Here is a 144179-nt window from a genome sequence, read left to right as displayed (position 1 = left end):
TGCCTAAAACCACCATTGGGCTACACACACAGTAGCCTGAAACCATTGGGAATGGCAATGCTGATTGCCAAGAAAAGCAACTCAGAACTGTGGGGAATTCATTTTCTTAATCCCTAAAATGGTTGCATTACCAGTACTCACCACTCACCACTATCAGAAAACCGGCGTTTTAAAACCACCAGACTTTTGTGTAAAACTGCAAAAATGAAACAAAACCAGACCAAGGAAAGACTAAGAGGTGGAAGAATGTAAAACCATTATCTGAAATGACTTGAAGGAAGCAATTATTTAATGTATAGGTACAAATTGTCAGTTTGATTTGAATGTAGAAAACTGGGAACAAAAAGTGACATTTAGCTGAAACCTGGCTTAGTGAAACTGGATTCTGCCTGACACTCTCTGATTAGATTAGGGGTGGAGCACCTGGGAACTGGAAGGAACAGAACAATGCAACTCCCTTGACTCAGGCAAATGTTATATTGGGGGCGCCGTAAAGTGGCTTCCTCTTGGGGGAAACTGGGAGGGGCAGTGTCTCTGCTAGCAGCTGAGCTTGGGGGAAGTGGATAAACCAGTTATTCCACCCTGTGATATGGGAAGCCACACCCCTTTTTGACCAGGGCATAATTTTAAAAAGATAGATAACTCATAGTGCAGACTTGTCAGAATTATATAAGTAATATCATTATTTTTGTGATTTCTCTGTGAACATTTTGAGAGGCGTTAGGACCCTGTGGTGTATTCTGGGGGGTTGCTAGCGGAAAATAGGGTCTCACTCCAAATGTCTGCATGTTAAAAATCTGACACTTCATCAATTAATGTCCATACTCCTTGCGCACATGTGTGTAATTTTGGGTAAACGTCCGATATTGCAAAACCAGTTAAAAAGCGCAAAATGTTGTCATTTTTGAATGCAAGCCCCCAGGAAGATCAGAGGCGGACAAGCATGGACCATAAGGAATATATAAGGTGCACATGTAATTTCAACAAATTGTATATCTGGGAAAGGTGTATTTGAATCAAATATAGATTTGTGGGCAAACTGACCAGGGGAGGATCCTCTGACCCATGAACAGACCTCATCATGATGACAATCCATTTCCTTCCCCCAATCATGGGAGAGGGGAGAATTGGGCCAATGACAAGTAGAGAGGGGCAGGCTTAGCTAGGCCCAGGCACACACCCATTTTCTAAACACATAAAAAGAGACTCCTGGGACAGGTAGAGACATTCAATTCCATTTGCTGCGGAGCATGCTGACCGACGACTTCACATACAGAGATCCAGACTTCAAATCCATCAATCTCCAAAGACCAGAACTTTACTTCAGAACTTAAAGCAAGGGCCTAAACCCACAAACTGAGAACTCTTCTCAGCAGGCCTCAGCATCCTTAAAATCATTTGCAAACTATTCCACAGCCGGGCAAGCTGTTTGAATTCTTTTGCCAAGAACAATTGCCAGAGACCAGCCCAGAGATCCAGAGTGACCCAGACCGCTGTGAGCAGAACCAGAGAGCTGACCCAGATCACTGTGAAGTGCCGAGACCAGAACCTGACGAGATCCGTGGCGAGGCCTAGTTCAAATTTATATTGTGAGTACCTAGCAGAACTGTGCAGAACCAATCTCTTAGTTAAAATAATCTAATCCAAACTATTTTAACCTAAATAGAACTGCCTCCTAGAAATCGTGTCATCTGTCATTTTTAAAGCTGCACAACTGTCACCTGTCAATTCTGCAGCTGCAAGCTGTCACCTGTCATTTTGAGTTTTACTTTAAATCTGAAAATCTACCTTTATTTAATCGTCCGTATCTCTGGAACCATTTGGGCTAGGAACGAAATTCATCTGAAAGCTTAGAATATAGGCTTTCCAACGAACCTAGAACCGACTTCCTACTTCCTACTCTTTATACTTTTTCCGCAATCACGATTTACGCACTCGCGAAATTTACCGCGATTTGCGATTTTGGCTCAATTTCTCCACTTGTCAAAATAGCAGCTCCATTCTTTCCTTTGTTAAAATCCGTTTGCAACTTGGTAATAACTCATAGAGCATTGCTAAAGTGAGCCTGAACTAATACCAACACGCATCTCCCACTCACCCTGAATCTCTAGAGGGAGGGAATTAAAATCATTGGCACATTTTCCCATCCGATTGCCATCACATTTAAAAAGCATTTTGGGCCTGTGTTTCAAACTCCTACCTGTTTCCTCTAAGCTTGCTGGGGGGAACTGAATTTCGTATTGTATTTGATTGCATTCCTGAGAACTGTGTGCTCCTCTTTCCATCTCCTTCCATTTCTTACATTGCATAGGGGCGGGGGGTGAATTGCCAGAGAAAAAGTGATTATCTTATCTTTTGCTAAAATCATATCAAGTATTTCTGTACTGCATTTCATTCCTCATTGCTTTTCCCTTGAAATCATAAAAGTATTTTTGCTACTTTATCCATCCTATACTAACTCCTCATTGATTGTAAAGAAGTGTGCTAGTGCCAGATTACCCATTGTTGATCAACATCATATGTCTAAGTGTACTATCAGATATTAATTTATTATAAAGTGTGATATATATATATATATATATATATATATATATATATATATATATATATATATATATATATTGTTTAAATTCTCAAATAAACCTTTTAATTTGCAAGACAAACCTACTTCTTGGCTCAGTGGGGTCAGGGGGATTCTAAGAGGGGGGTGTTATACAAGGGTGGTCATCCAGAGTACTGAACTAGACATAAAAATACATTAATAAGGGTTTTCCTCAGCATCCCAGACTAGGCATTGACTTGGCTGTAGTGTTGATTGAATATCGCTTACAGTGTAGAACCTCAGATTGCAACAGATGTCATAATCAGTGCCTGTATTTCGGGCAACAAACCTCACACAAGCTTGTCGACAAACAATCTTTTACCTGGTTCCGTACTCAGATCTTATCCACTAAAATCAGAAAACACTTCCTCAAACCGTTTAAAATATACTGTAGATTGAATATCGCTTACAAAAGTGGGGGCTCGGAGCCGGGATATTCTGGGTTAGATTTACCATTTGTGCAGATTAATACAGTGTGCCAACTGACCAGATACACATATCCGGTTAGATCACCACGCTGTTTTATGCTGTGAAAGCACCCCTCAAAGGAACGCTCTAAGGAAACGGTCTGTTTTGCAAAATAAAATACAAACTTCTGTGAGTCAGGAAGGAACTCAAATTCCAGAATGACGACCTTGGTAGATATGAAAATAGCCAGAGAGCACTTCTTACATAAGCTATTTGTGAGAGGTGAGTGGACTCATCAGGAGCAAACGGTCTGGCTGCAGGCAATCGCGCAACAGGTCACTGAAACAGGGTCAGATAAATGGAGAGATCAGGGTCCATTACATGTAGCCCTGAGTGAATTATACATGGCTCCTAAAGTTAAAGATGAACACGACAAGATGGTTAGGATAGCGGCATATTTGTATCTATATTTGGGAGCCATGCAGGACAAATGTGCTGAAGGCCAAGATCTGGCAAATAGGCAACAGCTGGCGTTAGAAAAGGCCCAATCTGACCTGGTCTCTTCTGAGCACAGGCTGCAGAGGAGCCAGGAGTTAGAAAATGATAGTAGGCAGTATATCATTAAAATAAAAGAGGACATGGATAGACTGCAACAGGAGAAGGCTGACCAGGATACCAGATTTCTGGCCTTGCAGAAGGAGTACCAAGAAGGTTTGGACTCCCTTCTGCAGAGCCAGAAAAAGCTGGAGCAACAACTGGACTTCAACAGGGCATGCACAGAGCAGGTAGCCACCCTGCAAATTCGATTAGACAGAGAGAAAGAGGAAAGCAATAAATTGATTCTGAAAGACCTGGATACCCAGGCAGAGTTTGATCAGGAGCGCCAGAAAGCTGGTGCCTTCCAAAGGCAAAGGGACGACCTGGCGGCACAGATGCAGGCTCTTAGTCAGGAAAGGGATACCTTAGGCCAGGAAGTCTGCCACTTAAAAAGGAAAATGGAAGAAAATCACCTGGCCTTCCAGGGACTGGGTGACCTCCAAAAAGAACACCAGGACTTGTTAGAGCACACCAGGAGGGTGGAGGAGGCTCTGGCAAGAAAGGAGCAGGCCAGTAGGGATGGGACTGAGGAGGTAACCCTCCTGCAGCAGAGACTGGCCCAGTACTCCAGGACCAATCAGGAGGCACAGAGAGAAAATGAGGCTCTCTGTCAGCACAATGATAGGCTCCAGCAACAGGTAGCCATGCAGGAGAGACTGATAGAGTCTAGTAAGGCCTTAACTGAGGAACTGAAAGCGCAGGCTCTTGCATTGCAACAGGAAGCAGGGGCGGATAGAGATGAGGTTCGCTGGGAAAGAGAAACTCCTGAGCATAACCTCAGGAGCCCTAGTGCCAGAGGCCTTCACCTCTACCAGTCCCTGGACTCTGCCACCCCCATGTTCCCTGGCGCACATGAGCACAGGGCCACAGGGATGGCAGATTACTATCCAGCTAAAAGTATGGGGCTCATAGGCCAGTACCACCCAGGAATGGAAGGGCGGGCATCCGGGTATGGGCACCCCAGCACAGTGCAATTTAGTGGGGAATCCCAGGAGAGTAGGCCCATTAAGGGCATCCTGAAAACCTCGGCCCAGTTAGGTCAGTGGGGGGGTACCCATCAATTCCTGGCAGCAAGGAGGGGTCTGAAGACTCCTCTGAGCATTACAGGACACAGGAGACCAGGTCCCCACATTCTGCCAGCCATTCCCAGGCTCGCAGAATCCGGGAAAACCTGGAAGATCAGACGGGCACCTCTGGGAGCAGTGCTTCTGAGTCAGAGGATGAATGGACCAGGGTTACCCGAACCAAAAAGGCCAATAAGGCAAAAAGGGCCTTGCTTAAAGACCCTTTGAAACAAATAAAGGCAATCAGGACTGTCATCACTCCTTATCATAAGAACGCCAAGTATTCCGTTTGGGAACACTTGGAGCTCTATGAGCAAATGATGGAGACTTTCCATTTGAAGGACAGCAGTAGCTGCATCCAGTACGTCAAATGGACATTCTCCCCAGAATACTCCAGTTTCTTTGCGGGACTGGAGGACCAAAATCATTTAAGATGGTCCACCTATAAGGCTGCCATCTTGAAACATTTTTCTGTTCACAGAAATCCTCAAGAGGCTCGCAAGGCAGCCTACAATTTGCAATGTGGGGAGGATCAGGCCCCACAAGAGTTTGTGCAAGAATTAAAGCGTGCTTTTGCGCAGACCACCAGAAGGATGCGCACGGATAGCAGAGAATTTATCAATACATTTTTCCATGCCTTACCCAAATACATAATGACCCAGCTCGTGAGAGATTTTCATGAGAAAAGATCTTTAGACTGGGTCATTGAACAGCTACCCGGATCTATGAGGTGCAGAAGCCCATCGAAAATAAAAATAATGCGCCGAAAAACCCCAAAACCAACAGCACCCCTGCTGCTGCCAACGTGGCAGAGGTAAAGGTTGCCCCCGTTTTAGATTTGGAGATGGGAGGGGCCTAGAAACCTGCCTGCACCAAATAATTCACAGCCCAAAAGGCCCTCCGGCCAGTCACAGACAGGGAGTCGAGGAGGTAGTCCCACAAATGGGGTCCCCCACTCCCCTGACTATGTAAGTCCCCGCTACAAGGGAAACCGACCAATCCTGGGTTATGTGTGGACTCCTCCAGCCCAAGGGGGGGGATCCAGCCAAGCACCTGACCCGGGGAACTTCCCTCCTAGCTTCCCGCAGGAGGGCAGAAATTCTCCAAATTCTGGGCAGAACTTTTTCCCCAGGTATCTGCCCAATTTCCAGCCCCAAAATCATCCATCCTTCTTTCCCCAATTCCCTGAGCCCAGACAACCTAATCCGGGAGAGGGGAGGCCAAGGGTGGAGCGGTACCAAAATCTTCCCAACCAGGGGTACTACCAGAGAAGGGATAGCTACCCTTCCTGGGATCAGCCCAGGGGAGAAAATAGAGCCCCGTATCAGCCTGAGCGGGTTTCACAACTTGAGCGCCAGGTCCAAAATATGGCACGAGGTCTGGGTCACATACTCAGGGCTCAACGGAACCCTCAGATGAGCATGCCACCACAGAATGCCCCAAACTCTGGACCTGGTGCTCCAGAACAATGATGGGGGCAGCACCCTGATAACCCACCGGTTCCCAGGGAGGAGGCACAAGGGGGAGGGGGGTGTAAAGCCTTGGAGGAAGCTTCCTTCCCAACTTGTAAACAGCCCCTGGAAAACCAGGAACCGGAAACAAAATCTCCTGCCCCTGAAAGCCTCCCTCCCAAGGAGCAGAGGGGGGGTAGGAGAAACAAAGGACCCAAACAGACCCACTTTGTGGAGGAGGTACAGATCTTCCAATTTGAGGGGGAGGGATCCTCAGAGGATCCTGAGGAAAGGATCTTCTCCTTTAGAGATGGGGGAACTCCTCCCAAGGAAAAATGGGTCCCAAGGGACGCCAATTCAGACTGGGGAGATGTGGAGACTGAGCTACCGCCGCCCATCATCTCATCCCAGAACCCACAATACCGAAATCCCCTGGTTCAAACCCATCCTGGTGACTGCCTCCAAAAAGGGGGGGTGGCCAAGAACCGGAACCAGGGGAACCCACAGTGGCTCTGATCTCCAGTTGCCAACTTTTTCTTTCAGATTCCCAAGGCTCTCCACAGAATTCTGCCCAAATCTCTTCGCTAGCAATGTCCAAAACCAGAAAGTTAGCCCACCAGTTGTCCAAAAATGTGCATTATCTGTGCCCCCTTGAGGAGAAGGAGGGAATATACTATGCCCCGGTACAAGTACAGGGGCAGGGTACAATTTTGGCACTGGTGGACACTGGATCCCAAGCTACCATTCTGTCCAAAAGGGCCTTTGAGGAACTAAATGCAGGAAGGGGAGAGAATTACCGAATTCCTCTCACCTCTCTTCCTGGACAACTGCAGAACTTTGACGGGAAGGAAATTCCCGTTGAGGGGACTGCAGACTTGGACATTAAAATTGGGCGACACAAGGTGAAACACCCGGTCATAGTAGTGACTCCAGAGGGCACCCCTTGTTTACTAGGGAATGACCTCCTGAGAAGGTTGTCACCCCTAACATATTGTGTAAACAAGGTCCTCTGGACCCAGACTAGTCGACCAATAAAATTAAAACAGAGTGTCAACCATGTTAGTTTAAACAGCACCTGCCTCATGGTTGAACAAAAATCTGACCAAGTAGAATTTCACTTCCAGAATAGCCAGATGTGACAGTAATAGCATTAGGACAACGGACTGGTGATGGGGGTCCTCTCTATTTCTGTAAATCAACCTTCCTTCCAGTTTAAGGCGGTATTCCACACTGGAAGGAAGCACTCTGAAATTCTTCACCAATCCACAATCAGATACTCCCACTCCTATAGTCCAGAAAGATGTGAAATCAGCTCAGAGCCTGGCTGATATTCATCAAATTGGAGATCAGTTGTTCATCCCTGTTCAGTTAAATGATGGGAAGGACTCTGTTCTCGCTCAAGTGTGTGTGAACAACGGTAAGAGCTTCATCAGCGAAGCCATGTTCCGCCAACTCCCAAAAGATCCAGCCATTCCCACATTCAAACTGATAGACAAATGGGAAATGGACCTGGAAGCACCTAATTCCAAACATCTCCTGCCAAGCAGGTGTATGCTCAAAATCTCCATTGGCAACAAGAGCATAGTCCATAATTGTTGGGTCGTGCGAGACGTCACTGCCGCCTTTTACTTAGGCAGTGACATTCTCAATCGCTTTGCCATTAGTTTGGACCTAATAAACTTCAAAGCTTGGTCCCGATTAGCGGATAATCCCATGGGCTTTGATGATTCAGAAAAAGCATTTAGGTCAGCTCAATTGCTACCTTAGGCAGTTGAAATTCAGATTAAAGAGGAAGTCACCATCCCAGAAAGGACCCGACAATTCTCCCTGGAAGTGAAAGTTAAAAGAGGACAAACATTGAAAAACCCTGATGCTTATATTCATCTAAATGCTTCTCTCCAACAGCAAGGGTTAGGGGTAAACCCAACACCATTAGTCAACATAGAACATGACACCATTCCAATAGAGGTGGATAATAGCGACTTAAAGAGTATTACTCTAGCCGCAGGCACCATTATTGGAATGGCGGTTGATGACCGACATTTTTCCATTGATCTAGGAAATGAACTGTTAGGACCAATCCCCAAGGACTGTTTTGACAGTGACAGTGATGACAACACAACACCATACAGGATTTTCACCCGGCATGGGGGGAACTTCCTGGTGTACACTTCTTGCCCTTATGGTAAGGAAGATGTGACTTGTGACTTCAGGAGGGATGAGGTGATTTTCCAGGTCCATGAGGGCTGCCTTTCCCACCTGAAGCCTCCAGTCCAAATCAGCACTCTGACCAGGGACTTCTCCACCCAGCTGGAGGAGGCCGCTGAGATAGCCAAACCAGAAGTCTTTCCAGGCTTCAGGCAGATGGTGGAAGAGAGAGTCAACCTAGCTGATGCCTGTGTGACTCTGGAACAGAAGCAAACGTTGAAACAAGTTTTCTTGGATTTCCAAGATATCTTTGTGGTAGACTCATATGACTGTCGTCGCACCGACATCCACACCACAACAATTCCCCTGGACCCTGGAATGACTCCAGTGTTTGTGAAGTAATATCGCTTGCCTCTCGCATCCATGGAGACCCTTACTGAAATAATTAAGAACCTTGAGTCCCGGGGAATAATCCGTCCAGTCCACAGCACTTTCAATAATCCGGTGCTGGGAATATTGAAGCCAAACGGCCAGTGGACACTCTGCGCCGACGTTAGGGAGCTCAACAAACGGGTCCATACTTCCCGATGGCCTCTGCCCTACATTGACCGAGGGCTGGCCCAGATTCAGGTGTCACAGGTATTCACAGCAATTGACCTGACCAATGGATACTGGACCGTGCCTGTCAGTAGGGAGGACCAATACAAACTGGCTTTTACCTTTGGGGGCCAGCAGTACACATGGACCCGGACTCCCTTCGGATACCTCAACTCCGGCAATGAATTCAACATTTTCCTACATAAGGCCATGCCCGACCTGGGTGCGAGGGGTAACCTGGCTTATGTAGATGATGTCCTCATCAAAAGTTCATCTGTGGAGGAACACATAGCGGAGATCCGTTATGTTCTGACACAGTTGAGGGCCGCCGGAGCAAAACTTTCCTTTCAGAAAGCACAGTGGTGTAGAACCCGTGTTGATTTCTTGGGGCATGAGATTACTCCTCAGGGCCTCTGTCCCCAAGAAAAGAAAGTGGAAGCACTTCAAAAGCTGAAAGACCCCACAACTCTGCGGGAACTAAGGAGCCTCCTGGGACTGACTAATTACAGCAGAAAGTTCATTGAAGGCTACGCAGAGATCACTAGACCCCTGATTCATCTCTTGAAGGGGGGGGTCAAGTGGGAATGGGGTCCAGAACAATCTGAGGCGGTAAGACAACTCAAAAGAAGCCTCTCACAAGCGCCTTGCCTAGCTTACCCTGTCAGGAACAAGGAGTTCTTCCTGGAGACAGGGTTCTCTAATACATGCTTGACGGCAGTATTATACCAAAAGCATGACAAGGTCAATAAAGTAATCTCCTATGCGAGCAAAACTTTATCCTCTGTGGAGGAAAAATTCAACGATTGTGAGAAGGCACTCCTGGCAACGGTGTGGGCATTGAAGAATTACTGTCCGTTTATCCAGGGGGAACACATCATAGTGGAGACTCCACACCAGCCTCTGCAATATCTCCAAAGTGACAGAATCTGGGCCGGATATTTGAGTAATTCCTGAATTACTTCCTGGATTCTGTCAATGCAAGGCTTTCCTGTGGAGGTCAGATATGGCCAAAACAAGAAGAGTCCCCTCGCGCAAGGTCTGGCTGACTTGCATGATTGTGCCAGAGAAAACTGTCTTGAGGACGAAAGTCTAAAAATCAAGGACAACATGGAGGCATACCTTAATTCCCCACACAAAGTCTTTGAAGAAGACAAGTGTGAGGGAATGCCCACTGTCTATGTGGATGGATGCTCTTACCATGTTGACAACGACGGGGAAAAAGAACTGGTGGCCGGCGTAGGGAATGCATGGGTGAAGGAGTTTCCAGAACCCTCCGCTGGGTACAAAATTGGTCCCCGAAGTAGTCAGGTGGCAGATTTGATGGCTGTGCATCAGGCCATCCTCACTGCTGTCCAACATCAACTCCACGAACTGGTCATAATCACAGATTCGGATTATGTACGGAACGGGTTCGTGGAGCCCCTGGTTAATTGGAAAACCAGAGACATGTTATGTGCTAATAACAAACCCTTGAAACATGGGAAGTTAATTCAAAACATTGATGATCTGGTCACATCGAATGGGATAACCATCTACTGGAAAAAGATCAAGGGTCATTCCAAAGTAGAGGGACCAGACAAAACTGGAAATGACTTAGCTGATCAGCTGGCCAAAACCGGGGCCATCCAAGGGGATCTAATAGAAATAGAGTCCCTGTTGGGGGAAATCCAGGTCACTGCTATGACTAGGTCCCAGACAAATGCTCACAATGATCTTTTGTCATGATTCCCGCTCCCGGGGAGCCAGCTCAGGCCATGTGTCCCCGAAAGCGGACATCAAGTCCCTGGGGAAGGTCCCAGCAACCCCTTATAGGGGCCCTTTGGACAGCGTCCTGGCGCCTATGGCGCCAGGATCATAGAAAACGTCAGTCCTGGCGCCATAGGCGCCAGGCTCATTATGAAAGTGTTTGGGTGCACTTACCTGATGCAGACCATGCTGCAGAACCCCGGCCTCCTTGAGGCCTGAAAGGAACTACTTTACCTGTGGGACTCATTTACAACCCGGGCGTGGAGGAAGGACACATTCTAGGAACTTCTTCCGAGGCTATTTAAACCACACCCGTCAGCCACACATGCTTCGCGTTGTTCTGCATCTAGCAGCTGGACGCTCACCGTGTCTGCTCCTGCATCTTGACTTCTGCCACACCTGCCAGCATCCTGAATCACCTGCAAAGGAAGGGAACAAGAGAACAGAAGAAGGAAATGGCCTCACCTGCTAAATCTGCATCCCAGAGACATTTCGCCGACAATCCTGAAAAGGAAGACATTTATTTTTAAAAGCACATCGCATCGATTGCTGCAGCGCCGCATTCTACTCACCTTTACAGGGCACCTCCATGTTCAGCAGCGACCATCCAGATTCGCAGTCGTGCCCCCGCGTCTAGGGAGAAAAAGACAAGAACAAAGGTGAGAGAAAGAAGGGAAAAGGGAAGCTAAAACTCCATGTCAAGACTTACCTGTTGGGTCATTCCCTTTTCGTTTCAGGTCTGCGCCGCATCCAGGCATTTTCGGACCCCGGCCCCTAAGGGGAAAAAAGACATCAGCGTTAATGAGTGAATGAAAAGACATTACCAAAACACTCATTAAAGACTTACCTGATTTCCACAAGGATTTCACCGCTCACCTCGGGTCGGTGCCTGTTCCCCGGCATTCCGTACCCCGGCCCCTATGGGGAAAAAGACACTAGCATTAGAACATTAATGCATGGACACAAGGGGAACCACTTATAGAAAAACTTACCTGGAAGCCAAGCAAGTTCGGTTCTCACCCATCCGAAAATCCAGTGACGTAACTGGATACCAACGCGCCCCTGCATCAGAAGCAGGATGGAGAGCTCGTCCTTCCAGACCCTTAGGTGAGACGCTACGGGGAAGCACAGAAGGGTTTTGAGGAGGGTGAGAGGGGTAAGGGGGAGGCCGATTGCATTACCCCGCAGACAGTTAACCCCCTATTCTCACCTACAGAAGGATACTTCTGCGAGTCAGACAAGCCAGATCTGGGGCCCGGTCCAGTCCGTCTTCCAAATCCTGCGCATCACCTTAGACAAGGTCACAGCAGCGCGAACCAGGCCAGCGCCCCCGTGGGAGTCAGGTGAGCGTTACATCTTTCAACTGCACAATGGAGTAAGGCGACCCCTGATGCTGATTTAATTACAGCTCAGAAGGGGGATCCAATAATTGGTAAGTTTTACCAACACATTGAGGACCATGAGAACTTTCCCCTGACGGATACCGATTACATTGGGAAAGAGGACTTAAGAGTGTTGATGAAATGTCCAAAAATGTTCCGAATACAAGACGGTTTGTTGGTAAAGAAATCCCAAGCTGGCCATGATCAGTGGGTGGTTCCTACCTCATTCCGAAGCCTGATGTTAAGTCACGCGCATAATGCGGCCACCGCCGGTCATAGGGGTTTCACACAACACTGGAAATCTTAAGAGAGGTTGCATACTGGCCACACATGGGGCAGGACCTCGACCAATACTTGAAGGGGTGTCTTGTGTGTGCACAATTTCAGCCATCATCTCTCACACACCGTGCGCCTCTCCAAAAGAGGGGGATGACACTGCCATGGTCAGATTTGCAAATCGACTTTGTAGGCCCTGTGATTCGCTCTTCTAGAGGAAACAAGTACATGTTGACCGTTACATGCTTGTTTACCAAGTGGGTGGAATGTCTCCCAGCCCCAAACTGCAAGGCAGAAACAGCAGCTGCCCTGATGATTAACCACATCTTTTCCCGTTTTGGTCTACCTCAAAGGATTGAGTCAGACAGAGGTAGCCACTTCACCAGTGAAGTAATGACAAAGATGTGGGAGATACTGGGGGTTAAAAGGAGGCTGCACATTGCTTACAGGCCAGCTTCTTCTGGAGCAGTGGAGAGATATAACCGAACCATTGTGAGCATCTTAAAAAAGTTTGTGGCAGATTCTGGGCCAAGTTGGGATATCCAATTACCTCTGGTCCTAATGGCCATCAGATCTACCCCTTCATCTGCAACTAAAATGTCACCATTTGAGTTGATGACGGGACGCAAGATGGTGCTTCCCCAGCATTTGCTCTACAGGACTCAAGAGCAGACACTGATAAATGCCTCCACAACTCATGAGTATGTGGAGAATTTAAGGAAACACCTTCAGCATGCTTTTGCCTATGCTCAGCGGAATCTAGAAAGATCAGCCGAGAGCATGAAGACCCACTATGATTTAAAAACTACCCGAAAGGAATATAAGGTGGGTGATCGGGTCTATCTATACAATTTCAAAGGAACCAGGCCAAACAGCGAAAATTCTTGCCTACATGGAAGGGACCGTTTGAAATTATAGACAAGATCTCCCCTGTTGCCTATAAGATCTGCATCCCCAAAGGCAGTTCGGCAGAGGAGGAAGACAAGTGGGTACATAGAAATCAGTTAAAGTGTTGCCATCCCAGGCACACCCTGCATCAACTGGAGGAGTCCTCTGCAATACCAGAAGGGGCCGCTCCAGAGTAAGTCAGTTCAAACTCTAAAATATTCCACATATCAAAAATATAGTAACGTAATGCAAATGTTCCCTGTTATATATTGTTTTAAAACCAGACTGCAAAATGCATTCGGATGTATAAAATGTACATGTTCGCCACCCATTAATAGTGGTGGAAAAATGTCTAGGAATGTGTATTGCCGCTGTTGCTTTATCATCCTAGGAGAGAGGAAACCATGGAGACTGATGAAGGAGGACGACCGGGGACCGGGAGCAGAGACCTGAGGGGCCCGGGGTACCGCCCAATCCTCCCATCAGGACCAGCAAGGAGAACTGATTGATCGACTGGAGGGAGGAAAAGATGCTGAACTGTGCCATCCATGGAATTGGAAGAAGAGGAGGCGAACATCCCAGATCTTGCGAGTTCCATCAGCGAAAGGACAGAATGGCCATCGCAAGAGGGGGGGCTTGAGGGATGTTTTTACCCATGCATACAAGCCCTACCATAAAACGGTGCAGTACTGGCATGGAAAACATCATGATGGCCAGAACTCCCCAGAGAGTGCACAGGGAAAACATGAAGAATAGGCTGCCACCCATTTTTGCCTATGTTTTGAGCACAGGAGGGCACTGCCTAAAATCACCATTGGGCTACACACAGAGTAGCCTGAAACCATTGGGAATGGCAATGCTGATTGCCAAAAAAAGCAACTCAGAACTGTGGGGAATTCATTTTCTTAATCCCAAAAATGGTTGCATTACCAGTACTCACCACTATCAGAAAGCCGACGTTTTAAAACCACCAGACTTTTGTGTAAAACTGCACAAATGAAACAAAACCAGACCAAGGAAAGACTTGCTAAGAGGTGGAAGAATGTAAAACCATATTCTGAAATGACTTGAAGGAAGTAATTATTTAATGTATAGGTACAAATTGTCAGTTTGATTTGAATGTAGAAAACTGGGAACAAAAAGTGACATTTAGCTGAAACCTGGCTTAGTGAAACTGGATTCTGCCTGACACTACCCCCGACAGGAGAAACCTGTTCAGCCACTCTTCCCAGGCCTAGCTGCATCCTGCTGCCCCTAGCCAAAAGGAGTTGTCACCTCTCTGATTAGATTAGGGGTGGAGCACCTGGGAACTGGAAGGAACAGAACAATGCAACTCCCTTGACTCAGGCAAATGTTATATTGGGGGCGTCGTAAAGTGGCTTCCTCTTAGGGGAAACTGGGAGGGGCAGTGCCTCTGCTAGCAGCTGAGCTTGGGGGAAGTGGATAAACCAGTTATTCCACCCTGTGATGTGGGAAGCCACACCCCTTTTTGACCAGGGCATGATTTTAAAAAGATAGATAACTCATAGTGCGGACTTGTCAGAATTATATAAGTAATATCATTATTTTTGTGATTTCTCTGTGAACATTTTGAGAGGCGTTAGGACCCTGTGGTGTATTCTGGGGGGTTTCTAGCGGAAAATAGGGTCTCACTCCAAATGTCTGCATGTTAAAAATCTGACACTTCATCAATTAATGTCCATACTCCTTGCGCACATGTGTGTAATTTTGGGTAAATGTCCGATATTGCAAAACCAGTTAAAAAGCGCAAAATGTTGTCATTTTTGAATGCAAGCCCCCAGGAAGATCAGAGGCGGACAAGCATGGACCATAGGGAATATATAATGTGCACATGTAATTTCAACAAATTGTATATCTGGGAAAGATGTATTTGAATCAAATATAGATTTGTGGGCAAACTGACCAGGGGAGGATCCTCTGACCCATAAACAGACCTCATCATGATGACAATCCATTTCCTTCCCCCAATCATGGGAGAGGGGAGAATTGGGCCAATGACAAGTAGAGAGGGGCAGGCTTAGCTAAGCCCAGGCACACACCCAAAAAGAGACTGCTGGGACAGGTAGAGACATTCAATTACATTTGCTGCGGAGCATGCTGACCGACGACTTCACATCCAGAGATCCAGACTTCAAATCCATCAATCTCCAAAGACCAGAACTTTACTTCAGAACCTAAAGCAAGGGCCTAAACCCACAAACTGAGAACTCTTCTCAGCAGGCCTCAGAATCCTTAAAATCATTTGCAAACTATTCCACAGCCGGGCAAGCTGTTTGAATTCTTTTGCCAAGAACAATTGCCAGAGACCAGACCAGAGATCCAGAGTGACCCAGACTGCTGTGAGCAGAACCAGAGAGCTGACCCAGATCACTGTGAAGTGCCGAGACCAGAACCGGAGTCCAGTCCAAAACCTGACCAGATCCGTGGCAAGGCCTAGTTCAAATTTATATTGTGAGTACCTAGCAGAACTGTGCAGAACCAATCTCTTAGTTAAAATAATCTAATCCAAACTATTTTAACCTAAGTAGAACTGCCTCCTAGAAATCGTGTCATCTGTCATTTTTAAAGCTGCACAACTGTCACCTGTCAATTCTGCAGCTGGAAGCTGTCAACTGTCATTTTGAGTTTTACTTTAAATCCGAAAATCTACCTTTATTTAATCATCCGTATCTCTGGAACCAAATCTAGGCTTTCCAACGAACCTAGAACCGACTTCCTACTCCTTATACTTTTTCCGCAATCACAATTTACGCACTCGCGAAATTTACCGCGATTTGCGATTTTGGCTCAATTTCTCCACTTGTCAAAATAGCAGCTCCATTCTTTCCTTTGTTAAAATCCGTTTGCAACTTGGTAATGACTCATAGAGCATTGCTAAAGTGAGCCTGAACTAATACCAACACGCATCTCCCACTCACCCTGAATCTCTAGAGGGAATTAAAATCATTGGCACATTTTCCCATCCATTGCCATCACATTTAAAAAGCATTTTGGGCCTGTGTTTCAAACTCCTACCTGTTTCCTCTAAGCTTGCTGGGGGGGAACTGAATTTCGTATTGTATTTGATTGCATTCCTGAGAACTGTGTGCTCCTCTTTCCATCTCCTTCCATTTCTTACATTGCATAGGGGAGGGGGGTGAATTGCCAGAGAAAAAGTGATTATCTTATCTTTTGCTAAAATCATATCAAGTATTTCTGTACTGCATTTCATTCCTCATTGCTTTTCCCTTGAAATCATAAAAGTATTTTTGCTACTTTATCCATCCTATACTAACTCCTCATTGATTGTAAAGAAGTGTGCTAGTGCCAGATTACCCATTGTTGATCAACATCATATGTCTAAGTGTACTATCAGATATTAATTTATTATAAAGTGTGATATATATATATATATATATATATATATATATATATATATATATATATATATATATATATATATATATTGTTTACATTCTCAAATAAACCTTTTAATTTGCAAAACAAACCTACTTCTTGGCTCAGTGGGGTCAGGGGGATTCTAAGAGGGGGGTGTTATACAAGGGTGGTCATCCAGAGTACTGAACTAGACATAAAAATACATTAATAAGGGTGTTCCTCAGCATCCCATACTAGGCATTGACTTGGCTGTAGTGTTGATTGAATATCGCTTACAGTGTAGAACCTCAGATTGCAACAGATGTCATAATCAGTGCCTGTATTTCGGGCAACAAACCTCGCACAAACTTGTCGACAAACAATCTTTTACCTGGTTCCGTACTCAGATCTTATCCACTAAAATCAGAAAACACTTCCTCAAACCTATTAAAATATACTGTAGCACCTTCTGACTTGCTTTGCATGCAAGCAGTGAGTTTGTCCCAAACAATCCTTTTCTCTGGGACAATCGTTTTCAACTTAGCGACAATGTTCACAGGTAACATTATGATAATCTGTGGCGGTTGCTCAGCAGCCTTCCTATCCCTGTCTGCTTGTGTCATGTTAGCCCATGTGTCACCTAATCCTGGCCCGTCATCCACAGACCTAATCTGTTTCCATATGTCAGGAGTGAAAATCACAGGAAATAACAAATCAATATCACCTAATGTAAACAGTGATGAATGCAAAACAGATTCAATTTCCTTATAGAATCCAGAGGGATTCTTTCTAATAACTGGAATCGATTGTTTAAGCGTATTTACTTCTTTCCGGGAAAATGGAACATGGACAAACTGGCAAATGTAATGTGCTTCAATCGTGCATGCAGCACCTCCATCAACGGCTGGGACCTCTACCTTGAGGACAAATGTTGGCGGCACCTCTCTTATAGGTAACTGAATACAGGGGGGGGTCAATCATGGGAAGGCCCAAATGTCTATTCAACAATAGGGCCAAATCAAGAGACAATGCAGTCGTGGTTTCAGGTGAAAAAGCTCTTTTGTAAATTAGCATTAAATCAGCCGGGCAACATGCGTTACGTTTGATACAATCGTCCTGCAAATACTCGACCATCACCTGAAACACTTTGCTTTGCATTGCAGCTGTACATTGACAAAATCTATCATGAATTTCAATTGGGGAAATAGTGGGATCTGAAATCCACCTAAGGGCATCTCTCACACAAATATGCATCTCTTCACTAACCGGTTTTGAAGGAGGAAAATACCGCTTCTGAACATACGATGTTTGCGTTTTATGCTTGTCTACGAGTAATTTGTGCAAACGCTCAAGTTCTCTCTTGAACACAAATATTCTACTCAGATATTCTTACATCTTCGCTCTATTACTACAAGTCCAGGCAAGGATCACCTGGTCACGCAAATCTTGCGGCACCACTTCATCCGTTAAATCACCCCATATCTCAACCAAATATGAAGCCATTCTTTCAATCAGTACCTTTTGATCGGTGAAATCCCCATGTTCCAAAAGAGAACAAAGTGACCCATTCATCGCCCCCTTCAACATATGTTTCGGCCCACGGGTACATTTCCATCTTCCTTTCTTTGCTAACTGTACTACGGGTTTCCCTATAATCATTATAAACCTCCGACAATGAAGTAGAACCACTCGGGCGAGACTCAGCATGCAAATCTGCCTCGCTAGGTGGCGAAGGAAATGACGCCAGCGGCGCAGATGGGAGACAGGGAGTAGCGATCGGAACAATTGGCACAAATGCCAACACAGGAGGGGGGCGCAAGCGGAGAAGCAGCCGAAGACGGTACATAGGGAGGTGGTGCAATGGAATCATCAATTGGGTCAGACCTTCGCTCATTCAATATCTCATTTATCAATTTGTCTGACGCATGCATATCCTGAGAGGGGTATATCTTCTGTATCTCTAATTGGAATGCCATGTCTAAACCCCTAATTTTATCTTCTTGTCTCTGTTTGTCATGCTCTAATACTTTCTCAGCGTTAATCTTATGTTTGCGTGCATGCTTTTCTCTACTATGCTAGCGCTGTGTTGCTTCCTTCTTCCAATCCCTGATAGTGTCAAATGCAGCGGGCCTAGCCTTCGTGCATAACAATACAGTTTCTATGTGTGCTATGCGGGCCAGCTCGAAACTGCCGTAATCCGGCCAATGAAGTTTGGGTGCATCCCTAGTTTGTCTGTGCCAAATCCCTTGCCTGCTTCAGTTTCATCATACCATAACACAGTTCTGGTACAACAGGGTTTCATGGTGGATCTGTCACCATAGGCCCCTCCGGCTTCCCTCACCGAAGTATGAACCTTCACTTCAGACAAATTCACAACAGTTTTCACAATAGGCCTCTCAGGCATCCCTCACCCGAGTCTGAGCCTCAACTTCTTTCAATTTGTTTTTCAACTTTAGGATTCCCTTCCCTAACCTTCTTGGTTGTCATTTCAGTTTCATGCCAAAGACTTTAGAAACTGCATGGATTTGCTCAGGCCCAAGCATGACCACCTTGACACAATGCATCTTGGTTATCGTTGTTTCTGTTCATCACATTCACTCATTCCGTTTTAGCACTTTGATTTCATACAGGCATTCTTAGCACCTTGATTTCATGAAATGTTCACTTTATTCGTCAACAAGCCCTTTCATGATCACTGCTTATTCCTTGTCAACCTGCCTGTCCAGCTTGCTTTTCAAAATCAGTTTCCCAAAACTACTTTCAACTCCTTTTACAGTTCACCTCTCCACTCGCCGAGGACTCCATTCCCAGGTGATCCTCCCTCACTTGCCCAACCCAGGGTAAAGATCCAATAGCGATGGCCCTTCCTTGACCACCTGAATAAGGCATCCCCGGTGACTGAGCCGTGAAACACCCTCAGGTATTTCAAACTGACCCACTACTACGCTCACTCCACAGCCAGGGAAGGAGGGACACATGCTGAGGGAAGGTGGAATAAAGAAAGCAAGCAAAATCCCCCAAAAATTAATTACACAAGCACAATGGCCAAAACTCATGGAAAGCACTCATCAGAGGTCTTGTTTACATGAACGCTGTGCAGCAAGTGCGCTTAGGAGTACTCAGTTATAGTTGTGGTTCTGCTTCGACCTTCTTAGTCACCTGGCCTACTAAGAGGAGCAATGCATAGTCAGGTAAGGAAGGATGAAGGCTAAGGGGAGTATCTATAGGAGAAAGGCAAAGTGGAAAGGCATACAGATTGCATAATCAAAATGTTCATAATGCAAGAAAAACACCCACCAGGGGTCTAGTATTCCATTTGGAACAATTAACAAAAGCCACAGTTAGTGGCCTGAGGGTGCCTGTGGCATAGACGATTGGCATGCCCTGGGAAAGGTGGCCACTGGGCATGGCAGTAGACCATGTTCAGTGTGCTCATCAGGATTTAGGTGGTATTAGAATGTGAACAAAAGTCAAGCTCGAGGTTTAGTGTTTCTGTGCTTCATTGATACTGGGTTCTGGAAGGGTCATGTGGCATGACCAAATGCTGTACCCCAAGGAAATTAACCTCTAGGAATGGAAGCAGTTGATGCTGATAAGCAAAGTATTCAATGGACAGGGCAGCATGTCATGATAAGGGGCTCTGTTTTGTGCACTTGTTTGAGCCCATGGAATATTTAAAAACAAGGCCACAGGCAAACTTCCAATTGGCCACGTCTTCAGGATAGGCCAATGCATACAACAGATGTATAGGATGTACCTGTGGAATAGCCAAAGGCTATTCCCTAAGCAATGTGACTGCTTGGAATATAGGCAGACCATGACTCATGGTCATAATCATGCTCAATGAGGACCCTGTAGCATGAACACAGGTAATTTGCCTGGAAAGGTGTCCATCTAGGGTTTCTTGCACATGGAGTGTCTAATAACTTCCAGGGACATAACTGAAGGCAGTGCCACACTTAAAGTATCTAGAGGAGCTCTTTGATAGATATGTGGTATGTGTGAAAGTCATGACCTAGTCACAATGTTAATTGAACATTGCCATCAGCAATGCCCAGATGACAGAATGGGAGGATAGGTGGAGTATAGGGCCTAGCAGAAGCCCATGGCACAGGTGACATGGTAGATGAGCATGGCCGTAGGCCATACCAAGTAGGAACTTTGGGGCCCTTTGATTGAGACAAATTATCCTTTTAACAACATACAGTTATGTTATGACTCATGTAGCTAGTTAGAACTGACAAGAATTTGATTGAGTTTAGAGTGGAGCAGACTTGTTTAGGTTTCATTGTCTAGTTACTAGGAATCCAAGAGGTTATTCTCACCTCTGAGTGGTCTCGCTTTAGCTTACTTGGTATTCTGTTCCATTGCTCCAACTGTATAACATAATCGTCTGACTTATCTCTCTTACTCAAATTTGTAAGTAGATTTGGGTTGGGCACTGGGATTACTTCAATCTCCAACATATGAGATGAGATAAGCTCTTTCGCTCAGTCTTATTTATATTTGTTTGTGATATAAGGCTAGTTCTCACAACTTGCAATAACATATGGACTTTCTCTCCCAATGTTTTGTATATTGGGAAATACCGATTTGACTTTGTTATCGCTCCATCATTTGTTTGAAACATCTGGTTAAAACTCTTACTCATTGTTTCTCAGCCTTGTGCTGGGCACAAGACCTCCTGTCCCATCAAGTTCTACCATAATACAAATGATTCACTTCTTCTATTAGTCTTTTTTAGTCTTGTCAGGCCATGAGACTTGGTTTTCCTTTTGCTGGAGATTAAGGGAATATCTGGTACTTCTCAAATGGTTTATGGATATAAGAAATTGACTTGTAAGGCTTGTTGTAATGACTTTGTGGGATAAACCAATTAGTGTAACTGTATCAGATGTTGTTATGGCAAAAATCTTTTATTTGGAATTATTGATCTCAGCCTTTTTGAAATGTGTGCTGCTATGTACACTTAGTTTTAATATTTAGTGATCAAGCAGGTCTTGGGTTTTAGGTTTTGAAACGTACCTAAAGTGGATTGCTTCTCTGCCTATAGACAAGCTCTATTGCAATTTCGCCTTGTGTCTCTTCCTTCAAGAGCTATTTCATGAACTTGTCTGTGCTTGGATAGGAGAAAGGACTGCTTGCTGTGTCTGTAAATACACATTTAATAATTTGTATTTTGCCCATTTTTATCAACATAAACTGTGGGCATCACTTGGCTCGGCTCTTCTTCATACACCTAGTGCAGAGAAGTTAAGTACGCCTCCATGTTGTTGTTGATTATTAGACTTTTATCCTCAAGACAGTTTTCTTGAGCACAATCATGCAAGTCCGCCAATCCTTGTGCTTGGGGACTCTTCTTGTTTTCGTCATATCTGACCTCAACAGGAAAGCCTTGAATGGACAGGATCCAGGAAGTAATTCTGGAATTACTGATGTTCCCCACCCAGAATCTGTCACTTTGTAAATATTGCATGGGTTGGTGAGGAGTATTGTTGATGATGTGCTCACCCTGCATGAATGGGCTGCAATTTTTCAATGCCCCCACCATTTCAAGGGGTGCCTTTTCACAGTCATTGAATGTTTCCTCACCAGAGGACAACATTTTGCTTGCGTACAAGATCATTTTGTTGACTATGTCATTCTTTTGATACAATGCCACTGTTAGGCAAGTATCTGAGAACCCTGTCTCCAAGAAGAACTTCTTGTTCTTGATGTGGTAAGCCAAACAAGGAGCTTGTTAAAGGCTTCTTTTCAGTTGTTTAACTGCCTCAGATTATTCCAGACCCCATTCCCACTTGACTCTGGACATTAATAAACGGACCAAAAGTTGAGTGACCTCTGGGTAGTCTTTAATGGACTTTCGACTACAGCTAGTGATTCCAAGAAGGCTTCTTAATTCTTGCAGAGTAGTAGGGTCTTTTAATTTCATTAAGACTTCCACCATCTTCGTCTGGGGATTAAGACCTGCAGGGGTGATCGTGTGCCCTACGAAGTTCACTCAGGTCTTACAACACTGTACCTTCTGCATGGAACATTTTAGTCTTGGTTTCTGCAACTGTATTAGAACATAGCAGTTTTCTGTTATATGTTCCCCACAGTTGAGCTCTTGATCAGAATATCATCTATAAAGGCCAGGTTTCCCCTTTCGGCCAAATCGGGTATAGCCTTATGCAGAATGATGTTGAACTTATTGCCGGAGTTAATGCATCCAAAGGGGGTATGGGTCCACGTATAATGCTGCCCCCTGTATGTAAAGGCCAGCTTGTATTGCTCTTTCCTACTCATAGGTACTGTACAGTAGCCGTTGGCCAAATCAATGGCGGTGTACACCTTTGACCCTTGGATCTGTACCAGCCTTTGATCAATATAGGCTGCCACAGATCCCATCGATGGTCGATGTAGTGAAGTGGCCATCTTGACATGTGGACACATTTTTGCAACTCCCTCAGGCCTGCCCATAGTCTCCATTGACCGTTTGGTTTCTTCTCATCTGTACCATGGATAAATTGCGAGGTACTTATACGTACATGGTGTATAATGGGATATGTTCCAAGTATAAGGATACAATTTAAATAAGAATCCTAGGAGTTATCAAACCTAAGACAGTATATATCTCTCTCTTTGTTTTCAGCTTATGAAGTTTATGGCATTTTGAAAGAACATACACCTTCCCTCATCTCTTTGCCCCAGAAGAATGTTCTGTATTTATTGTACACAATAAGGAAAGAAACATGTCAGGCCACCTCTGAATACAGATGTTTGTATTAATATGTTTATGTGCTAAGAATGTCCATTTTATATGCCTGCCTTGTTCTACGTATGACCTTGGTTTTCATGTGAAAGTGCCTTTTTGATGTTTGCTTTATGTATGTCAAATATGCACTAGATGTGAAAGCAGTATATTTCGTAGACTTGCCGCATTAAAGTATGTTTTCATATCAATTTTGATATATCTGCAAGAAGTCAATTTTTTCAGGATAATGTTTTACGATTCTTTAGAGAGATAGTCTTTGACCTAGATATGTGGCATAGGGCTTTTCTTTAGTATATGTTATGGTGTTTGTACCCCAGGGAGTAGGAACGACCGGTTAGCCCCGGCAGCAACCTGGCCACACTGTTTTGATACTAAGGATGAAGTAACCAATATTTGGCAGACACTGCAGATCTACCTGACATAGATGACAGATTGCCCAGACTGATAACACCTTTGCAAAGCTTTCTATAATATCACATGGAAAGGATACTATTGTGGTGGTAATAAGTTGGTTGATTCAGCAGGCTATTTCCTTCGCAGACAAGTCAGCAAAGTTTAAGTTGCCTTTTTCAATTTAAGGTTTTCTACGGAAGAATGCATTCTGTTCTGTATTAAATCATACATGTCACAGCATGTGAGTATTTGTTGATTCTTGGATGGCAATGCATTGCCTAACACACAGGCACAATTTAGACAGATCCTCATGTGGTTACCTGCAAAAAGTCAAGACAATTATCAAATCTGACTTACTCATATCTTTTTTTACACATAATCCAACTCATCACAGTCCTTGTGTACCTTTCATACTTCAGAAACCTTGAAATGTCTAGCTTTCAAACTAATGAATGACCCTGCTTAGAAATCTAAATAAGAGGAAGTGCTGACACCCAGTGAGAAGCCACTAAACATGTGTTGTATCTCTTTTATGATGGAATACACGTTTTTAACCCAGGACAAAAACTCAATTAGCAAAGAATATGACAGGTAAGACATTGTAGGGAATAGATGCTGAGATAAATGAGTTATAGATACAGGTCCCTTCCCAGATTGGAATGTTATTTAAAATATAAACCTGTACATTTCTAGCCAGTGCATGAGGTCACAGGACCCTAATAGACATCATCGAATAGACATCAACAAATGGGCACTTTTAGATTCCCAATTGCTGGTCATTGTTGATGGAAATGGGTAAAAAGGTATGTAATGAACAGGAATGGATTCCCTTCCCTCCTTTAGTTTTCATCCAAGACATTGGTGTTTTAAGGCAGAGCACGGGGGAGGAGTATTGGATGAATTGACAATCACCTTTCGTCTACAGCTAATATTTTTTAACTTGATTTGGAGTCAACGTTATGGGCCAAGGATGTGGGAATAAAACATCAGAGAATATTTTGTTTTAAAACTAACATCTCAATCAACCATGTTCCCCTTATTGATTACATTAGCATAGCAATGAAGACCCTGCAGTAGTAGATCAATCAATATGGGGCTTGCCCAGAATGATAATGACATAATTTGAAAAACTATAAGAAAAGCATACAACATACTTTAAAAATGAATGCGCGTAAATGTTCAATTTGCACTGGTGTATTTATTTCCTTATGAAGAAACTGATCTGCTTATATTCCAGAAAATAACTTTTGTATAAATGTATGCATTTTAGGATAAGCCAAAACATTGATTGTGGGGTGAGTTGTTTGATCTAATGCCATCCCTGGTCTTATTTGTCGGCTGTGGAAAGTAAAATAAAAGAATGATGAGGAAGGGTCACATGAAAGCAGCTGATTTGTGCAGACGTTGTTAAAAAATTGTGTTGCAGGATTACATCATTAGGAACTTCAAAAGGCGGTTTTACTTATTTATGAAGAAATATATATCTGACCACTCCAGTTAAAAAAAACTAAGACATATTTACTGGCACATGTGGTTTTCTTTAGAACTACATTATCTTGACAGTGTCACTGCAATGTAAAACACTGATGAACAAAGTTGTATTTATCCATAAAGCTTTTTGCAGAGGTTAAGAGTGCTTTTTTAGGTCTTGCAAAGTGAGCTTTGTTTCACTTTCAGAACTAATGCATACCAATTTTTTGATGGATTTTGCTGTCAATCAAGTGATCAGCAAAACGTGTAATTGCCCATTGTATCACACCCCCACCCTCCCTTCAATTTGTGGCTGCATCATGCGCAGAAATATTTTCTATCAGCCTTGACAGAGGCCCCCCGCCATGCTCTTTCCTCACCCTCTTTCTGAGCAAAAAAATGGTCCTGTATAAATAACTCCCAGTTAGACATATACCAATACACATATCACGCAAGCACCCATAATGTAAAAGAACATGCATAACTACACAGAAACACATGCCTTAAACAGGCACACATACAGATTCAAAAGCTTAGGAAAACTAAGCTTAAGGGCGTCATTGGGGGGTCTCTCTTGCTACTCCGGTGGTCTCCCTTGCTACCCTTAAAACATGTTTTCTTTTTTAATTAACGAAGCTCCTGTGCTGTTGCCAGCGCCATGTGGCTGTTGTTTCTGGAGTGGCTGGCTTCCTTGTCCAGGGCGTACCACAGGTGTAACACTTTTAACAGTGAACCTAAATAAGAAAGCATAGGAATAACAAATAATTTGTCTTTCTGGAATTCTATACAATACTCTCTTTCAAGGTTTATTTCAGGCACACTTTAGGGGGTGAATCACTGATTTAGTCTGTTCTTTAACACCTCAAATTTACAATGCAGACACAAACTTCCAAATAGCATTTAGAGTAGAATAAGCATACATTTCGGGCTATGTATTTTGCTGTTCACAAGTTGCAGTTATAGCATGTTTTTTTTCTGCATTGTTTCTGTTAGGATCATCACAAGACATTCCATCGCTGTGCTCGGCCACTTGAAAAAATTCTTGTGCCTAAAAGCTTGTGAACAGTGAAAAAATTTTGACCATAGCACATAAAGTGGCCATTGATTTCATTGTGCCACAATGAATGCTTTGTTGTAATGTGTCTATCTTTCCTATCTCCATGGCATGCTGTTCAGGATGTTTTGTTTGCATTTATGAAGTAATGAGTGCTCAGAGTACGGGATGCCGTGTGAGAGTGATTCCTTCCCTGCACTACTCTAAATTCTTTAATACACTGTTTTAACCCTCCCAATGGTATATATTTTGCCAACCTCTGAAGCCTGAAAACGAAGATCCATGCAGGGTTAGCATGTGGCCAAATTTGCACCAGACCTGCAGATGAAGTGGTCTGCTGTTACATCTCAGTTACCAGTTTAATGATATCCATTACAGAGTGTAATTTGCTTTCTGCCTTTGTGAAAATTCAGGCATGTCATTGCTCATTTTACTATAGCTGGTAAGACAGCTGAAGCTGGTGAAATAGCTCCATGTGTTGAGCGTTTGCTGCTGAGATGTGTGTCTGATCTGCAGGTTGCAGGTTGAATCCCGTCAAGACCAACACATCCTTTCATCTTTCAGAGATTGATAAATGGGTACCAACACAGGTTGGGTGATATTGTATGTATATTTGTTCTATATAAAGCTTGCAAGTGCTATCTAACAACACAAAATTATCATTTGGCCTTGGACGTCTGTTTGCATTCACAGCAATTTTGTAATATGGGCCTATACACACTGATACTAACGATACATATGGTGATCCATTCTTGTATATCACATTACAGTGATATCGTAACCATATTTTGTGTAGTGTATTTAGGAAGAATGCTAAGTGATGCCACTTCCTGTTTTGTCAAGGGGTGAAAGGTCGTGCTCCATCACTTCCCATGATGTCAATTTGGCGTGGGGTCAAAAGACATCACTTTCTGTGATGTCATCAAAAGTCAAGAGTCGTTAGATGTCATTTCAGCTACCTTTGGCATTTTGGTGAAATGACGTACCTGCCAAAGCTCTCTCTAAGTACTAACACTGTAAAGACTGGTAGGGGGGTCTGTACTTCCGCTCTCTATATGGTAGAGGGGAGGCACAGAGGACCCCAGCCAAGATTCTCTAATATGGTAACGATGGACGAGCAATCAAGGCCTAGCTTCTCAGGAGGTGATGCAGGCTGGTTCTTAAGTACAGTGTATCCCCAAGCCCCCACAAAGGAATGTCCACACACTGTATTACTGAAAACACAGTCTTTATATAATTAATATTCAAGGGTTATGTACACTTATCACAATAACGCACTTTGTGCTCAGGAAAATCAGCAATGGTAAATATCTACAATTCTAAAGTGGTACCACTAATATTAGACCTCATTAAAGTGCATTCACAATACTGTTAAAATGGCACACAGATCAATAAGAAGGAAACCAGCAATAGAGAGAGGAGAGATAACAGAGGGTTGAAACAATAGGCAGAATACTGGCCCCTACCACTGGACACAGTTCTGTGTGGAGATCCCCCCACCTGGGCAACCTGTAAAATAAAGAGATATAACACCAGCCCAGTCCATATATTGTTCAATAGTCTATTTCTCTCCTATAATGTTTTTACACCCCCAATGTACCTGGTGGAGTCGAGTTCTTCGAAGAGGCGTCGACAGATCCTTCTTGAATGACCCCCTTTAAAGCAGGAGTCACGGATCGTCGAGAGGCGTCGAGAAGCGTCGAGGAACTCGGTGTTCGGTGTCGGGGAATCGACGGCCCTTCTTGAATGCCTTCCCTTTCAAGCGGGAGGCACGGGGCGTCGAACGTCCGTCGACAAACGAGGTAGAACGATGTCAAAGAGGCGGCAGCTTCGTCCGAGCGGTGCTCGTCGGCGTCGGGGCGTCGGCGTCCTGCAAGGCGGAGGTGTGCGGGGCACCTCGATGACAATAGTTCTGGACCGCAAAGATTGTGGAGACGGAAGCCCAGCAAGGGCGTCGGGTCGTCCGAGTCTTTGAGGTCGTTGGGTGGCGGGAAACCCACCGGCAGGTTTCTCCTCGGCGCGTTGGTCGTCCTCGACTTTCTCCGGCGGGACAAAGCGGCCGACGATGCGGACGAGGGAGTCCTTCAAGGCAAATGTTCTTAGGCAAGGAGCGGACGGCTCCGGTCGTCGGCGGCACGGCGTCAAGTGGTTCCCACGGCGGGGCAACACAACTTCGACGGGCCTCCAGCGGTTACACAGACCTGCGAACCCTGGTCGACGGCAATGGACTTCGACAGCGTCGATGTCCGGGTGCTTCACTTCGATCTCCTCGGCGGTCCCGTCTCGGGTCGGCAGCCTTTCGAGGGTCTGACTTCCAGGGCGCTTCGGCGAAGATTCAGCGGTGCTCGATGGTCCCTCGGAGCACGGGAAGAGGGCGCCTAGCCAGGTCCTCTCTCGGGTCAGTCCTCGACGATTTCGACAACCTTCAGTTTCTGTCGAAGCAAATGCCACAGCAAGTCTTCTTCTTCCAGCTGGACGTCGAGGATCAGCAAATCCAGTTACTCTTGAGTGGAGACTCAGCTTCTGAATGCTTCTGAACAATTTCCAGTGGTGAGAGGTCCCCAGATATACTATTCTGTCTCTCATCCACACTGCTGGCACACACACAGCAGCCAATCACACAGAAGGGCATTCATGCAGTCAGTCAGCCAATCAGGCACACAGTGCATTCAGGCCACACTCCTCCCTTTCAGACACTCACAACAAGGAATGTGGATTGGGACAAGTACCCAGCCATTCAACACTACACACTGCATTCAGGCCAGTTTCGGGCAGGGCTGTCTCAGTCTTTGTCTCACATGCCAGAAACCAGACAACCACAACAAGAAGTGTATATTGGTCACACACTCCATTCACCCAGGTCCCACCCACAGGAGGTACCCACAACATACAGTCAAAGGGAAGGCTCCAGTCAGTCTAGCTGGGCCTTCACAACAACACCATATATGGAACTTCCACCCAACAGCCAGTCAGGGGGAAGGGACAGAGTCAGGGCTTCCCAGGACTTTGGGAAAAACAAGACAACAGGCAATAGAAAGCAAGAGGCCACAGGGGCCATCTTGTTTTCTATCAGGAATCAACTGATCCCAATGGCAGGGCCTGGGTATCCCAAAATGGAGGACACCCAGAGCACCTGTCCAATTCAGCATGGAGCTGCCACCAGCCCATACCCTGCTCTGTGGGCCACCCACAGGTGCCCAAAAACATACACTAGGGGCACAGGGTTGTACCCCTACCCAGGGGTGCCATAAGGGTATCCCATGGGTCTGTTCACCAAACCAAAAGAGAGAGTTGCACTGCCAGGAGTCGCAAATGGACTCCTGGGCAGAAAACATAACAGAACACACGATAAAAACAGAAAAAGGACAAGGATTCAGAGGCCCTGTCCCTCAGATGCATTTCCGGCATCACAGTCGCCCCCCCCAGACTGAGGTGGAGGGTGCCTAATCTCCCACGGGATAGACACCCTCATCCAGACGGTCAACATACCTTCTGGAAAGGCCATCTGCATTATCGTGACTCTTCCCTGGTCTGTGCTCTATGGTGAAGTCTAGCCCTTGTAGGCTAATCGACCACCTGAGCAATTTCGGATTCTCACCCTTCATCTGCATAAGCCACTTCAGGGGCTTATGATCTGTTTGGACCTTGAAGGTGGACCCCGTAAGGTAGGGCCTAAAACGCCTAAGGCTCCAAACTATACTAAAACATTCCTTTTCAACAGTAGCCCACCTAAGTTCTCTACCCTTGAGTTGTCTACTGATGAATATGATAGGATGTTCTCTCCCTTTGTCATCTAACTGGGACAAGACAGCTCCAATTCCGGTGTCGCAGGCATCCGTCTGGACGATAAAGGGTCGGCTGTAGTCAGGCGCACACAACACAGGTGCCCTACACAGACTTTCTTTCAAGCCATCAAAGGCCCTCTGACAGTCTTCAGTCCAATTAACCTTCCTAGGCTGTTTGGGCGAAGTTAGAGCTGTCAGGGGTGCAGCTATGGTTCCATAGTCTGCCATGAAATTGCGATAGTACCCAGTGAGGCCCAAAAAGGCTCTCACCTGGGTTTGAGTAGTGGGAGTCTCCCAGTTCTGTACGTCCTGTACTTTACTGGAGAGAGGTTGGATTTGACCCCCTCCTACCTCATGACCAAGATAGGTAACTTTCCCCTGAGCTATCTGGCACTTGGTGGCCTTGATAGTGAGGTTAGCCCTTTTCAAGGCCTGCAACACCTTATCCAGATGTGTCAAATGCTCTTCCCAGGTGGAACTGTAGACGGCAATGTCGTCTAAGTAAGCCACACAAAAGGCTTCCAGCCCACTGAGCGCATGGTTGACCAATCTCTGGAAGGTGGCAGGGGCATTCTTCAACCCAAAAGGCATGACCCTAAACTGGTAGAGTCCCTCAGGTGTTGAGAAAGCCGTCTTTTCCTTGGCATGGTCCGTCAGAGCTATTTGCCAATAGCCTGAGGTAAGGTCAAAGGTGCTCACAAACTTGGCAGCACCTATGGTGTCCACGAGCTCATCAGCCCTGGGCAATGGGTGCGCGTCAGTTTTGGTGACGGCATTGACTCCTCGGTAGTCCACACAGAACCTCCAATCTTTGGTACCCGCCTGGGAACTTGCCTTGGGGACAAGGACCACTGGACTGGACCAGGGACTGGTTGAGGGTTCAATAACACCCAGATCCAACATCTTGGCGACCTCAGCCTGGATGTGGTTTTTGACGGTATCTGACATACGATAGCTCCTGCTCTTGACAGGCACGCTGTCACCAGTGTCAATTTCGTGCTTACACCACGGTGTAAGGCCCGGTGTCAGTGAAAACAGAGAGGCATACTGCTGGAGCAAAGCCCTGCAGGCCCTCTGCTGCTCCGTTGTCAAATCGGGAGAGAGTTGTACTCCCTCCACTGAGCCATCCTGAGGGTTGCTATGCAGCAAATCAGGAAGGGGCTCACTCTCATCCTCTTCTTGCCCTGAAGCTAGCAAGAGACATGAGACCTCTGCTCGCCTGTGGAAAGGCTTGAGCCTGTTGACATGGAATACCTGGGGGGCTACCCCAGAGGCTCCCATGTCAACCAGATAATTGACTTCGCCCATCTTGGAGATGATCCTGAAGGGTCCAGTCCACTTGTCTGCCAAAGCTCTAGGCTTGGTAGGCTCCATTACAAGGATTTCCTGTCCCGGAGTCCAATCCACTTGCGAAGCTTTAAGGTCATGCCAGTACTTGTTCAATTCCTGGCTGGCCTTGAGATTTGCTGTTGCCTGACCCATCATTTGTGTCATCCTCCGCCTGAGGCCTAACACATAGTCCCCCACTTGCTTGGCGGGACCTGGAGGGGTGGCTTCCAAGCCTTCTCGGATCAAGGCGAGGGGCCCCCTCACGGGATGTCCAAAGAGTAACTCAAAGGGGCTGAAACCAACACCCTCTTGAGGTACCTCTCTGTAAGCAAACAGCAGGCATGGCAGGAGGAGATCCCATTTCCTCCTTAGGGGTTCTTCCAAAGCCCCTAGCATGCCCTTGAGAGTTTTATTAAATCTCTCAACCAGACCATTGGTCTGGGGGTGGTAAGAGGTGGAGAACTTGTAGGTTACCCCGCACTCTTTCCACATGGTTTTCATGTAACTAGACATGAAGTTGGATCCTCTGTCAGAGACAACCTCCTTGGGGAATCCAACACGGGTGAAAATGCCCAGGAGAGCCCTGGCAACCACCTTGGCAGTAACAGTCCGAAGGGGTATGGCCTCAGGGTACCTGGTGGCATGATCTACCAAGACCAGGATGAACCGATGTCCACCTGAAGTGGGAGGGTCAAGGGGACCGACGATGTCGATGCCCACCCTCTCAAATGGTGTGCCAACCACTGGTAATGGCTGCAGTGGGGCAATGACCCTGCCTCCAGTCTTGCCAGACAACTGACAAGTGGGGCAGGTCCTGCAGTGGGACTCCACCTCTACTCCCATCCGTGGCCAGTAGAAATGGGCAGAGAGCCTCTGCTTAGTCTTCTTAGTCCCAAGATGACCAGCCAAGGGCACCTCATGCGCCAACTGCAGTAGGAAGGGCCTGTAAACCTGGGGTACCACCAACCTCTTGCGGGCACCAGGTTCAGGCTTAGTGGGCTCACTAACAAGGAGCTCACCCTCCCAATAAATCCGGAATGTCTTAGGCACTTCTCCTTGTGCCTGGGATAGGGCCTGTTTCCTCAGTCCCTCGAGAGAATGGCACTCTCTCTGTCCCTTACAGAAGTCTGCCCGGGAGGGTCCCCCTTCAGCTAACAAGCATTGAAGGTCGGGATGATCCTCCGGGTTGAGAACCTCTCCCACAGGAGAGTCTTCTGTATCTTCTCCCACAGGAGTTGAGTTTGGGTTTTCCACTGGACCCAGCCCGTCCGGAGCATGGATCCCAATGGGTGCTGTCGGAACAGCAGGAAGAGAAGGTGTTCCCTCCACAGAGGTGGCCTTCTTGGTCTTCCTTCTTCTTGCCTTAGGCCTCGCCTTTGGCTCGGGTACCGGACTCACAGCCTGACCCGGTGTCACCTGTGACCTAGTGACTGCAGCAGCAGTCATGGGAAGACCATCCGAGATCAACCCCAACTCTACTAGATCATTTCCTAACAGAATGTTAGCAGGGACATTGTCCTGAACCAGGACAGGAAGCTTTGCTGTCTTGTCTCCAATCATGAGTGTGACTAGGGCTACAGGCGATAATTTGGGAGGCCCACCAGCTAACCTGGTGGTTCTCAGAGGAGCACCTACATAGTCCTCTGGCTTGAGCAGGGTCCTGTCCACCACTGTCATGCTTGCCCCAGTGTCTCTCAAACCAGTAGAAGGCTGGCCATTCAAGAGGACACTTCTCAAAAACCTACGGGTGTTCTGCGGGATAGTTGCCAGTACTTCTGCGTACTGGTCCCAGGCCCCAAGGGACACTAAGGAAATCTCTACCGGAGCACCAAATGTGATTCCTGTAGAGGAGGGGAGGACAGTGGCCTCCACCTCAGACACGGGGTAAGGGTAGGTCAGGCTGACAGCCTGTACTCCAAGTGCCTTACCTTTACACTTGGGGTCACCCCTTTTGTGATCCAGAGCCCCACAATCCCAACAAGTGCCAGGAGTGCGGGGTACGGTACTGGAACCACTGGGAACCTGCTTTGCAGCAGGTGGACCACTACTCTTATTCCCACCCACAGAGGACTTATCCCCACTAGATTTTTGGGTCTTAGGAGAGGAAGGTTTTGGTTTACCCGACTGTGACTGCTTTTGGGACTCCTCAGCTTTCTGAGAGGCCCCCTTTTCTTTGTCCTTGTCCTTCCCACTGGAGTCCTTAGGGGACACCCGGTGGGAGACCCACTTGTCAGCCAACCTAGCCAGCTTAAAGGGGTCCAAAATGTTCTGGTCAGCCACATACTGACGCAGCTCTGGTGAACAGGCTTCAGAAAAATGCTCAAAAAACAAGAGGTGGGACAACTCAACAAAAGTTTTCACCTTGTAACCATCAATCCACCCCATCATGTTCATGTGCGCAGTACTCACCCAGTCAACCCAAGACACATTCTCTCTCTTCTTAAAATCCCTGAACCTTTTAAGGTATTGGGTAGGTGTCTTGCCAAACTTGGCAATCAAAGCAGACTTCATACACTCATACTGACCCCTTTCTTCCACACTCAGCTTCAGAATACAGTCATATCCAGTTTGAGGCACTCTGCTTAACAAACACTTAGCCCAATCTCTTTTATCTACATCATGAATTGCACAAGCCATTTCAAACGCTTCAATCCATTGGAGGATATCTGAACCCTCCACAAACACACCAACCAAATCTTTCATAAACTTGGTGGCTGGGGACCTGCCACTCTCAATTGGTCTAGCTGAAGTCTCCACTCGAGCTTTCTCTAACTGGATTCTCTGACATTCAGTGTCCTTTTCTTTGAGCGCAAGATCCCTATTCTTGAGTTCCACTTGCTGTGCCAGCTCCTCTTTCTTAAGCTCAGCTTCTATTTCCAACTTGCGATATTCAAAGGCCAATTTCATCCTTAATAACTCAAGTTCCATGGAATTGCTGGGGTTTGGAACAGAGGCAGCAGGAATGGTGGCATTCCCAGAAACAGATTCAGTGACAACCCCAGGGGCAGAGTCCTCACTGGTTGCATCCCCCACTTCATCAAGAGTTTCACCATCAGTCTGGTAATCCACCAGGGCAGCTATCAGCTCAGCCCTAGACTTATCCACAAAGTCTAACTCCCTGGCTTCACAAGCACTCTGGAGAGCCTCTAAGCTCATCCGAGTCAATTTACCATTTGCAATGGACTCCATTGCTTGTAATGCAGTTATTCGGAACACACCCGAACCTTAATCTAATAAAAGTGCGGATATTTTGTAAGTGGCACGGTTATACACTGAGTCTTAAAACCATAAGCATCCCACCGCTGCCACCAGCTGTAAAGACTGGTAGGGGGGTCTGTACTTCCGCTCTCTATATGGTAGAGGGGAGGCACAGAGGACCCCAGCCAAGATTCTCTAATATGGTAACGATGGACGAGCAATCAAGGCCTAGCTTCTCAGGAGGTGATGCAGGCTGGTTCTTAAGTACAGTGTATCCCCAAGCCCCCACAAAGGAATGTCCACACACTGTATTACTGAAAACACAGTCTTTATATAATTAATATTCAAGGGTTATGTACACTTATCACAATAACGCACTTTGTGCTCAGGAAAATCAGCAATGGTAAATATCTACAATTCTAAAGTGGTACCACTAATATTAGACCTCATTAAAGTGCATTCACAATACTGTTAAAATGGCACACAGATCAATAAGAAGGAAACCAGCAATAGAGAGAGGAGAGATAACAGAGGGTTGAAACAATAGGCAGAATACTGGCCCCTACCACTGGACACAGTTCTGTGTGGAGATCCCCCCACCTGGGCAACCTGTAAAATAAAGAGATATAACACCAGCCCAGTCCATATATTGTTCAATAGTCTATTTCTCTCCTATAATGTTTTTACACCCCCAATGTACCTGGTGGAGTCGAGTTCTTCGAAGAGGCGTCGACAGATCCTTCTTGAATGACCCCCTTTAAAGCAGGAGTCACGGATCGTCGAGAGGCGTCGAGAAGCGTCGAGGAACTCGGTGTTCGGTGTCGGGGAATCGACGGCCCTTCTTGAATGCCTTCCCTTTCAAGCGGGAGGCACGGGGCGTCGAACGTCCGTCGACAAACGAGGTAGAACGATGTCAAAGAGGCGGCAGCTTCGTCCGAGCGGTGCTCGTCGGCGTCGGGGCGTCGGCGTCCTGCAAGGCGGAGGTGTGCGGGGCACCTCGATGACAATAGTTCTGGACCGCAAAGATTGTGGAGACGGAAGCCCAGCAAGGGCGTCGGGTCGTCCGAGTCTTTGAGGTCGTTGGGTGGCGGGAAACCCACCGGCAGGTTTCTCCTCGGCGCGTTGGTCGTCCTCGACTTTCTCCGGCGGGACAAAGCGGCCGACGATGCGGACGAGGGAGTCCTTCAAGGCAAATGTTCTTAGCCAAGGAGCGGACGGCTCCGGTCGTCGGCGGCACGGCGTCAAGTGGTTCCCACGGCGGGGCAACACAACTTCGACGGGCCTCCAGCGGTTACACAGACCTGCGAACCCTGGTCGACGGCAATGGACTTCGACAGCGTCGATGTCCGGGTGCTTCACTTCGATCTCCTCGGCGGTCCCGTCTCGGGTCGGCAGCCTTTCGAGGGTCTGACTTCCAGGGCGCTTCGGCGAAGATTCAGCGGTGCTCGATGGTCCCTCGGAGCACGGGAAGAGGGCGCCTAGCCAGGTCCTCTCTCGGGTCAGTCCTCGACGATTTCGACAACCTTCAGTTTCTGTCGAAGCAAATGCCACAGCAAGTCTTCTTCTTCCAGCTGGACGTCGAGGATCAGCAAATCCAGTTACTCTTGAGTGGAGACTCAGCTTCTGAATGCTTCTGAACAATTTCCAGTGGTGAGAGGTCCCCAGATATACTATTCTGTCTCTCATCCACACTGCTGGCACACACACAGCAGCCAATCACACAGAAGGGCATTCATGCAGTCAGTCAGCCAATCAGGCACACAGTGCATTCAGGCCACACTCCTCCCTTTCAGACACTCACAACAAGGAATGTGGATTGGGACAAGTACCCAGCCATTCAACACTACACACTGCATTCAGGCCAGTTTCGGGCAGGGCTGTCTCAGTCTTTGTCTCACATGCCAGAAACCAGACAACCACAACAAGAAGTGTATATTGGTCACACACTCCATTCACCCAGGTCCCACCCACAGGAGGTACCCACAACATACAGTCAAAGGGAAGGCTCCAGTCAGTCTAGCTGGGCCTTCACAACAACACCATATATGGAACTTCCACCCAACAGCCAGTCAGGGGGAAGGGACAGAGTCAGGGCTTCCCAGGACTTTGGGAAAAACAAGACAACAGGCAATAGAAAGCAAGAGGCCACAGGGGCCATCTTGTTTTCTATCAGGAATCAACTGATCCCAATGGCAGGGCCTGGGTATCCCAAAATGGAGGACACCCAGAGCACCTGTCCAATTCAGCATGGAGCTGCCACCAGCCCATACCCTGCTCTGTGGGCCACCCACAGGTGCCCAAAAACATACACTAGGGGCACAGGGTTGTACCCCTACCCAGGGGTGCCATAAGGGTATCCCATGGGTCTGTTCACCAAACCAAAAGAGAGAGTTGCACTGCCAGGAGTCGCAAATGGACTCCTGGGCAGAAAACATAACAGAACACACGATAAAAACAGAAAAAGGACAAGGATTCAGAGGCCCTGTCCCTCAGATGCATTTCCGGCATCACAAACACATAGACCAACAATAACACAAATAAAAAGGCAGAGGGGAATCGGATTATTTAGTTAACAGTTTGGGAGAAGCTTTCATAGGATTCCAGGCCTAAAAATGTGGCAGCCATTCAATTTTCCTGGAAGTCAAAATACTTCCAGGCTTGACTTTTTGAAAGTAAATGTCATCCACGCCAAGGAACCTGACGTGATTACACAAGTAAAACGACATTTGAGTTCTCCTACCTTCTCTTTTTCAAGTCTGATTAATAACAGAAGGATAAAGTTGCAATAGAATGTTCTAAAGTCCCACAATGACCATAAGGAGTGGAGGAAGGGCTGTGTAGAGAGAATAAACCCTTCATTAGCCAGTTTAGCAATCCATCTCAGCCACTGAAGAACTTCATATTTTAAACACACTGGACTCACACTGTTCTGTTTTTTTTCTGGACATAAAAAAGCTTAACTGAAGAACTGCTTGACGAGGTCGCTCTCTGTCAGTGAGATGTGGGAGAAGAAGAGACGTCATTAGACACAGGATATAGCCTATAATAAGATGGTCTTGGGGCATCAAAGTTAGTGGTGTAGCCATCTTGACATCACTAACATGTGCCGTTGAACATAAAAAAAGATAATATACCATCATAATATGTAAAGAATACATGTGTGAAGCAAAAGGGATTCTATTGATTCAAGTTTTGGGGTATCCTGCTAGCACAATGTGATTCTATTACGTTTTAATAGAGGGCCGTGAGCCAAGCTCTTCCACCAGTGACTGTGAAACATTTTGGTAGAGTGAACTTGCCCTATAGTAAGCCTGATACGGGTTGCACACCCACCCTAAATTACAGCATGAACTGATGTTTCGAGGAGATAACCCTTACTCACAATAACAGTATAGATATGTTCGAGGGAGCCTCTTGTAATAAAAAAAAGAAAGTAGGTAACATTCATAAAGAACCCTGGGTGCATCCTCCTGCAGAACTGGATAGGACCTCGAGCTTCAGGTCTTCAGTGTGGTGTTTAAGGCATGGTGCTTCTGATTGGTCTAATTTTGCGCATAGGATTTGGTGCTCTGCATCTTCCATTGAACTGTAGTTCTCTGCTCCCCACTTGGGGTGCAGTACCCAACAGGTGCTTGAGCCAATCAACGGCGGGAATATGTGAATTACACTGCCCGTTTCTATTGCAGCCCATATTTAGAATCCCCATCACTTCGCTGGAGCCCTGTTCAGGTAACAGGCTGTAAACATGCCGAGCTGCCTAAGGTGTGTATGGCTGTTGGCTTGCGTATATTATGGAGTTATGTTAAGTTAGGCTGGTGCAATGACATTGAATCTCCCTAGGCAAAAGATATTTTGCCACCACCTCACCTTTATCCAGATTCTTGTAAGTCTTAACCGTCACGTGACATGTGGACAACATCCCCTGCTTTCCCTCTCATGCATTTCTTTATGTTTTTAGAAGATGGTACCCACTCTATTATGCAATCACAGCGTCTAAGGCTCAAACAGGGTTACAAATAGTGACCCAGATATGATTAGATCATAATGGACATAACTAACTACCAGACTTCCGCCAACATTGCACCCCTATATGCAGCACGGATAAGCACCCATAAACAGACGGTATTGGTAACCCTAGTATAAGATCCGCTAACACAGAGAAAACACAGCACATGCAGCAACATTTTGCGTACAATCAGGAAAGGTACAATGTGGGCAGTGCAAGCTTTCCCAATGAAAAATAAATGACGGAAATAGCACAAGCAAAGTTGTACAAGCATTCTCTCACTGAAGCTGATACAATAGGGCCAACAGAACTGCAGCACTCCTCAGGGAAACAGTGCAGGTACAGCGCAGGCAACAGCAGTCCAATTTTTTTTCAGCAGACATGCAATCTTCCTTAGGGGAAAAAAAGGTTGAATTAGAGGGGGAACTACACAACCTGTTTCACACATGTAGCATGCACAGCAGGAGCAGCAGAGCGTTATTCCCCCATAAATGGAACAGCACTTCACATGTTCCTAATGGGCATAGCATGTGCTTATCATTTGCAGCACCACTGCAAATTTGCGTCGCTCCTCCTTTATGTAGAACTAACATCGTTGGCAGTATCACTACTGCAAGTTTCCATCTTGGATCACGTGCAGAAATATCAGAGCAGCAGCAATGCAAGCTTCAATCACACACAGTAGGTGCCTTCATCCATAACTTGCCAGCAAAGGATGCACCAGAACAAGCTTCTTCTATTCAGAGCAATTTTGCATTGATATTGATACTGATATTTTATTTCTATTGCGCTCATACACAAGTGTTTCAGAGCGTGACAAGGCAAGGGAGAGGAACAGGGGAGAACAAAACAACGATCTTACTAGGCCCAGTGACATTGAGAACGCGCAAGTGCAGGGTAGAGGGGGTGAAGAAGTGCATGGAAGTGGGGAACAAAAGGAGAGTGCGGAGCGAGGAGGAAAAACAAGAATAATAATAAATTAATAAATAAAAAGGTAACAAACAATGGGAGTGCAGCCAGCAAGTGGCAAGTGCTGGGTTTATGGCAGCAGACAGGGTAGGTCTGAAAGTGCAGGAAGAAAAGGGGCGGGCTGTATGGGTACATATACATACCACAGTGCAATGGGTGGCCTGGAGGCAGTGCGTGAGGGTGGCAAGATGAGCAGGTACCTGGGCGTGGAGGACAGAGTGTGGCCAGGTGCATGGTGCCGAGGGAGAGTAGAATCAGCAGGGGAGAGGAGAGGGGAAGGCAGAAGTAAAGAGGAAGGTCTTGAGGTGCTTCCGGAACCATAGATGGTTCTCCGCAAGTTTTAAAGTGGCAGGAAGGCTATTCTAGAGGGAGGCCCCAGCCGAAGACAGAGATCTACCCGCAGCTCGTTTCTTTGAGAAACGACTGACCATGAGGGAATTAGAGGTAGAGGAGCGGAGTGCTCGAGATGGGAGGTATTTGCAGAGGGATAGCTAAAGGTATGTTGGACCCAGCAGTCCATGCCTCCTTCACCCAGAACAGGACAACATGGGGCCTGGCATGCAAGCTGTCGTAATCTATAACCGGGCAGCGTGGAGTACCAGCTTCTTTCACTTATAGCACATGAATATAGGGAATAGCACTGTTTTGGACTAGTGGGACTTGGCTTCATCAGTCACAGCAAGCAGTGGAGTTGTTTCCACACTGGTCTCTCGGCTTTAATTCTGCACTGGTAAATCAGTTCCAGTGTCAGTGCAAATTTACCCATGAACTGGGGGAAACTGCCTTTTTAAAGGCACTTTTTGTAGGTTTGTCACACACTGTTTAATCAGAGATAATGCATTGTCTAACAATTTAGATTGCAGATGTGTATTAAGCGTTTTGTGATGTCTTTTCTTCAAATTCTATTTTTCTTTACCTGAATTTTTCTATGGCCCTTTTTTTGTCTAACATTTTAGTGCTTGCAGCCCCTCTCAAAACTCTAGAAAAAAATCTTATTTTGTACTATCTCTCTTTATCTACCAGCACTCATATCGTGTCTGGGCAACGTTGCAGGTGGAAGTCTTCTCCTCAGTGCCTGGCAGATTCTTGGCACTCTCCTGATCCTCTTGTACTCTGATATTGAAGGCATGCCACTTGCAAACCACACTTAGTTCAGAATTGTAGTGCTTATGCAATGTTCTCATTCACGCATTCAAACATTTGTGGCCCTACAGTTCTTCCATTGTCAAATCTGGTACATTCTCAAATAACTACTGCCCCCATGTATTCATGCACTGATTTCCAGCTGTCACTCAAATTGGGATGCTTAAAGTGCTTAATTTGTGGGGGTGTTTGCCAGGGCTCAGCCCCGGCACTTATTTTTGAGCCCTGCACTTATTGTCTGAGGCTCAGTTTTATTATGATGGGGTGTTTTGGAACCTTTATTGTTTGAACTGTCAGTCGTCCTAGTCAAACATCAAGCAACTACAGGTTCTCTGCATCCTGGGCCACCTCATTATTATTCATGAACCTGATGATTCAGGTGGGCAGGGCAATGCTAGTTATCCATTTTCAGGGAGAACAATTAAATGGACAGTGGCAGTCAATTCTCTGTGCTTGCGGACGGGACAGCAGCACCAACACAGGCCAAAGGACAGAGAAAAGGTCAATGCCCAAGAGCAGTGCCTGCCGTGAGTGTCAATCTCTACAGAAGGATCAAACATCTGAAATCAAGTGAAGAAGACTGATGGAACCGGATGATGAGTGAGGATTCTACAACCCTGACCATAGCAACAGCTAACTTCCTCCAGAGTTTGGATTTAGAAGGAAAGGCGAACTCGACAGCTTCATACGAAGAAAACATAGAAGAGTAAATCACAAATCACCAAGATAAATGACATAAATCCACAATAACGGAAACCATTTTGTAAAAATTGTAAACACAATTAAACACACACAGTTACGGTATGGGCAAGAGGGAATTTGGGCATCAGGATCTTGCTTTTCTGTTCCCTTATGCATTCCTAGTTTCTCTGAAATGTGGCGGTGTGCCCTGATTCATCGGGCCCGGTGCACCTTGCCCCTTCCCACACGCTCACTCATTGTCCTGGGGTGCATAATCAGTGTCCTGGCGAATGTCATGTGGTGTGTGTGACAGCATTTTGTATCCTTTTTCATGTGGCCACGGTGGATCAATTAGCTGCTGTACTGTATTTCAATTTCCATGTGAATAATTGTGTGCTCCTACCCCATGCTTTGGTGCTTATGGCCACAACTTGTCTGCAATGTATCTCTAACCATTGAGCTGTGTACACTTGGATGTTCACCTTTTCATTGCGGTTTGTCATCGGCCGTTCACTGTTCAATGACACCTGTAATTAGGCTTTCTCTGCGCTCAGAGTCTGCTGACCGTATGGTGTTCACCGTTCAACTCACTGTGCATACCCGCAGGGTGCCTGCACTGTACCCTTAGTTCTCCACAATTTTCTTGATGCACAGACCTTGGCTGACTGTGCATGCATCATGTTGACAATTGGTGTGGTACCTGCATGTGCACAGGACAACACTTCTCTCTACTACCTTGCCACTTGCCCACTACCAAAGTTTACTTTTGGAGTTTCAGGTTTCAACAAAGTAATACATTACACAGAAAACAAAACATGAATTACATTGTTAACAGTTACACATCCGAAGAGAAATCCAAGGCGAAGTCACCAGAAGCAACACGCACACGCCATGCACATCAGAGTACTGCCCAGGAAAGGGGACAGCAAACCCCTGCACCTTTTATGGGTCTCCTGTGTATCCCCATGGCCGACCGCCAGCTGCATTCTCTCTCACCTCTATAGATGACACAGATGGTAGCATTTTGTTGAACAGGTTTCACTGGTTATGTTTGCTACGTGGCATCACAGGCCATGGTGTGGATTGTGCTGTTACTGTACTCTGCCACCACCAGTTTAGGAGCAGCAACATCACAGGCTATTCAATGACAAGCCCCAACCTCCACCAAGCCAGCGACAGGCCCAGAGTGTCACAGAGTTCGGTCTACATGGGCCCCCAAGATCATGTGGCGGGTATCGATTCGACCAAACTCTCGCCGGCAGTCTAAGAATGACACATCCCGGTCAAAATGATTCTTAGGTACCTTTGTTTAGGAAATACACAATACAGAGGTTCCTTCATCTGCAGTCAACTTCTCCTTCCCTCTAACTGACTTCCCTTTGCATCCCTGGCTGGCTGATGATGACAAAGTGAGGAAATCTCTCAGTCCTATTGCCAGGCATCCCATGTGTGCAGATGATGTCAAGCAGATATCACAATCTCCTGGTTTCCCTGAGTACAAAGGAATACAAAGGGAATATAACATCTTCTCTTGCATTTGGCCACGTTTCTCAAAGGGACATTTTTAGTGCTGCGTGTTGGAACAGATGCCATATCCCAACTTCTTCTATTTATTGTGTTTTGATGAAGCATGACAGTCACCATTGGTGCATCCCAGCACTAAAAAGAAAACAGCAAGTGGTTCATTGAGCAGGTGACAGCTAATTTTAGGAAGACATTAGCAACACTTTGTTTTGGAAAGCTATTCATTGCAGCTTCTGAATATTCCTTGTTAATAAAGAGTGTGGATTTCGAGGGCCTTTTCCTTTTCCTCCCGTCGGAAGGCCCTCTCTATGCATTTTATTTTTTGAACAGGACCCCTCTGCAGTGTTCATCTGACACTATCTGAGTGAATAGTTGCTGACCTTCTGTGCATGTCTTCACATAACTTCACTTCTGCCATCAGTTGAGTCTTTACTCCTCAGTATTTCCCTTCTGTCCTAGTTCCCAATATCTTCTCACCATTCCAGTGACAGTTTCCTCGCATCGATGCCCCTGACGCCCCGATTCCTGTTTGGAATATTCTCATAGCCCGACACTTGAGAGCAGCCATACATTGTATGCCATTTCAACTAAATTATGTACAGGTGGTGGGAGAGTTGGGGCAAATCTATGTCCCTCTGCCTCCTCATATTACATTTTAGGTCGGTGAGGCTCAGGCTATCCTTTATGGCAGGCAAGGAAGCTTCCATTCATCCAAGCACACTTTAAAAGCTCATGATCCGCAGGTGGGATTGGATTTGTGTACAATGCAAAGTTGTTCTCATGGGGTTTAGTCGTGTAACTTCTTTCCAGGTTTGGGTTGAGGGGGTACGCTATAGTTTACTGCAGATTTTAACGTTATGAACTATCCCGTGTTTTGAATTTTGCAAATTGCCCCTTCATCTTTCAGCCCAAGGTTCTTCATTATCTAATTTAGGATCCAAGATCTGTTTTTGCAATCGTTAAATATAGCATTTACCAGCCTTTGTGCAGGAATTGCACTTTGATTGGCTTTTGTTTCTCATTTTATGTAATGTGCAGTTTCAACACCAACCAGTGAAAACAATGTCCATCTTCCAATTCCCACAGAATGCTCGTTGTACTTTGTCTTTTCTCTAACTGAGCACAAGGACACTGCTAGTGCTGAATTACCTATTTCAGGTATACACAAACCACCCGAATTTCAGGTGGTTCGAGGTTCAGCAAAGCTTTACACTTTTCAGGAGTTTCACCCATAAAGGCTTTAAGCTCACCCAGGCATCGACAATTAGAGCCCTGTGATGGCAGGCTTCTGTAATCATCTCACAGGTGAGGCATAGGGAAGTGGAGCATGCTGGAATTCTTTTACACCTGTTGCAGTGTTGTGGGATAGGTCATTGGGCGCGGGGGCAATATAGGGGTGACAGGGATAGTTTGAAGTGGGTGGGGTGGCTTGTTCATGCCACCAAAAGTAGCCCCCACATTTTCATTTGTCACCACACATTTTAACTGGTGACCCATGAGTATCTTTCGGGTTTTGCCCTGACTAAAGTTTTATTAAACCCACAGGATGAAAGATGTGTCATATTTATATATGCATTTAGTTACTGTAGTTGTTTTTCAAGGTGCCATCAGTGAGCACAGTCATGTTATCAAAGCCCAAGTGGAATGAGGGAAAAAGGTCAGGGGGTCAGGATGGGAGGGATATGTCTGGTTCTACGAAAGCCTTTGAACATTCAGGAGGTGTTAAGTGCTAAAGTGAAAATTGCAATTAAGACAACATGACATTAAAAGCAAATAATTATGAGAGATACAGCAGTCCTAAAATACATAGATCAGCAGATATCACAAGATTTCTATGTCTTTGTGTCAACATGACCAAGGGCCAACATGTTCATCAACTGTCAAAGACAAGTTTGAAAAGGAGTTTTTTTAACCATTTTCCCCAACAGGAGCTGGTTCTCAAGTGACCTTAGGGTGCTGGGAAGTTTGTTCTATAAGGCGACTCCTGCAATATTCTCCCACTGGCCAACCATATTTCATTTTCGTAGCAGAAGTCAGTTTGAAGGAGAAGGAGTTGACAGATCTTAAGACACTTGAATGGAATTGCTTGATGATTTTCTATTGCATACATCAGTGCTTGATGATTTTATGTTGGATGTAACCTGTGGTATTTTTTTCAGTAGGCTTTGTGAATGTTCCATCAGGTTCTAGAGAATATGCACAACTTGCCGGGCAAAACTTGCAGGGAATTGGGCACTGGCGTGACCTTGGGGGTCATTACGAGATTGGAGGTAATGGAAAAACGATGCTGGTAAAGGATTACCGGCAACGCATACCACTCCGGGCTATTCCGACCCAAGAACCTGGTATTAGAGGCGCCGCTAATAACGTTGCCACTAATAGCGGTATGGGCGCGGGCACGCAGCCCTTCAGGCCGGCAATACCGGGATGCCGCTAACAGGAGGACATCACAAGTCAGCCGGAAATGCAAATACCGGCATCATGAAGGTGCAAATACGGGATACCAGCATGCTGGCAATATCGGCATCGTGAAGCACCCGTAAACTGCAATGTGCAGTGTTCCCAACTCCCACAGGTGCACACAATCAGCACAGGTGGGTGCAATGGAGTCTGGGCCAGCACAAAAGGAGCACACCCACACACCACACCCCTTCCCACACCAAAATGATTCAACTAGTAGTAGCAATACTGGGGCTGGAGGACATGCTTGCATTGCCACACCAGCACCAACAACAACAACAACAGCAGGCACCACAGAGGAGACGCAGGAGGAGAAGGAGGTTGAGACAGGCCCAGCATGCCCCACCAGTGCAGCCAGTGGTACCACACAGGCAGCCCCCAATTCTTCGCATCAGAGCCAGTCCATTCAACCTAACCCCTGAGCAGATCAACACCCTGTACCATCTGGACCGGGACACCATCACCACCATTGTGGACATGATACACAACGACATTGTCAGCCTCATTGAAATACGCACCGCCACCCCCCCTCTACTGAAGGTAGTGTCGGTGCTCCACCACACAGTGGGGCACATGCATGGCATATCACAGCCCTCATTTTCTTGCATGCTGAACCAAGTCATGGATGCCCTCCTGAAGCATACAAGGGACTACATATCCCTACCACGGAATCCCCAGAAGATTTTTGATACAAAAGTTGGCTTCCATGCAGTGGCATGCATGCCAAATTGTACAGGTGCCCTCGACTGCACCCACTTGGAGTTGGTGGTCCTGCATGCCATTGAGGTGGTGACCGCAATCGCAAGCAATACCACTCCATCAATGTGCAGATGGTATGTGACGCCAGCAAGATCATCACACCTTGCTGTGCCCGATATCCCGGATCAACTCATGACTCAATGGTCCTGCGGAACTCCACGCTACATGGAGCGACAAGCAGGATGACGTGCCTGGCTGCTTGGTAAATTGCATGACAGGCACATGGCAGTGAATTGGGGGATAGATGCATACACCACCATAGTGTCTATGTTGTTGTGACAGCACGATGTGCACATCACAAAACACTGTTCCACAAACCATCCCAAACTGAACATGACAACCAAATCCCATAGCAATGCAGAAAGCTGCATACCCATCGCAACATGCCAAACTTAAAACCACCCCACATCCCACAACACGTGCACCACCCATCCTCGCACCTCACCCTCCATAACACAATGCAGCAACATGCTGTGAATATTCACTATGTAGCTGTCTGCAGCAAATCACCACACAGGACAAGCATCCATGGGAGTGCGCTTTACAAAACCACCAAGGGAATCCACTGCATGTCACAGGGCCGCCACGACCACAGAAGTGCCGCATGTCACCATGGGAATAATCAGTGCTACAAGGCAAATAATGCAGAAAGTACTGGCAACGCTGGCAGTTAGAAAATCATACAGAACACTACACATCACATATTCAACACAAACACAGCGGTATGCATCCACAATGCATGACCAACATCAAGGCAGTGTACACTGTGTATCATCTTGAAGATGCAACACACACCATACGTCTATGGCACAGAACACATTGAGGGCATGAGAAATGTGTGCATACACCCATGGACATGTGCATGTGACCATCAATTATCTGCAGGCATGTGTGACAAGTACAGCTGTCTATCATGAATCGACTAACATATACCTTTAATTTCCGCTCATGCAGGTGATAGTGGCTACCCCTTGAAGCCCTGTCTGAAACCCGCAGAACAGGCACAAGGAGGACTACAATCGTTCCCATACCCATACTGTGTGGTCATCAAGCAGACCTTTGGCCTGTTTAAGGCACGGTTTTGCTGCCTTAGCCGGTCGGTGGGGCACTCCTCTAGAGGGCATGAGAAGGTGGCCAAGATCATCATGTCATGTTTCATGCTGCACAACATGTGTATCCGACGGAACGTGTCCCTGCCCCCTGACATTGAACTGCAACCACCTGGTGATGATGAAGGGGATAAAGAAGATGTGGACGCACATCATCGCGGTGCCGATGCACAGGAGGGACGTGCTGTGCGTCAGTCAGTGATTGCACAATATTTCTAACACACATGGGTGCAGAGGGTGACATGAAAGTGGGACAGAAGGCACTGGGTGTGGGAGTACATGTACACTATGCACTGTATATCAGTAAATGACACATATGCAATAAGGAATGTCCACTCAAAATGTTTTTGCACACAACAAGTGTATTAAACTGTCCAAAAAGATTCAAGTTCTCAAACCCTCCACCGCACACACCATCTGACCCCTCCCCTTCCCCCCACAACTCCCCCACACACTCTCTCCCCCTCCCACTCCCCCTACAACTCCCACACACACCCTCTCCCCCTCCCCCACAACTCCCCCACACATGGTGTCCAAGCAAATGCTTCATGTGTTGATGTTAATTGCCTTAATCAGGCTGCCCCGTCTGCATCCTTCCACCTCCTGCACCTGGTGGCGGCATGTCCGAGCGGCGCAAGGTGCACGCTGACCTGTGTAGGGGGCTGGTATGGGTGGAGCTGGAAGAAGAAGGGGTGGCTGCTTGCTTCAGTCTGGGGGCCGGACGCTCAGCCTCCATGGAATCCACAATGCGGGAGAGGACCTGCCTCAGTGCAGACACCTCCTCGCATAGTCTTGTGGTGCTTGCCTCTATGGCCTGCCTCAGGCCATAGAGGCAAGCAGCACAAGACTATGCGAGGAGATTATTATTATTATAATTATTATAATTATTATAATTATTATTATTATTATTTGCAGTGTTGTTGCGCCCCTCCTGCCTTGCCTGGGCACTGTCTGCGACAAACTACCACACTAGTGCTGTGAGCTCCTCCTGGCCCTGTGCTGCTTGTCCTATCTGCTGCACCTCCGCCTGTACACCCGTGGAGAAGGAGGGTGCATGTGTGACATCATCAAATTCCTATGGGTCCTCTGTGGGACTCATGCTCCCTTGTACGGCCTCCGCTCCAGACTGTTCCGGTGTGGTGTCATGGTAGGAGTAGACGGGTGTGACCTGGGGGATGGGGCGGTACTGGGTGTTGCTGGAAGATCAGAGGAGTCATCCTCGACAGGTACACACACCTGGCCCTGCACATCATCATCTGTCTGGGGTGCCGTAGCTGCCACCTCCCAAACAGAGCTGTTCTCTGCTGATTGTGCCCCATCGCCCATTGTCTCCTGTGCAGGTGACACAGATGTTGTGGGGAGTGTAGAAATGGGCCTTAGCGGCAAGAGTGTCATGGCCTCCTGTGCTGTTTTTGACTTCAGTTCCTGTCGTGGCTTATCTGGGCCTTTCGAAGTGGAAGGCCTGTTGCCTTCATCCCTGGCCCTCTTCCGGGTTTTAGTAGCCTGTGGAGGTGAGTCCTGGACCTCGCTGTTAGGATCTGAGCCTGTGGGGGACCAAGAGAGGGATGGCATGAGGGATGGTTTGACAAGCATCATGCATACATTTGTATTATTGCTCTTCTACACATTAGAGGGGATTAGACAGTGGAGTTTTGATGATCATGTTGCTTGCTATATGGGTGGGGCATGCATACATCCGTCGGGGTCACTCATATTGGGGGTGGCGTATGCTACCTGACATGCATTTCTGTTGCGGACTGCGTGCAGTGTGATTTATGCCATTTCCATGTTTGTGTGGTGTGTGTCAGGTATGGCATTGCCATGCTGCATGCATGTGCATGTGTCTGTGCTGCGGACGGCATCTAGGCAGGGATGTGTCAATGTGTGTATTGGGCCATGCATTGCCTCTTTGGACGGACAAATTGGTGGACTGTCATCAAGCAATTAGCATTACAGTGTTTTCTTAGGACACTCACCTACTTCCGCCGATGAGGTGGCGCCACGCTCCATCTCGCCCACACCTTCTATGGCCTCTATGCCAATCGTGCTGGCGCAGATCTCCTCCCACCGGCTTAGCTTTATGGGTGAGCTAGGACTACCGCCAGTAGCCATGTTCTGGCTCTGGGTTGCGGACAGAATGTTCCTCACTCTCAGGTGCAGGACGTCCCAGCGCTTGCAGACATCCTTGATGGTGCGGGGGTGCGGTACTAACAAGTTGCCAGATCTCTTTCTTGTTTATGAGTACCTCCCTCTTGAGGCTGTTTGCAAAAACAACCTCTGCATTGTCTGCAAGTGTCTCAGCCAGCATAGTGAGTTCATCCTCATTGAAGTGCTCTTTGCGCTGCTGGGAAGCACCTTTCTTTACTGCATTGGGCATGATGCTGGTGCAGTGGGTTGATTTCTGTAGTCATAAAAAGGATTCAGATCCTATGTGGTTAGGATGGCAATGGATTGTGCTTTTTAAGATGGCCGTCGTGCTCTTTCCCGTTCCTGTGCGATGACGCTACTTCCGGTTCCGCTTATTTACATGCGCCGCTAATAGCAGTCACTGCTATTAGCGGTCACTGCTGATAGCGGTGCCCGCTAATGCCGTATCCATTGATGGCGGTAGTGCTGTCTGCGCTTTCCTTGATGCCACTAAGGGCAATTTTCAGGACTTTAGCGGCATGCCGGTAATGTCGTTACCGGCATGGCGCAAAGCTCATGCACGCCAAACTCGTAATAGCCCCCTATTAGCGGGCTCTTTACTACACAGACACTGGGGGTCATTACGACCCGGGCGCAAAGGGATACCGGGCACCGGTAATGACACTGGTGCCAGTAATACCTTTGCGCCCTATTCCGAGGTCCCTTTGCGGGTCCTTCCCTTAACGCCTGGTTTTAGCAGGCTTTAAGGACGGGACCCGCAAAGGGATACTGGGGTCAATAACGCTACCGCAATTTGCGGTACCGTTATTGCTGCCTTCCCCCGTCCCATTGAGCCCTATGGGGGCTCAAATATGAATGGGGAATGGCTTTTAAAATGGGGATTTTCTGGTCCCGCAAAGCTCGGAATGGACCGGTAAATCCCCATACCGCCACGTTGGTGGCGGTACCGGTATTGGTGCTAGTCATGGTGCTAATAGCGCCATGACTAGCACCAACCTCGGAATGAGGGCCACTGTATTTGTCCATGCCGGTAAGGACTGTTACTTACCTCCAACCTCGTAATGACCCCCATTGTCTCTGGACTTCAAGCCCAGAATCACCCCAGGATGCTTGTCCTAGATTAATTGTATCAGGCCTTTAGGGAGACCCAAGTACAGACTGCTGTAATAATCAATTGGGTAGCGCTGAAGTGCCCTGCTCCCCTACACCTAATTAGGACAAGTTGAGGAAAGGCAGAATACGGTTTACATGTGGCATGAGATTTATTGAAGAGGTCCTGACTTTAAAGAGTGAAGGAGAGCTGGCCCTCAAAGGTGAGGTCTAAGACGTTAGCTGTTGACACCTGGGAGAGGTAAATACCCATGGTGGAAAGCCAGTTAAAAGGGAATTTGGGACCCAAGATAAATAGGCTCTGTTTTTATGTGTTGAGGCATAAACATTGTTGACTATCTAGTAAGTGCAGCTAGGCAAACAAACTGAAATTAAAACACTGTCTTGTGTTGGATTGAAAACATGGATCCCAATCTGAGTACCATTGGTACACATCTGGAAGAACACAGAGTATGGGCAATCACATCAGTGGATGCTTTGGGATAAGCAATAACAATCCATGGCGAAAGGACATAGCCCTATGTCATACAACAGCTTAGGACAGTAGGCTTAGTGAGGAAGAGCCAAGAGAGAGATCCGGGCTCCGAGCTCCTCCTGCCTTGGAAGGTCAGATACCAGAATGAGCTGGACTTCACAGATCATTAACTTCACTGTAGTACGACAGCTATTCAGCAGCATTTTATGATATGATATGATTTTTTGTTTGTTTGTTTGTTTTATTTATTTATATAGCGCTCCAGACCCGGAGGTAGAAGGGCGCTTAAGGAAGCGGTTACAAAGAGTGATATATAAATTTTCATTATACAACAATTTACAAGCATAGTTAAGCAATCGGCAAAGTTCTCAAATATTTGAGGGAGGAGGTAAATACTACTTTTTGTACAATAGCCATCCAATAACATGTTTCTTAAAAATCTAAAAGGACTCAATAGTTTTAATGTTGAGCGGTAAGGTGTTCCAGAGTTGGGAGGCAAGCACTGTGAAGCTAGCGCCTCCTGCTCTTTTTAAGGTAAATCTAGGCAATGTCAGGCATAAGGTGTTGGATGATCTGGTGGTTCTGGTGGTGGGTTTCATGTTGAATTTATTGGTGAGATATGGCGGGGCTAGGTGGTTTAAGGCCTTGTAAGTGAGGCAAATGGTTTTCAGGTCAATTTTTTGTTGTATGTAGAGCCATTTGCACGCTTTCCTGGTAGAGGAGATGTGCTCTCGCCTTGGGATGTTAAGTGCTGCTCGCAGTGCATTATTTTGGAGTACCTGGAGTTTGTTAATTATGGATTAGTTGGCACCTAGGTACAGGCTGTTACAATAGTCCTGTTTCGACTGTATGAGAGCCCTGGCGAGTGTGAGGCAACTATTGGAGGATAGGAAAGGTCTGCTAGCCCTAATCAGCTTGCCAGTGTAGGCAGTGGCTGAGGCGGTCATGTTGATTTGTTTGGAGAGGTTGGTGTTGGCATCAAGGTAAAAGCCTAGGGTTTTCACACTTTTAATGATGGGGATGGTATTACCATTGATGATAATGTTGTTGTAGTTAGGGCTACGCTTTGACAAGTTGCTGGGAGAGCCGACAAGGAGAAGCTCAGTCTTCTCATCATTCAGGCATAGGCCGTGAGTGGCCATCCATGCCTGAATGATCGAGAAGATTTTGTTAATCCGGGTGACGTCCACGTTGTAGTTGCCTGAGATGATGAGGAGTATCTGGGTGTCGTCTGCATAGTTGGTGTAGGTGACACCCAGACGGTCCACTTTGTCGAATAGCGGCTTTGTAAATATGTTATACAAAGTGGGGGAGACACAGGAGCCTTGTGGGACTCCGCATGTGATGGGGATAGGGTCTGCTGCTGCTGTTGTAGAGAAAAGTCTCATAGTTCTATTCGCCAGAAAGGATTGTATCCATGTGGTGGCAGAAGCAGAGAAGTGAGCTGTGGTATATAGGTGGCTGTAGAGGATTTCATGATCGACTAAATCGAAGGCCGCTGAGAGGTCTAGAAGGAGTAGGATGGCTGCATTTCATTTGTCTTTGATTTCATCAATCTGACTTTTGAGGTCAACAAGGGCGGTGTCTGTTCCATGTTGAGGTCTAAAGCCAGATTGACGTATACCTAGCAGTTGTTTGGATTCAAGATACTCCTGAATTTGGAGGTAAGCGACTCTGTCCAAGATTTTTAACAGGAATGGGACTGTGGTGATGGGTCTATAATTTGTGGGTATGGCTGGGTCTAGTGATTGCTTTTTTAGGAGTGGGAGAACCCAGGATTGTTTTAGGTTGTTGGGGACTGAGTTATTAGCGAAGGATAGGTTAATTAGTTTGGTGATGAAAGGGGATCAATCTCTGGCTGTCCCCTTTGCAGTTGGAAGGTTTTAAGGTGGTGATGATTTTTTGAACTTCTGATGTTGTTACTTTCTTAAATGTGAAACCTGCATTGGCTTCGATAGGTGTTGGTGAGCTTGGGCTGGTAGACTTGCTGCTGGAGAGTTGTTGATGTTTGTCCTCAGTTTTGGTTTGGAGTCCTGTGATTTTGTTGTTAAGGGCGTTCTGGATGCTGGTGCCTATTGTCTATGGATGGAATGGGATTTTCCAGTTCCTTTAGTATTTTAAATAATTCTTTGGTGCAGGAACCTGCCTGATCTATTCTAACGTTATAAGCATCTTTTTTAGTGTGAATTATCTCCCTTTTATATAAAGCGGATATATTCATATGTTTGGATTTATTTTCAGCTGATGGGTTGTTTTCCATAGGAGTTCTAACTTGGCTTTCTTTTCCTGAGTAATTCAAGTTTGGGGGTATACCAAGAGTTCAGGTGAGCTGTTGGTTTACTTTTGCGCAGTTTCAGCGGGGCAATGGTGTCAATGGCATTGGCCATGGAGTCGTTGAAAGTGTCAACCAGTAAACCAGTAGGTTTAGATCAGCATTAGCCGGTAGTGCGTTTAAGGTGGGTAGGACCAGGGGTAATAGGGCCTCGGCAGTAATGTTACGTTTATTTCTGGTCGGACAGGCTGGTGCCATGGGGCACTTTTTAGGTACATGATTGATGTTGATTTCAAGACGGATGAGGTAGTGATCAGTCCATGTGAGAGGTTGGGGGTCCTTACAGGTGGTGTTGCAGTTTAGAGCCACTACCCAGTCGATAATTCTGCCTTTCTGGTGAGTGGGTAGAGTTGTGCGAAGCCGTGCTCAGTTAAGGCGTTGGCTAATGATGTAGCTGGGGCGTCATTGGGGTCGTTGTAACCAAGATTGAAATCTTCGAGTATGATAGTTTGTGCTAGAGGCTTGGAATGAGCGAGGTGATGTCTTCTTCAAAGACTCCTGGTGGGCCTGGGGGTCTGTATATAAGGTGAAGGGAGATCATGCTTTTGGGAGAGGTTTGTAGCTTGACTGTGAGTAGCTCACAGGATTGGAGTGATAAGGAAGAGGCTAATCTGCACTCTAATGATGATTTAGAGATGATCGCTAAGCCTCCTCCCCTATCATTAGGTCTGTCAGCTCTGAGGATAGAATAATTGGCAGGGATAGCTAGCGATAAATATGGTCCTGATGCTTCATGTAACCAGGTTTCCGTTAAGGCAAGGAAGTCGAGATCATTAGTTAGAATGATGTCGGAAATATCTGTAGGGTGTGCTGCAAGGGATCTGATATTGAGTAAGTCTCCTTTTAGGGAGAGTAGTTCGGGCTTATTGAAGGCCTTCGGTGTCTTGTCAGTTTTGGTGTTGAGTATGGCAGAGTGCCTAGTAGTTCTAAGGGGGAGCCTAGTGCCTAGTCTATAGTTGCGGGCTGTAAGGTTGGGGTTGGCTGAGCGTAAGGGTTCTGGAGACTTAGGTGTGGAGGGCTTGGTATTGCATTTGGTGTAGTTGGGCTTGGTAATGGGAGAGACGCTACCTGGAGCACTGGGTCTGCGATGATCGAGAGCGTTGTTAGAGATAGTGTTGGCTAGGAGGCCGTTGTCTTTGGAGGAGGTATGGTGGGAAGGGTGGCAAGGATGGTAGGAAGGGCACGGGGCAAGGGATGGGATAGTGTCTAGCACATCCAAGTTCGGCTAGGCCATCCTTGAAGGCTATGAAGTTGTTGCTGCTGCAAGGCACATTGTCCTGCATGACACAGAAGGGGAACATGGTGAGAGTGAGCCAGGTGATCATGGTTTGGCTACAAGGTTGCGCAGTGCAAGTTGTAGAGCTAGTGAGGGTAGATATATTTTTGGCTAAATTCTCTGTGTGGATATTACAGGCTAGAGGCTCACATGTAGCCAGCTGTAGCCTGGGCTAGAGGTATTTGTATCGCACTCATACATAAATGTTTCAGAGCGTGACAGGGCAAGGGAGGGAAACAAGGGAGGACAAAACAACGATCTTACTAGGCCCAGGGACATCGAGAATGCGCAAGTGCAGGGGAGAAGGAAGTGGTAAAGTGCAGAGGGGAGATGTGGAAAGTGCTGAGCAAGGGATAAAACAACAACAATTGGTTGTTGGGACTCCCAATGTTCTGGCAGCGCCCTCAAATGTTTTTGCAAAGGGGGAGGTGGTTCCGTGTTTAATGGATCTGACTTGTAGAAGCTCATGGCCATTTGCCTTGGGTGAACATGTTCTTTGCTAGATCATCATGTTCTTGTCGCAATTAGGTGTTGATCTGACTATGGAAATGGATCTTACGCTGAGGTTAGCCAACAATAAGGACCTCAACATCTTGAAAATGAGATTACTAGAATGTTCAACTTCTTGGCTCGTATCATTGCTAAGAGGAAAAAACACAAAACAAGATGAACAACTGGTACAACACAAAGTCAGGACTCCTGAAAGAAAAGAAATGGGCACTTGAAAAACAATGATGAACGACTTGCTTCCCTTCCAATTAGACCCCAGGCCCTGAATGAGTTGACGCATAGGGCAAGATAGTAGTGGCTGGAGCATCACAGAGGTTGACACAGAAATTGGTTGAGCTGTTTTCAGAACTATCTAGTCAGATGGTAAAGTTTTGCACAAAAGAATTGTGCTGGGGTTAGTCTGAAAAGTAGCCATGAAGGCAGATTATTCACGGAAGAACAATGATTCATTACCATCAGGCATGTAAATGGTTCTTAAAAAGTGATAGAAGTGTTGGGGTTATGTACAAATTTGCAGGCTAAACACTAAAATTACTTAGTTTATGATGAACCAAGTGCAGAGGCAAGGATCACAAGGTCCATCACAAGTGCTAGGTGACAGGAAGGGTGTAAAAGTAAATGAAGGAAACATGTAGACATCCACCAAAATATTACCAGAGGAAACCAGATATCATGATTGCAGAGACCTATGCATTTAGATGTGTGTACCCTTTGTCCAGTTTAATTTAGTTTAATTTAGTCGGTTTTTCACATTTATTTTGTTGCCAGCATGTAGTAGGGTAGCCGCTAAGTTTATCGGGTTTCAGTGAAGCAGGTTTTTGTTACTCCTAAGTAGTAAATGTTCCAGTAGTTCAAGAAGTCATGGATTTCAGCTCCATGTTTATTAGCTGACCAAGAATGTAGAGTGTCAATTTTGAAAAAGGAACGGGTGAGATAGATTTTTTAGGAGATAACTTGGTATGAAGATATAATGGAAGGACTGGAACCAGAAAGTGAGTGGGTGGGATACTGCAGTTTTATGGTGGTGGAGTGCTGGAAAGAGGTAGGGACTTAGAGACGAAAGAAGATTCACTGCCGAGTTGGGCTTCCACTGGTGAAGGCGAGGAATGTCACAGTCAATTGTAATATGATTACAATATGTCCCCTGCATGGTTAAGAAACCATTTTAGATGTTATATCACCTTTATGCTCTGCTAAGAAGCAAACCCAATATTGTCAATGGGCTCAATAGCAGAGAAAACAGACAGCATGTGTGATCGCCATGACACAGGGTCATGGGTACAAAGCAACATGTCTGTTATCAACATATATGTGTGTTAGCAATTCGTAGTCCAGGGCTACATCTGAGAATTATTTATTTAATTATTCTTCCATGTCGGCCTTGATACATGAGATGAAGGGTATATAATCACCAACAGATATGATGAAAAGTGACACTATAGCAACTTAACATATCCTTCACCTTGAGGTCTCCCTTACACAGACTTTCAATTAACCTCCTATACATCCTTCAGTCAAATCATACAACAGTGTCAATGTTGCATCAACATCAGGTTCACTGGGAAGGCATTGCCATTGAGTCTTAACGTCTCTCACTAATCCGATGTATGTCAGGCATTGTTCAGAGTTTACTTCATACTCCTCCACAACTTCAGGGAATTCCAATAGGGGTCCATTGTGGAAAATATCCACCTTTACCTAATGGAAGGTGAATACCAAAGGCTCTTTGGAGGAGTATGGTTCCCCTACTCCTAGTAATTTCAGGGTCCTGTGCCAGAGTTTCTTCCCCAATTTCAAAAGATAAGGACTATCTATGATCCTTCTGCAGACCACCCACAATCTCTTTCAGCATGAATGGCTGAATATGCAACATCAATCTCATGTCCAAAGTGGTCTTGGCTGATAACCAGTGGTCGTTCCTGCTAAGTAATACTTTTCAAAGTGAGCCATTTAATGCCCCTATCCTCACAACTCAAGCAAAGAGTATCTAATGAGATTCTAGTTCTCCCAGTCCCCCACAGAAATTCCTGCATTAAAACATTCAAAGCATAGGAGAATACCCTAGGTAAGTCAAATGGGACCTTTGTAAAGTGGTACAGCAATCGAGGTGGAACCACCATCTTGACCAAAGTGGCTCGGCCCATTATAAACAGGGGAAGCTTCCTCCAGAACCCTAGACCTCTCAATACCATTCAGTACTCTCACAGTGTTGTGTTCATGAGAGATCCTCATATAACGACAGATATCAACCCCTTAAAGATTTGAAGGCACCCCATCATAGCCATCAGTCTGGTAGTTGGGAGCCATCTCATTCTGCTAGCCACCCGAGCTGGAAAATGCACAATTTACTCTGGTTTATGGTTATCCCTGATCAGCGAAATGATCAAACACCTCAAGAACATATGTGAAATTTCACTCCGGATTCCGGACATATAGTAATATATTGTCTGTATAAAGGGAAATGACATGTTTAGAGCTACCCACTATCACTCCTACCGGAGTGAACTCTGTCCTAATGTACTCCGGCAAAGGCTCCAATGTCAATATAAATAATGTAGGAGACAGTCCACATCCCTGCCTAGTTCCCCATCTCAAGTACCAGGCTTCTGAAATGATCTTCCCCATTCTCACTCTAGCCTTAGGCAATGTATAAATCAACCAACCCCATCTGTGAAAACCCTCCCGTAAACCGAAATGTCTTAGAGCTGCATACATCCACTCCCAGCATATTGAATCAAATGCTTTAACGGCGTCCAAGGATATCACACAAATGCTCATCCAGTTTTCTAGTCCTATCGATGACATATTGTAGTCTTCTCAAATTCAAAGAAGTGTTCCTGCCTGGCACAAAACCCGTCTGAACTAGTTGTATGAGTGTTGTTATCACCTGCCTCAATCTACCTGCCAGTATAACTGTAAGAATTGTAATGCCCTGATTCACCATAGAGAGGGTCTGTATGACTCACAATGGTCCAGTGTATTCCCAGGCTTAAGGATGGGCATTACCATTGGTTCTCTCATACTTAGGGGGAGCACCCCTTGGAGCCTTGGCACAAACTGCTCACTATACTTTTTAAAAAACTCTGTTGGGAGTCCATACCCTCCTGGAGGTCTGCCAGACTGCAAAGATGAGATCATTGCCCTTACTTCTACTTCAGTCATCAGAGCTTCCAGAACATCAACGTGTTCCTGTGACAGACAGGGAAACTTAATCTGGGGTAGTATAAATTATATCTCTGCGTCATCATCTAACCTACTTTGCCCATACAGGGTTTAATAATGCCCTTGAAAAACCTGGTTAATTTCCATTTGGGACTGCCATACCTCCCCATATTCATCCGCTATTGAACATATCGTAGGCCACAGCATCTCCCTTCAGAAAAAGCAGGCAAGCAGCCTACCTGTCTTATCCCCTAGTTCCAAAGTCACATTTGCTCAATATTTCCCAAGCACCAATTCCTAATCCGTTTCCCCATCCATCATCCTTGACTTCTTCACATGACCTATCTCAGCTTCAATATTGGATAATTCAGTTAGAGACTTCCTAACTCTTACAGCCTTAGTTTTAGTTTCACCCTTCGTCACCACTTCAAAGGATTCCCACAACACATCACTGCCTTCACCACTGCCCACATTTATCTAAAAATAATTGTCAAGATTATCTGCCATGTGGTCTCTAAACACTGCATCCGTCAATGCTTCCTCAATTTCCATGTCTGGATTGGGGTAGACTGATACGTGTCTGACATAGCAACAGAGCATGATCCAAGAGTGATTTGCCCCAATATTGTGCATTAAAGAACTCATGGGCATGTTCCATCCCTGTGAATACATAATCTATGCTGGGTAAACAGTTTCTAGGGTGCAGTACTATGACTAGACCCCCATTTTTTCTATCTTCCAATCTCCAGACATGCACAAGGTCCAAATCCACTAATAATTTTCAAAGAATCCACGCTGTGGGGATGGGTGCATGTATTTGTCTAGTAAAATGTGTGCATGTTTTTGTCGAGTAAAATGTCTAGAGTACAACTGAAGTCCCCTTCCCAAATCAGCGTAACATCTCTGAATGGAGCCAGCCGAGTACACACAGATTGCTTACCTCCAAACCCCCATCTGTGTAGGATAGCATACTGTGTGACATCCTTGAGGTCTGTGTCTTCTAATAAAGCGATCAGCACTCCCTTCCTACGGAGATTCAACCCTTCCCTGTTGCGTTCAAGATGGTTATTCAGCCCAATAACATTCCAGGTTACAACATTCAGCTCATTCGCGTTAAGTTAATCCCATCTGTCTTCCTTCTCTGAGTCTGGGCATCCCATCTCCCCATTCTGATGTACATCTTTGTATTATTAAAATCATAAAGTATTTAGCCTACCTTAGTTTCCCCAGTGATCTTTACCTTGAGTGAAAAGTAGTAGCAGCCCCAATAACACTTCCATTGCTTCCACCCACTAAGGTAGAGCCAGTAACCCTCCTGTTCTTCAATAGGTACAAACAGTAAAGTATAGGCAAGCAACTGTAATGCAACACCCAGCTAAGTAAACAAACCATAAGCTCAATAGTACCCTGCTATTTGCGCATATACATTATCCATCCTTGCCCGACGCATGAGCAGTGGTAGGCTTTGAGATACGCAGCCCTGGGTATGACAAACTGTAGCAAAAACACCTGGAGGAACAAAACATAGCATATAAAAAACAAAGGCACCATGGTGGCACCATGGTACAGTGATCATCTCGCTCATTCGAGCAGACAGCCAAATAGGCCAAATCTAACCCTATGTTTGTTGCATCCACCTGGAAGGATCTTCCAATCAAAAACTCAAGGCATTTTCTTGCCAGACAATGAGGACAAGCAAAATTCCTTCAGCCATCCCTTTTGACTTACTGTTTGCCCATCAGTGGCTCCATCTTGTTAGTGTCCATCCATTGCTGCTCCTCCTCCCGGCTATCAAAGAAAAGGGAGTTCCTGTTGTACAGTACATTCAGTCTATTTGGGTAAATCAGCATGTACTTCAGGCCTTGCTGTCAAAATCTTTCTTTGGTCGCAATGAACATGTTCCTCCTTCGCTGCACTTGCATTGTGTAGTCATGGTAATTAGCCAGTGCAGAGGATGCTCTGTATATAGACCCACTATCGAGGGTGAAAAGCAAGGATTCTTTCTCTGTCCTTAAAGTTCAGTATTTTTGCAATTATCAGTGGTTTCATGGATAAGGATCTGTATGCACTGTCAAGTGTGAAACCCTGTGTTAGTGTCCCAGGGCCAATCCCTTGTAGCAGTAGGATTTCCACGTGGACGGTGGGGTCCCGACCTTGCTTGTTCACACTCTGGAAAACCCAGTATCCTGATGTTATTTCTGCAGGCCCACCCTTCCGCCTTGTGCTCTAGTATCTTCATCTTCGAGGTCAGATGCTGTACCGCAGTTTGAAGTTCTTTTGTGGAGTGCATAATTTCAGATATGTTATTTTCATACTCTTTCCGCAAGTGAGCACACATCTTGATGGAGCTAATTAGTGTCTACCTTGACCCTATCTATTTTGGACTCTACTGATGTCCTCAGGGATGCAATAACATCTAGGATTTGGCAACCTCCCATCCGTTCAGTGAGGTGTGGGCTGTCTGTAGCATCTCTGCGGCAGATGGAGTTTCAGCCTTCGGCACAGTTTTAGGGGCAAAGGACTTAATTTTGGTTTGCTTAGCCCTGCTTCTTGACTTAAGATTAGCATGCGGCAAAATGTACCTCTCACCCCAAGTGGGTACAGTGAGAAAATATAATCAATATGAACGTGAGGTCCTCTCACACAGTTACCCAGTGACCCCAGACCTATAGTGAGTAAACTTCCAGTGTGCCTCCCATGCAAGCTAGAGAGTCCAAACCCTGCTAAGCATCAGAAAGGGCCAACAATTCCTTCTCTTATCTCCTCCAACCAGCCCGGAATCTAACCTGCCGCATGTTGCCATTATCTTCAGTCCTGGGATAGCCATGCCCCTTCCCCGGTCTCTTTGGCAGTGTGTGGTTCAGACTGCGAGCTCTTGATGGTTCCATGCTATAATTTCCCCTGTGGAAAAGTTGCCTGGTAGATTACCTATTTCCCTCCACCCGAAAAGCCTTACCCCACATACTCTATGACCGGTACAATTTTCTATTCTAACTCCGGTACTAGAACATTGATCACTGGATACCCTCTTGTCGAGGTACCCACCTGGGGTCTGTCTGGCATCAGTATATCCATTGTCTCTTCTCAGAGCAGTCATCTGTATAATCAGCAACTTATATGATTCCCAAATCAACCCAAATCATGGGGTTCAGTGTATCATTCCGTCTCAGGTCTCCCCACAGCTGCACAGGAACTCTCTTCTTCAGGCTCCACTAAAGCAGCACTATCTTGGCAGTCAATACTAGAGTGGACCATATGTTCAGTACTATTTCTCGCCAGCTAGCCCTTGGTCTCACCTGCCCTGTAGCTATATTATCAGTTGGCTGGGAACCCATTCACCCATTCACCCGGGATCCATGTAGGTATGTCGTCTGGGATGTCAGCTCCTGTTCTGACTCTCATCCAGGGTAGTGCCTGCCATAATAAAGTCACCCTCTGCCCCTTGGATCCGGTCTCTGTACGTTCATCCACGCACTGCACACCACAGCAACCCTAAAGCAGGACCCCTCTGCTTTGGGCCAAAGCACAGGAGGTCTGTCTGCAGCTTTGTCGCGGCTGTCCCTACAGCCGCTCTGCAATGCTTTCCTTCACTCTCTATTAGCACGTCACCATCTTGGTGGCTCGGAGCTGCATCTCCTTTTCCTCCAGCTCCACCACCTCGTTCCTCACGGCAGATATTTAGCCGGTAGTCCGCGGGTGTACATGTCATCAGTAGGGTAGTATTGACCACTGATCATGTAATACGAGCATGGGGAAAGGATCGTTATATCAGAATCTGCCGGGAGCACCAAGAGTATGCAATGTCCAGGTTTTCCAATTAACCAATAAGATGAGGAATGTACTGCGATCAGAGAAAAGCAGGAATGCCATCACGAAATGATCCCTCATGTTTACCACCTAAAACTAAGCATACACAATCAATCCAAGTATCACCACTTAGGCCCGTAAGAAAGCAGGCAGGAGTAGTAGTAGGAGAAGAGCCAGTACAGCAGCCTAGCAGTTATGTTCTGCAACCAGGAGTGAAGCAGGATGTCCCTGCCTCTGTGGAGTTATGTGAGCACTCTGAACTCCAAGTATGGAATATTTAGAGGAAAAGCCTCGCGTCACTAGAAGTTTGATACATGGTATGGAGCAGCAGCTTAAAATGATAGGTTCAGAACATAATATGGAATAGACAACCACAATGGCGTTACATTTTTTAAAGTCAAATCCGTTGAAAAACGAATTTCTTTTATTCTCACACACTGAACCAGAACCCGTTTTTACACAAAGACTTCAGGATCAAAGGTTTTAAGTGCCCCTTTGCAGTCTTTTTTATTTGGATACCCATCTTCATGTTATCACTCACATTAATGCTATGGCAAAATCTGCAAACTTTCAGCTGTTTGCACTTAGAGCTGTGAAGCCTTTTTATCCTTAAGTCGCACTTCCTTACTTTAGTCCAGTCATTGAACATTTCTAGATTTCATACCGGCAATTCTTTGTTAAGTGGTATTCCCAGAAATACCTTGCTTCCTTTAAAATCAGTCTTCAAAGCAGCGGCCCCCGTTAGTCAACAGAGCTCGTAAATTCGACCACATTTCTCCGATTTTAATTAAAATTCACTGGCTTCCCATTGATTTTAGGATACATTTTATATTGCTAGCATTGTACATGAAGCACTTTATGCTCGATCTCCTGAGCATTTAGTACAACAACAAAAAAAACTGTGGAGGTCGAAGAGAGCTTCGGAATCAATGATGTCTGCTTCTTGAGGTTCCATGCACTAAATGCTTGTTCATACAGAAAAGTATATTTTCAGTAGTGACGGTTAAACTCTGGAACCTTCTCCCAAACGGCATTTGGCAGACTGAAAACCTACCATAAATTCAGGAAGAAAGCAACAGCACTGTTCTCTGTACATGCCTTTTAGTGAACAAGATTAAATGACCTGTTTTATGAAATGTTGTTTAAGTAATGTAATAGTTATGCAATGTCTCCATTGGTCATTTTCATTGAATTTTAAGGCCAGGTTGTTTTTCTTAATATATGTGTACTGTTGTATAATGGATTGCTGGATTGTGTTGATTTCTGAAGTGTACATGTTTTTTGTGAAGCGCTCTGATGCTCTTGTTGCCATGTTCGTTCTATCTATATTTTTTAAATAAAATAAATATATAACCAGATTAACAACAAACCTACGTATGTACCTGAAGTAAGGAGGAGCGAAGATACTACAGTACCCACCACTGGAGAGACCCCAGTTGGCACCAGTGATACAGCTGCGGAGCACATTAATGCAGAAATCGTTTAAGAGGTAAAACTTAAGCATCAGACTTTTTGTAAACAGCTGCTGCCACTGCACCTAAATTAGTAGGCACTAAGATATACATGTGCCACAGACTGTAGAACAGCAACCACAGCGGCAAGCTTATGAAGTGGAGGACCATTTGCCAAAGTAATTGTAAGACATGACACATCATCATAATGGTCATGTCATAAAAACAGCCAATGCACGGGCCAGTCTTTCACAGAACCGCCTTGTGCAGTTCCTGATTTACATGAGACATGGTCATAGAAAGGCGACCCAGTAGCGTGAGTGCAGTGAAGAACGTGGGAGCAGAGAGAGGGAAGTAGAAGGTATGGCAAGCAACATGGCCATGAACAGCTGACACTATACATGGAGGGCGACCGCCATGCTACTGGAGGTAGAAGTATGCCAGTACGCTGTAAGCAATAGCCACAATAGTTACTAATGTCAGCCAGTGCTAAGCCAGTTACATTAGACGCAAGGCTAGAAAGACTTGACACTATATGGCAGCTCATCATGGGTGCTGAGTGAGAAAGAAATCAAATCAAAAGGAAAGAAAAATAGAACGTGGTCAGAGCATTTAAAGACGCCAAAGAGAAATGGGGATAACAGAGCAGCCAGAGCACTTACAAGGGACACAGCACTGAGCAGCAGGGCTGGTGGGGGAGTGTTAAAAGGAGGCCATTGAAGAAACTAAGAGACCAGGAAGAAAAACTCGAATCAGGAGCGAGTGATAGGAGGGGCAAGATCCAGATGAAGGAGCTCGGAGGGGAGTGATAGAAGAAACAGCCAAGACAGATTGGTAAGAAAAGGCAAGAGCAGAGGATGAGAAAACTAGTAAGACGAGCGAGGTCAGAGAAAAGAAGAGGGATGCCCCCATTATGTCTTTTATTAATGATGTGAGTGATATGCCAGGGTGACAGTCAACTCAGCAAAGATGCAAATAGTCAATTCTGCTTAAGCCTCTCTTAGCTGTGTCATTTAGGACAAGTCTACCCTTGTGACAGAATGATATCTTGCTCACGCTTTTTTGATTTTTAGAAATATGAACTAATGCAGGTAATGCTGTATCTGAAAGGGAGGTCGGCAAATTATCATTGCTCCATGCTAAAATGACTAAAGCACCAGCACCACAATGGCACAGAACTGGTTCAAAGATCACAGGTGTGTTCCTAACGACTGTTTGAACACAATGTTCCTGCAGGCAGAGGTGGGTTTTTAATCTTCTCGGCTTCTGATCTTCTTTCTGATATAGGTATTTATTAGTCTATCTGTCGGTACATACATCTGTAACTATAAGGACATTACTAGTTATAGCATGGTGACTGCTAGAGCGTGCAATCATACATTCACAGCAATGTTTGGACAGGATGCCTCCACAGCTGCTTTGTGGAACAAAAGCCAGAATGCTGCCGCTTTGATTCTGCACCAGGAAGTGTAACACCTTCCCACAGGGCGTAGGAAATGAGTGTTTTTTTATTGGTAATTTGATCAAAAATGTGATCTTACAAACATATAAAAAATGTAAACAGAATATATACATCTTTCTATCTTAGAAAATCTATTTCCTCTAACATTTGAACGATGGCATAAGTTAGCAATAATTGTGTTCCAGCACATATGCGATTCCACAAACATCTAAAATCACAAATTCTTTTTGAATACTAACAAAACACCCCTATATTGTGTTCTTACTATTGCCAAAGTAAGGCATTCCACCAATATATGTCGAAGAGCTTCTGGCTTACATACAGTATTACAACAAGGACAAATATTATGCCCACCCTCAATTTTCTCTATTCAAGCATTTTGTATTTGATTCAAATTGATTCTTATAAACTGTTGTAGGTATCATGCAATATTATCCCCAACAAAAATATCGCCATATATATGGTTGTCAGGAATGGCCATAGGCGATATTTTTATTAGGGATAATATTTGGAATTTTTGGGAGCGGGGTTGCAGGGTTGTCCCCCGCTCCCTTTAAAATAATACAGGAGTTGAGGGGGTGTCCCCCGCAGGTTCCATGCCTTAATATCACTGCAAAAATCGCAATCTTTTGGTATGGCGAGATTTTTGCGGGGATATTAACACATGGAACCCTGTTGTCTTGTAACAGGGCACGGATATTGACAGAGATAGTTTGGTAATTGGCCATGTGGCTTATCAATTATCTGAAAAGTTGAATGCAATTTGTATTTTCTTGTGCGAGTAATAGTAGCAATCCAATCCCTCTCATTTGGTAACTTCTTAAAACTCAACAGATTGCCTACCAGTTCTAAGCGCTCTTTATGCATATCAAATAAAAATCTGTCCAAAAGTCATAGCATTGTGTTTAAAAGTGGCAAGACTTTCTTCTTCATACTGTCATGCAGATTCATAAACAATGTTTTTGGCATAGGAGACACAATTTGAACAACGATAGCTAATACACGCCAATTGAACCAATACTGAAGCGAAAAGTGGCCCAATTCAAATCATAATGATGCAATGAAAGAGAGTGGGGCAGACATAAGACCTTCATCCATAGTTTGCCCTCCAGTCTATCCCATTGAATATTATATGCTGAGCAGTCTGTCTCCATGCCATACATAATTTACATAAAAATGAAACAGGGGTTTGATAGAAAATCAGAATTTCATTTGAATTTGCTTCATCTGGAAGAAAGTTGGTACATTTTCTTTTTGAGGCTATGCTTGTTTATGTTTATTCGTTTATAATGCACTGGAGCCCGCGCGCATCAGGGTGCAACATATGTGACAGACACTACAAACACCTTCCAATTTAGAGGAACACTAACGCCTTGATGTGTTTCTTAAAGGTGGGACTATTATCCTCCATACGCACCTTGCAGGAAGCTTGTTTCAGACTAACTCTGCCTGTGCTGAGAAAGAGCATCCATTGCCTTTAGCTCGTTTATATCTGGGCTGAGTCAGAGACATCAGGTCTTTAGACCGAGTAACTCTGACATTTCTTTCCAATATCAGGCAATCTTTCAGGACTTCTGGTGCTTGTCCATGTAGGCAACTTTGCACAATGGTACTCATCTCAAAACATATTCTGGCCTCTACTGGAAGCAGTTCCCTCCTATGTACAGTCACTGGGTCCGGACTGCATCATTCTGAAGTATCTGAAGTTTTCTGATGCAGCCCTTACCTCCGGCCAGTAAGCACTAGTAGTTGAGCCTAGGCATTATAACCGCTCAAACCAATGTTGTGCAATTTGGAAAAGAGAAATATGGCTTCACTAATCTAAGCAGTCTCAAATGATATTGAGATTTATTAACTACATTGTTTGCATGAGCTTCAGCACCAAAGCATGGTTCAAGGATCACCCACAAGGTTTTCACCTTGGACATTGTTTTGATATAATGCCTATCTATGGTACTACCGTTGTAGTGTATTTATAGTTTGGTCCGTGAATCTGTAGAGCCAAAGATGAGAAACTCTGTTTTTGCTGCATTAAGGCAAAGTCCATTTGTAGTCATCCAAATTTGGATAGACCTATTCATGTGTTCAATGCTCTCCAGGTCCTTGTCATAGTCCCCAGTCAGCTCTATGATGAGCTGAGTATCGTCAGCATAAGTTGAAAGTCGCACACATAGAGATTCCAAAATATCACATAGGGTGCGACAGAATATGTTAAATAATACTGGGGAGAGGCAAGCTCCTTGTGGGACACCACAATGAATTAGCTTGGGCTTAGAACATGCATTACCCCAAACTATTCTTGATTTCATATATCGTCAAGGAAGGAGCTAATCCAATCTATCGCTCCGCTAGAGCACCCTGCATGGACCGCAAGCCTACTATGCAATTTCTTGTGGTCTACCAAGTCAAAGGCTGCTGATAGGTCTAATAATATCAGCAGCCCCGCTTTGCGCCTATCCATAATATTAAGCATTTCTGCCTGTAGGTCTAAAAGCGCACTTTCAGTACCATGTGAGTGCCTAAAGCCGGACTGCTTGAATTGTTCATAACTTATTCAAAAGCTTATGTATATTGAGCCCCCAAATACACAACTTTCTCCCTAGTCTCAAACCTCATGCCATTGATGGTCCAATGAACTCTACTAATTCTCTTCTTAGTGTTACCAAACATAATAATATGGTATTGTTTTGGATTAATAATCAAATCGTTTTTCTTTGCATATTTTCTCAAGGCTCCCAACAGTCTCTGGAGCCCTATTGTTGACGCTCCAAGCGTGCCTCATCATCCGCATAAGAAATCCAACTAGTAGGTTTACCCTCCACTTTAGGGCTTATTTATTTTTATTTTATTTTACTTGTGTTTAATTGAATTTCAATTTTTACAAGATCTTTTCCTTCGCTCTGTTTTTGGGTGCTTCCTAAGATCGTCATTTGTTCTATTTGTTCTTTGTGGTTTTCTTTAGGATTCTGTTTCATCTGAGTTAGGAGAAACTGGTTCCTATTAGATTACAAGAGTCTTTTTCTTCTAGTTTCAAACTGTCCAGAAATTTTGCAGTTGCTATAGTCAGGGAGATTGAATCTCCACTCATTAGCTTGTTCCACCAATCCTCTTCCCTTATGGTCTGGAACTTTAATTCGTGAGGATGAAGATAAGTTTGTCTGATGTCGCTCGTACCAGAACAGTGAAGGAGTAGATGTCTAAGGGTTTCGATGTCCCCACTTCCGCAGAACCGGCACTTGTTAGACACTGATTGTTTCCTGATGCATAAGATCTCATTTGTCTTCAAGATGCTCAGGCGTGCTCTCAGAAAGATTGTACGCAGTCTTTTATCTGGGAACTTTTTTAAGTAATTTCTTACTTCGTCCAACTTTTGTGTATTGGTTGTATGATGGGCCGAAGTTGTATGGTCATCAGCTGTTTCAAGTGTTTCAATCCAATCTTGTAACTTTAGTTTTTTCTTTATTTTCCCAGGAATGCGTTCGATTTCCCATTCAGAGCATCCAATGTATGCAGCACGATTTAGGAGGTTGTTATACCATGTTGTTAGCATGGGGTTTTGGCCGCTCGTCATTTCTGCGTAAATAATTTCCAAGATTTTTGGGCGTGGGTGCCTTAAAATCTTTCCCAGGAATAGTAAGCTGTTTCTTTCCACCACTGATTTCAATGATTGCAGACTTAATTCCAAACGAATGTTTGCTACTGGAGTCGAGTTTGGCAACCGGAGCACTCTCCGCCAAAATGATCCTTCCAGTTTTGCCCACAATGTTTTCGGAAGATAAGGCATTGCCTCTGCTCCGTAGGTTAAAGTTGGCGTAACTTTTGCTTTAAAGAATCTTATTATCGGTAGAATTGAAAATTTGCCGAATTTACGTTCCAAGGATAAAGCTTGTGCTGCTAGTGTTTTTGCCTTGGAGAATAGATGTTCTTGCATTGTTATTTCAATTCGACTGCATGATAACTTAACCCCCAGATATGTGAAACTCTTTACGGTGTTTAGTTTTTCTGAATTCGCAAACCACTGGGGGCGTTTATTCTGTTTGGATCCTCTTTCCATAATCATTATTTTGGTCTTCGAAGTGTTGAGTTCCAAGTCATTTTTCTTTAGGTAGCAGGATAGGCTATTCAATTGTCTCTGGAGCCCAATGGGCGTTTGATCAAATAGGAGAATGTCGTCCGCATAAAGCAGACGTGTCACTTTCTGCTTACCTATTTGAGGAGGAAATGATCGAGTGTCATTTTCTGCGTCCACTATGTCCGCCATATATGCTTTATATAGTGCTGGTGCCAGAAGGCACCCTTGTTTGACTCCTCTCGCTGTCTTTATACTTTTAGACAAGGAGCCTGCTGCATTAAGACGTACTCTGACCGAGGTGTCTCTATGTAAGGCCTTCATTGGTTCTAGGATGAATAGTGGGCAGTTTTGTTTTTCAAGTTTCATCCATAACTTGCCTCTATTGACGCGATCGAAGGCCTGGACCAAGTCGATCGTAGCAATAAAGATTTTCGGTTGACCTTCTAGGACTTTAGACTTCAGGATGCTGATCAGCATGATGTTAACGGAGGTGCCTAGGTTCTTTTCAAAACCTGTTTGAAATGGGTCTGCTGTTTTTGCCTCCTTTTGCCATGTCTGAAATTCATCTAGCACCAAGGAGCCGAAGAGTTTTCCGAATACATCTAGAAGTGCTATTGGCCTGTAGTTTGTCGGATCGTCTCTCAGGCCCTTCTTGTAAATGGGAACGATGTTTGCTGATCTCCAAGAATCAGGAATTTGTCTTGTGTTTCTGCATCTACGAAAAATTTCTGTTATTAATGGTGCCCAGGCTTTTGCATCCTGTTTTAGATGGATGTTGGATATTCCATCTGGGCCGGGTGCGCGAGAATTGTTTAGCTTGGAGATCTTTTCCAGAATGGCCTGCTCAGAGCAGGTTATCCATTGCGATGCATTTTGTTTTTCCACTACAGTTTCTGGTGTTGTAGGTTCTTTAAATAGTGCGGTGAAGTGTTCTACCCATTTCTCTTCTGGGACACTATTGGTGATAGTCATATCTGTAGTAGCCTGATTGGACTTTATTAGTTTCCAGAATTCTTGTGAGTTCTTTTTGCACATTGCTCTCAGCATGGACTCAGCATCTTCTTGATATAATTTCCAGCGGGACGATTGGAGCCAGGCTTTATATCCTTTTTTTTGTATATTTGCCAATTTTAAGTTTTTTTGTGTTGGGTATCGTTTTGCTTGTCGTATTACCTTCCGTAAGAAGGCTTTCTTTATCCTCAGCTCTTCATTATGTTTGTGCAGATGAGTTGTTTCCGATCTTCTCTTTTGCATTGGGCGAAAATATGGAATGAGAAGAGGACAGTAGTCCAAGTTTCCAGGGGTAGCTTTAACAGACCCTTGTCTATAATAGGATGCTGTAATGTCGATTAGGACATCTGATGTCATTTTCAGCCGGTTCCCTTGTACATTTGTTTCGAGCTTGTAAGGCATTGCTGTGATCGCGTGTGTTTTTGTTGGCCACGTTGCGGATAATAAGTTATGGTCACTGCTGGTGGTTTTCACTACCTTAAAGCTCGAGATTATACAGTATAGCTCTTTAGAAGCGAAGATATAGTCGATGACACTCTTCTTTCCTTCGCTTTCCCATGTAGGGGTGGTAATACTGGCTACTTCTAAAGAGTTCAAGTTATACATGTCTCTGGATTTCATCAACGCCGACCAAGCGCAGCCTCGGGCGATTGAACATGAATTGGTTGTAGTTTGCAGTGGCTTTGGTGCTTTGTGCCCTGGACATGTGGCGTTCAGATCATCAGAATGTGGTCCACTTCATAGATTTCCGCGACATCGGTCAGTATTTTTTCTACGGTATTTAGAAAATCGTTTGTTTTAGCTTCTAACGGGTTCCAGTAGATGTTCAAGAGGAGAAGGAGGTCGTGTCTGAGTTTTCCTTGGGAGGATTCCTCTTTTTCCCATTTTAGTAGTGTTGCCTGGATTGCCAAGGACGATCTCAGATTGTGGACTATTCGTAAGAGCCCCCCTGATCGGACTGCTGTTAAAAGGCCTGATACAGGTCGGCCTTTATCTCCTTTTTGGGCAGGAGATAAAAGGACTTCGTAGCCGTCCAAGCTGGGTGGATCAAGCAGCCAAGTTTCTTGCAAACTTATTAGGTCATATTGGCCAAGGTTTATTTCCCCGGGCTTGGTCAAATGGGAATGGCCTCTTGTGTTCCAAGAGCCAATGGTGATCACTTGATTCATCTTCCGTACATCTCGCGGTTGCTCTAGTGAAGCTCCTCCAGTCCTCGCCGAAGGGCGATTTGATTGCTATTTCTTCACATAGCGTGTCAGTACGGACGGTATCCATGCCCATTTTTTGAGATCTTTTTTCACCATGTCATCGTACTTTAAAGTCGTTGGCTCTTCTCGATCGATTCGCGTTTCTGATTCCCTTCTGCCCGATCTCGAGGGCGGGCCCCTCGGTTGTCTATTTGATTTTCTTACTGAGGACTCCTCTTGTTTTTTCCACCTTCCCGTGATGGTGGAATTGTCACTGCTCTTTAATCTTCCTTTATCTCTTCTGGAGTCTGGGCTGTGTTGCCTTCTAATTTCTCGCTCTGCATTTTTTTTTTCTTCGTTTTTTCGCTCGTTCTTCTCTGATAATCGGTATGATTTCCTCTTTGTTCTATTAGTGTCTGTTATTTCCGGGGTAATCAGAGCTGGTTTCCATCTCTCTTTTCCGTTTGTCTCGTAAGTACACTCCGATTTGAATGCATGTGGATGAGCACTCCTTTGACCTCTTTCTTCCACTGTAGTTTCCCTTAGGAGGTACCCTCTTTTAGATAATTCGCCTGCCGCCTGGAGCAGGAGTTTCTTCACTGTTAGAGACGTGATGTGCAGAAAGATGCTATCTGTCCTAGCTTTTTGTGCAAATTCCACTATTTTTATGTCTGCACTTCTGATTTGATCTCCTCTGGAAATTTTTTCCAGGAGCTTCACGATTGCTCTTCTGTTAAGGATGATTTTTTCTCCCGTTTTGTCGCTTCTTTCAAGCTTCAACGTACGTGACGAGTGACTCTTTTGGGTGAAGATTTTGGATGTACGTGTGTGATTTTGATGTGTGAGCGAGGCAGGGAGTCTTCGATTTAATCCAGATGATTCCCCGGAGTTGTATCTTCGTCTGTTTTCTTCCCTCCTGTAATTCATTTTTCTGTCCGTTGATGCATTTGCGTTTTTTTCTGAGTTACTTTGACTAATCCGAGACTTTTGTCTATGTCGCGATTCGTTGTTTGCTGTCTCTTCAAAGGTTCCAACGTTGTGTTTTTCCTTGTGTTTCCTTCGATAAGATTCCTCCAGATCTCCGTGCTTTGATTCAGTTTTGTTGATCTTTGAGTTACCTAGACGAAAAAGCGTGGTTCTCTCTGGAGTGATATGACAGCTTCTATTACTTGAGTCGTTAGTTTTGTCTTTCTTTTTTGTTAATGTTTTTTTTTTTTCAATTTGGCAATGTGGCTCTTTTGATTCATATTGTTGGGGTTTGTCATCCAGAAAGGATACCTTTCTTTTTTTTGTAAATGGTCTGGGAATGTCTGATTCCGATGTTTCTATGGAGTAAACGCTTAGGTTGGATAAATCCAACAAGTTGTTTTGAATGGCTCCCCACTGCTCTTCTTCTGCAGTGTTCTGGGAGGGCTCGATCTCCATTGATTTTGGTTTTTGATCGTTCACTGTTATCCATTTGGTAATAAGCTTATTTGAGAAGCTTTCTGTTGAATGTTTCTTCTGGGCATAGAGAGCTTTTGTAGTTTTTTCTTTCACTAACAATTGATTTATTTGAGCCTTATGGCTCTGCAATTTTTTACTGCTCACTTCAGTTTGCGTTCTGAGTTGAACAACATCCGTTTGATTTTTGCACTTCTTTTCCGTGTCACCAGGCTTAGCATGTGAGTTCAATGCTCTTTTTGGCGATGTGACACTCGTGTTGGCAGAGGATGTCGAGTGTACATCTACCGTTTTGTTTTCTAATTTATCTTTTCTTTTAATCTCGGTCAGGTTCGTTTGAGTGCTCACATTCACTGATTTGTGTTTGAAGTGAAATACCTCGGGGTTGTCTGTCATGGAGCTTTGATCATTTGTACTTGCCTTCCAAGCTTCTAAGGCTATTATATAGCCTTCGAGATGGGTTAGCTTTGAATTACATGCAGCTGTTATTGAGGTATGATCCTTTAACGTTTCATTAATGGTTTCATATAGCTTTCCAAATGGTGCAAGTGCAATGGTCACGGCTGACATGATTGGTAGTATGTCAGTATTTTTGGTGGGAAAGTTGATGTCTTTTTTTTTGTGGATTTCGCTTTCTGTCTTAGCTTTGTATGGAGTATAGAGTGGTGGACGTGAACCTTCTCCTTTATCCGCAACCTGTCTTTGTTTTGGGCTCAGATTCCCATCAAGAGAAGTTTCTCTGATTTTTAACATATTTTTATAGTTTAGTAGTGCCTCCATCAATTTAATTTCTTCACGTTTTCTCTGGTGATCTAGTTGGTCCGTCATTGAATTAGATTCCGTTTCTTTTTTTTTCTGCGTCAAAGGTTTATTTGATGATTCAGCTTTACCCAATTTGTCTTCTATATCTAGAGATGGGAACAATGGTGTTTCGGTCATAGGGAGGTCTGCCGTTTGGATTTCAACGTGGTTTCTCCCCTCAGTCGTAGCTGGTTGTAAGCCGAGATCTAATTGTTTTTCTTCCCTGTGCGTGGTTATAGCTGCATGTCCAGTGACGCTTTTTTCTCTCTTTCCCACGTTGTTTTTCAAATTTCGCTCCGAGGGTCTTGGATCTGTGTTGGCGGTGGGTAGGACGGTTTTTTGTTGGGGCGTGGGTGGGTTATAATGCCAGCGTGTTTGTGGTGAATGGTTAAGGCTTCCCAGGCATGGTGCTAAAGCCGGTTGTTTCAGTGCGATTTTTCAAGGGGATGGAGGTATTCCTTCCAAGATTTCCAAATCCGATAGTTCAAACCGGTTTACCGGCGGAATCTTTCCCAATTTTTCAAAAAATCTTCCAATCGGGTTATTTGACGGAGTTATTGTGTTAGTTAACTTTTTCGTCTGAGTCTTTTTAGGTAATCTGATGTGGGGTGTTGATGAGCCAGTTAGCTTTAGTTTTTTTTCCTCTAGACTTTGAGTGTTTTGGTTTATGCCAATTTCATTTAATTTAGAGATTTGGGTTTTAGACTTTGACTCCTCCTCTTTTTCACAAGTAGGGGAATGAGTCAGAGTAGGTATAATGTTGAATCCGTCGTGTACTTCTGTAGTTGAGTAGGTATTGGACTTGGCCCAATGATGTTCTCTCAAGATATTCAGGTCATCAGTTTCCTCTACTTCAGGATCCTCCAGGTATGATATAGTTGTGTTTGGGCAGTTTTGGTCTCCGTATCCGGTCGAATCTAGTTCAGGGCTTGGTAGAGCAGCTCTTAAAATCATTGGATGGACCTCATTTTCAATTTTTAATTCTCTACAACAATCATTTTTATCCAGACTAGTGTGTTTTTTCTTTATTGTCTCGAAAAAAGCCTTCAGTCCTTTATCTGTAGTTAGGTTGGTCCTGGGAGCTGCTTCTGTATAAAGTTCGCCATGTAATGGGTCCAGACTGCCACCAGAGGGCGTAAAGCGGCCACTCTCCTGCTCGGGCTCGCCTCTCCCCTCTTCCCGGAACTCCGAAACCTGCCGCGGGCTCACTGGGACACGTCCCTCCTCACTCCTTCCAACACCCGACGCCGGGGCCTCCACATTGGGGGGCTCAACGGCCCCGACGTTCATCCTCATAACAGACAGCTGAGCCGCCTCGCACTCCCCCACTGGGCTCGGCATCCCCCCACCCTCTGGCTCTGACTCCGGCGGCACGACCGCAGCCACGGGCAGTCTCCCTCCCCCCCAGCATATCCCGCCGGCGGTGACCCGGCTCCTCTCCAAGGTAGGTCGTGCTGCAGCCGATGGGGCGATCTGAGGGGGGGATCGGGGGGGAGAGAGCAAGCGTCTCTGATTGCTGTCTTTTCTTCGTTTTATGTTTGGGTTCTGGTTTGGTGCGCTCGAGCAGTTCCTTTTGTGTTTTTGATGTGAGAAAGCCACTTCTCAACACGCGGCCGGCTTCTTCATGCACTGTTTGCCCAAGCTCCGTCTTTTCTATCGCGGAGGAATCCTCCATGGTTGTTCAAATTTCAATACTAGGAGGGAGGTCGTAGGGCTGTTCTGATAATTTCTTTAGTGCCTTAGATTTTTGGACTTAGGTTTCCTTTGCAGGGAGCGAACGGGGGAGACAGACAGCCAGCACGCCAGCAGCCGGACTGCCAGACTGCACCTCCTCGCAGCTCTCCGCGGCCGCTCCGCGGCCAAAATGGGTTTTTAAACCCTGTGCCTCAATGAAAGGCAAAAACAGACTCAGGCAGGTAGAAAAAAGATCCAGAGTTCACTGCCAGACTGCACCTCCTCGCAGCTCTCCGCGGCCGCTCCGCGGCCAAAATGGGTTTTTAAACCCTGTGCCTCAATGAAAGGCAAAAACAGACTCAGGCAGGTAGAAAAAAGATCCAGAGTTCACTGCCAGACTGCACCTCCTCGCAGCTCTCCGCGGCCGCTCAGCGGCCAAAATGGGTTTTTAAACCCTGTGCCTCAATGAAAGGCAAAAACAGACTCAGGCAGGTAGAAAAAAGATCCAGAGTTCACTGCCAGACTGCACCTCCTCGCAGCTCTCCGGCTTATCAAAACAGCCCTCCCCAAAGCATCATCCAGATCTTCCAAATATGCATTTTGTAAACATGGGGCAAGTCCACAACACTGGGGTAGTTATTGTGATGTAGGAAAGCTACCTGAGAAGGATCCCCCTGCATCCAGCCTGACCCTCACTGATGTTCCTTTGTGAATATACACTAGAATGGCCAGCAAAGATACAGGGATGCCCCACATTCTCAACTTTCCTCAAAGCAATTGAGGATTCATGAGGTCAAAATCTTTAGAAAAGTGTATTGAAGCAACATAGACCTGATTTGATATTGTGCTCACTGAATTCCATGTACCATCTTTGATAACATGCAGAATTAGCCTATTACGAGTGGTCCATTGTCCCTTTCTAAAGCCCACTGATTCCTGGGTAAGATATTATTTTCCTTTATCCAAGTCTCCAGCGTTTCAAGGATTAGTGCTGCAAAGTTTTTACTCTCACAATCCAGAAGGGCAATTGGGCGATAGATGTTAGGATCAGACCGTTTGCCCTTCTTAAACATTGGAATAATTATGGATTATTTCCAAGAACTGGGAATAGTACAGGATCTAAAGATGTCAATAAACAGAAACGTCAACACCACAGACCAAAGGTCTGAATTTAACTTAAACAGGTAATTTGTGAAACCATTTGGCCCTGTTGAATTAGAGCTGAGAGGATTGTTAATTAGATGTTTAATATCTGCCTGCACAAAATCTACCTCCCAAACAGGAGAAAAACCCCTACTCCTATCAGTTGAGGGGACCCCATCACACATTTCAGCCCAGTATAACCGCAATTCAGATTCACTTACTAAGTATAATTTGGCTGATTGTGCCATTATTTACAAAGGACCAAATGTTTTGGTTGTTACTTTGAGTAGGTGTCATCACCATCCTTTCACTTTAATGCTGGATCATTTGGAATTTGTAGATCTCAAATCTATTGCACCGCTTAAACGTAAATCGATAGAGTATTAGGTAATCCATGTTGGAAAGTCTGCAGCCCTCTTTTCCAAGTGGGCCTTTTTATTAAGTCACCTACCAAATTCCCATTGGCGATCAGCAGGTCCCAATCCTCCATTTGGTGGGTCCATTTCATGTTATGCATAGAGGTATTGCTACTACCATCCACAGATTCACCTAGATTATTCAAATTAAAATCACAGCCATTATAACATGGTTCTCCCCACCAAACCTCAGTCTGCCAAACACTCCTCACTATGATTTACAAATTAAGTGATCCCCACCTGCCTCTCATTCCAATATACATTTATAATCAGGATTGTCAGATGGTTATCACCCATTTTATATTTTACTGTGTTGACCAGTATCCATGGTATGTTGTTCAAAATAACCTTTATTGACTGAAGTTTGGAATTTGTAAACACAATAAACAATCCACACGCTGGTCGACCAACTCTAGATTTCTGGGCCAGTTGATGTATCATTGTGAAACCATCCATCCAAATTAGATTCAACAGCCATGTTTCTTCTAGAATAATAATATCCCCTGTAGAGAATAATGTATTGTGGTTTGCATACTTCATAACGTTGTTGAATCCTCTTGTATTCCAAGCTACTATTCTGAAGGACTCATCTGTCAGAGATCCCCTTCCCCTAACAGTTCCTTCACTAACTCACTTTTTTAAGGATTCTAAGACCATAGCCCAGATACCGTGCATCTCCTGCAAGGAAATATTACAAAATTTTTCTTTCAAAGGTTGTACCTGGGCTACATCCACTATTTCTTTTCTCATAATAATCTGTGCCTCCTGATCCTTAGTATCCACCCGTTGATCAATCTCCTTTATGTAATCATTAATTTCCTTTCTTTCCTGATATATCAGGCACCCACGATTTAATAGTTTGTGCCTTTCTTCCAATATTGATTTTACCACAAACAAAGACTTTAGGTGCATCCCTACCAGATCTGTCCTAGTTTCATATTGAGATCTTACTAACTTGATGTCTGCAGAGGATATTCTTTCTAATACAGGTAAAGCATGTAGCCTTTACAGAACAGTACTACGATTCAGTATAAGATTTGATTTTATGCTAGGTCTAAGTTCCATATATAACTCAAATGTTTTGGGGTCTGCCTTTTTCGCCCCTCCACTTATCTTGTCAACCCAATCAGTTTTTAGGCTGCTTTTTTCTCGAGTCGCTCTTATCAGGTGCCAATGGAGCTGAGTCCTTTATACCAAACAACTCCATTAGTTGATCACAATCTCCCCCCACTGCAGCTGATTGCACTAGAAAGCTGCCTGCTGGGGTCCCCCGTGATAGGCATCCTCATGGGTTCCCCTGGTTTATCTTTCTGTTGACCACCTTTACTGGACATTTTTGGGTTATTTTCCAATAAAATATTAGATGTGTTAACTGCCTCAGGTTTTTTAAATATTGAAGCCCAACACCCAATCTCCTCTCTTTTTCTTTCTCTCTCTTTTTCCCCTGTTCGGCCTAACTTAGCCATGCTCAGTACTGCGGGCAGATTCCTCACTTCCAATTGACCTTGGGGACGCAATTTGGCTTCACCTTCATCCTCTACGTAGTTTATACGAGTGTTATTACAGGGCTCTCCCATTTCTATTTTAGGAGTTGTTTGGCATAACATATGGCAGTGGTTTTGTTTTGTTTGGCCCTGGTAATGGTCCAATCTTTTGCTCAGATGTCTTCATCAAGGCTGATTTCTGCAATCACTCCTTTGCCACTGGAACCTTCCCTTCCAACCTAAAGCACTCCCTTGTGCACTCCCTCATCAAGAAGCCCTTTACCGATCCTTCCTCTCCAGGAAACTACGACCAAACTCTATCACTCCCTTCCTGGGAAAACTCCTGGAAAAGCTGGCCATCTCCCAGTTTACTCCCCATACTGAATCTGTTGGATGTCTCCTTGACCACCAGTCTGGCTATAGAGCAGCCAGAAGCATGGAAACTGCTCTTCTAAACACCTGTGAAGACTTGCTCTCCAAACTCAACTATAACCTTCCTTCTGTCCTCATTCTCCTTGATCTATCCTATGCTTTCGATATGATCATCCACTCCATCCTGATCAGTCATCTACGTGATAACCTGGCCATCTCCGATAAGGCCCTAGCCTGGTTTACCTCCTTTCTCTTTGATCGACCCTCCCAGGTCCAACTTGGTTCCTTTCTCTCTCCCACCTTTCTCTCTACATGTGGTTATCCCCAGGGTTCTAATCAGTCATTCTGGCTCTTCAATCATTACTTGACTCCTCTGGCCACATCATCTCTACCTTCTAATCTAATGTTATGCAGATGACACTCTGCTCTCCTTCAGGCTCCCCTCAGCCGCCTATGCTCTCTCACTCATACCTCACTGTCTATCCACGATTGAGGAATTGTGTGCCTCCAACGATCTCTACCTTAATACCAGTAAGACTGAGACCCTTCTCTCTGTGACCCCTGCTCCCGCTTTCCCTCTTTCACTCTGGCCATCCACCCATGGCCCTCTACCCACACCTTCCTGTGAGGCGAAGAACCATGGTGTCATCTTTCACTGCACCCTCTCCTTCTCTCCTCACATATCTGACATCTCTAAGAACTCACACTAAAAGCAGCACATCCCCAGAGGTATTCTTCCCTTTCTCACTTTCCCCCAGAAGCTCACTGTCTCCAGAGCCCTAGTTCTCTCTAGGCTGGACTACTGCTACAACTTCTTTCTAAATCTGCCTGCATCTACTCTTCGCCCTTTGCAACTAATCCAGAGCAGGACTGCAAGACTTGTGCTTGGCCTCAAGCCTAGGGATCGTATCTCTCCAGCCCTGAAATCTCTCCACTGGCTCCCAGTGGCTTCAAGGATCAAGTTCAAGACCATCTGCATCATCCACAAGGCTTTCTGGGGCCGGGGACACACCGCATCCAACTCTCTTTTCCTAAGCATCTTCCTTCTTGAGCCCCTTCGCTCATCCACCTCCAACTCTTGGAGGGTCATACGCTTCTCCAGGCAGTGGGGGGTAGATCTTTGTCCTCGGCTGGGGCCTCTCTCTGGAGCAGCCTCCCTGCCTCTCTCAAACTTGAGCAGGCCCACCTAAGGTTCTTGAAGAAACTCAAGACCTTCCTTTTTGCTTCTGCTTTCTCTCTCGCTCTCTCTCTGCCCTGCTGATGCTCCTGTCTGCTGTGCTAACTGATTACCTGGCCACCCACTGAACCTCACGGTCACCAGGCTCCTGCATGACCAGTAGCCCTTGCACTGCCTCTGGGCCTCCCACCCACTTAGGGACTGTATCTGCAACCCTACAGTCCCCTGCCTCGCTACACTTACTTGAGTCACCGCCCTTGCAGCACATACCACGTCTTGACACCTCACTCTCCCCCTTCCCCCACTGGCACTTCTCCTCTTCCCTCCCCCTCGAACATGCATAGTCTGAATGACACAATGCCTAGTACGATTGTTTGTTTGTACTCCCTCTGTCTACCCTTCCTTGTCTTGTCGTGCCTAGAATCACTGGAGTACAGGCACATTATAAATGACTTATCATATCTTATCTTATCATATAAAGGCATGACTTTCTGTTGCTACCTGTGTGTCACTGTTCAGACCTTAAAAATACAGAATCTTGTTCCACAGATTCCTGTGGCAGTGGTGCAATAGATACGGCATCATCTGCACATTTCTAAGATGTTTTCTTGAATCTAGTCATAATTGATTCCTCCTGCCATCCTTTGAATTTTTGGGGTCGTTTTTATATAGTTTTGATTGCCGAAATATCACTTTCTATTTGTTCCGCCTGCTGCTGCTCACTATTTTTCCCTTCAATAGTACATTATCAGAAGAGTCCTGTTGCTGCTTCTTTTCAAGCGGTGCTTTAATTGTCTGCTCAGCTACTACCTCTTTGTTGCTGTTTGTTTATCCCTTGAGGTTCTCACTTCCATTTTGGTCTGATTTAGCATTAAATTAGACACTGTATCATTTTTTACATTCAACTCACATAAATTAGTGTGTGTGCTTTGTCTTCGCCTTTTACATTTTTTTTTATACAATTCAACTGAGGCACTAAGTACAGTATTGTGGGCTAAAAAAGAGGGTGAGGTTAACTTAATCTGTTCGTCTGCCTCCCTTAAGGTGTGGTGTAGAATCCTTGGGCCCACAGAGTCAGTTTCATATACTATATTGCTGTGGGTCATTTCATCCAAAAGTTGTGATGTAGAACCTGATAACAGGTCAAACTCCTCCTGTATAGATTCTTCAACGGGCCCACTGGGATTAGGACACTGAATGTCCCCAAAATCAATCAACAATGGGTCGGGTTCTACCACTCCCTTGCTGCTCCAGCACTTAAACTGTCCCCCTCCAATATAATGATATCCTTAACATCACCGGGAAAACCCGACATGCCTGTATTTAATTGTTTAGATCTTCTAAGCTCTGTACTACTGCCTATTTGTATATAACAGTCAGTAATGTTTGGGTCAGCTCCCATTGTTACATTTAGCTGGCCTTGAGATTTGAGTTTAGGGGTGATATGCCCCCCCTCCCTTGTCCCAATGAATTGTCTATTTGTGTGTTAACAGTGGCATCAGTGGCTTCTATCACCTGTTCATTCACTATGTGTTGTACTACCTGGTCAGTCATTCTTAAGTTACAACAAATTGAATTAACACGTTCAACCTCCGAAATCTGCGAGCATATACTTAATTGCATTTTAGCATAGCTTTCAAAAGTACGAATTTCATCCTCAGTTTCTTTACTCAACGTGCGGCTTCTTGCATTTTTTCTAGTTATGGCTGCCATGCTTTTATCCCTTTTTCACTGTAGATCAGACAGTATGTGAAGATATCCCACTTCAAGCTCAAAGGCGGACTCCCACAGTTGCTCGAACGTGATTAATTAATTAACAGTCTCGGAGTGCCAAGCACCGAGATGCCTCAATAAAAGGAGTGCCGTGACCGTATAACAATAACACTGAATCAAGTTCAAAGTCTATCTGCCCGCAGTCACTCGATTGGTGAGTCAAACAATTTAGCTAGGTCAGCTGGTAGAAAGGTTCCCAACACACCAGAGCTGAGATAGATGTAAAACCCTTGCCACACCCGAAAGCCACAGGCCCTGGTCCTCACTGTGTCAAGGACAAAGGCAAAATCCATGCAGTCCCGTAATACCTTACACGGTAAGAAACAATAGATTAACAAAGTAAAGACTTCCGGTCTGCTCCAACAAGAATGGTAAGAAGCAAGTGTGTATTCCAAACTCCAAACACTCCCTGCACTATCTGCCATGCTCCACTAGGATACTGGGTTCTTATTGCAGCGTGATGGAAAGCAAGAAAAGATTTTCAGTCAACTGCAACGAGAATGGTAAGAAGCAAGTGTGCATTCCAAATGGCAAACACTCCCTACGCTCTCCAGGGAGCCAGTGCTTCAAAAGCATCACTGACATAATAATGTCACTCTCACACCAGGGTGTTGACCATCAGAACCTCCTTGAAGTCAGCAGTAATGCCAAAGGGTGGCATAAGAGTACCTAGAAGGGTACCACAATCTTGGTTTCTGTTAGGACTCCCTTCCTTTTTCTGTTGCCTCTATTTCCTGCAGGCAAACTGCTCTGGGTATGATATCATAAGACAAAGAGAACGTGTTACAACAGCAGAGATTGCAGCACTTACAGCAGGATTGCTTTGGTCCAATACTCAATAGCAATAGCATTTGCCATTAAAGGGAGAGGGACACTCTTGTCATTTTTGATTCATCTCTGCATTCATGTTGGGGACTACAGTCTCAACGTTCTATTCCAGGGAGGGAAGACAGAAAGCACCCATAGCAGAGTTCTGTTCCATGTCCATACCCAGGGAGCAGTGCAGGTGACTGCTGTTGGACTAAGTCCACACTAATGGTTGGCCTGACGAACAATGGCAGATTCTCTGGTTAAATTCCCCTCGCCAAACATTAGACATCAATATTTGCGGTTTAGGTTTAACCTTCTACCAACAATGGAAATAATGGTGAGGAGAGGCTTTGCCCCAAAAGAATCAAATGATTGTCGATTTTGTCAAAACACAAATTCTTGTGAAACCCTGCAGCACTTGATAGTGAGCTGTACAGCTTTAACTTCAATAAGAAACATTTATTTTTCTGATTTATTATGTGTCTATACCCCAATGTATGAAAACGAAATTTGGATTAAACTATTCAGAAGTACGAAATTAGCAATTAGAGTTGCTATAACACAATATCTAAGTACCATTTTACCAGATGCTCACAATGAAACTGAGTGACTATTTGATTAGCAATTAGCCGCCCTGGCCTATTAATTTTGGATTGTGGAGGAATCTTATTTCCTTTCTTGCTTTTTAATTCCATAATAATGTGTTTAAATATGTGTCTTATGAATCTACTGTAAAAATAATTGCAAAACTGAAATTGGAAAAATGTTATACATTGTAAATGTTTGTATATCATTGTATTTGAAAGGTTGATTCTATCAGCCAAACCAAATAAATAAAAATGTTTTAAAAAAATGGTTGGCCTGAAACAAGGTCCCTGTTAACTGGGGTGAAAAAATCCATTTAGGGGCCAGCCAACTATCTGGAGTGGAAGTGCAGAACAGAAGGACTCACCTTGTCCAGGAGCCCAGGGATTTGGACTCCCGGTAACCCGGAAGGCCAAGAGAAGCTGGAATCCTTTTTTCACCCCATTCAAGACCTCTTTGAGACAATGTGAATGCTCTTGATGCCTGTCGAGCCAAACAGGACCCATGTTGCTCTTTTTTGGCACTTTTCAAACTTCAGCCTACTTACTTGCTTTCAAGCCAACTAAATGCCATCTCACACCATGGAAGACTGATTTGAGGGTTGGCTTGCCACTGTAAAAGCATCAGACTCACCATATTCCAAGCATCATTTCTATGCAACAGAGAATCTTCTTGATCTGACTTGACTGCTGACATGAATCGCTGGAAGCCATTGTTTCGCCGGCTAGTTCAATGAAGCAGAAACATTGTTTTGTGCCCACTAACTGCTGACATGAACTGTCTGGACTTAAACTTGCACAATCTCAAGCACCAACGTGATCCAAACAGAGCCCCCATCTCAAAGCCAACATGATGCTGGATGAACACAACTCACTCCATCTCAACACTCACTCGACTGCTGGAAGATGCATAAAAACCAGATTTAATGCAGTTGACCACCCACAACAATTAAAGTAGTGTGGAGAGGCCCTGCCTACAACCTACATTTGGGACAGCGGTGACTTTGAAGCTCTGCTTATCTCCCTTTTCCCTCCAAAAACATTGAACAATGACCTTGTTTCCCAATCCAATTGCCTAAATCACCCTAGTCCATCTACCCAGTGTCCAATTTCTCCATTCTCTGTATCTTCTTTTACAAGGGATGGGGTTTCCTAATGTTTACATTTGTGTTATTTATTTAAACAATTCTATTTGTATAGAACTTCGATTGGACATTCTTTTATATTGAAGCCTGTGCATTATCGATTTTTGGGTTGCTACTGTTATCAGCTCACTCCTGACGATATTGCCTAATCATGGCCTGCATTACGGTAAGAGATGAAAAAGTATACCTTTCAGGTTGTGCCTGTTTCATGATGTGATTGCTGCTGGTTTAGTTGTAGCGTGGTGCTAAGTAGGTGTTTTAGTCACTACTTCAACCTGCACTGCAGAGCAGTTGTAGTTTCATCACAACTCCAGTGAGGGAGAATATTTAAGAGCGTGAGGCCTGGACCTGGTGATCACCTGCATCCTCAGCATATGGACATATGAGAAAGGCAAATAAAGCACTATCCAAGGCCAGTATCACATGGCCATCTGGTTGAAAAGTTGACCTCACCAACAAACAAAATTCCCCCAGGCAAAACAGCATCAAATCACCCTGGCAGGTGAGGTAACTGGGAAGAGGACACAGGCGGAAGGTTTGTAGGAGACCTCGGCAGCCTGGCATGAAGGAATAAATGGCAACGAATCGATTAACAACAAGCGTGTTAATGCATTAAAGTGAACAAAATATGTTTCGCCTCCCACCACCTCGGTGATATTTTATTTCGGATGCATTTAGAATACTATCCTTTCATGAAACAACATATTCTGAAGTAAAAATGCATTTAAAAAAGATATTAAGGTATATGCGCATTAAAATGGTCTTCACATCGTCTGAACCCTGCTCTTTTTGTGTTATCAGAAACCAACGACTAAATGACAGGAAATATACAGTGCCATTGAATGTAGTCAAAGAGCTTGAACATCATATTTCTCACAAAAGTTATAGACACTATAGCGTGGGCATGTTTCACTGGGTAAAAACCAATCTTATCTGGAGGATGATAGAAGCATGAAGGCAGTGAGAGCACTGAGCATGTGGGTGAATTCTCATTAGACAATTTCCTGTTTAGATGTGGGGCTTTCCCATGACTTCCTAGGTTTTAGCTTTTGGCACGAGTAGCCACTCGAATTGACTTACCAGCACCAAAGGAACGCATGATAATTAAAGCAGTAACCTCTCTTCAAAGGAGACTAACGTTGTTTTCCTGTCCATAGGCATATGGCCTGCATTTCACAAAACGTGTTGTTTGTGGTTGCCATTTAATTTGACTGTGTAACTTGTGTGTTTCTATTCCACTTATGTTGTGTGGTTTTATTGTTTACATATGCATAACATATACACCGTTCATGCTGCTTTGCACACTTCACATAAATAAACCATCTGTTTGGGATGTAAAACGACCACACCACCCGTTGCAGGATAATACAAAATGTGGCTTAGATGCAAACAACGGTTATTCGGAGGGAACATGTTTCTTTACTTTGTAAGTGCAATAATGCATATGTACTCACACGTTTCCCATTTCAGTACATTTTAAGATCTACAGTAGATGAACATATGGCTCTGGTTTTGGAATATGGTTTGTGTAGATACATCCTTAATGCTGTGGTCCAATTACCAGCCTTTCCCTTAGATCAATGTATCTGATTTTATCATATCCATGCTCTGGACCCTCTGTGTATTTACTTGGTAATAGGAACATTTGTCACCATTTAATTAGATGTAGTTTAGAGCTGGTTGTCAACTGTAGACCCAAGCATGAGAGTTTGCTCAGAGAAATGCCAGTGGTTATTTATTTATTGGTTATTTAGAATACATCTATACACAAGGTGTTCCAAGGCACAACGAGATGGGGGGTCGGAGGGGGGGTGAGGGGTGAAATGGAAAAAGGGAAGAAGAAAACAAAGACGGTCCTACTAGGCCTTGTGACATTCAGATTGTGCAATTGCAGTAACAAGAAGTGCTGGGGAGAGGGGAGAAGGGAAGTGCCGGTCAGGGCGGATAGGCCGTAGGTTAAGCGAGTGCCAGGGGAGGTCAGGTGGACAGTGCTAAGGGAATACAGAGAGTGCAGGGGATGAAGGTCCATGTGCTAATTGCAAGAGAAAGAGCTGGAAGGGCTCGAGGGGTAGACTGGTCAAGGATGGCCTGGTGCCCTGCAAGAATCTGAAGGAACCAGGCAGCCAGTCAAGAGGTAGAGGGGGAGATTAGCAGGGGAGGGGGAGAAGGAAGGAGGGAGAGAAAAGGAGGGTGTTGAGAAGCTTCCAGAACTTAAGGAGATCCGGCTCAAGTCTGAGAGGGGCAAAGAGGCCACTCCAGAGGGAGGCACCCTCAGAGGAGAGAGATCTACCAACCCCTCTCTGCTTGGAAATGCATCTGATCTGCAGTAAGCTGGATCTGGAAGACTGGAGGGCTTTAACAGGAAGGTATATAGGGAGAGAGAGTTAGATGTAGTGGGATCCCAGGCCCCAGAATGCTGTTTGGATGATGCAAAGGGTCTTGAACTTGATCCTTGCAACAACCAAGAGCCAGTGGAAAGATTTCAGGGCTGTAGAGATGTGGTCCCTGGGCTTGCGCACATTGCAGTCCTATTCTGGATTAGTTGAAGGGGAAGAAGAGAGGAGTTAGGCAGATTGAGGACGATGTAGTTGCAGTAGTCCAGTCTGGCGAGGACCAGAGCTCTGAGACATTGTGTTTCAGGGGAAAGGTGAGGAAAGGGAGAATGCCTCTGTGGATATGCAGCCAAAAGTGGGCCTTCTTCAGGAAGAAAGTGTAAAAACTCATGACAGAGCTACCCGTGAATCATGACTTGGTGAGAGCGAGGATGAGGAGGTTGAGGTCTTCAGTCAGGTGGCAGATATTAGAGGTGTGTTTGACAGCAGAGCAAGAGTTGAGAGTAGCTAAGTGGAGCTGGTTGTCATTTTTTAATGTCTTCCAAGGAGGGGTACATGAATGTGGTACACCAGTCAGTGGTGGGAGAGGGGTGGCAGAAGGAGGAGTGGCAGGAGATGGGAGGAGGTTGGTGAGAGACAGATGATACCTATTAAAAAGGAGGTGGTTGGGCTGGGAGCCCTCAACCATGACAGTGCCATTCCGGTAGACATTAATGATGGCCCTAGAGGAAAGGAAGTATCTCAAGAGTACTTCCCAACGGGTTCCAACATTAATGGGAGAGGAAGAGAAAGGGATGAGCACTGAGACTATATGGGGATTTCAAAGGTCTAAAGAGGGAACGACAAAGAGGATGTTGGTGACCGTCTGCCTGGAAGAAGCATTGACATAGGTGTCAGTGATGGACAGGCCTGAATTTGAGACCAGGAGATCCTTCTTGAACTTTTTCCTCCCAGACTTCGAAAGAGCATAGGATAAGTGATAGAGTAGCATTTAGAGAAGATAGGGGAGATTGAAAGCACCATGGAGGGAGAGCACAGGGAGAAGGACAGTGAGAGTGAGGGAGAAACTGCAGTGCACAACGCCACCTTAACACACAGCAATGCAGCAATCTAGATTCAATTGTCCAGCATACATGGAGAAACCTAGGTTACACATACAGCAGAAAAGAAAGACACCTAGAAGCACTTCTTTGGGATAGAGAGAAAAAAGAACCTAGATAGAGGGATAGAGGGAAAAGCCTAATTTTCAAACACAACAGCAAATGCAAAAACACACAGATGCCAGATATGGATGACATACAAATACAACGTTTCTCAGACTGCCAAATTAGGAGTAATAAGAGAGGAGAGTAATACGAGAGGAGGGATAGTTACATAGGGAGCAGTAATGGCTGTTCCCCCTACCCAGCCGTTTCTTACCTTGTCATTCGCTGCTGGTTGATGGCTGCACAAGGGGAACACATGCAAACACAGTCTGGAGCTCTTACTGTTATGATTGCAAGGTTACCCAGGGCAATATCAGCGGTTATGAGCATTGCACAACCTTTGATTAATCACTTTTCTTTTATTTTGAGAAGAGTTTGATTACCTAATTTTCGTTCTGACTACTTTCAAACATCCTTGGCAAATTCCTTCATCTCAACAAAAGGGAGAGCACTCAAAAATGTCTTAAACAAATTAAACTAATGCCCCAACCATAATGATTTAAAATTAGGGCCCATATTAGAATTATTATTATTATTATTATTATTATTATTATTATTATTATTATTATTATTATTATTATTATTATTATTATTATTAAGCCCAGTTCAAACAAGGACTTTGTCGGTCCACCACACTGTTGCTGCTGCTGAGTGCCGCCTACTGCCACTAGGGACATTATAGAAGTGTGCAGGAAGAAAGAAGATCAAACAGAGCAGTATCAAGGACCTTGGAACAACCCTGGGCAGGTAGTCTTGCAAGTAAGGTCATTATAAATGGTTTGTAATACAGTGCACTGTAAAGACTTTTGTATATATTTTAAAGACACTTGCATATTTTTAAAGGATTCTTTATATATTTTTGTGTTTGATTTTTTTAAGTTACACAGTTGCTAGGTTTAATGTAATTTGTATGTAGTATCTTGTGTTTTGTCCCTTTTTGTACACAAACTCCCAAAACACTGCTGGTGTCCCAGAACAGTATATAAGTAAGCTTTTACCAAATAAAAACAACTGCATACCACCATTCCTTTTGTCCACCTCTCCTTTTGTGCTCCAGTTACTCTAACCTTCGGGCATTTTCCTAACTGAAGGAAGTGTTCAGCCCCATTTGCACCTGGGACCACTTATTTGATTAACTTTGTTGGTGTTCCTGCACTGTAGCAGCTGCTCAGGCTACCTGTTCCTTATTCTTTTTTTCTTAGAAGACACACCTGGTATCCCCCTCCCCCACTGCCCATGCTTCCCTGTTGCCCATCCATCCTCCGTCCCACCCCCGCACTCAATTGGAGGATGGGCCTACTCCGGTACAGGGTCTACACCCCCGGACTTGCTTGCCTCCATTCTGGAATGTTCTTGACTGAAGGAAGTGTCCGGCCCAGTGCGGCACCTATGACGACTTATTTGATTAACTTTGTCAGCGTTCTTGCACCACTGCGTCTGCTCAGGTGCCCTGCTACTTATTTATTTTTTTGTTCTACTTCTGGGCTACCCAGTGCCAACATGCCAGGTTTCATGCTCCCCCTCCCCCACTTCCCTTGCTTCCTTGTCCCCCATCCCTCTTCCTTCCCTCCCACCCCTGCGCTCCATTGCAGGACTGAGCCCATTTCCTATAGACTTCCAGGCAGCCCCTTGCCTGGCAGCCCCCTCAGCCAAGAACCTGAAGCTAAGGACAACTCCAGTGGTGTCTACCGGTGTCTTCCATGGGAGCCTTAAGCCTGCAGCCGTCAAACTGCTGCAAACTTCCAAATAAGTTGAATCTGGGTGTTTTGCATTGTGCTGTGTTTAAAAACTATGCCTTTCTCCCCCCTTCTAGGAACTGCACTTAATTCCTCCTTCTCTGAAAGTTGAATTTAGGTGTTCTGCGTTGTGCTTTGTTTAAAAACTGTATCTTTTTTTCTTCCTTCTAGGAAAGTGGAATCTGGGTGTTATGCATTGTGCTGTGTTTAATAACGGCACCTACCCTCCCCATTTCCTTCCAGGAAAGTTGAATCTGGGTGTTTTGCATTGTGCTGTGTTTAAAAACTTGATTTTTCCCCCTTCTAGGAAAGTTAGATCTGGGTGTTTGCATTCTGTTATCTCTGGCACTGTTCTGGGTCCCATTAGGCTCCCTCCCACCCTAGATCCCCCACAGGTCTTGCTGTTCACTGTTCTGTGTTGCTTGTTCTCCCTTTGAGTCTCCCTTTGTTGTGACCCGCCCCTCCCTTGCGCACCCCAAGTGGTGTGCCACAGGGCTGTGCATCTCTCTCTCTTCCCTCTTCCCTCAGGCCTATCTCCTCCCTCCAAACCCCTTCGCACCCTCTTTGGTGCTCGCTGTTTCTCCCATCTCCTCCAACTGCTAATCTATCTCCTATCCTATCGGTCTCACCAGGTCTGATAGCAAGAAGTTCAAAAGGGACATCCTAGTCTCCAAACCAGGCCCCCTATTGCTGATACGTACACCAGCCCTTCCTTCTGACAGACCCTTACTGACATCATCTTTGTTGGTCTCTCTCCAGGCCTATGGACCCCCCATATGGTCTCTGTTGTCACCTCTTTTTCCTCCTCTCCCATTAGTGGTGGCACTCGGTGGGAGGTCCCCTGTTCCCATTCCACTCCTGCAAGACCATCATTAATGTTTATCTGAATGGCACTGTCTACGTCGAGGGCACTCAGCCCAATCTCCTCCTTTCCAATAGGCGTTTCCTGTGTCTTATCAACTGTTACTCGTAACTAAACCCCTTTGGCTTCAATGCCAAACCACTCTACCGCCACCTCTCTGGCACCCTCCTCATCTGCTCTGTCTACTCTGCCACCTTCTTCCTCCACCACCTCTCTGGCACCCTTCTCATCTTCTATATCTACTATGACACCTTTTTCCTCCACCACGTGTCTGGCACCATCTTCATCTTCTCTGTCTACTCTGCCATCTCCTTCCTCCTCTACCCATTCTCTGGCCCCTCTACCACCTCTGCAGGGCATACCACTTGCCTGTAACCCCCACAGAAGGCTTTCAAATGTGGGGATCTGCTCTACGTCGCTACTCTTAACTCTTGCTCTGCTGTCAAACAGTCCTCCGACATCTGGCGACTCCTCGAAGAACTTGATTTGGATTTCCTCGGTGTCACCGAGACATGGTCCATGGCCAACTCTGTCACAAGTTTTGACACTCTCCTCCCTGATGGTTACAAGATTCTCTCCATACCCAGAACCAACCGTCCTGGAGGTGGAGTAGCTGTGATATTCCCACAGTGGATCCCTGCTTCTGTCATTGCCATGCAGGCCTACTCCTCCTTTGAATGCCTGGTCTGCAGGCTCTCTATCTCTTCTGGCCTCTCTCTTGCTGTTGCCACATTTTACAGGCCACCTGAGTGGGCAGGCCTCTTCTCTTCTCTCATTGCCTCTAACTCTCAACTTCTCCTCCTTGGAGAACTCAAATTCCATCTGGATATTTCTAGCTGCTCCTCTAGGCTCTTTTGCAATCTCTGTGACTCTCTCTCTCTTTCATTCTACTCTCTGGCCGACACACTCTGCCAGGCATACCCGGGATGTTCTCATCTCCTCTGACATCCCCCTCTCAAACCTTCTCACAACTCCTCTCTCTTGGACTGACCACATTCTTCTCTCATCCCACCTGATGCTCTCTGTCCCCCAGGTGAAGCTGGCCCAAGCACTGCCACCCACCTTCTCGGCCATCTGGCACATGAAGCTTGTGTCATTGGAGGCTTTCACTGCTACTTTCCTGCTTTCCTGCCCCCTCCTACACCTGTGGCGGACTCATACTCTGACACAGCCCTCTCTAACTTGCATCTCACTAACACTCTTGATGTCCTTACACCTGTCATGAGGATCCATCTGAAGCCCACCTCCAAGTGCAACTCTTAGTATGACTCTGACCTAGCCACCCTTAAACGCAGGTGCAGGGTGTGTGAGAGGAAGTGGAGGGCTTCAGGCACATCCACTGACAAACTGACCTGTCGCCTACTATAAAGGCAATACAGACTTTTTCAAGAACAGAGCCTGCATCCACAAATGCGTCTCTGCGTCCTCTAACAGCACGGCTGAACTCTGCAAAATCTGAAAGGAGCTGGCCAATCCTGCTGCAGTCTCCACCTCTCCTGTTCCCTTCCCTCCCACGCTCTCTGAACGGCATTAGATTCTCACTTCACAACCAAAACTCAGGACATCCTGTCCTCTCTCCTCTTCCTCTCCCTCTACCTCTTTTGGCCCCTCTCCGGCCACCTCTCCTTCTCCTCCTCTGTTCTCCTCTTTCCCCATGTTCACACATGACAATGTTTCTGGACAAGTCTGATCTATGAAAGTATCGTCCAAGCTCCCCTGCTCCTCCAGAACCATCAAGGACCACATCAACCCCCTTGCTCCAGGCTTTCTCCAGCCTTGGCCGATTACTGCAATCACTCTTTTGCCACTGATATGCCCCCTCCCCCTAAAGCACTCTCTTGTGCACCCCTCCTGAAGAAGCCTTCTGCCGATCCTTCATATCCAGAAAACTACAGCCTGATCTCTGTCACTCCTGTCTTCTGCAACCTCCTGGAAAAGCTGGCCATCTCCCAGCTTATTCTCCATATCGAATCTGTTGGTTGTCTCCATGACCATCAGTCTGCTTTTAGAGCAATCAGAAGAACAGAAACTACTCTCCTGAACAATCGAGAAGACCTGCTCTCAAATCTCGACTCTTGCCTTCCTTGTGTCCTCATCCCCCTAGATCTTTCCTCTGATTTTAATACAGTCAACCATGCCATCCTGATCAATCGTCTATGTGACAACATGGGCATCATGGATCAGACTCGAGCATGGTTGAACTCCTTCCTCTCCGATCGACCCTCCCAGGTCCACCTGTGGTCCTTTCTCTCCACCACCTCTATCTCCACATGTGGTGTTCCACAGAGCCCTAACCTCTCACCCTGACTCTTCAACCTTTACTTCGCACCTTTGGCCCATCTCATCTCTACCGTCTCTCCTAACTTTCAGTATTATGCAGATGACACACAGCTCTCCATCAGGCAATGGTGGGAAACACCAGTGAGGACCAGGAAACGGGGCACCTGGTTCCTCAATGCTACTACGCTCCGACCGAGTAGAGGTGACAACAAATAAGTCTGCATCACCAGATGGGCCCATGTCCCATGGCTGCAGTGACACTACCAGTGGGCAAGTCATATGGGAACCAGCATCCACCAAGACCGGCTAGTTCAGCCAAGAGGAAGATCACCTGTAGTCAAACTACCAGCAAGCGCAGCAACCAAACATTATGGGCAATACCTGATGGGCTTGTAGGACCACCAGCCACAGTGACAATTGCCATCACTGGTTGACAGGCACAAGTGCTTCTGGATAGCGGCTCACAGGTGACCATTGTTTATGAGCCATTCTACAGGAAACACCTGGTGAATATCCCATTGGATTGTAATATCTGAAAAAGTGAGATCTGGAACAATGATTTAACAGTACATTCAAATTATTAACTCATAAGTGAAAATCAATTGTTTTTATTTATATTTAAAAAATCTCAAGAAAGATACAAACAATAGCACAATGCTATTATTCATTCAAGAATTCAATTCATTCAATCCATACAACACATTCAAATCAACACACGGACAATTCTGGACCAGTACACCATGCCCCAGGTGGACGAGGCACTGGACTGCCTGACTGGGAATAAGTGGTTTTCGGTCCTGGACTTGTGGAGTGGCTAATACCAGATCCTTGGGATTTTACAAATTTATCAGAATGCCTCAGGGGATCTGCAGTGCACCAGTGACTTTCCAGCACCTTATGGAAAAGACTGTCAGTGACATGAACCTCCTGGAGGTACAGGTGTACATGGATGACATCATTGTCTTCGGGTGGACCCTTAAAGAATGCAACAGGAGGCTCATGAAGGTGCTGGAGCGCCTGCGGGAGCAAGGGCTCATGGTTCGTGTGGACAAGTGACAGTTTGCCGGACAAGTGTCAAGTACATGGGACACATCATCTCTGCAGATGGCATCAGTGTGGATCCGGTAAAGATGGATGCCCTACTAACCTGGCCAAGACCTGAAACCATCACAGAGTTACAGATTTTCCTGGGATTCTGTCATTACTACAGGAGGTTCATCGCAGGATATGCCAACATCACTCGCCCACTTGTGGACCTCACCAAAGTGTACCCACCTACCCAGAGGAGCTTAAAGAACACTGCCAACCCTGCAGACCATCTATATCATCCACTGGAGCTGTTTGGTGAATGGTGGACTGACCAATGCAGCAGGCCTTCGAGGAGCTCAAGCAGACCCTCACGCAGCACCAGTAGTGGCCTACACAGATCCAAAGTTACCTTACGTCCTGCATGTGGACGCGAGTCTGGAGGGATTGGGAGCTGTTCTCTACCAGGAGACCAACAGTGAAATGAGACCGGTCGCTTTCACCAGCCGAGGCCTGTATTTGGCGGAGAAGAATTACCCAGTCCACAAGATGGAATTTTCGGCATTGAGATTGGCCATTACAGATAATTTCCAGGATTACCTCTACAGTGCCACCTTCTCAGTTAGGACAGACAACAACCCCCTTATGTATGTGTTGACGTCGGCAAAGCTGTATCCTACCGGCGCGCTGCATTGTCCCATACAACTTCAGTCTACAGTACAGACCTGGGTGCACTAACATCGATGCTGATGCCTTCTCTTGGAGGCCTCATGCTCACCCAGATGATACAGTTGTGCTCCCCCCCTTTGAACTATCCTCAGCCCTGAGCATAGCCTTAGCCCGTCAATTAATTTATCCAGCCATGATTTAGGACAGGTCATCTGTCGCAAGCCAGTACCCTGAATCTCAGGCATCTCCCACAGTACCGCAGAGCTCCCAGGGACCTGCTCTAGAGAAGGAGGGATGGAAGACTGAGAGGAATGGACTAGAACCTCACGCTGGATCCCTGGTGTATCATATGTTAACTTCATAACAGGTCTGATCTCCCTGGTGCTAGGTTGTAGAGCAGCGAGGACCTCATCTATGTTTTCCCCTGGAATGGGTATAGTGCTCTGCACCAGGTCGGGCACCCTATCTTCCAGTGGAGGAATCTGTGAGGGTTCCTCTACCATATCGAACATGGCATGGCTGATTGAAGCAGGATCGGGAACAACCTCTGAAGGAACACTCTCAGGACCTTCTGAAGATCTCTTAGCCTCAGTAGCTGGAGAAGCTTACCAGGATTGAGCCTTTGAAGGTTCCTCTTTGGGCCTTTCACTGCGGAGAAGCTGCTATCTGGTTACGGTCCCCTCCGGTATCAGCTCAACCACAACTCTGATAGGGAGCAGGTGATTCCGGTGCAAGGTCTTGATATTCCTCAGCGGTCCTTCCACTCACAGTCAGTAGACAGGGGGCTCTCCCAGCTGATGCTCTATGATGAAAGGCTGAGACTCCCATATTGCCTAGTTTGTTGAATGCTCTCTTCCCCAGGCTGTAGAGCAACACATGATCACCAGGTTGAAGAGCGTGAAACCTGACCTTGGCGTCATAGTGGTGTTTGTTCCCTTCCGCTGTCTTCTCCGCGGCAGCCTGGGCAAGTGCATATGATTAAATAAAATATCATATCAGTTGATGCTTGAGCTGTTGAACATAGCTGGCGTAGTTGTCACTGCCTGTTCCATCTGTGGGCACTCCAAAACACAGGTCTACAGCAGCCGGGCTTCCCTTCCAAACATCAAGAAATATGGTGTAAACCTGGGGGCAGTTGTACACATGGGCCAGGGTGGCCACATGCTGACTCCATTTGTTCTTGTCCTCTGGCCTCAGGGTGCCCAGCATTGCCAAGAGGGTCTGATTAATCCTCACCACTTGGGAATCCCCTCAGAGTGATATGGAATTTTACAGGTCTTCTTGATGCCAACCAGCTCCAGCATCTGCTTCATGAGTGTAGATTCAAAGTCTGGTTCCTAGTCGGAATGAATCCAGGCCGGCCAACCATAGTGCACAAAGTATTTTCCTAGAATACGAGGGCATATGTGGTGGCATGCTGATCTTTGGTGGGAAACTCCATCATGTGCTGGGTGAAGTGGTCTTTCACCACCAGGATGTTCTGTACTCCTCACATGTCCATCTCCAGCTTGAGGAAATCAATGCAGACGAGGTCCATGGGCCTGGAACTCTGCAGATGATGATAGGCTGCAGGACGAACCACAGTCTTCCTGGTGACACACCTGGTTCAGTGCCGGCAATAATACTCCATATCTGCTGCAGTCTGGGCCATAAAATCCTTTAGAGGACCAACCCAAATGTTCTGTCGCTGCCAAGATGCCCATGCTGGTTGTGGAGTGCATACAATTCAGCTCAGCGGAATCTCTGTGGCAAAATCAGTTGATGTAGTAGCCGGCCCCCAACTTTGCTTTCCTTGTTCAGGATTACACCCTTCTGCATGAGCGTCTTCCACTCCTTCAGTATTGCAGCTTGCTCTGGGTCATGAAGGACGTCTCTGGACACATCCGCTCCCGGGGTCTTAGTTTTCAGAAATGGAGCGATGCCAGGATCCACTAGCTGTGATATAAAAATCTCATCTCTGGTCAGACATGATAGCTCAGATACCTCCAGACTGGTGATGTTGCAGTAAATGGCGGGTACCCCCTCAGCTGAGGTTCCCAAGCAATCCACACTCCTGGCTGTGTCTGGCTCCTGCTGACTTGCAGCCTGGCAGATAGCTCTGCAGCCTGCTGAAGACAACTCCATGTAACCCCCGGTCGGGGGAATGAAAGCAAGGATCCCTGGTGCATGAAACCGTGCCTGGGTTCCCAAAAAAAACCCCAAAAAATCGTATCCCTGGTGCGAGAGTCGTGGCATGCACCAAGGGAAAAAAAGAAAAAGGGTTTGAGTAAGGGACCCTCACACCCATTACTCTAAAATAAAAACAGTCACCGGTGTGAGCAGAGGGGCAGTTGATAATTGGAAAAAACCTTCAATAGGGTTGTAGGCGCTGCACTCTGCGTTGTTCACTGCTTCTGTCCGGAGCCTTTAATCTGGCACTCCTCTGACCAGCAGGGGAGTGCCTAAAACACATCTCTGCCACCCCCCAGGTGGCCTATAATCACTGCTGGGCCGGGGCACTTTGAACTAACCACGCTCCCCGCAGCAGGGGAACACCCAACTGTTTTCTAAGCCCTCCTGGGCTGTCTTTTTTTGGAGGGTCCACCCCCCCATCAAGAGGCCCACCTGGACTCCTCCCTGGGCCACACCTGGCAGACCTGGCCCAGGTGGAATGGAATTGTGGGGGGCCCACGGTGCATCTAAGTGCTGGACTGCTACCTGTATGCTATCCAAACAAGGACATTGGGGCATCCCCCACCATGTTGCTGCTGCTGCATGCCACCTAAACACTTGTGTATAGGTGCATTATAAATGGCTTATCATATCATATTATACCTACTGGCACAGGAGCCATCATAGAAGAGTGCAGGAAGAAAGAAGATGAAGAGAGCAGCAGCAAGAACCTTGAAACTCGCCTGGTATTCTTAAGCAACCGAATAATCGTCAGGGAGGAGGCCAACCTGCCCTTGCCCGAAGCCCTAAAGGTCACATAAGGACACATGGGTGATAGAGGAACCTCTTCGATTATTATTATTATTATTTATTTCTTATAAAGAACGACATGCCCATGGGCCCCAGGGTGCACAAATAACAATCAGGACATTGACAAGACAATGACAATGATAGGTTAGGGGGTCAAAGCAGTGGGACGGAGGAGAGCAGAGAGAAGTTCAGGATGTCATGATGGGTCAAGGCAGCAGCCTCCACCTAAGGCAGGGCCCTCAGGATTGCTGGAGTTACAATTTTCTATGATAAATGAAAGGGTTGGATCACCTTTGGCCAGAAAAAGGGCTCACTACATAAGGTGATTGCCTACGGGCAAACCATGAAGTAAGGGAGTAGCAGAGGAGGGTACCCAGCTCCTTAATGTTCCTGGTCAAGATAATGGCTACCAGAAAGGAAGTCTTTAGTGTAAGGAATTGCAGGTCCTTGGAAGCTGCACGGTTGAAACGGGAGCACTGTAGAGTCCGAAGCACCAATGGGAGATACCTAAGCCCTGAAAATATCTATGGAAGGCATGCTATGACAGCAATGGGAACACCAAAGCCTAGGGAAAGTGACTGAAAAACTCCAAGGAAGGCATGCTATGACAAGACCTTTAGAATCAAATAACATGTGCCCTATCGTATTGATTTTCTGGGCAAACATTTGGGATCAAATGTATTGTGGGAAAGGCAAAGATTACACTCTCTGGTCATTGATTCACTGACAGAACATGGCATACACCCCTGAGGAAAAAGGTCTGGAGGAGAGCATTTTGGCTGATGAAAACGTGTCCACTTTGGGACTCTCCAATTGTTGGCAAAGTGATCGTTATGTTCCCTCCTATAGCTTCCACTTGGAATACAATGGAATTGACTGAAACAAGGAATCTGCTGCCCACATATGCATCTCTTTGATCAAACTCTCTCCAATTGCCTAAGGTACACAAGATCCTGTTCCAAGAACTGGCCATGGTTCCACCTGGTGTTTGATGTATACTAGGGTTGAGACGTTGTCCATCATGCCCAAGAACATGTTCCCCTGAGGAGCCAGGGCAAAGGTCAGTAGGGCATGTCCCACTGCTTCCAACCTTGCAGTCCCCTAGAATGAGTGACCCTGGGTATTTCTATGATCTAGGAGGGCTCCTGATCCCTAGGAGCTGGCATTTGTTGTGAGAATTATCTTTGGCAGGGAGTCCAAAGGAAACCCCTTCCATATGTTCTCCTTCAGCAGTCATCATTGTAGCTGAAAAGCCAGGAAAGAGGACATTGAAACTGAGATTTCATAGTCCGTTGACTGAGGGGCACAATGATTGTGAAGATCAAAAAGAAGAGGTTGCAAATCGAGTCGACCCCAGTGTGTGGTAAAAACTGTTCATGCCATCAGGCCCTGCATACATAACCAGAAGTGGACTGGAGCTTGTGGCAGTGAACACAATGGCTAAACCTCCTCTTTCGAAGAGTAAGACATGTCTTCCAGTACATAAACCCAGTCAATGTATGTGTTAAATAAAGCACTGATGAACTATAGTTGGAGTCGGAAAGTGCTTTTCGTAGTTGATTCAGAGTCCATGATCTCTCAGAGCCTTGCAAGTCCTGATTCAACCAGCCATCTAGATATGTATTTCGATGAACCTGAGGATGTCATCCTTTCTCCCCTGGAGGGAGACCTTTCCCATGGGGCCAGAGTGGTGCGTCCACAGTACAATCGTCCAGCTCTGGGTGGTGCACTGAGGGAGGATCACATAGAGGAGGAACCCCTTAATGGTTGACTATCTTCAGAGAACTTGTTATGACCTTACACTACTGCTCCTTAGACCCTCTCCAGTGTACAATTCTCCCCTCCCTCCTTTTTGCAAAGTCCATATTTTTATTGTCGTGTTAGTCATTCTAATATACCTGATAAAGTTCAAACCTAGACAATGTAAAGTGTCTTAGATCTGACTCTCTGACATATACTGGGAAGAAGAAGATGGTCAGGAGTCCAAGGCTTAATTCTTTCAAATCTGCAGGGAACTAGCCAACCCTTCTGCAGTCTCCTACTCCCCTGTTCCTCCACAGGCCATCTGCAATGCACTAGCCACACACATCACCATCAAAACTCTGGAAATATTGAGCACCCTTGCTACCCACTCATCTCCCACCCCCTGCCTCCTCTGGAGTCTCAACTTCCTTCTTCCTCTCTGTCCTCCTGCTCCCGTGTCACATCTAATGAGGTCACCAGAGTTGTCCGCTCTATGTCTCCTTTAGTCCTCTCCAAACGGGTTACTACAGAACCATCAAGGACAACATTGGCTCTCTCTCTTGCCCCCACTCTTCCTGAGTTCTGCAACCACTCTTTTGCTACTGGATCCTTCCCATCCTCCATCAAGCACTCCCTTGTGTGCCCCCTCCTGAAAAAACCTTCAGCAGATCCTATCTGTCCAGCTCACTACCACCCCATTTCTATCACCCCCTTGCTTTTGTAAACTCCTGGAGAAGCTGGCCTTCCCCCAACCTACCTCACACACTGAACGTGTTGGCGGTCTCCATGACCATAGATTTGGATTCTGATCATTCAGAGGCACGGAAACTGCTCTTCTAAACACCTGTGAAGAACTGCTTGCATCCCTTTACAGCAACTCCCCGCTGTTCTCATCCTACTTGATCTCCCATATGCCCCTGATACTGTCAACCACTCTATCCTCATAAAACAACTCCATGATACCCTGGGTATTTCAGAGCTGGCACTGGACTGGTTGACCTCTTTCCTAACTGATCATCTGTCCCAGGTTATTCTGGGCACTCGTTTCTCACCTGCCTCCTTCTCCACCTGTGGGGTCCCCCAGGGCTCTAACCTTTCCCCCTGGCTCTTTAACACTTACCTTGCTCTGCTGGCATGCATCATTTCTTCCTTCTTCCCCAACATTTAGTGCTATGCAGATAACACTCAACTCTTCCTATCGGGACCCCTGCTCCCTCTTTCTTCCCCTCACTCTGGCCATCCTCTATGGGCTCTACCCCTTCTCCTTCATCTGAAGCCGGAAACCTTGGAGTCATCTTCGCCTCCTCTTTATCCTTTCTCCCTCATATCCTGGGCATTGCCAAGAAGTACAACTTTCAACTCTTCATTCTCAAAGGAATTCTCCCTTTTTCACTTTCCCCCAGAAGCTCAAAACTGCTAAGCAGTCAATAGGATTTGATCTCTCCAGTAGTAGGAACGCAGTCCTAGAACCTGGTGAAAGACAACAAATCCATATAGACTTAGTATTGGTTCTCCCCTCTGGGACTTACATCAGGTTGTCCGCAAAGTCCGGTCTGGCTTGGAAATATGGCCTAGATGTAATGGAGGGCGTAGACCCCGACTTTAGATGGGATGTTAACATTCTAGTACAAAACAATGGGAAGCAACCCTGTCAATTGAAGCCTGGTTACAAAATAGCTCATGGTTTTTTGGAGAAAACCCTATTCCCCAAAGTGATTGAGAAGATTGATCCATAAGATACAGAGAGGGAGACTAAGGGTTCCAGGGTGCAGATAAAGAACCAGAAAGCAACCCTGAGCAAATAAAGATTCCTACTAGGATAGATGACAAAGAAATCATACACAACCTGGCCTTTGCAGAGCTTAATGACCTAGTGTTAGCACAGGCCTTCCTCAGAGCTATTCCAGAAGAAGAGGGAAGAAGCAAGAGGGTACATTTTTTTCTTTAAACATGGATATCTGTATAGGGGTGATGTTAGGTGGGATGGGTCTTCCCGTTCCCAAATTGTTGTTGCACGTAGTCACAGGAGAGTGGTATGAGGAATTGCCCACACCTACCTCATGGCTGGACATCTAGGTGCTGCTAAAACCCAGGCACAAATATTAAATCATATTTACTGGCCATGGGTATGTGAGAAAAATGCAAGTTCAGGACAGTAAAAAGGTACAAACTTATCAGCTGCGGGTTTAAACCAGAAAGATGGGAGGGGGATTCGTTGATAGTCACACAGTTCTATGTACTAGGCTGTAGAATGCTCAAAATTACTGTGTTTTAAGCAAATAACATATAGGCGATAAAGATGTATTACAGGTAAGTATATAGGGCTTAACAGTAGACTGAGGCACTGCTTTTCACTAGAAACAAATTCACATTGTATTAACTTGCTTAATAACCGCAGAGGCTGGCAGCACATTGCAAATTATACGGTCCCAGGATCATACGGTAAGAAATGAACAACCTTTGATGCTTTCTAGGTCAGGAAGCTAAGATCATGGGTGGCGAAGAAAGGCAGTAAATGCACAACTATTTTCTAATTCAGCATATTAGTTTATTAAACTGGTCTACTGACGGTTTCAAAAGCTCTCATGGTGGTTTCAATTTGCCCCTTTGCACATGGGAGCCTGGGGCGAGGTTTGAAGATTTACTAAGAGGCAACATTAAAAAGGTAACATGTCAATGGTTCAACGCTCCTCCGGTGTCATGATCTGTTGTATTCCCATGAGAGATGGATGGAGATGACTGGTGGCAGAGGAATACATATCTGTTGGTCATCTCAAATGTCTCAATGTTTTGGCACTATGATGTGGGAATTAGGAGTTGGACTGCGACATCTCAGAACTGGTTGAGGGTGGTGTGGCAAAGTCTGCAGGACCCAATCATTTTAGAATAATGTATATCCCACTACAGGGGAATGGCGCAGCTCTACCAATTAACCTCACTAGGAGGACTAACCTATTTTTATTTATTCATTTATTAACATTTTTTATAAAGCGCCACATGCCCAAAGGCCTCAGAGCGCACAATGTGATTTGATGCTAATTAGTTTGTATGATTATAAAAGCTCTTGTTTTGGGGGAATATCTTTGACAGTGCATTTCATGCAGTTCTGTTCCGCTTTCTGTGTGAATTTTGCTTTTCCTGCTGCACCTGGGCCCAGAATAAATTGTGTTACTTCTTGCTCATTGTACCCTCCTTTTGGATTACTTTTGCAATTTTTATTGGTGAGTTCTGAAGCAGCCCACCATACATTTTGGACGTCAGTATGGGGAGTTCAGCTTTTCCGACCAGACGTAGGAATTCAAGCCATGCTTCTGGAGGAGTGAAGGATAGTGTTTGTAGACCAGTTCTAAGAACTCAACACAGAGGAGGCGGTGCAGATGCAGAGTTCATGAAGGTCTACCTGGTCGAAATGCTCCCTGCACTCAGGAGTGCTGGCCTTTAAAGGAAGACTCTGGGGTTGAGAAGACTCAAGAATCTCGAAGAAGATACGTGAGTGAACCCGTGCATGAATGCGCAGGGGGAGGGATTATTTTTATGGTGTATAGGACGCACCCTCAAGAGGTGGAGCGTGATTGGCCATAGTAGATGTAGATTTTAGGTCCACTTTCCCGATAGGCAGTGAGTGGGTGGTGGCACATCTGAATTAGAGCAGAGGGTTATGTAGTAAGTGGCGGATCTTGTTAGACGAGAGTTGTGCCTAGTGCAGGCAATTGGTACAGTTGTGACGTTTTTTATTTTACAGGTAAAAAAGTATTAAAGTTGTGAAGAGAAAGAGAAAGGCCATATATATTGGTGTTTTGTTGAAACAGTAGTAGTTTTTTGTGATAAAGTTAAGTTATTGTGTTCTATATTTTTGTGGCTGTGTAAATGCTGGAGGAGCTGTGTAACATGTGCAGGCGGCATCGTTGAATGAAGGGAGGAGAAACCGAACCCTAGGCACACTAACATTGGACATCATTGTTAAGTTGGTGGGCCTCTGGGGAGGGCCATTTGTGTATTAACGGGAAATTAACAGGGCAGGCATGTGGAGATGGCCATTGTGTGTGAGTGGCGTGAAAGGGTGTGCCTTGGGAAAATGCCAGTGTGAACAAAATAGGGTGAATGAGTTAAACAGTAAGTATAAGAGTGGATCTGTGGGTATGGGTGAATTTGGTGCAAAGGTTTTTTGAGATATAAGTAAGAGGGAGCGACAAAAGAAGGGGGAAGAACGAGTACGAATTTGGAAAAGGATGCAACAATGTAATCCTATTATTTGGTCTCACCCCTTGATCATATGTGCAAAGAATTGCCCCAATATCACAATAAAATATTAAAATATCCCTTTTAGTGGATCAATGACACAGTGGGAAAGTGTTATCGGGAATAGCCATAGAGGGACTATTTTATAAAGATATATTGGACAGTATGTATTCATATTGGATAGTATGTATTCATAGTTGTTAGCAACATATAAAGGTGTGATGCTTAAAAAGAAAGAGGACATTTTAGGTCTCTGTAAACTTTACAAAGAAACTAAAGTAGAAAAATAGAAGGGAGAAAGAGAAGAGGAGAAAGCTAGTGCTCTGTCCCCTCCTTATGGATCGTGTCCATTATCAAAGCCAGCTACAAGATATACAAATCCTGGCCACGGATCTCCAGACAGGTAGAAGACAACGAAAAATAAGGCTGAGCCTTATCGAAGGGTAAGCAAGAGACAGAGAAAGGGAATAAGAAATATTTAGCAGACTTTAAGGAAAGCATTCAACAGCAATTTGACTCAATGTTTAGAGAAGCAGAAAAGATAATGGATAGAGGGATAGAGAAAAAAGGGAAGGAACAGGGAGAAGGACAGGACTCGCAGGTATGGACAGTCAGATGTATAACATTTAAAATTGATAATTGGGCACAGGAATGGGAAAAATATGAGACAAATACGCCATAGGGCGATAATACTGCATCATACTGGGAGAACAGCAGTGACAATGACAGTAGGGATGACTAATTAGACCCTTGTGATATAACAAGTGTGAGTAGAGGAATGAGGAAAGAAGGGGAAGAAGAAGAAAAAGAGGAACAAACAGGGAACTGGGGAAATAGGATGTGTATCAGAAAAGCAAGGATGGCAGTAGCAAAAAGACCACAACGGGGGTTAAGCACAGAGCACAAACTCATTTGCCCCTTCTACAGAAGACAAAAGGAGAAGTACATTACGTACCCTGGCAGACAATGGATAGAGATAATTTGGTCTACAATTTACCTTCACTAATGGCAGGGTCCAGAAAGTGGATATATCTATTCGAGAAGGAGACAGCAGTGGGATCATAGGACATAGGAGACATTAAGTGTTTACTGGCAGTTATGGGAGGGGAACAAATTGACAAGATTTGCCAGCAAGCAGGGTATGCAGGGGTAAAATTAAGCACTAACATACATGACAGAGCACCTTTTAACAATTATCGAGCACACGTGTGGAAAGCTCTGAGAGAGCTGTATCCAGATATGTTAGATTTGTGATCCATATTAGCACATAAAATGAAACCAGATGAGGACCCTGCCAAATACATATGATCAATACAAGAAATGTGGACGCAAGATAACAAACAATCATGGGATGATAAAATACAGTTATTCTATCACATTCTAGTGAGGGGCTCCCCACAGATGTGCAGGCTTCCCTAGAAAATATTGTTGGGATAGAAGCAAAAGGATGGCCCGAGATACAAGCAACAATTGTACGTTATTGTAAAAACAAACAGGAAAAAGACAAGGAAACATTAGACAATGGGATAATAGGGGAAAATAAACTAGTGGAGAGAAAACTGACCAAAATAACCAGAAGGGCCAGTGTTCATAGGATGAGTTAGCGTTCCACTCGCCCAACAAGGGGGACTTCCCGTAACAGTGGTAGCACAGCAAGGGGGTTATGCACACGCATCATATTACCCGCAATGGGGATTACAACTGATGCAACAGCAGCCTGGATTTATAAATGCACAGCAGCTTGGATTTGCACCTGCAGGGGGAGTAAACCCATGCATGGGACAATATCAGACAGGAAGGGGATATTATGCAAGGGGAAGGGGATTTGGATATAGGGGTATGGGGCCCTGGTTTGGAGAACAGTGTTTTGTGTGTGGAAATGTCGCTTACTATGCCCGAACATGCAAGGAAGAGTGCAGCCCCGGCAGCAATATATGCAGACATCCACACGGCCTCAACAGATGCAAATAATACTGCAGCAACAGATGCAAATGCAACCTATACAGTCACAGGTCATACCAACACAGGAACAGGAATCAGGCCAAGGGAGAATGATAGCTGGATCGCAGGGTACAATAAGTGTACTGAAGGCACCAGCGCAGACACACGCTCAAGAGAAGGTGATAATATTGGGACAAAATGAGGTTCCCCATTGCGCTGAGGTCACAGTGGTGGGTGGATATCCATTTGCATTTTTGATCAACACATTTGTCCAATAGGGGTGCCCACGGAAAGTATGACTGTGTCCTGTGCTAGCATTAACTGAAGACCCTGAGGAGGAGCCTGAGGTAGCAGCTCAAATCACAGAGGGACTTTTCCTTTCTAATAGATACTGGAGCAACTAGATCTGGTATATCCAACAAGAAATTGGACACAGAAGGCTTTTCAGGGACAATCCAAGCAGTTTCTCTAACAAAAGATTTACCACTGACTATAGAGACGCAACATATTGTAGCAGCATTATTGTATTCAAAAGACACACCTATTAATATATTAGGAAGAGATTTGTTAAGCAAATTGAAGGCCACAATTTCATTTTCAGAGAAAGGGATAGTGTGCACCACACCTGGGATGTACGCAGCCAGGGTGGCAGTGTTGATACAAGCGTACTATGCACAAAGCACATTGAGACGGATACCCACGCACAAAGAGATGTTCTTGTGTGGAGTGCAAGTACTACTTGGATGGGTCCCAGGAATACATGAAAAGGTCTTTCGACTGTGAAATGAATTTGTATTCAGACCATGTTGCCCCCCAATCTTCAGACCAGGCACACACACACATACTTCTATACCTAGAGGAAATGGTAGTGAAAAAAGGTATGGTTATACTGGTTTCCACAGATGACGATAACATGGAGTGGCGATCAATACTGTGCATAAATCCCACACTAAGACTGACAGCAGAAACAGACACAGATTTGTTTTCTACAAAAGATAAAGAGGAGGGGAGATAGTGTTGCAATTGAGAATACCCTGACCACTACAGCTAAAGGATTACACAATTGGTGAGAAAAGAGACAAAATACATGCAGGAGGATTTGGATAAAAGTTCTAAAGAATTTATGAACCAAAGGACTCCATGATGTGGGAATATTGAAGGGGTGGAAGCAGTGCACATTAAGATGAACGAAGGAACACTGCTGCCGTGAGTGAAGCAATACCCCCTTTCACGAGAAGCAGAGGCGGGTATATATAAGACACTGCATGACTTATGGCAGCAAGGTATCATACATGAATCTACATCACCATGCAATACAGTGATCTAGCCAATTAAAAAATCAAATGGTGGGGCGTGGAGATTCATAAAAGATCCCTGCCCTCTTCACAACATCATCGAAGCAGAATTTCCACAAGTCCCAAATCCGGTGACACTTTTCTGCCGCATCCCAGCAGAGGCACGCTACTTCACAGTAGTGGATTTGAAGAATGCTTTCTTCTTCATTGCCCTGCATCCAGACTCCAGGTATCTCACTACATTCACTTATCATGGGACGGGATTCGACCACACGAGAATTCCCAAAGTGTACTGCAAGGGAACCAGCATATTCGGCAGAGTAATACAAATGAACTTGATCAATTTGCAAGTAGCAAGTACTGTGATACAATACGTGGATGACCTTTTAGTGTGTATCAAAACAGAAGATGAATGCAGTGAGGACTCAGTGACATTACTAATGTTGCTGGCTGATAAGGGGTACAAAGTAGACAAAGACAAATTGCAGTATTGTCAAACAGAGGCGCTTTACTTGGAGCAGATGGTATCAACAGATGGGAGAAGAATAATACTAGAAAGGGTTGAAGCAATACATAAAACAATGACTTAAAACAGCGAAAGAAATGCAACAGTTGCTGGGTCTTTGATTACTCCCAAATACCAGGCCATTCGTCCAGGCACTTAAGGAAGCTCAGAAAAAGAAATGCAACATAGAATGGACAGCTGAGATGAAGGGCAATTTTGATGAGCTCAAAAGTGAGCTGGCACATGCACCATTATTGGCCACACCCACTTACAAAGAGTAGTTTCATTTGTTTTATCACTCAGATGGTAAAGTGATGACAGCCGTTCTGAAACAAAAGAAGGGACAAGGACACATGCCACTGGCATGCTACAGTGGATCACTAGACCCAGTAATGCACGGACACTTTCCTTATGAGCAAGCACTGGCTGCCACTGCATTCACAAACAAGAAGGCATCGACATTAATGATGGGGTGGCCAGTAATTTTGGAACATGCAGTGCTAGACAGATCCAAACCAATGTTGAAAACTCATAAAGAATCAGGTTATAACATTATACTGACAAACCCTGCAATAGAACTTGGTAAATCCAGCAGAATTAATTGCAGAACCAATAGAGAAAGGAGATTATAGACATGACTGTGTGGCATGCATGTACAGAAATGAATGGAACGCCCTGGTAAAATAAGAGGTAATTGAGGGGGACAAGATCTTTATTGATGGTCTTCAAGTGTCTCCCAAACACGACTTCCAGCACACTACTACGCACAAGCGGCAGAATTGGTTTCATTAATTGAGGCCCTAACCATGTCAGAAGGCAGGTGGTAAATATATGTTCAGATTCTGTGTATGTAACATCTACCGTACATTCAGGACTAGCACGATGGGAAAGGATGGGGTTCAGGTGAAGTGATGGCACACAGGTACAACATACAGCACTTATTAGAAATGCTAACACTCCCAGCAGAATTGGCAATAAAAAATTGCAAGGCCCAGAGTGGTCAGCAAGATTTTATTTCATTGGGTAACGAAAGAGCAGACAGGGCAACAAAAGAATCAGCATATTTGCCAGAAGGGACATATGTGCTGTTCCCTGGCGAGAAGGAAAAAATACCTCTTATAGAATTGATTGATTAATTGATGAAAACAACTAAAGAACAAAATGCACTGCAAAGGGCTTCATTGCTTCAATGCAACACTGATAGTGCAAATAATAGAATTACAGGGAGAAGTACTGAATGATGAAAAAGAGCTTTGGAAGAAAAGGGTGTGCTCTCTGTCTCCAACAGATTTGTTTTGGCGGCAAGACAGCACGGGCAAGATGTTAATTCCAAGAAAGTTTTTGAATGTGTCCCTGGGACAGCTTCACTACCCTGCCCACATATCAAAAGAGCATGTGGTTGCAGGAATAAGTCCGGATTGGTTTGTGCCAAATGTACATGAATGTGTGTCTAAATTTGTGAACAATTGTATAAATTGTCAACAATTTGTATCTGGTCACACATTGAGACTGATACAAGGAACATTACCGCAGCCAAAAGGTCCCTACCAGAACTTGCCTATACACTATGTCAATATGAAAGATAGATGCTTACTGAGGTATGTCCGTTTTTACGTTGGCTGGTGGCTTGTCCCTCTGCCTGTAATAACGCCCTCTCATCAGAAACATTTTTAGTGACGGAAGTATTAACGAGGTGGGGGATCCCAGTTGAAAATAGCTCTGACAATGGCCAGCCTTTTGCAAATGATTTGACTGAGGAAATAACTGCCTTTCTGGGAATACGGCACACGCTATGTACCATTTACTGCCCACAGGCCAACAGTTTGGCTAAGAGAATGAATTGCTTACTAAAAGAGCACTTGGCTAAGCTAACACTGATGCTGGGTAATACATGGTTGTACTGCTAACCTCTTGCTCTCTATGCTTCACGAAATTCGCCTGGAGGAGACCATCACCTCACTCCTCATGAAATTGTTACTGGTCGGAGATTGCATGCGTCCATCTCCCCGGCAGGTACAATTTCAGATGCAAACTCTTCTTCTAACATCTAGGGGGATGAGTTCCATATGTACGTCACAGAATGTACAAAATCACTTTCCTATATATCCCAAAAGACAAACCCAAAAATACGGACTAAGCAAGCGGATGGAATAAACACTGTGTGGCAGGAAAGGAAATTCCCAAGAGCAGAACTCCTTTATCTTGGGGATAAGATTTTAATGAAAAACCACATCAGAAAGTGGAAAGAAGAATGTTTTACTGGTCCACATACAGTGACATACTCAACACCAACAGTGGTCAATGTTGAAGGTCGCCGAGGATGGGTTAATCTCACCGACGTGCACTGGGACAAGAGCTCCAGCTCCCCCGCAGAAGAGGGGCAGAGCACAGAATGATGGGCTGTATACATCAGTTCTCACTAGCTTTTTTCTCAGCAATTGGTTTCATAGAAGACCAACAAGTGAAGGTGAAGAGGGTGTTTTGCAGGACAATGTAATTATAAACAGAGGGCAAAACATTTCTATTTACTGGAGAGTAATAATATTAACATGCATTAATATTAATACAAGTGGTATAAATTCAAACCTTAATGTGAATAGAGCAAAAATAAATGTGTTAAATGAAGAAGAGTTCCATCATGACACTGAAAGGGGGCAGGAGATAACATCCAGAATCCTCTGGTACAATGAAATGGTACATGTGGGAAGAGAAAGCGTGAACTGCACATGTTACGCCTGCTCACTCATCCCACATGTAATGAGAGCGCCCAAGCTTTTTCTACTTCAGGCGGCTGTATCATATGAGGAAGCAGGATGCCCAATGCACCTATCCCTCTGCAAAACTAGGGGTCTATTTCAAGGAAGAAGTGTTTCTGTCCAGTGGGTGGATGAAGGAGAACAGGTTTACACAGATAATTACGGGCAGCTTGTCAGGATGGCTGAACAAAGAGAAACCAAAAAGATGATAGTAGAATACAAAACAGAAGGCTTTTCACTGATGTCACACAAGACCATTAATGAGAATAAAAGGGGCAGTGTGGTATGGTGGCCAATGGGAGGGGGAATGATGCAATGGTGTGCTGAAGGTTTGGTGGGATTTGAAAAAAATGGGGTGTCCAAAGTGGATATTAGCTGCAAAGCAGTTTTGGGGAAGTATGTACCTGCATTGACTTATATAGGTGAAACTCATCAATCAGTTTACATAAAGAGCCCCTAAATAAATAAATTACACAATTCCCTCTGTGTTTCAGGTCCGGTGAGTCCATCCATTTGGGAACTAACAACGGCTGTGCTACGGTGATGAGGAGTGCGGTGCTGATGCATGGGACAGCTGTCATAATGGTCCTGTGGTGGGCACGTCTAGCTTTCTCCTGATTGGAGTGGGGTTTGTGGTGTTTGTGTGATTGTTACACTGCACTGCCCTGCCCCGGTTGTGCCACAAAGCAACAACAACATGAGGCCTTCATTAAAGGAGCAGTCAATCATGTTGAAGGAAAAGGTGATGCAGCAAGACAAGGAGAAAACAATGCGAGGAGTGCTAAACAGAAAAAAGGAGAACAAATAACTATTGGTGCAAGAGGAGTGCAGAAAATCTGGCAGCAATTCCTGCTGAGTTTCGACTATTTTGAAAGGCAATCATTTTTGCATGTATTTACTGCGACAGGCTAATTCAAAAGCAAAGGGCCTAAACTCAGTAAAGGAAGAGCTGAGGACACTAAGTTTGCTGGCACTCCAGAATAGGTACATGTTGGACTTTCTCACTGCCGTAGAGGGAGGAGTTTGTGCAAAGATAGTGAACAGCTGTTGTCCCATAGTGCCCGATGGATATGCATCAAATGAAGCATTGAGTACAGCCATCAATGAAATACAGACACTCCATGAGAAGATGACAAACACAATAAAAGGATTGCAGTTTAACAATTGGCTAGCCACCCTTTTTGGATGGGTGCTCGCTTGGCTCCCAGGAGTATTTCAAGTGACTGTCCCTGCATTGGTCCTCATTCTTGTCACCTTCTGCATTGGCAACATTTTCTTGAGACTGTATACTAACTGAAGGGAGAGGAAAATGTATGTTGCCACTGAATGTTGATTGGGTAAATAATAAAAAATAAGCCCATTAGCAAACTAACCAATGGTGAAAAACTTGATGATAATGTTGACTGGGTTACAATACCACCAGGAGATATAGAGAACTATGAGTCCTAGTGGATGTCACGCGACAAGAGTGGGCAGGGGTGTGCGCTGATAGTGGTATTATTGGAAGACTGGAAAGAAGATGGAGTTGACATGCGTAGACTAAAAAGAGTATGGATCCCTAAAAAGAGAGCAGCAGAGTGGTGAATGGGGGAAATAAAAGAGTTAGTTATTGATGGATCAATAAAAGGGGGGAATAAATGTGGCAAAAATGCAAGTTCAGCACGGTAAAAAGGCACAATCCTATCAGCTGTGGGATTAGCCCAGTAAGAAGGGAGGGGCTCCCTTGATAGTCACACAGTTCTGTGTACTAGGCTGGAGAATGCTCTAAATAATTGTGTTTTAATCAAATAACATATAGGCAATAAAGATGGGTTACATGTAAGTATACAGGGCTTAACAGTTGGCCAAGGCACTGTAAACAGGCTGCAGAGCATGATTTTCACTAGAAACAAATTCACATTTTATTAATTTGCTTAGTAGCCGGTGAGGCTGGCAGGACATTGCAAATTCTACGTTCCCAGGATCATACGGTAGGACATTAACAGCCTTTGATAATTTCAAGGTCAGGAAGCGAAGCTCATGGGTAACAGAAAGGCAGTGAATCCACAACCATTTTATAATTCGCCATATTAGTTTATGAAACTGGTCTACTGATGGTTCCAAAATGTTCTGTGGTGGTTTCCAATTGATCCTTTGTACATGTGAGGTTTGAAGAGGTTTGAAGAGCCCCTAAGGTGCAACATTAAAATGTTAACATGCCAATGGTTCAAGGCTCCTCCAGTCTCATGATCGGTTGTACTCCCATGAGAAATGGATGGAGATGACCAGTGGTAAATGAATAAAGATCCATTGGTCGTCTCAAATGTCTCAATGTTTTAGCACTATAATGTGGGAATTATTGGGTAGGACTGTGGTCCAGGGTGGTGTGGCAAGGTTTGCAGGATCCAATAATTTTAGGATAATGTATGTCCCACTATAGTGGAATGACGTAGATTTACCAATTAGCCTCACGTGGAGGACTAACCTAATGTTGCATTGTGGTTTAATGCTAATTAGTTTGGGTGATTATAAAAGCTCTTGTTTTAGGGGCATATCTTTGACAGCCCCTTTCATGCAGGTCTGTTATGCATTCTGTGTGAATTTTGCTTTCGCAGCTGCACCTGGGCCCAGAATAAATTGCGTTACTTCTTGCTCGGAATAGACTCCTTTTTGGATTAATTTTGTTATTTTTATTGTTGGTTCTGAGGCAACCTGAGGTACAGGTGTATGCCACTGTTAAAAATGTTGTGCTGACTTGTTCACTCTATCAGAAGACCAGTACATATATTCCCCCACCAGTTCCGTTACAGCCACTTCACATTACTGACATACAATTTTCAAGTATAGACAATGGACATTGTTATCTCACTGGAACCTTCCTAATTGGGAAGCTGTTATATCTAAGTCATATTACACTATTCCACTAGATATCCTGAGGCTTTCCCTATGAGAGCAAACTCCACCAATACATGCTTAAACACATACTTCCCTTCCTATACCAAGTGTTTTTTCCTAAAGATATCCTAATGGATCAAGGAACAACTTTCATGAGCCAGTGTATGGCTGAGGTAAGAGATTCTACAAATAAAGACCCTTAGGACTTCAGTCTATCACCCACAAACTCATGGATTGGTATAAAACCTTGGTATTCAACAAAACCTTAACAAATGTATTAAAAAAACCTGGTAGAAGACTATTGGGGGAAATTGGAACACTATGATACCTTTGGCCCTATTTGCTATTTGGAAAACTCCCCAAGCTTCCCTAGGTTACTCCACATTCAAACTTCTACATGGGATTTTCTGTATATGTTAACAGAGATGTGTGGGGAATGGGAAGAGGCCATATTACCCTTATCACAGACAGCACAAATACCATATGGCCATGGTTACATCCATAGTTGAAGTACATCTTAGTAAGTGCCAATAACGTCAAAAGACCAACTACAACCAAAATACCATCACCCGTTCCTTTTCGATTGGCCAGAAAGTGTTGGTACTCCTTCCAACCTCAGTGTCTAAAATGCTTTCCTGTTGGCATGGTCCCTATGAAGTCCTTGAGCAAACAGAATCAGCAATTATTGGGTCTCACAATCAGATAGGAGGACCAAAACACAGATTTATCATTTCAATCATTGGAGGGAGGATCCCGTTAAATCCACTTCTGTATTACATGACCAGTCTTCTGGCAGAGGAAACAAATGGGATCAACTTAATTCCTACTATCAGCCAGTAAAGAAACAGGACAGGTAGACTCTGTTTAACCAATTTCCTGATGTTTCTGACAGCAAACCAGGGAGGGCAAAGGGGGTTTACCATTATATCCCTAACCCCACCCCCAGATAAAGTTGTCAATCTAAAACCCTATCAGATTCCCAAAGCCCATAGCGAAATAGTCCAACAGGAAGTAGAGAAAATGCTAGATTACGATAGAATATAACCATCATAAAGCCTTTAGTCCTCGCCAATAGTCCCAGTAGCGAAACCAGCTCAATGGTGGAGATGTTGTAATGACTTTAGAAAGTAAAACACATTATCCCAGTTTGACAACTATCCCAGGACCAACAAACTTATTGATCGACTGGAATCGTGTTTTTTCTTTCCACGACTGATCTAAATATGGGCTTTGGCAAGGATCGGTAAATCCATCAGACCAGGAGAAGACAGCTTTCTTCACTCCTGATGGACTGTGTCAATTCAAAGTTATTCCATTTGATCTCAACGGGACACCTGTGACCTTTCAGAAACTCAGAGATCACATTGTCCGACCATTCACTGCATTTTGCAGGGCCTACTTGGATGACATAAGAGCCTTTCTGGACCTAATAGGATATTATAAGTGGTTCATACCAAACTATTCACCTCCTGTCTTACCAACAAATTAAAGAACGCTGAACCACAAAAACTCAAGTTGAACAAAACTGATTAGGCTTGCTTTGATACCCTAAAATCTATTCTCTGAGGTGACCTGGTGTTCAACGTACCTAATTTCACCAAATATTGTATTCTTCAAACCCAAACCAATGCCTCAAAGACTTGTCTAGTGGCTGTCTTGTCCAAGGAATATGAGGGGATACGCACCCAGTATTATTCATCAGTAGGAAGCTCTTTCCCCAAAAATAGAATTATGCGACCATTGAACTGGAGGATTTAGCCATCAAGTGGGTGGTGAGGTATTTGAAGTATTATCTTACTGGCAGAAGATTTTGACTTGTACCAGACCACTCACCCATCACTTGGATGAGGCTCCATGAAGATCCATGACCCTAATAGTTGGCTTCCTACAGTTGTTGAACATTACTTTAGTGTTGTCACTTTTTGCCCAAGAGATTGGGGACCTTTCTGTTGTTTGAAACCAGAGGGAACATTTTTACTTTAGGAAGAGATCATCCATGCACTGTTGGTTTATGTTATTAGTGATAGGCACAGAAATAGACCTTTGAGGCACAACAGGGACAGGATTTATAATTTGCACATTCTGGCAGTTTTCGTAGTTTTCTTGGCAGGGAAACCCTTCTTAGTTTTAGGGATCGAGAGGCATTTTTCCAACCCTTTTCATATGATAAAGGTTTCTGATCACAAATATACCACCACTGTGTCTGAGTCTTACTACTGACCCCTCACGGTATACAGAGCAATGGCTGTGCAGATTCTCTACAAAGGGGTCCAGTACAATGGTGAAAGAATGAGGGGCAGACTTCAACCCTAATGACAGGACTTTGAATTATAAGGGGTCCTGTCCCACTGCAAAGTTCCTAAACTGCCAGCTGGAGTGAAGCAAGGAGCGATGCAGATTGTCATTGACAATGTGCAATAAAGGCAGCCAATCCCCATTAATCCCCATGAGTGGAATGATTTGCAGAATGGTGTCCATGTCTTCTGAATTCACTTATTGACCTGCTTCAGATTAATGAACACCTGGAAACCTCAGCCCTCGATCTTAGGCTCCAGGAAAACTACTGAGTAGCATCTGAAGCCCATCTCTGAGGGTGGCCCTTCCTTTATCACAACCTTGCAGAGGAGGGCATTCATTACATTTACTAGGGCTTACTTCTTCCTGAACCTCACCAGAGGAGGGAGGAGGATTAGATCTGTGCCAGCAGGGACAACAGTGTTACGTTTCTATATATATATACTCCATAAACTCTGTTCATGTCTACTATCTTCTTTGTTATTAAACCAACCAAACTCCTCACAAAACATCACAACCCCAACATTCCAGACCTCCCCATTCCACCTGGTATTCAGTTCTTTGTTCCATATTCCAATGTGTCAGAAACAGTAATGAACTATCATTTAAGTGCTATATTAATATACCCACAACAACCCCCCTTACTTATCATTTTAGTTCAACTTCACAACCAAACAGTTTAACAAGTAAATTTGTATTTACAGAATAGCAGGTTTATATTACATCTGCTCAATTAAACAAGCTGGCCTTTGACTCACTCTACAAGGCCAACTCATTGAAACTTCATCCTATACTTCTGAATTTACATCAACTTCTAAATCCACCAAGCCCAACTTCTCTTGTACATGAACATCACCCAACCCTACAGATATGTCATCTTCAGAAAAAGAAAAATCCATCTCTTCATGCATTTCTGATACAGGTTCATCTTCCTTTTCTTCCTCCAAACTCTCCTGGAACAGACTTTTAAAGTATGACGCATTCCTTGTTATCTCACAGTCATCTCCTACAGCTGTTACCATAGAGCCTTTAATTGTCTTGATCTTTAATGGCACCGGTGGGTACCTTGCATCAAGTTTCCGGTGTTGCCTTTGTTGAACCGGAACAGACTCTCCCACCTTCAAATTGCTTTCACTTGATCTTCTTTTCCCATCAGTCCATTCTTTAATTCTTTTCCTTTTCAACCTATCCCTTTCTCTTATTTCCTCATCTTCCATAGGAGTATAGTCCTCCATCTGTGGAAGCCTGGTTCGGGGCTTATATCTGATCATCAACTCCGACGGTGAATATACAGTCATCTCATGAGGAGTATTTCGATAGCTTCTCAACATCTGGGATATGGCCTGAAGCAAAGACATATTATCCACCACTGCTTTTTGTCTAGTTCTCTTTATCGTGTCCATAAATCTCTCGACCATACCATTGGCCTGTGGCCAAAGTGGAGTGATCTTTTGGTGTTAAAATCCACGATGTACACTAAATGTGCTGAAATCATGCCCTTGAAACTGTGGGCCATTATCAGTTTTGACTATATTCGGAACACCCCACTCACTAAATAACTCCTCCAAAACTACTGCAACATGATGGAATGCAGTAGATACAATATGCTTAACCAGTGGAAATCTGGAGTACTCATCCACAATTACCAGTAAATATCTTCCTTCTTCAAGCGGGCCAAAATAAGTCAACTGTCACTCTATTCCATGGCCCTTCAGGTAAGGGCACCACCTGAAGAGGTTCAGGTCTTTTTCCTGACGCTGTCACCTGGCACGCAATACAGCGTTGTAATGTGTCATCAACTATGACATCCATGTATGGAAACCATACTTGACTTCGAAGAATTTTCTTGGTATTTGCAACTCCCCAGTGACCTTCATGCGCTAGCATTACAAGTACTTTCCGTAAGCTTTAAGGAGCCACTAACCTATTTCCTCTCAGCAGTACTCCTTGGTCAGTTACTGACAGGTCACTACTCACTCTGGCTATTCTTTCCAGATCTCTCCGGTCTACCCCTTGTTCTGTAACTTGAACTTTACTCCAATGTTTAAATTTACCAGCTTTGGTAATCCGAATTGCCACCTGAATTGTAGGATCTGTCTTACTCTTCTCAGCAAATATTTCCTTCGTGACAGTGGATGGCAACGCATTTAGTGACAAATATGACAAAAATTCTTTGGCCTCCTCTTGCATTTTGTTTCACACACTTCTTTTGGATGTTTAGACAAATAATCTGCAGGATTAGCTTCTTTTCCCGGTTTATGAATAATGTTATAATCATATTCCTGTAAACGAATTCCCCATCGTTCAATCCTCTGAGGCATCTTAATTCTAGGGTTCCCAAACAGAGCCAGTAGGGCTTGGTGATCTGTAATCAAAGTGAACGGTTTTCCAATCATAAAATGATTACATTTTTCACAAGCCCATACTGCTGCTAAACTCTCCCTTTCAGCTTGTGAATATGCCTGTTCAATTTTACTCAAGGCTCTACTGGCATACGCCACAATATATCTGACCTTGTCTTTTCCAGGCTCAGTTTGTGCTAAAATGGCCCCTTGGCACACGGGCTTGCATCCACAGTGATTTCGGTTTCCCATTTTGGATTGAAATATTCTAATTGCCTTTCAATGGCCAACTCCTTTTTTATCAATTCAAAACTTTCTTTGCAATCATCATTCCACTCGAACGCCACCTCTTTCTTTAACAACTGCCTCAAAGCGTCAGTCATCGTTGCATAATTGGGCAAATACCTTGCACAGTATCCAGTCATTCCTAAAAATGATTTCACTTCCGCCACATCCTTGGGAGGAACCAGCTCTAAAATAGTACTCACTTTCTCTGGGTCCGCCCTGATCCCATTCTTTGAGAATATATGTCCGAAAAATCGTAGACTACTTTTGTTCACTTCACACTTTGGACCCTTTAATGTTAATCCACTATCCTGAAGGATTCTACATACATGTTCCAATGTCTCATCATGTTGACTTTGATCCACACCATATATCAGTATGTCATCACTATAATTGAATGAATGCTTTACTGGTGCAATAACTCTTCTTATCGTTTCTTGAAATATCTCCGCGGCAGAAGAAATTCCAAAACTCAGTCTTTTCTACCTAAACAATCCCTCATGAGTCGTAAAAGGGGTTAAGGGCCTTGAATCTGGATCAATCACCAGCTGATGATATCCTTGATTTAGATCCAGTTTCGTGAACCTATTGGCCTGAATTCAAACAAATTATTCTGTCCTCAATACTGAGTCCTGGGTGACGCTCTCTCTGTATGGCCATATTTGGAATTCTCATATCCAAAAACAACCATCTGCTTTAGGTATCACCACCAACGGAGATACCCATGATGTAGGTCCTCCTTCAACTTTCTCAATAATGACATTATCAATTAGTTGTTGTAACTCTTGAGACACTTTGGCTTGCAGATGAAAACCGATTCTTCTGGGATGCTGAGGGTCCGGACAAACTGATTTATCAATGTGTAATTGTATTACACTGTCTTTCAGTTTTCCAACACATTGAAATAGCTGAGGAAATGTTTCCTTAATCCTTTCCAAATCTAAAGTCTCTTTTGTCATGATACACACATTGTGATGCTGTGATGGAAACCCGTGTATCTTTTCTGACTGCTTATACTTGACATCAATGAGCTGTAGTTCCGTATCAGTTTTGGAACTAATAAGGCATTGACACACAGCTGGGGTATTTATCAAATGCATGTTATCTGATATGTACCGTCCATCATGAATCAAATCACACCTTTTGATAATAGTGGTTGTTTAGCACCGCATTGAAATATTTGAGCTCTTGATGGCCTTAAAGGATATAATGCTGAAATTCTTTCACACGCGTCGGCTGACCCTCTCTCTACAGACAAATTGTCTAGACTATGTTTCAATGCAAATAGAAAACACACCTGTAAAAACAAAGCTCAAACAGCGTAAAGAGCCTCCTTATTTGAAAGGATTCCATAATCCTACTTGCAAGGTAACCAGGACATCTCAATGATACGGGTCCTTGTTTACATATTCATCTTCCACTGGCGGGTTTTCATATGGATCTCCAATCTGTACTTCTTCTTGACTCTGACTTTGGCATAATTTCACAGCCTGATCCTGGTCAAAACCTCTCTGCTCAGATGTTTCTACTTGTAGATTGTCCATTGCTCTAACAAATCCTGGTTGTTGAGCTTGTTGATTCACTCCAGATATTCCACTTGATCGTGTTACTACTTTATCCGGCGATGGTCTTATATTGAAAGTTCTCTGACCATCATATCTTCTATTTGGTATCAATGATGTATTAGATCTATAAGCAGGTGTTATCACTCTTTCTCGGCACATTCTCTGAAAGTGATTTTCTTGTCCACAACATAGACACAACTGACCTATTGCCGGACATTGACCTTTGTGTGGCGAACTCAAAACCACACCTGTAACCCTGTCCCTCTAACGGACTTCTACGAAAACTATTCCACCCATCCTGATGAAATGTTGCTCCAGATGACACATTGGAATATCTCTTTTGCCATTGTGTATTTTGTGCTATAGCAGCAATACTGTCCAGTTTCTTTGAATTTTCTATATTCGCCGCCTGAGTATCTACTCTCTCGTGTACTCTTGCTAATTCCAGCACTTCTTTCAACGGAAGTGGTTTCTTTAGTAGATGTTTTCTGAATTGAGATGACACACATCCTTCAATAATTCTCAATCTTATGGCTCCATTATCATTGTAGTTTGCAAAATCACAATATGTCGCTTTTCATTGTAACCTTAATGCAAATTGTGCAATAGACTCATTCAGACCTTGTGTACATTGTTTGAATATATACCTCTCATAGGGCCTCATTACACGGATGGCGGTAAGGATTTACCGGTACCGGTAAAATACCGGTACCGGTAAATCCTTACCGCCTTACAACAAAGTCCCTTTGCGGGTTGGGGGATTTAACGCCTGCTTTTTGCAGGCGTTAAAAACCAACCCGCAAAGGGACCCAGGGAGCTAATTACGGTACTGCAATTTGCAGTACCGCAATTAGCGCCTTCCCCATTCCCATTATGCCCTATGGGGCAAAAATGGGAATGGGGAAGGGCAATGGTGAAAGGGGGAATTACTGCCCCGCCAACCTTGGAATGGGGCGGTAATTCCCCTTTCCGCCAAGGCGGTGCCGGTGTTTTACTGGCATGAACCATGGCGCTATGGTTCTCCGCCATCCGTGTAATGAGGCCCATAGTCTTTGTTTGGTGGAATTACCAGCCTACTGCTGATTGCCGTTATCAAAAGCTGATATGTTTCTTTCTCCTCTGGAGGCACTGTTTTGATCACACTGTTCAACTCTTTGCCAACCAAATGTATTAATATGTCCACTTTATTTATGGCATTCTGATTTCCAACTGCTCTCAAGAACTAACCACTCTTTCCACCTTTGACTTTGATCCTCTCGAGGTTCTAAATTGAAAGGGTTTGGACTTCTTAACTAGCTGACTGGATTCATGGGCATCGACATCCCAGACGCACTTTGAGAGGAATTTGTGTTTGAATCCCCATTTGCATTTTCAGATGACATTCTGGTTGTTATTTGAGTAAATCCTTGTTTTGTCAAATTCTTTTCTTTGTTGAATTTTATATGTGTTGCCTATTCTTTTAAATCATCACGTTTTGTCAAACTCATTTATTTGACCAATATTTTGCTTCCTTCCACTCTATTGTGCTTATCTTTTTTTTTTACATATGCTTAGTATTTATTGTTATTTAAGCATACATGTGTTTCTTTGTTGTGTTTTATTTCACTTCCCTTATTTTCACTTAATATGAACTTTCTGTAGTACTTTCTGTATTTTCTTTTGCTCGCTGGTTGCTATGGTAATTTAGATTTTTTTTCACCCTTCTTTTTTATCAATTGCATTCATAACCTCATAATAATCAGAGATTTGTTTGCTTTCTCTCCATTATTCTTGTTTACTTTGTTTACTTTAGTTTCATTAATCTCTTCCCATATATATCGGGTTGCCATGAGCTTTCCGTTTCTAAATGCTTTTTTCAAAATGGCGTCACAGTATTTCAACATCTTTGGGTGCTTTTCTCTAATGACTTCCTTAATGTTAATGATACGTGCGCTCTCACAGCTTGTCTAGCGCTCGCGCCTCAGATATGTATGTTTGTCTTTCGCTTTTGTTTAAAACATGCAGTGCCTTTTTAACATTGCTCGCTGTTCATTTATGATCCACAATGTTCTTTTAATCACTCAATCTGTTTTGACTACAGATCGCGTACAGTCACATGCACTCCTTACTGTTTCCTTTCACTTATTGAGCCTCTTTTGACCTTGCTACTTATACCGTGTCCATTTCTTTTCTTTCATTTTTTTTCCTTCTTATTTTCCTGCGTTGATACCTTTTCTGTGCCTTTCCTTCACTGCTTGCGTTTCTCCTCGTCACCAAATGTTACATATATATATATATATATATATATATATATATATTATATATATATATGTATACTCCATAAACTCTGTTCATGTCTACTATCTTCTTAATTATTAAAACAACTGAACTCCTCACAAAACATCACAACCCTAACATTCTAGACCTCCCCATTCCATCTGGGATGCAGTTCTTTGTTCCATATTCCAATGTATCAGAAACAGTAATGAACTAACATTTAAGTGCTATATTAATATACCCACAACAAACAGATAAACCCATTAAGTAGCTTTGAATAATTGTCTGCATATCCAGGGATTCATCATGCTGTCCTCCCACACCTGGTGCCCATCTGCAGGGAACTAGAGTAGTCAGGAAGGGTGTGCCTTGGTCACTGGGTCTTTACTTTTGGCCTGGGAGGGAGGGAACCCCTGCAATTACCCTGGAATTCCAGATTTCCCCAGACAGCCTTAGCTTTGCACCAAGACCATGAGGTAGACAAATGCTTTCTCTGTCTAGACTGAGTGCAAGCTCTTCTGTGGAGTGGCATAGCAAGCTTGCCTTATTTGTGGGTATGATCCTCTTTGGATTCTAATTCTAGGTTGTCACAAAACAATTTGAAGCCAAGGAAGAGCAGGAAAAAGGCCACTAATTATGCTGTGTTCTCTGTTTTACAATCCCTGGCATAGACATGTCTTCTGGCTGCAATTTGGTACCCTTGTGAGGGAAACTGCCAAATATGAAAAAAATGTGGTTTGGTGGTGCATTGTTCATTCTTTCGAACAGGGCTTGAAAACTTCCCATAATGGTTTGGCACTGCATGTGGCATTAGTCCCTGTCTCTAAAACCTGTTGAGCCTCTAAATAGGCTTCTGTCAGAGGAGTGTCCACCTTCTGATCAGAGGAGACTCAAATCAAGAGTTCCACGTAAGACCTTGACGATCTGCCTGCCAGACTAGCCAGTGTTCACAGACAGGTTAGCTTCCTCTGAGAGAGTTTATGACTGTTTCATCAGTTAGGCATTCAAGGTCATTCCAGTCCTACCGGATATTGCTCCCAATTACTGGGATAACCATGGACCACTTCCTGCATCCATACTCAAGCTGCTGGATTGTGGCATCCCCTGCTTCTTTCCCCATAGATGGGTCCTTGAATCTCATGCAGCATGCTACCTTCCTGTGGACCATCTGAATGGCCTTCTGCTCAAGCAATTTCCCTCTGGTGCCCCCTTCGATGATGACGAGTCCTTACCATCCTTGCAACCTCTTTTCCTTATGGCCTTCTCTTCCTTAAGAGACACTCTGTGCAATGTCAGTAGTCTTTCCCCTGTTTTGGAATGAGCTACTTTGTACCACTTAGTAGGGGAGAGGGTTATCCAAGGAGGAACTGGAGGAAGGGGAAAGATGCCTCTTTTCTTCCTTATGCTTCCCCATATGCAGAGCACCACTGATTAGCTTCTGATCACTGGATTACTGGGCACTATAAGAGATAGGGCACTAAGGCACAAGCTATGTATTCCTGCCCTATTCAAGAAAGACATTCTATTGTCTTTTTTCTCAATCACTCTTTCTTGTCTTGCTTTTTAGAGGGAGTAGGAAGCTGACAGGCCCTACCTGCCGCCCCCTTCAAATGAACTGAATCACAGCCTCCCCATACCTCCTGACCTTGTGATGAGATTTGCATGGGTTAGGTCTCCTCCAACAGCTGAATCCTATGATTTGAGAACCGTCAAAGCTAAACCCTACAGCAAGATTGCACTGGGAGACACTTTCCACACTTCTCTGGCCTCCTCCTGGGTTTAACTGGGATTTCCTCATTTCAACTTCCAGCAGGTCACCTGTCTGGTGCCTGCTGATTGCTGTGCCACCCCTTCATTCTCTGACATGTGGCCAAGCACTCTGCACCAGCACGGTGGCTCCAATGACATTCCTGGCCTAGTTATCGGAGGAACAGAAGGCCCGAGGGTGAGGGACAGGTGTGTGGGACCGGGGGATCAATGTAACTGTATCTACAGTCTCTACAGTACTGAAGTGGTCGAGGTAAGGACAGGAGACCTTGTATGTATATAATAGGCCTTTATTTAGCTTTAGGTAAATAAATATATGGATAGAGAAGTACGGATGCAAGGCCCCACCGACTGTGGCTGCAACGATCTTCTGGTTTGAATGTGAGAACGTTCACCGACCTACTTCTCTCAACATTCCAACATTCTATCTTTCTCTCACCACGAGAGCTCCTCGCGGATTCTCGTGATGAGATAAGGACACATGTATATTACACATCTCCCTTCCTTAGCCTCCTGCTGTCCATTAAAAGTCTGGTAAAGATTTCTTCTGTGTCCTTTATATACTCATACAAAGTCTTTCATGTATTCTGGTCTGCAAATTCTCCTTCCTGTTCTTGACACGCGTGAGAAATCTGATTTTGTTTTTGGCAAGGAAATTGTCGACATTACATTTCTGTTTGACATTAATTTCACACGACTATCACTCTCTTCCATGTTTTCACCACTATCCATACTTCTTTGTTCCTTATGTACAGATTCATTTGGATTTACATTACAACATGACTTCATCACACACACCCTTTCCATATTCCAAACTCTTCCATCTTTCACTCTTACTGCATGTTTGAAAACTTCGACTACACCCATCGGCTTGGACCATTTGCAAGGACCATCTCTCAGTACTGGGGGCAGTTTAATTCTCATCAAACCCCCCACTGTGGGTGTTTCCGTCTCTTTTCCTTTCCCTACATGACTATCATGAGCTGTTTTGTTCCTTAGCTGGGTGTTTCTAATGTTCTCCACTGCTTCTCCAAAATCTTTTCTCACAACCATTTCCCTCTCCATCCAGGATGGAGTCAACTTAGTGTTTGCTCTGCGTCCCCTACTCATTTCAAATGGCGACAAACCAGTCGTACAATGTGGTGTAAACTGGTGAGCAATTATCTTTCTTTTCACTGCATCTTCCCAGTTGAGTCCATTTGCCCAAGCCCAACGAATGGCATCTTTGAGTATTTTGTTGAATCTCTCAACTACACCATTCGTTTGTGGATGGTATATAGCACTTTTTTATGCGTAATAGAATTTTCAATGCAAAATTTCTCCATTTCCTTCGACCTAAATTGGACTCCATTGTCAGTTAATATGCTTCTGGGGAAACCTTCTCTAGCACATATTTCTGACATGAATTCCACAACTGTCTTGGCATTCATATTGGGTTTAATAAGAACTTCTACCCATCTATTCAAAAGATCAATGACTACAAGACAAAACTGTTGTTTACCATCACAGAAAATAGGTCCTAAAATGTCTATGCCAAATTCATCCCATATTTTTCCTGGAATACTCGTTACCACTCGTTGCATTCACACATGCTCTGTCACTCTCATTGCAAAGGATACATTCTCTGATGACTCTTTCGATCTGCAAATCACATCCCGGCCACCAAAAGTCATCACATATTCTCTGTTTGGTCTTCACTATTCCTTGATGACCTTCGTGACCTAGCTCAATAATCTTATGTCGCAGGTTCACAGGTGGAATTATCCTATCACCTCTCATGACTCTGTTATTCACCACATTGAGTTCATCTGCAACCTTGCAATATTCCATGAGATTGTGTTCTTCAAATTTATCTTTCTTCAGATATTTACTGTTTTGAAAGATTTGTTTTAATTTCAGCATAACATCATCTTGTTTTTCCGCTTCTTCCCATTCTGTTTTAGATATGGAAAATGTCTCTATATTTAAAACAACTTCTGTGTTAGTTTCATTCGCGTCATCATTCTCTACATTGTTGGTGAGCCGTGACAGACAATCAGCAGCGCGATTTTTCACCCCTGGTACGTATCGTACTGTGCAGTTGTACTCTTGCAAAAGTATGACCCATTTTTTTATTCTGTTGGACACATTATCCAATCCTCTATTCATAATGACATGTATTAATCGTTTATGATCAGTGCGGATTTCTAACTCTACTCCCCAAATGAAATTTCTAAACTTCTCCGTCGTCCCACTTGATGGCCAATATCTCTTTTTCTATTGCGGCATAAGACTTTTCCGCACCTTTTAACAGTCTTGATGCAAATGCAATTAAATTTTCTTTCCCATCAACTTCCTGGGTGACAACAGCTCCAAGTCCCAAATTGCTAGCATCCGTCGTAATTATAGTCTTCTTTCCACTTTTGAAATTCTTTAATGATGGTGCTCTGCTCAATTCCTGCTTGATATTCTCAAATTCTTCTTCACATTCTACATTCCATTCGAAGATCTTTTTCTTCAGGAGTTCACGAAGTGGAACTGTATGTAAGGCAAAATCTTTTATGAATTTGGAATAATATTCCGCCATCCCTATGAACGTGCGCACTTCTTCTTTTGATTTGGGTCTCGCCATATTTTTTATAGCATCAGATAACTGCTTCTTTGGGCGAATACCATCAGCAGATATGGTATGTCCAAGATACTCAATTTTTCTGCGATTGATATTGCATTTATCTCTACTGAGAGTCATTCCTGCCTCATATAAGCTCTTGTAGACATGTCGCAACCTCTCATCATGTTCCTTTTGATCTATGGCATGCACCAATACATCATCTTGAAAGCAAATGATCCCTTGATCACCTTCAAATAGTTTATGCATAATCCTTTGAAATACTGAAGCAGCTGATATCAACCAAAAAGGTAGTCTCCTGTATTGGTACAACCGATCTGGCGTAATAAATGCTGTCAACCTCTTAGATTTTTTATGTAATTTTACTTGGTGATATGCTGAAGTTAAATCGAGTGTAAAGAAATATTTTGATGGCCCAATAGTAGACACAATTTCTTGTATATTAGGGAGTGGATGTCTGTCAGGGATCACACTTTTATTAAGCTCCCTCATGTCCACACATATTCTCAGCTTGCCGGATTTTTTTCTTAGCACAACTAATGGTGAAACCCACTCACTGGCATCTATTCTTTCAATGATTCTCTGATCTTCTAACAATTTAATCTCCTTCCTCACCTTATCTCTCATTGATAGTGGAATACTACGCAGTTTCTGTGCTACAGGAGTATGATTCAGTTTCATTTTAATCTCATGAACAAATCCGCGAAGGCATCCAATTTCATTCCTGAAAATCCCTTTCGTTATGTCATCATTACTGATGACCTTGTTTTCTTGATTTCTCATAGTACCACTTTCAACTGAATACACCGATTCACTGTATGCAGTATCTAATCTCACTTTGAGTTTGCTTTGATGAGTCCAACTCAACAAAGGTGTCCTTCCTGCTTTGGTAATATATATTTTTCCATTTGCTTTCCTCTCTTTGAATTTGAGCGTGCCCCAAAACCATCCAATGACATCTATTTTGATTCCACCATATGCCCTGGGTCTTATGTCTGACTCATGCAGATATTCATGTTTCTTCCTGTTCCACATATTTTGTGGCACTAGGGTATATTTGGCTCCCGAATCAATCATCATGTGCATGTCTACACATTCAACACACACTATAGCCTTGGGACTTTCCATTTCTTCCTCATTTTCTTCATCTGTTATGACAAACACGCATTCCTCTCCATCTTCATCACTGTAATTATCACCTCCTATCCAATTTGTAGAGGTATTCTGTATTCTGCAGCATCGAGCATAATGTCCCTTGCCTTTACATTTCCAACATATAATTTTTAAAGCAGGGCATTCTGCATTATCTGCCCAATGGTCAGTACCATCACATCTGAAACACCTCCCTGTGTTCTTCCTCCTAGAGTCATCTCCTCGTCTGCGTGAGCTCCTCTTCCTCACATCAACATTATTCGCTCTAGGAATCATTTTTTTTCTTTTATCATCATTTCAGGATATTCTGGCACTCCTTTCTGACTTGTATCTTCTACTGGTATTTTCTGTTATTAGGGCTATGAATTCACTGTTCTTGGTCACGTTGGGTGTTGTGATTTTGTCTTTAGGAATATCATGTTTAATTTCAGTAGCCTGTAGCCTATTTTCTAATTCTTTGACACATTTCTCTGTATGCTCGACTTCCTTGGCCACAGGTAAAACTGTATCCAGAGTGGGATTATCTTCAGCCCATAACCTTTCTCTCACTTTGCTGCTCCGGCACTCTAACATGAATTGATCTCTTAATCTTTCATCTAACTGAGCATCAGAATTGCATGTTTTAGCCTGCTTCCTTAAATTTGTAATGTATTGTTCCACACTTTCACCTTCTTCCTGAGTCCTCTTCCAAAATGTATAACGTTCCAGAATCGTACTCCGTTTCTTCTCATAATGTTTGCTCATTTTCTTGACTGAGCGTTCATACACATTGAGATCAACATCCTCCTCAAGTGGTAGTTCTGGCAAGTTTTCAAATTTTTCTTGTCCTGCCGGGCCCAAACAATGTAAAAGAAGAGATTTCCTCTTCTCCAAACTGCAGTTCTGACCACATACAACACCAGCATAGCGCTCAAATGATTTGATCCATCTTTCCCAAGGGATCACTGGGTCCCCAACCTCCGACAGGAAAAACATGGGTGGTGGCACACTGTTAAAAGACATGTGGCCTCATTACGACCCAGGCGGTAATCGTCCGTCATTACTGCCATGGCGTAATGAGCATTTACGCCGTGGGCCGATGGTGTAAAGAGCGCCACATTACGACCCATCGCGCACGAGCATTACGCCATGGTGGTAATGCAATTAATGCCATGGCGGAAAAGGCCCCTACCGGCATCGTAAAGCGAGCAAGGTGCACTTCCGCCACCGTAAGTAGCGGCCACCGTAAGTAGCGGCCACCGTAATTTGCGGCGGCCGTAAAAAGCAGAACCGGAAATAGCGTCATTGCGCCGGAACGGGAAACAGCCCATCGGCCATCTTTAAAAACACAATCCATTGCCATCCTACCGAACAACACCAGACCCAACCCTGACACCTGTCCCAACCAATCACCCACCCATCCAAGTACCCGAAAATGCCTAAAGCTGTGAAAAAGGCATGTGACCGCCAGCGCCAGGAGAGATTCAGCCGGGAGGAACTCTGCATGCTTGCGGAGACCCTGCAAGACAACGCAGGTGTCGTTTTCTTCCCGGAAATGACCAGGACAGCGATAGGGAAGAAGAAGGCCATCTGGGCCCTGGTGGCTGAGCGCGTCAGCGCGGTGGGGACCGTACCCCGCACCCCACAGCAGTGCAGGAAGCGCTGGGATGACCTACGCATACGGGTCAGAGCCGTCATCTCTGCAAACCGCAACCTTGCCCTGGGTACCGGTGGAGGGTCGGAATCCCCCCTAAAACTCCAACCATGGGAGGAGATCTGTGCAACCACGATTGGCATGGAATCCATTGAAGGCGTCGGAGGGATGGAAAGGGGAGCTCCGACATCAGGCGATGAAGGTAGGTGCCTCAAACAAGACATGCCATAGTCACTGCAGTCCAATCATGTGTAGCACAAGGTTGCCCTAGAGTGTAAATGCAACACATATCAACACTGCCCATAGCCACATGCGAGCACCACCCTGTATACACTGCTGGCACCCGCATACCTGCATCCACATTCCACACGAAAAGGAGACAACCTGCATGGCACTGCCTGAAATCTGCCTCATCTACTGACCAGAATAATGTCAATCATTGTCATTCCAAAGTCCGCAGACCCATCAATAACGCCCTCCCTCCTTTGCTCCACCACAGGCACAGATTCACACCCAGAGGACCAGGACACCCCTGCGCCGAAGAGAGCCAAGAAGGCCATCAATAACGTCCCTGCACCCTCAACCCCAGCTGCAGTGAGGCAGACCCCACTACAAGCAGGTCCCACTGCAAGCATACCGGACGTCCCACCGGCAAGCACCCCTGTAGGCAGCAGGCCAGCAGCAGCTGCTCTACCTCCACCGACATTGCCTGCCACAGAAGGCACGGGGTCAGCGGCCAGCAGCAACATCGGTGAGACAGCTGCAACAGCTGCATGTTCAGACTCAGACATGGAGCATGAGGTCAGAAGACCCACTGACCTACTACATTCCCCCTGTTTCTCAGACGCCAGCCCCCATGAGGATCACACACAGGGGCACACAGAGGTAGAGGAGTGGCCTTCCACCCCATGCCCTGTCCACACTCCACAGGAGGGGAGCAGCCCCTCCATCACTCCCCCAGCACTTGTCATGGGCCAGCAGGGCCAGCAGTCCCTCGAGGACATCACAGAACGGCAGCATCAACTGTCCACGATGCTGAATGAGCATGCCGCGGAATGTGTGGGGGCTAGGTCTACCATTGAACAGGCCACGGAGACCCTAAGGGCCGAAGTAGCACAGAGCACTGCCACCCTGAGGGATGCCATGCAGGCCATGTCCAGGGACATCTGTGCTGAACTTGCCAGCTTGCGTCGTGCGCTCACTGAGCTCACCCACACCCTACAGGACGTGCATGCACAGGGGCAGCCAGGGACATCCTCCACTGCCAGTTCTGCACAGAGCAGCCCCGTGCGACGTTCCGGACGTAACCTGCGCTCCACAGCCAGGGGTGTCCCGGGGGCCGGGAGAGGGGGCTTGTAACAGCCTGTGGCCACTGTCACAGGCATCTGTTGACACCTACATGGGGTGTGTTGGGGTGTGCAGGGGGGAGGTGGGAGGGGGTGTGTTGGTGTGTGCAGGGGGGAGGCGGGAGGGGGTGTGTTGGGGTGTGCAGGGGGGAGGTGGGAGGGGGTGTGTTGGGGTGTGCAGGGGGGAGGTGGGAGGGGGTGTGTTGGTGTGTGCAGGGGGGAGGTGGGAGGGGGTGTGTTGGGGTGTGCAGGGGGGAGGTGGGAGGGGGTGTGTTGGGGTGTGCAGGGGGGAGGTGGGAGGGGGTGTGACACGACATTTCATAGTTTCAATACACTTTTTTCTTTCAAAAAAAGGTAATGTGTGGACATTTTCATCGCGTGTGCTTTATTGGTATACAGTCCACAGTGTGCATGTCCCAGAGACACACAGTGCCCCAAGTGCAGTCTCCATGTGATAAACACCAGCCGTGTGTGCTAGAAGCAGTGGTCGATGATACTTTGGCGCATTGCACGCCCCTCCTGTGCATCACCTCCTCCATGGGGTGCCGCCCCATCTGCACTTTCCTCATCCTCATCGTCAGGTGGTTGCAGTTCTGCGTCAGGGGGCAGGGGCACATTCCGTCTGACGCACATACTGTGTAGCATGACACATGCCATGACGATCTTTGCCACCTTCTCATGGCCATACAGGAGTGCCCCACCAGACCTGCTGAGGCTTCGGAACCGTGCCTTCAATAGGCCGAATGTCTGCTCTATGACCACACGTGTACGTGTATGTGCACGGTTGAAGTCCTCCTCGTGCTGGTTCTGCGGGTTCCGGACTGGTGTAAGGAGCCACCTCTTCAGGGGATAGCCTGCATCACCTGTATGTAGGCGAGAATGTATGTGTCAGTCATGTTGTCTGATCAGGAACATGATGTTCCACCATGGCTCGCATCCAACTGTTACTTTGGCTCACTTCTACATGCACTAATTGATTCACACAATGCAACCAGTATATGCTCATGGCTCCCATGCCCTGTTTTGCATGCCATCACCCAATGTATGCAGAGGGGTTGTGTGCATTGTGAGTGCCCATCCTCTGTCTCCGTTCTCTGTGTTACTCACAGCCAGGTGGAGTATGCATCACCCCCCCTCTCAGCCAGGTGGAGTATGCATCACCCCCCCCCCTCTCAGCCAGGTGGAGTATGCATCATCCCCGTTTCAGCCAGGTGGAGTATGCATCATCCCCCCCCCCTTTCAGCCAGGTGGAGTATGCATCACCCCCCCCTTTCTGCCAGGTGGAGTATGCATCACCCCCCCCCCCTTCCTGCCAGGTGGAGTATGCATCGGTACGTCATTCACCTGCCCACTTCCATGACATTGGACTCACCGAGTAGCCAGGATCTTGGCCCTGCATGTCGCTCCATGTAGCATGGTATTGTGGAGTTCCTCAGGACCATAGAATCATGGGTTGATCCGGGGAATCGGGCACAACAATGTGTGATGATCTTGTTGGAGTCACAGACCATTTGCACGTTGATTGAGTGGAACTGTTTCCGGTTGCGGTACGGTACCTCCATGGCACGTGGAACCACCAATTCCACATGGGTGCAGTCGATGGCACCAATGCAACCGGGTATGCCGGCTAGTGCATGGAAACCCACTTTGGTGTTTGCAATCTCCTGTGCAGTCCGTGGTAATGAGATGTGGTCATCTGTGTGCTTGAGGAGGGCATCGAGCACTTGAATGAGTGTTCGTGAGAATAATGGTTGTGAAATGCCATGCAGGTGCCCCACTGTGTGCTGGTAGGTGCCTGTGGCCAGGAAGTGGAGTACAGACACTACCTCGAGTAGGGGGGGATGGCGGTTGGACATTCTATCATGCTGACGATGTCGTTGTGTGTCATGTCTATGATGGCGGTGATGGTGTCCCGGTCCAAATGGTACAGGGTGTGGATCTGCTCAGCAGTGAGGTTGAATAGATTGGCTCTGATGCGTGGGATTGGGGGCTGCCTGCGTGGTGGCACTGGCTGTGCTGGTGGGGCTTGCTGGGCCTGCCTTGCCCTCCTTCTCCTCCTGCGTCTCCTCTGTGCTGCCTGTTGTTGTTGTTGCTGTTGTAGCACATGCATTGCTATCAGGTCCTCCAGCCCCAACATTGCTAGTCGTATTGGCATCATTGTGGAGTGTGACTGGGTGTGGGAAGGGGTGGGGTGTGCTCTTTTTGTACTTCCCTGAGTCTGTATTGCCTTCACCTGTGCTGTTTCTGTGCACCTGTGGCAGCTGCATTCACTTAACATGGCCCTTTACGGTTGGTTCGCGATGGCGTTATTTGCACCATGGCGGTAAGGTACTTAACGGGCTGGGTGATGGCGTTAGGTGCATGTCCGCTTGGGTCGGCATTTGCGTACCTTTCCGCCATGGCGCTAAGTACGGTGTGGGCGGTCGCGTGCGCGCACCCTTAGCGCAGTTAGCGGCAGCCTTAACTACGATGCCGCTAATGGCATTGTAGTTAACGGTCACGGGTCATGATCGGACCTGGCGGAAAACGATGGCGGTAACCATTTACCGCCATCGTTTTTCACTTAGCGCCAGGGTCGTAATGAGGCCCATGGTGTACACTTTGTTAGATGATAGTAAACAATTATGCAGTGAGAAAGGTTAAGAGTTATAGTTGGGTACCCGGATCGTTTTCTGCAAGCTATATGCATGTCTTGCAAACTGCAGCGTTGATTCCTATAGTTAATTGAATTTCTTGCATCAATTTCATCTGTCTTTAACTTAGCACAAAATTCTATATCAGTCTTGTGTGCCCCGTATCCTTATTATTCTGTACTTAATAGCATCAATATTATTGTTGGCTGTGAAACCTCTTTGCAACCAGGAGTGCCCTCCTATACCATGCAATACGGTAGATTTGTCCAGGCAGATGAGAGAGGAAAAAAAGTAGCCGGGCATGTTAAAACCCGGAACAAAAACAAATAATTATATGCAGGAAGTACTGACACGCGATCGCGCAACCACTCACTGTGATGTAAACGCTCCAGCGTTTGTTCGATCAGCATCCGGACCGAAATGAGGAGCGAAACGGAGCGGCCACAGCTTCTTGACAGCTGCGTGGCCTGCTACACGTTCGCCGTGCAGGATTCACCGTTGGAGCGGAGCGGCTGCAGCATAGGGGAGCTGCGCAGCCAGCTACGACGCTCGTAGGAACCAGGTAGCACGGGGGCAGTGGGGCGGTGGGGCCTGTGAAAATCCTCGTTGCCACTTGAAGTGGTCAAGGTAAGGACAGGAGACCTTGTATGTATATAATAGGCCTTTATTTAGCTTTAGGTAAATAAATATATGGATAGAGGAGTATGGATGCAAGGCCCCATCGACTGTGGCTGCAACGATCTTCTGGTTTGAATGTGAGAACGTTCACCGACCTACATCTCTCAACATTCCAACATTCTATCTTTCTCTCACCACGAGAGCTCCTTGCGGATTCTCGTGATGAGACAAGGACACGTGTATATTACAAGTACCCTGAGGAACTGGGCAGTGCCCAAACATGGTCTGGCTGTCCCAAGCAGGGCCTACCCAGAGCTCTGGCACACCTTTCAGGGCAACTGAGGGGTTTTATATTTATCAGGGAGCCCTCTCCCTTCCTAGCCTCGCTGCCCCCATAAGCCCAATCAAGGGGGCAGGGCTCCGCCTGATAACATTCCACTGCGGGCACAGCAGAAGATGATATCCATAGGAAGAGCAGCGAGGAGCATGTGCCACCAATTATGTTTAGCTTAGCTGCCAAGTACGCTGATGTGCTACTCATGACTGCATAGAACAACACTGCGTTTGACCATAACATGTTCATAGCAGGACAGCTCCGTGGATCTGCCCCACCCTTCCCATCTTCCAAGCACTATTCTACCAACTCCTGTCCCTCTACCTTCCAAAGCCTGCCATGGTCAAATGCAGTAAGAAGTCCCTCTGGCCTGATGAGGTAAGTCGACTGCAGCCGGTCAGGGGTTGGGGATGGGGCTACTGTGTTTACTTGCATGCAAGTGTTATTTTGCTTAATTGGTGATAACCTGTAGTTTGGAATATTGCACAATGTGGTGAATTGGTGCAGGTGGCATGCCTATCATGCCATATGCATTGAAAAGGGGTAGTTGAGATTGTTAGTTAAGGTGAGTGCTCACGCGACATTTAACACAGCACAATTTAACCCTCCGCAATTCAAGACCAATGAAGCAACAACAACAACAAAAACACAGAAAATATTAATTAATATGACAATCAAACATGCACACTTCAAGTTGCTAATTTTATCACGCTCATTTGAATGAATGATAATTGAACTTGTCATCTGTTGTAGGAACGCGTTTGGAAAATAGAAAGATAGGGGTGACATTGGAGAGGTGCGTGCATTCTATATACCTAATGAGCTATGGCAGTGCTTTCCAAGTCCATTCCTGGATAGCTCCAAACCACATACATTTTTCAGCATAACCAATTACTATGTAAATAGCTACCATTTTGATGAACCATATTCAAATGCGTGCGTGTGTGTGTGTGTGCGTGCCTGCGTGCCTGCGTGTGTGCGTGTGTCCCCGCAGGGCGTGTGTTTTGCTGATGAGGAACGGGTTTGGAGACCCACATGTCACTAAATACTTGTAAGGCTCTCAACTCCCTACAGAATAGGGAATAGCATTCCATTTTCAGCCTGACCTAGATACATTTGTATGCACAGTTCTCCACAAATGCAAATCGCTGCAAACAGAAATGCATGGCTAATCATTCTAAGTAACAAGGCATTGCCAGCATAAAATCAAGTCAGTGCAGTTGTCTCTGGAAAAAGAGCCCACTTTGGGCCTTGCTCCCAGAGAAAATAGGGTGCAGACGCTACCATTGTGGTCTCTGATTGTTGTGGAAGTGATTACCCTGCGGGGAGTGTGGATACCAGGAAAATCAGGTCAGGCGGTGGTCGACACATTAGGATGGAGACAGGGGGCTGTGAGTCCAGCGTCAGTCTACCATCGGATGGCATCCTATCTTGATGAATATTATGAAACCGCAGTCTGCACGTGGGAGCAATTGCTCACTTCCATGCCGATGTCCTGATTGCTTTCACGTCCACGCAAGAGGCCTGCTGTAAATCAGCATTGTCAGAGCATATTTATGTGTATGGTCATGTGCTTACTTCTGTTGTCTAATCCCTAGTGAAGAGTGCGGGGCAAATACAAAAACACGACACCCTGTTCACCCACCATATGAATAAGGCTGTCCATGTTTTGTGCTCGCATCGACGTAGTCTCCCTCTGGACAGGGCATGGCGGTGATGTGTCCGCATGCCCATGGATTTAGCGCAGACATGTGGACACGCCCATCGTGCCACGCCTGGATCTGAACAATGCTAATTCTTAGTGATGCTGCAGACGTAATAATCCTACATTCCATGAACCAATCTCTGCAGTGCAGGTCCATGGGGTCAAATTGAGCACTCATGAGCCTACACATGCTAACTCTAGCGCAGCGCCTGTGGGTTGAACCATAGGATGCTGGCAGTGAGCACAACAGCCCTTGCCATTGTTCTTTCCTGCTGTGTGTGATGCCTCTGCCTTGGCACAGAACAAGGTTAATATGGGGAAACATGGCATGCATGCCTTAGCATCGGAATGAAGCCTATCCTGGGCTTCTTTCCACGGGTCACTGCATGCCTGCAGAGAGTGTACCTATCATGCAATTGTGAAGTGTGGCTGCTGGCTGGCCAATGGATTCCCCAGAGAGCGCACACCTCTCTGGATACAGAAGCTACTACACGGGCAACAACACGAGGGAGGAGAAACAATCGTTCACAACTAACCCCTGCTCCGCACAGGCCTCGGCTGACTGAGCTCTTCTAACATGGGTCGCTGGCAGGTTATATAATGTCATGTTCACAACATTTAGTAAAATGTAAGTGTGTGACGAGACCAAGGATTCAAAGGAAAGAACCCTGGGCCAAATGGTTCCTTGAGTGCCTGATGGGAATGGGCAAGGAATGAGGCAAATGCTCACCTAGCGTTTCAAATGGAACCCTCATGCGTCGTCCGGGCATCAGACATCAAGACACAGCTCCCCCAAATAAAACCCCCGTTACATGACAATGGACAAATAGTACTAAACATCTATTAATTAAAGTGGATGTGGAATTAAAGGACTATACATTAAGCTTTGTAAAATGCATACTAGTCCTTTACTCTAATCCGGAGGCGTTGCTGGGGGGCAGCGGGGTTAAGGGGGCTATAGCCCCAGGTCTTTTGGTTGTAGCCCCTGATAGAATCTCAGGAGCTACAACCAAAAGGCTAGCTAGCCCCCAGTCCCAACAGTTCCAACATTAGCGTAGCCCCGTGTCTTTTTCTTTTTTAAGAGCCAGACCAGTACATTTGGAAGGGGGACACCTCTCCCGTTCCGCACCTCACGCTGGAAGGACAATGTCTCGAAATTACAAGTTGTTCCTGCAATCTGCAGACCCCCTCGGTGGGACGGCAAAAGTCCTGGTTTTGCTTCGGGCTGCCTGTGAGGTAGTCTGCAGGACGCAGGACTCAGCCAGTCTTTTCGGCTTTTCCATTGATCACACTTTCGTGTGAAAGTTCAAGCTCCTGGCAGCACAGCAGCTCTCCCAGGGACCTGACACGTTGCTCGGCATCAACAGAGCATTACAATGGGAGCCATAAGACATCAATGGGAGTAAAGAGGGACTATTAGCAGGCACTTTTGTCCCTCAAGAGATGTGAATGAGGGTGATCAGAAGTGAGAAGGATGTACAGTGCTCCATGCTTTATGAAATAATTACTATGGCTTTAAACCCCAAGAGGAATTTGTTAGGCTCGCATTAATCAGAATGATGCTATTGTGACTTTGCATGCAGGATGGGGAGAATAAAATAAAAGCCATACTCTTAGTGCTCAACATACATCTATGACAATGTACATAGTATAAGGTTAGTTTATTTTCAAAGGGTAGTTTCTTATGTAATGTGGTTTGCTTCCAAGGCATTGCTACAAATACATTATTATTTAAGCACATGAATTGCAAAGGAACACCCTAATAATTATCTATATCAACTAAACCTGGGAAGCTGTGTTCAGTTGCTTAAATTGTCCACATCCCAGTTTCACCATTTAACCAAAGTGTGTGTTCCACTGCACATCATTTGATCACACTGGCCCTTATCACCAGTTTGCCAGTATCCTGCTGGTAATTCCAGTAGGATACTGGCAACTTGTCCCTACCGTTACCGGCACCTGATATCCCGGTATTACTGGGATATTCCAGGTAGTGGCAACAGCAGGAAAACCCCATGCCACAGAGTTACATAGTAGTATATGGAGGGGATTGCCGCAATTACTGGCACTTTTTTGCTAGTGGGGGCCTTCTTTAATGGTAGGTCAGCCCTGGAGGTAGATCTGTTTACCCACAGGCAACTGTGTGTTTCCCGGGTGCAGTAAACATGCTGGTGTCAGAAATACAAGCAATTTTACTGGCATTTTTACCATAGTTGGGAAACTGTGATGAGGCCCGTATCTGTATTAGGCGTCCAATAGGGCTCACAATAAATATGTTGCCAGTAGTAGTCCAAAAGGAGCAAACACCGGGAAAGAAGTAATGCTGTTTATTTCAGCTGGGCAAGCACAAATCAAACAGAACAGTGGAATAGAACTGGTTGATGAGAGCTGAGAAATTGGCTGATAATAGACAGTAGTTTTATACCACTAATACAATGTAGGCACAGTTAGAAACAGTTGCACTTCAAACATTGCATCTTCTCACTTCTCAAGAAGCTGACTGGCTATACTACATCATAACCCTATAGCTAGGCATACATTAGTGTTAGGGAGAATTCTCAAGAATGTGCTTATTCATCCACCTTAGAGACTTCCAGCTCTTTTGCTAAACTTTGGGACTTTGAACCTTTTGAGTCAATGGCCTCATTATGACCCTGGCGGAATCGGTTTAATGGCGCCGGTAATGGTACCGATGCTGTTAAACCCATTCCGCCCTATTACGAGGTTCCCTCGCGGGACCCGCTCTGGACGTCTGGTCAGACCAGACGTCCTTTGCGGGCCCCGCAAGGGGACCAGGGAGCTAACAACGGGCCCGTTATTAACGGGCCCGTTGTTAGCTCCCTCCCCATTCCCATTGAGCCATATGGGGGCTCAAATGGGAATGGGGATGGGTAAATTGAATGAGGATTTAATGGGTCCTCCAAGGTTGGAATGGCCGGGTAATTCCTCATTCAAGGAACCCGGACCCGAGTTGGGAGGCAGCCATGCCGCAAATAGTGGCATGGCTACCTCCAAACTCGTAATGAGGCCCAATGTGTTTTCTGTGTTTGTTTCTTTTGTTTATGGAGTCTAACCAACTCCATAGGCATCATCTTTTACGCTTGTGTCACACAGCACTTTCAGTGCAGTGGCACAGGGATGTCTTTTAGACTTCCCAAGGTTTAAATACCTTCTCTGGGATAAACTACTGTTTCCCAGAGTAAGTAAAGTGAAATTGACTTTACTAGTCTTTTAAATTCCTAGACCCAGCACACCCTATCTTACAATAGAGTGCTGGTGGAGTTACTTAGTATCCCCTGTGTCTAGATACTCATGTTGCATTCAAATGTTACCCTTTCCTCTCAGAATGGCTGGTGGCAGTGGTTTTACAACGAACTACCATGATTTTTCCCGACCGCAAACTATTCGTAGCTCCGGTAACATTAAATCGCGGGAGCCATGTTTTTCAAGATGGCGCCGTAGACTCCTTTGTTAAAACAGGTCCCGTTTTCTTATTTGCCATTTATCCCAGGTCCTTCTAGAGAGTTTCTCTGCGCGCCAAACCAGGTTTGGTCTCTTTGTTCATTTGCCTTTGGCGGGCTTCAGGAATGAAACCCGCCTCTGGCGCCTGAGTGTCTCAGGAAGGCAGGAAGTGAAAGAGGTGCCTGAAACTCTCTGTGCTTGGTCTCCTAGGAAACTCAAATGCACTCTGTGGTGATTGGCTGATTGACTGTCCGGCAAGGACAGCCTCCCTGCTGGGTGAGTGAGAGCTAGGCTGGAATGAATGGGAGAGAACTGAATAAAAGCTGAGTCTTTTGGCTTGGAAGGCAGAGTCGACCACTGGACGAAGGAACCGAAGACTAACTTGAAGAGGATGCCTGCTGCAACTCCTGGACCGTTGGTTTGCCTGGTGAAGCCCTGCTGCAGTGCCTACTTGACATTTTCGTATCGACAGGAAATCCCTGCAAAGGATGACTTCTCCCTTTGAGTTGGTAGGACCAATCAACTCCCAAGTAAGCCACCTGGACATCCATCTCGGAGCTGGTTGAATTTCCTTAGGGTTGCCATAGGAAACCTCAGAACCAGGGAGAGGGACATCAGATTGTGTGCGTTGCTTGTAAACTGGCCTAAAGTGTTTGGATGATCCTCCGGACTCCCATGACATCAAACCGACCGAGCCTGACCCTCCTCAGCTGAGTGCAGGACCTCAGAAGCAAGCACAGTCCACCTTAACAGCCCGAACCAGCATTGTTACCAGTGCGGTAGCTGAAACGCGAAACAGCCACTGAAATTGAAGTTTGCCAGTTGCAAGCTTTTGACTGTTCCAGTGCAGCGCAGGAGTCCCCCGACGTCCTCCCTCTTGTCCGCATGACTGAGGCTCAGGAACAGCGAGATCTGCAGGAACTGCCAGGATCAGAAGTCATCAACTGCCTCTTCATTGTAAAGTACTGTAACACAAGACTGGGAGAACTTACCTCTCACTGTGAAAGTTTTTGAAACTTTTGCAACTCGCAGGCATAATCAGCTTGTGACCAAACATATGATTCTTCTTTTTACAAACTACTTCTAAGAACCTGTGCAAAGACTTTTCCATTTACCTACCTGACATGCTGCATCCTATACAAAGACTTTTGCCTATTGACTTTGGCCTAGCCTATTGAATTGAATGACTCTTCTATTATTATCTGAAAGTATTTGCACTGCTTAGAATAATTGTACTTCTTGTGTTCTAATAACATTTTCATTTTACAAACTATTGAGAGTATTCTGTATGCCAACAGTAAGGTATTAATGTCCCCAGCACCCTTGTTACTAAAGTCACCTGTGGGTGTAGGTTGTGGCTGTGGGCCATCCCAAAAGGGCCTTGTATGATCCAGAAACTCAGAGTGTACAGTATTGAAGTGTATTTGTGTGTTACTAGTCTATTTCTCCCTTCTAAAAAGGCTTTATAACTGACTGATAAATAAATATTTAATTGTTATGCAAGACACCTTGAGTGTAAGAGTTTATTTGAATACCTGTAACTGTGAATCTTTGTATAACTCCACTACTGCTCACATTTCCCCTCTTGAGATAAGCCTGGCTGCTCAACATGCTACCAAAACTGTGTAGTACAAGTTTATACCAAAGGTTGGGTACCTATACCTGTAGTCATAGTTGTTTGTAGTGATCCCAGAGGGTACTGCATTCAAACTTTGCCTAACAATTACTTAGACATGATTGGATCAAACAGAACTACCCCCTTCCAGCTCATCTCCTCCCTGTGTGGTTCCACATTGCTTCCTGCTCTACCCCGCAGACAGTGTGCAATTTGTAATAGCATAATTGTGCTGACCTCCAGGTCTTTATTCATCTGCCATTGGCCAGCACCACAAAAGAAGGAACACGTGAAACCCTGAACTATTGGGAAGGGAGACATTCACATGATATCTGCAAGATAGTAACCTTTGCAAACACTGTTGTGGATACCCTGGGGGTTTGAAACTTTCCAGGGACACCAACAATTACTGATTGGCTCTTCTTGGAGAACCCCTTCATTCCACATCCTTGTTCCCATGTTCGCTGGCTAAGGTGCTATTTTAAACCGTCTTGGTGCCATGCGAGTGCCTCTCTGGATCAGGTCGATTTCCCCAGCTCCCATGAGTAGCCGTGGGACTGGCTTGCCAACCTTGATTACATCACCCAGTGCTGTTCCCAGCGACTGTGGTCTGCTGGAGACGAGCAGCCTGAATTCAGCTTTCCCCCTTCCTCAGGCGCAGCACACGGGCCATGTGTTCAAATCGGGCCTACAGGGTGAAGCCCACATGCGGTGCCCCCTGCGGTTTTGCTTTCTCGCATTTGAGCAGCAGGTTCCGTTGCATCCATGGTGTGTTATATATAGAGTGCTTGCCCCCCTCGCCTATTTCCCTCCATACCTGGCCCTTGGGGCTGGCTACAGCTCCCATAGCCACCCTTGTTTATCCCATATGAGGTGTCCTTGCCCATCCTCCTTTTTCCCGGAATTGGTAGGTGCACCCCCCTGGCTGGCGATGAATCTGCACTGTCATTGCATATCAAAGACTGATGTTGCTCCTTGCAATGTCCTTTTCTTTGAAGTCACTTCTGTTGATGCAATCCATATGCAATTTAGGAGGTTTGCATGTATTTGCCCCACAGAGCCTGGGCAGAGCTGTAATCCATGAGTTCCTGCATCTGTAAAGGAACTGCAGTTTCATTTTTTTATTTTTTAATGTTTATTTGTTAAAATGCCATCTACCGCTTACGTTACCAAAAAAGTTCATTGGGGGTGCAAATGATATTGCATGAATCGCGCACACTGCATTTGGGGAGGGGGGGGGCGGGATAGGATGACTTTCTTCATGGCTCGCCCAACCCCTCACTCCCAATCCCCCAATACTACTGGAGTGCTGGATACACCTCTGTTGTCAGATCGTCATAATACAAATAGTGTTCTACAAGTCAATGTGAGCTCCCAACCACGATATTACATCTAAAGGGGTTACTGCTGCGATCGTTAAGACTACTAAAGAGAACGTTGGCCACAACAATGGGCATACCTGTGCCTGATAAATAAGCATACAAATGCCACCGTCATGGAACACATCGCATCATAGCATAAAATACATGAAACAATCCTAGCTTGGGGAAAGCATTATTATAAAGTGTACTTTAATGTCAGTATTTGTTAGACGTTGTGGCTCCGTATCGATGCAGCTCTTTTAAAAGGACCCTCGGGCACTGCATGCCATCTTCCTGGCCTTCCCCAACGCACACTCTTTTAGGCTGGAGTCTGCGGTGAACAGGCATCTCGAGACATAAGAAGTGAACTGATCCAGGAGAAGAAAGACACATGTAAAGAACGTTTTCCGCAGTTTCTACAAAAGGAAATCTCACAAATTGCACACACGTTCCTCATTTCCCCGCCGACAGTTAAAAAGTTGTTTGTCAAAAGAGAATTTGCATAGTTCTGTGTATGGCAATCAGAAACATGCAATTTAAAAGCAAACATTTCCTTGCTGTCTCCAGACGTCTTTAGATCATAATATAACTGGCTTTTTACAGCATGTGTGGTTCACTTACCCTCAATTTATGTATTAAGGTTCAGTAGATGGACCTTGTGTTCATGTAAGTGAAGGCAGGAAGTCCTCTACCGAATTAAACGAGCATGAACTATAAAGAATAGAAAAATAAAATGGCGTTTTTAACATTACTAAAAACTATGTGTATCCTTTCTACATTGTGCTATGGTATATGGTTATAGTGTTTGCTATAATCCACGTCTACCTGTCATCTTATCTTATATTTAACTTTATTGGTTTACGACATTCCGTGCATTATATAGCCTTCGCCCACTGCCGAAGTTGGCTCTTGGTGCTTGCATCTCAAAATAGCACTTGCTGCTAATATCTCAAAATGGAATTATGGTACATTCTGTTTGCGCACATACAAAGTGTGCTAGCATTTACAAAATTGCAAGTGTGTGGCTAGAAGGATTTGTATTTCTCATAACCACTGGCATTGCTCTGGGTAAGCCTCCAGGCTATAATTTTTCAGCCTGCCTTGCCTTTAAAGAAAGAGCAATCCAGCCCGAAATAAATTCTATTTCACATCCTTTCTGCACAAGGCTACAAACAACAGCATACATGTGCCAGCCTCGTTTCGCATTGCCAGTGAGGCGCAGCTTGGGTTTCTAGGCACAACAGCCCCGGGAATAAACGAAGCAGAGAATTTTGCAATGTTGTTTCTATTTTCTCAGGACTTAATGATTCTTACTAGGAACCATCAGAAACTATTGCGGAGGGGACAATCATTTCAACTGTTCATGTTGGCCCAATTGTTTAAGGGGTGCAGAGTTGTTGACTCAGCTGGGATAGTATAAATATGTTATAAATATGTGTGCTTACTCTGCTGTTCAGTCAGTGTCAGATGTGTCAGTGACTGGGATGCACTGGCTATTAGCTGACTACTCCTGGCCGCTGCAGGATGCTGCTTCTGTTACAGATGCTACTAGTCCTGCTGTACTTCACTGGTCCTTCTGCTGAATCTTGCCCCACACCATGGTAACGATCTTGTCTCTGGTGGCCTGTCTGGCCTTGGCCAGTAGTGTGGCTTGCATAGTATTTGCTTCATATTTAGGGTGTCTTCGGGGGACGGGGGGGTGGGAGGGGTCAGACCTTTACAATACAGGGGGCATGGGCAATTGTTGTTTCATTCGGTTGTACAGTGTGCAATATGGCAAAGCATTGGGATGAAAGATTGTATTGCTGTATCTAATGTTTCCACATTATCCTATCTTACTTTCAAATGTGTGTAGGGTTACAGAGTCAGCGTCCACTGTTATTTGACATGCTTGTACCTCGTCTAGACCTTTGGATAGAAATATGGGCATGGGACAACCTGAGGTATCGATTCACTCATTAATATGATCAAGCTTTTGTGTGGACATTGGTATTGATTTATCTCATGCTTTCTTACACATGCACAGAATTGCAATCCTCTCCGCAACCCCCACCCCTCCCCCGACCCCTGGTTTGACAGTTTAAGGCAGGAGACAAGCTGATTTATTGTGTCACTAATTAATACGATTAAGCATTTAGGAGGTAGATTGTATTGTTGTATCTGATGTTTCCACATGGTCTACCTTACATGAAAATGTGTGTATGGAAACAGCACGGCCAAATTGAGTGGTTAAATCACATGTTTGTACATGTAATGCATTTGCAGGCTCTCATTGTGGGCACTCCACCTAGATCTTTGGTTGGACAGCATAATGCACGGGACAAGCTGATTATTGTTTCAGGGATTAATATGGACAAGCATTTGGGGGCAGCTTGTATTGTTGTACCTCATGTGTGCACATGCTTAGAATGTGTGTCCTCTCCTCTCCATCACCCGGCCTAGACCTTTGAATGGATAGTATAAGGCAGGGTACAAGCTGATGTATTGCTTCACTAATGAATATGGCTAGGTGTCTGGGGGCAGCTTTCATTGTTGTAGTGTATACACTACATATGTATGCTCATCTCCAGGCAACATGCTCTCTCAGGCACTAAAAATATTCTTTTTATTTAGCTGTTTCACGGAGCGCCTACACTTTTGTATAGGCGCATTATAAATGCCATATCATACCATATCATAACTACCATGGCCATCACCATGTGGTGTATGCGACTACACTTGCTTTGACAAATGCAGATAACATGGATGGTGGTTCTGCTGCTGACTCCTGTGGGCTAT

At 45.2% G+C, this 144179-nt stretch overlaps 1 protein-coding gene across 1 annotated transcript; it reads right to left on the bottom strand.

Moving 5' to 3' along the window:
• Positions 1-71225: 71225 nt before the first annotated feature.
• On the bottom strand, positions 71226-73559 carry LOC138567741 (micronuclear linker histone polyprotein-like). The gene has a single exon (XM_069646223.1). It carries the CDS (start codon positions 73557-73559, stop codon positions 71226-71228), a length of 2334 nt encoding a protein of 777 aa, XP_069502324.1.
• Positions 73560-144179: the final 70620 nt, after the last annotated feature.

The sequence above is a fragment of the Ambystoma mexicanum genome, chromosome 2p, assembly GCF_040938575.1.
Source record: "Ambystoma mexicanum isolate Mex_15411 chromosome 2p, UKY_AmexF1_1, whole genome shotgun sequence".
Classification (NCBI taxonomy): Eukaryota; Metazoa; Chordata; class Amphibia; order Caudata; family Ambystomatidae; genus Ambystoma; species Ambystoma mexicanum.
Note: the sequence above shows the minus strand (reverse complement) of the source record. Positions and strands in the feature narration are given on the sequence as shown.

Excerpts from the sequence above, each read along its gene's own strand:
- LOC138567741 (XM_069646223.1), bottom strand. The coding sequence starts at position 73,559 with ATGACCGAAACACCATTGTTCCCATCTCTAGATATAGAAGACAAATTG.